The sequence below is a fragment of the Prunus mume genome, linkage group LG7 (assembly GCF_029339155.1).
Source record: "Prunus mume cultivar Tortuosa linkage group LG7, ASM2933915v1, whole genome shotgun sequence".
Taxonomy (NCBI): Eukaryota; Viridiplantae; Streptophyta; class Magnoliopsida; order Rosales; family Rosaceae; genus Prunus; species Prunus mume.
In genome coordinates, this window is record NC_142704.1 from 1,108,191 (window position 1) to 1,240,521 (window position 132,331).

General features: G+C 35.8%; 13 protein-coding genes and 2 pseudogenes across 25 annotated transcripts; 8 read left to right on the forward strand and 7 right to left on the reverse strand.

Moving 5' to 3' along the window:
• Positions 1-3,597: 3,597 nt before the first annotated feature.
• On the forward strand, positions 3,598-5,407 carry LOC103337403 (protein DETOXIFICATION 49-like). The gene is given in 2 exon segments (XM_008240558.3): positions 3,598-5,101; positions 5,104-5,407. Coding segments are annotated over 2 exon segments (1,512 nt in total). The 5' UTR covers positions 3,598-3,699; the 3' UTR covers positions 5,214-5,407.
• A 12,693-nt stretch (positions 5,408-18,100) lies between these two features.
• LOC103337402 (BAG family molecular chaperone regulator 1-like) lies at positions 18,101-20,423 on the reverse strand. Its single transcript, XM_089041571.1, has 4 exons — positions 19,500-20,423; positions 19,140-19,396; positions 18,885-19,031; positions 18,101-18,779 (listed from the first exon to the last, which is right to left on the reverse strand). The coding sequence occupies exons 1-4, from the start codon at positions 19,732-19,734 to the stop codon at positions 18,519-18,521; spliced, it is 900 nt and encodes a 299-aa protein (XP_088897697.1). The 5' UTR covers positions 19,735-20,423; the 3' UTR covers positions 18,101-18,518.
• A 1,300-nt stretch (positions 20,424-21,723) lies between these two features.
• LOC103337401 (lysophospholipid acyltransferase 1) lies at positions 21,724-26,256 on the reverse strand. The gene is made up of 8 exons (XM_008240556.2): positions 25,834-26,256; positions 25,065-25,120; positions 24,551-24,771; positions 24,048-24,456; positions 23,492-23,577; positions 22,392-22,455; positions 22,162-22,280; positions 21,724-22,037 (listed from the first exon to the last, which is right to left on the reverse strand). Exons 1-8 carry the CDS (start codon positions 26,133-26,135, stop codon positions 21,897-21,899), a joined length of 1,398 nt encoding a protein of 465 aa, XP_008238778.2. The 5' UTR covers positions 26,136-26,256; the 3' UTR covers positions 21,724-21,896.
• A 14,459-nt stretch (positions 26,257-40,715) lies between these two features.
• Positions 40,716-41,784, reverse strand: LOC103337420 (uncharacterized protein At2g29880 pseudogene; annotated as a pseudogene).
• A 2,230-nt stretch (positions 41,785-44,014) lies between these two features.
• LOC148915178 (uncharacterized) lies at positions 44,015-45,426 on the forward strand (annotated as a pseudogene).
• A 9,130-nt stretch (positions 45,427-54,556) lies between these two features.
• On the forward strand, positions 54,557-59,396 carry LOC103337400 (putative transcriptional regulator SLK2). 6 transcript variants are annotated; one of them, XM_089041497.1, is made up of 10 exons: positions 54,557-54,576; positions 55,480-56,020; positions 56,177-56,308; positions 56,516-56,564; positions 56,672-56,886; positions 57,009-57,077; positions 57,226-57,326; positions 57,562-57,655; positions 57,731-57,800; positions 58,314-59,396. In XM_089041497.1, the coding sequence occupies exons 2-10, from the start codon at positions 55,559-55,561 to the stop codon at positions 59,093-59,095; spliced, it is 1,974 nt and encodes a 657-aa protein (XP_088897623.1). In that variant the 5' UTR covers positions 54,557-54,576; positions 55,480-55,558; the 3' UTR covers positions 59,096-59,396. The 6 variants fall into 6 exon arrangements, with proteins under 6 accessions (XP_088897623.1, XP_008238777.2, XP_088897622.1 ...); XM_008240555.2 differs by having other exon boundaries at positions 54,562-54,699; XM_089041496.1 differs by lacking the exon at positions 54,557-54,576 and adding an exon at positions 54,585-54,717.
• Positions 59,397-59,666: 270 nt separating this feature from the next.
• LOC103337399 (F-box protein PP2-A12) lies at positions 59,667-62,532 on the reverse strand. Its single transcript, XM_008240553.3, has 3 exons — positions 61,887-62,532; positions 61,460-61,578; positions 59,667-60,365 (listed from the first exon to the last, which is right to left on the reverse strand). Exons 1-3 carry the CDS (start codon positions 62,205-62,207, stop codon positions 59,942-59,944), a joined length of 864 nt encoding a protein of 287 aa, XP_008238775.1. The 5' UTR covers positions 62,208-62,532; the 3' UTR covers positions 59,667-59,941.
• Positions 62,533-67,412: 4,880 nt separating this feature from the next.
• LOC103337398 (GRAS family transcription factor) lies at positions 67,413-70,888 on the reverse strand. Its single transcript, XM_008240552.2, has one exon. It carries the CDS (start codon positions 69,920-69,922, stop codon positions 67,829-67,831), a length of 2,094 nt encoding a protein of 697 aa, XP_008238774.1. The 5' UTR covers positions 69,923-70,888; the 3' UTR covers positions 67,413-67,828.
• Positions 70,889-72,568: 1,680 nt separating this feature from the next.
• On the reverse strand, positions 72,569-77,907 carry SAY1 (Ubiquitin-like superfamily protein). Of its 3 annotated transcripts, XR_016128510.1 has the most exons (12): positions 77,575-77,788; positions 76,296-76,366; positions 75,560-76,187; positions 75,384-75,467; positions 75,186-75,301; positions 74,904-75,114; positions 74,580-74,780; positions 74,368-74,499; positions 73,424-73,505; positions 73,207-73,350; positions 73,062-73,118; positions 72,569-72,846 (listed from the first exon to the last, which is right to left on the reverse strand). XR_016128510.1 is itself a non-coding variant. In XM_089055719.1 (11 exons), the coding sequence occupies exons 1-11, from the start codon at positions 77,656-77,658 to the stop codon at positions 72,739-72,741; spliced, it is 1,836 nt and encodes a 611-aa protein (XP_088911845.1). In that variant the 5' UTR covers positions 77,659-77,907; the 3' UTR covers positions 72,569-72,738. The 3 variants fall into 3 exon arrangements, 2 of the variants coding, with proteins under 2 accessions (XP_088911845.1, XP_088911846.1); XM_089055719.1 differs by lacking the exon at positions 73,424-73,505 and having other exon boundaries at positions 77,575-77,907; XM_089055720.1 differs by lacking the exon at positions 73,424-73,505 and having other exon boundaries at positions 75,384-75,464; positions 77,575-77,787.
• A 2,220-nt stretch (positions 77,908-80,127) lies between these two features.
• LOC103337438 (GPI transamidase subunit PIG-U) lies at positions 80,128-85,462 on the forward strand. Of its 2 annotated transcripts, none has more exons than XM_008240595.3 (14): positions 80,128-80,372; positions 80,499-80,546; positions 80,638-80,698; positions 81,010-81,042; positions 81,244-81,368; positions 81,760-81,894; positions 82,526-82,602; positions 82,794-83,056; positions 83,695-83,751; positions 83,855-84,023; positions 84,158-84,215; positions 84,300-84,385; positions 84,466-84,522; positions 84,808-85,462. In XM_008240595.3, the coding sequence occupies exons 2-14, from the start codon at positions 80,531-80,533 to the stop codon at positions 84,901-84,903; spliced, it is 1,233 nt and encodes a 410-aa protein (XP_008238817.2). In that variant the 5' UTR covers positions 80,128-80,372; positions 80,499-80,530; the 3' UTR covers positions 84,904-85,462. The 2 variants fall into 2 exon arrangements, with proteins under 2 accessions (XP_008238817.2, XP_088911847.1); XM_089055721.1 differs by having other exon boundaries at positions 80,204-80,372; positions 80,974-81,042.
• A 10,902-nt stretch (positions 85,463-96,364) lies between these two features.
• CYP87A2 (cytochrome P450, family 87, subfamily A, polypeptide 2) lies at positions 96,365-98,975 on the forward strand. The gene is made up of 9 exons (XM_008240593.2): positions 96,365-96,598; positions 96,712-97,033; positions 97,124-97,273; positions 97,399-97,650; positions 97,741-97,830; positions 97,971-98,049; positions 98,150-98,256; positions 98,409-98,536; positions 98,641-98,975. The coding sequence occupies exons 1-9, from the start codon at positions 96,405-96,407 to the stop codon at positions 98,768-98,770; spliced, it is 1,452 nt and encodes a 483-aa protein (XP_008238815.1). The 5' UTR covers positions 96,365-96,404; the 3' UTR covers positions 98,771-98,975.
• A 1,662-nt stretch (positions 98,976-100,637) lies between these two features.
• Positions 100,638-101,315, forward strand: LOC148915179 (B3 domain-containing protein At2g33720-like). The gene has a single exon (XM_089041230.1). The coding sequence runs from the start codon at positions 100,638-100,640 to the stop codon at positions 101,313-101,315; it is 678 nt and encodes a 225-aa protein (XP_088897356.1).
• Positions 101,316-109,374: 8,059 nt separating this feature from the next.
• On the forward strand, positions 109,375-112,026 carry LOC103337445 (cytochrome P450 87A3-like). The gene is made up of 5 exons (XM_089041231.1): positions 109,375-109,559; positions 109,660-109,981; positions 110,395-110,628; positions 110,723-110,812; positions 111,895-112,026. The coding sequence occupies exons 1-5, from the start codon at positions 109,375-109,377 to the stop codon at positions 112,024-112,026; spliced, it is 963 nt and encodes a 320-aa protein (XP_088897357.1).
• Positions 112,027-116,184: 4,158 nt separating this feature from the next.
• Positions 116,185-124,129, reverse strand: HAP2 (hapless 2). 2 transcript variants are annotated; one of them, XM_008240601.3, is made up of 18 exons: positions 123,528-124,129; positions 123,300-123,443; positions 123,120-123,208; positions 122,135-122,174; positions 121,646-121,703; positions 121,487-121,547; positions 120,880-120,958; positions 120,426-120,560; positions 119,829-120,023; positions 119,355-119,435; positions 119,173-119,273; positions 118,383-118,500; positions 118,028-118,060; positions 117,860-117,953; positions 117,689-117,777; positions 117,358-117,473; positions 116,932-117,032; positions 116,185-116,842 (listed from the first exon to the last, which is right to left on the reverse strand). In XM_008240601.3, exons 1-18 carry the CDS (start codon positions 123,723-123,725, stop codon positions 116,445-116,447), a joined length of 2,130 nt encoding a protein of 709 aa, XP_008238823.3. In that variant the 5' UTR covers positions 123,726-124,129; the 3' UTR covers positions 116,185-116,444. The 2 variants fall into 2 exon arrangements, with proteins under 2 accessions (XP_008238823.3, XP_088897587.1); XM_089041461.1 differs by lacking the exons at positions 123,120-123,208; positions 123,300-123,443; positions 123,528-124,129 and having other exon boundaries at positions 116,932-117,029; positions 122,135-123,059.
• Positions 124,130-124,334: 205 nt separating this feature from the next.
• On the forward strand, positions 124,335-129,281 carry LOC103337436 (PAS domain-containing protein tyrosine kinase family protein). 4 transcript variants are annotated; one of them, XM_016795661.2, is made up of 14 exons: positions 124,336-124,765; positions 125,421-125,814; positions 125,902-126,021; positions 126,122-126,608; positions 126,947-126,987; positions 127,083-127,151; positions 127,243-127,343; positions 127,596-127,674; positions 127,960-128,058; positions 128,136-128,204; positions 128,396-128,445; positions 128,598-128,679; positions 128,779-128,873; positions 128,957-129,281. In XM_016795661.2, exons 1-14 carry the CDS (start codon positions 124,473-124,475, stop codon positions 129,057-129,059), a joined length of 2,082 nt encoding a protein of 693 aa, XP_016651147.2. In that variant the 5' UTR covers positions 124,336-124,472; the 3' UTR covers positions 129,060-129,281. The 4 variants fall into 4 exon arrangements, 1 of the variants encoding a protein (XP_016651147.2); XR_016122012.1 differs by lacking the exons at positions 128,779-128,873; positions 128,957-129,281 and having other exon boundaries at positions 124,335-124,765; positions 128,116-128,204; XR_016122010.1 differs by lacking the exons at positions 128,779-128,873; positions 128,957-129,281 and having other exon boundaries at positions 124,335-124,765; positions 128,136-128,295.
• The last annotated feature ends 3,050 nt before the right edge of the window (positions 129,282-132,331 follow it).

Consider the following 132,331-nt stretch of genomic DNA (forward strand, 5'->3'; position numbering starts at 1 on the left):
CCGTAGTTAACTTAGTTATCCTTGTAAAAGCATAATAAGTTATTTACACCGCACCGGATTATGCGCTGAAAAATAATTGTAAGTCATGGTAACATCGCTAGCATACCATGTGAAGGCTGTTTTGAATTCGCTAATGTTCGATTTAAAATTTAAATTCAAGAGTATTGATCAAAGTGAAAAGAGTTGTAGAGTATTTTTTGGGAGAGAGATAATGAGTTTCTTCCCCTACAAACTCACACGTCAACAAATTCTTGACTTTGTCATTGCATGCATGCACCAATTATTCTGCTATATATATGTACATAAAATGCGTCGGCCAGTTTCTTTTACTATAAATGTGCCGACCATATACGTACGTTCCCTCCATTCCAATTCATGTCCCATCAAAGCCAAACAGTCGAAGAGTCGAAGAGTCGAAGACGATGCTTCCAACTCGAAATGGCATGCAAAATGGAATGCATGCATAATGCCTTGCTTTAACCTAAAGCAATTGCCACCGCCCAATTAGGCTTCACCATCTCCCACTGGCCTCTTATTTTTCAAGTTTAAACGCCGCACCCCCCCAAGCTATACCTAGCTAGCATTAGCATATGCACCAAGGACAACCTTCGCCTAGTACTTCCAATTGTAATGCATAATAATTATCTATGTTTGATATGTAACATCGTTGGGGATTTTTATTCTGGGTTTGGTTTCCAATTTGATTTTATATTGTGGCAGGTCGTTAATCAAGGAGAGTGCATGGATTAGGCTCTTAAACTAGGATTAGGAGGCAGATAATTAGGGGTGTTCTTTGTGTTGAAATCCTTAATTAATTCATCTTATTATCTAATGAACATGAGATTGTGAATTTTATAGTCCTGTCCTGTCTTATTTTTCGTTACAATCTTATCTAACTAACCTAACTGAAGTTGGATTGGTGTGTGCGTGTGTTTTTTATTTTATGGTTGGCCACTACTACTAGAACTTGGGGGGTTTCAATTAAGCTAAGCTCACCCAAGTTTTGCCTTAGCCTGAGATTCACTTTTGTTTTAAAAAAAAATTTAAAAGAGTTGGGTGCTCATTCATTTTCAGTTGGGACAACTACAATTTCGTCAATTGTCACTATATTCTTCACTAACAGTTCAATTAGATTTTTAAACCTATAAATCTTCTAAGACATACCGAGTCGTACTTAGACACATAAATAGGCCCATATATCCGAGTTCGAATCTCCCTTTCCGTAATTTAAATTAAATTAAAATAGAATGTTATTAAAAATCAAACCTCAAAAAGACAAAAAATTGTGCATGCCATAACAATTTGTCGACCTGCTGACACCTAATTTGACTGGCCGTCAGGGATTAAAGAAAAGAAAATGTGAGGCTCACACACATGATAATTTTTTCTGTGGAGAATGCTCACACGTTTGATCTAGGGGCCTATTATTTTATTGAAAAACGTTAAAAGAAAATTTTAGTATTTTGAAAAGTTGGTAGAGTTAAGAAAGTATAATTGGTTGAAGAAAAAGTTAATATAATTATGGAAGATGGGGAAAAAACCTACTTCTTTTTTTATACAACGGAAAAAACCAATACAATGTGTTTATCAAATTTTTTTCACTAAATAAGGTTGCAGTAATCGATTTTACTTATTTATTTTAAGTTTCACTTCACTCATAATCTCATAATTTTATAACATGTAAAATACAAACAAGCAGGGACGTATGTGCATATTGGGTTGTATAGCCCAGAATGAATTTTTATTTTATTTTTAAATATCATGTAGAGTTTCATCTATATATATAAAGCAAAAGGTAGAAAATGGTGAAACATTCAAAATACCAGAAAATGCTCTTGGTTGATGCAAACATTAAATGAGGATAATATGGTAAATTCACACTTTTTCATATTAAAAAAATTTAAAATTTAAAAGAAAAATCAGATAATGGATCCTATTTTTATGGAACATAATTACCCATTATCTTTTTTAATTCTAAAATAAATTTAAAATTTTCTAAACAAAAGCCTCTCACCGGCGCGAACGCGCGTGTGGAGAGGCTAGTAAATAGAACATTTTAACAATCTATGTTTGATGTAAATAGCCACAGCCCAACTCAAGTTAAAAATATGAAACCCTTATTATTTAACATAAATTGTTAACATGTTCTATTTACACTTTATAATGTCACCAGATCATTATCGAAATCCTAATAAGTAGATAAAGAATATTTTAGTGATGGATCAACACAAGATGTTACAAAATGTATTGCGACACATCATTTGGTGATTAAATTTTATAAATAAATTTACTTACTCTAAAATTATTCGAAGAAAGATAAATATTCGGCTCGTCTAGCCAAATGTTGCCATGGGGGAAGATCGGTGTACTTTCAGTAGCCTAGACTACTGGTAGTTGAACCCCAAACAGATTTACCTTATGTAGCCTAGCCATTGAACCCCAAACAAATAGATTTATTCTTATTACGCTTTCATAACATTCTTTTCTCTTCATTAACTAGTAACATCCACTTGATTAAAAATAAATAACCTAGTAACATCCCCTCTTTAAATTTATTTAATCAGACAAGTAACATCCTCTTTTAAGTTAGGGCGAGCACGCCACATCCCCTCCTTCTCCCCTCCCAAATTTTAAAATATATGAATTTTTACAAAGCATGTATCTTTGATTTGTTACATGCTTTGATATATTTTTAGAGATAATAATTTTGTTATTTATCCGGCCACATCATATATTCATAGTAGATATCATATTATAATCGATTCATCTTAGCTTATAGTGGTCACATATAATAATGACATTGTACCGTATTCTCCGATTATATCATTGATCACATCTCTAACAAACGATAAGACTTAAAACTTAAAAAGTGAATTATATGTGGATCTCACTTCTATAAGACAAAAAACATATGTAGTTTGCAATTACGGTGGAAAAAAAATACATTTTACCGGCCTTGAAAATAAAAACACCGAATGTTTACAACCCTTTGAACTGTTGTGAGTATACCCTACAACCAAATGAGATTTTAAACAATGTGGGTTTGTGTTATTTATGAATAGCTCCATCCATTGATGTTTATTTAAGTTTTAGAGCTAGTTTAGATGCTCTGCAAGTCAAGCCTGTCTCTTTAAAAATAGGCAGAAAACTGCCCGACCCTTCTCACTATTGTGTTGAGCAAAAAGGATCTTTAATAGGAAACGTTCTTCATGCCTCTTTAATACAGAACCATTTAATGAATCATAAAATAGAAATAAATAAATAAATAACTTATTAATATTAATTTTGACTGGTATTAATTAGGAAAAAGAAATTAGGCCTTTAATTGTGGCCATCGCATTCACTTCTTTTGGTCCATTTGGAATTTGCAAGTACTGTTGAGCCTGCAGACCCCAAACAGTGCCATGATTTTGGTCATAAAAAGACGCTTGAAACTGCCAAGAATTTCAGTTTGAAACTTTTGCTGTATAATAAGATCCAAGTCTTATCTCAAATTAGCCGTCCAAAAACAAAGTCTTCAATTTTTTTTTTCTACCAAATCCAATGATTCCAATAGACCCCTCAAAACCTTGCCTTTAAAATCCCGCACACTCTTCTACGCATACCCAATGGAACTAACAATCTCTTTCTCTCTCTCTCTCTGATCGCTCTCTCTCTCTCTCTCTCTCTCTCTCTCTCTCTCTCTCAGAATCTAGACCTATGGACCAGTTAGCTTCTTTTATCCCTGAAAACCCAAAACTTGAGCAAGAAAACCAGAAAACCCATCTGTCTCTGGCTCTCATAGAAGCCAAATGCATAGCCAACATAGCTTTTCCAATGGTTTTAACAGGCCTGTTGCTCTACTCACGCACAATGATCTCCATGCTCTTCCTTGGCCGCCTTGGAGAGCTTGCCTTGGCTGGTGGTTCGCTTGCTATTGGCTTTGCCAACATCACAGGGTACTCTGTTCTCTCTGGCCTTGCCATGGGCATGGAACCCATCTGCGGCCAAGCTTATGGAGCCAAAAGATTCAAACTTTTAGGCCTCACTCTGCAGAGAACTGTGATTTTGCTTCTCTTAACTTCAATACCCATTGCACTTTTGTGGTTCAACATGAAGAGAATTTTGTTTTCTTGTGGCCAGCAAGATGATATTGCTACTCAGGCCCAATCTTATATTTTTTATTCTCTTCCTGATCTCATTGCTCAAAGCCTTTTGCACCCTCTGCGGATTTATCTGCGAAGCCAATCCATAACTGTGCCTCTCACATTCTGTGCAACTCTGGCTATTCTTCTCCACATTCCCATCAATTACCTTCTTGTTTGTGTTCTCAATCTCGGAATCAAAGGCGTTGCGCTAAGCGGGGTTTGGACTAATGTCAATCTCGTAGGATCTTTGATTTTTTACATTGCAATCTCAGGTGTATACAAGAAAACTTGGGGTGGTTTCTCCAAAGAGTGCTTCGAAGGGTGGAAAAGTCTCATGAATTTGGCAATTCCAAGCTGCATTTCAGTTTGTTTAGAATGGTGGTGGTATGAGATCATGATTTTGCTATGTGGGTTGTTACTTAACCCTCAAGCAACAGTTGCTTCAATGGGAATCTTGATTCAAACCACAGGTTTGATATACATTTTCCCATCTTCTCTAAGCTTTGGTGTGTCAACAAGGGTGGGAAATGAACTTGGTGCAAACCGTCCCAAAAGAGCGAAACTTGCAACAATTGTGGGCCTATCTTATAGCTTTATTCTGGGATTTTCAGCATTGCTGTTTGCTGTGACTGTGAGGAACATTTGGGCAAGCATGTACACCCAAGACTCAGAAATTATTACATTGACATCAATGGTGTTGCCAATTATTGGCCTGTGTGAGCTTGGGAACTGTCCACAAACAACAGGTTGTGGTGTTCTGAGGGGAACTGCTAGGCCTAAGCTGGGTGCAAATATAAATTTGGGTTGCTTTTATCTTGTGGGAATGCCTGTTGCTGTGTGGTTGGGTTTTTTTGCAGGGTTTGATTTTAGAGGACTGTGGCTTGGTCTTTTGGCAGCTCAGGGCTCATGTGTTGTGACCATGTTGTTTGTTTTGGCTAGAACCAATTGGGAAATTCAAGCCCAGAGAGCCAAGGAGCTACAGGAACTTTCACTATTGATGATCAAGATGATCAAGACGCTGCTGATGAAGCTTATGAGTCTTTGAGTTCATTACAAAAGGCCAAATGTGACAATTCACTAGTATGATTCTGAACATTGACCTAGTTGGAGTAGGTTTTCTGATAAGAACTTAGTAATATCTGTTATGGGAATTTTATACAATTTTGTTTCTTTCTTCAAGAGAGATAGACCAATTCTGTTGTAAATGATATGTTGAGAAATTAGGGGGTTGTTGCTAGAAAAGTTATTTTAATTCAGTATGAAGGTATTATTATTTTATAGAGCCAGTGTTTATTTCTTTTGACAGACTCTTGTGGAAGTAACATGTGCCTTTTCATTTATAAATTATTTTAATTGATATGGTCAAATGGGAAACACATTGTTGTTGCTTTGTTGCCTTTAAACATTGTTTAGTGGAAGCAATTTGTTTTATGTTTTGTCTTCTTGATTGGATAGGGAACAAGATCAATGTTGTTTTTTAGTTCCTTATCTCAGACTTTTCTGGTGGCAGTTTATTTTTGTATTTTGGCTTAAATGCTTTGGGAATTATCTAATTTCATTTGCATCCATCCATGGGTTGTTTTAAGTTTTGGATTGTAAGTGGATGTGGGTCGGTTGCCCTTTTGACTGCCGACTACATAACCGATCCATCCTCTCATTCTGGTAACACGGCTTAACCCTCTTTAATGAAAACAAAAATACATTTCACTTGTTCTTCATAATCTTTGTTTAACGAGTTCATTGAACTGAACAATGAAAAATGTTAAAGATAATAAAAGGCTCAAAGGGCATGGACATTCGTGTTCAAAAACAAACTCGGAAAAAATCCAATTCATCAATAAAGGTTCAAATTCATGTGAAATATGATATGACTAAAGGCACTAGTTATTACTTTCTTGGATTAGTTATATTTCCCGACGCTTAACTTTGTTACTGACTTTAATGACCATTTATCGCATTGAAAAATAGATATGTGGACCAAGTCAAGCATTCAACATATAAGTCACTATTTGAGACTCACTTTAGATGATCTTTCCTTTTCATGGAAGAAAGATAATTCAAACTTAAATTTTCTTCTAAGAGTTGAAAGAGAAATATCAATAGACTAAAAATTAGATGGTACAAATATTGTGGCTTGAAAGGCTTTAGAGAAGAGAGGTGTGTGAAACCCTAGTCCCCTTTCTTCCCAAAAAACATCCATAGAGTCGTTTTCACTTTGAGGGGGAAGGAACCCATATTGTTCTTTCTCCCCCTTCTCCTCTTCTTTCCTCCCTTATCATATTCCCCTATTTTGTTATGATTTTCCTCCAAACATTATAGGTAGTCGCATCTTAGCGTGAATTTCCACATGCATTTCGGAGTCGGATCTCCACTACCATCCTTTTTGCAGTTTCCTTATGTTTGGAATAAGTTGCAGAAACTCTTTAGATTCTCTGTGTAGTTTTCACCTCTCGTTTTGTGAGAACTTTTCACCTCTCCTTTGTGAGAGTTTTTCACCTCTCCTTGATGAGAGTTTTATTTGTATTGTTATGACTTGGTTTTTTCAAGTTTCTTTTTTATTATTAAGAGTTTACAATCTTAGTTGAAATACTTATGTCAGAATTTCTTCGAGTGAAGGCGCACCTGATTGTAGGGGTGGGCATCTAAAGCCGAAATATCGAAACTGTACACTAATCATACTGATTTCATACCGTTTTATTTGAGATGAGGAGATATTCGGTATGGTACCGTATCATACTAATGAAGTATGGTGTGGTAGCGGTATCAGGTATTTAATATTGATCAATACCATCCAGTACCGAAAATTTAAGAATGAGCTTTACATGTTTCAACAGCTTGATATCCTTGTTTTGCTTTCAGTTTTACTCACTTGCTAATCAAAAGCTCAAGTTATCCTCCTTCTGAACGTTTGTACAACTGTTGTCTTTCTATAGCTATAATCATAATCATGACTGTGCTATAGACTTTTCACTTGATGACAAATATACAGGGCTCTTCATTTGTCATGGTGTGAGGAATCTATCTGTTAACTGCTTTATGGATCTATCAATTAATTATAAGATGGCTAGGTGTCCAACTTAGGTGTACCTGGTATTTGAAATTTTATACTTCTTATTACAAGAGGTTTTTCTTTAATGAACAGAATCACCTTTTTTGATATAATAAATATGGCTCCCTCCAGTTCCAAATATAAGTTCTCTGTCAAAATCATTGCACTGCTCAAGCGACATTGAATTTAAATTAGGAGTATTATGACAAAGTTTATAGATAAGAACAAGAATCTTTATGTAAAAATAAACCAAGCATGCAACGTTTGCTTTGTTACTATTTTCATAGTTTCCATTCTTATTGAATTCGTTTGCTTTGACAGATTTGGTTGATTTAGATATTGAATTTGTTGATGGATATTTATTTGGTTGATTATGATTTGGATATTGAATATGTTGAACCTTTGAATCTATAACTTAGGCATCACTTATTTTGGTAAATGAATATGTTGAATATTGAATTGGTTCATTTTTTAGTTTTGTCATTTTAGTACCGAATTGGTACTAATATCGTACCGATACAGATTTGGCACGGTATGGTACAGTATCAATTTTGACAAATGATAATTCTATACCGTATCATACCGGTTTTAATTTCCGGTATCGATAGCGGTACGAGCTCAATACCATACCGTACCGTACCGTGCCCACCCCTACTTGATTGTCTTAATTTTGATGTTAGATCGTTTCGTTATTGTAATAGCCCTTTGTGGCTAGTTTGTATTGGCCTTTTATGGCTAATGACTTTTTTAATTGAATTATAAATGCAATTCCAGAATTTCTAAAAATAAAAAATAAAAAAAGGCTTAAGAGAAAGGATTAATGTGTTTTTAATTGATTTCTCAATAGAAAAAGGCTTTAGATAAACCCCATCCCACCAATCTTCTCCTCCTGATTGGTGGCTGGTGGGGCAGCCCGGTGAACAGAATCATTGGCCATTTTAATTGGACCAGTATTCTAATTTATCTGTTTTTGGTCATTTTTGTGTGTAATGGGAACATTAGTGTGCATACGTGACATATATAGACTCACACATCGGAGTAATTAACGTCAAATTAATTAGGCAAAGAATGATCGAACTTACCAATTGCAAAACATATAAAAGGAAATGATGAGAGCCAAATTGCTTGTATTTGGGGGAAAAAGTCTACTTGGAATGCACAAGACAAGGCCCATTCCCATAAAGCATCCACAGTTTTTTGGGGTGGAAATTGGGGTGTAAAGCCACTTTTACATTACCTTTACACCTTTGGGAGGTGTAAATATGTTTTTTGCTCCAGTGGAAGAATGTAAATTCAAAGGGGTATAGCCGTGGGTCCCAACCTTTTATGTTGCTCATTTAAACATTTTACACATGCTTAACTAGGTCCTTTTTGCCAACTTTGATTTGATTTGATTGCCCTAGTATTCATTTATCCCCATGTTTTTTACAATTCCACTGCCACTTTACCACATTATGTCAATGGATATGCCAATTTATTTACTAGAGACTTCGACATACATCACATCATATATATAATATATTTCTTCTATTTTTTTTAATGTTGGCATCTTATATATTTCCTTGACACACTGGTTGGGCTTGTAATCTTCTGCCATGGAATAACATGGCTGACCTTAATTCTAGAATAAAGTACATTATAAGGTTGACCAACTCACTACTTTATCATTCTTGTTAATATGCTCATTAGGACAAAGAAAACGTTGAGAGAAGAAAAACTCAAAAAAAACATGTGTTGTATTGGGTGGGAGGAACCAAATGTTTATAACAAGATGAGAGGAACCTGATATTTATATCGAGGTGGGCAGAATTAGGTATTTATATTGAGGTGGGCTAATTTTTCTTTCCTTCTGACATAATAATAAAATTAGGTGTAAGAATAGGCTAAATTTTTACTTTGAGCAATATTAGACTTGTATTTTTTTTTTTTAAGAAAATTAATAACCCTAAACCCTAAACACGCTTGATGTTAATACCAGAAATTTTCTTTTCTCAAAAGATGGGGTGGGCTAGAGCCTATGGGAGCTTTATACTTGGCTCCGCCGGGTATGCCGCCGGAATTAGTTTGCACCTCATATAAAGTCTAATTAGTTGAACATAATCATTACAATACTTAGAATATATAATACACATTGCTATTTTTTTTTTTTTTTGGGTAAAGACATTTTATTAAAAAAGAAGCACCATAAGAGTACACAAAGGATGGGGTGAAACCATCCGAAACCCAACATGAGAAATTGCTAACTTGTTTTACTTCTTGTAATCAAGAGGAAATTCCATCGCTAGTAGTGCTACGGGCACTAACTTGTTTAGTGGAAGCAATTTGTTTTATGTTTTGTCTTCTTGATTGGATATGGAACAAGATCAATGTTGTTGTTTGTTCCTTATCTCAGACTTTTCTTGTGGCAGTTTGTTTTTGTATTTTGGCTTAAATGCTTTGGAATTATCTCATTTCAATTGCATCCATTCATGGGTTGTTTTAAGTTTTGGATTTTAAGTGGATGTGGGTTGGTTACCCTTAACCGACTCATCCTCTCATTCGGATAACACGGCTTGACCCCTCTTTAATGAAAACAAAAACACATTTCACTTTTTCTTGCTACACTTTGTTTCACGAGTTCATTAAACTGAACAATGAAAAATGTTAGAGATCATGTTTTTGCTCTTTGTTTCACGAGTTTAATGAATTCGACAACATTTTATATTAAATTGATAGAACATCAAAGATAACCAATTAATCAAAGCATGGACATTCGTGTTAAAAACAAACTAGGGAAAAATCCAATTCATCAATAAAGGTTCAAAATCATGTGAAATATGACATGGCCATTTATCGTATTGAAAAGTAGATATGTGGACCAAGCCAAGCATTCAACATATAAGTCACTATGTGAGACTCACTTTAGATGATACTTTCATTTTCATGGAAGAAAGATAATTCAAACTTAAATTTTCTTCTAATAGTTGAAAGAGAAATATCAATAGACTAAAAATTAGTTGGTACAAATACATTGTAGGTTGAAAGGCTTTAGATAAGAGGGGTGCGTGAAACCCTAGTCCTCTCTTTCTCAAAAACACTCCTAGAGTCGTTTTCACTTTGAGGGGGGAGGAATCCATTGTTCTTCCTCCCCTCTTTCCTCTTATTTCCTCTCTTATTCTTTTCTCTAATTTTATTATAATTTTCCTCCAATCATCACAGGCAGCCGCGTCTCAACGTTGGATCACCACATGCATTTTGGAGTCGGATCTCCACTACCATCCTTAGTTGAGATACCTATGTCATAATTCAATCCTGCGTGATCATTAATGAAAGCGCACCTGATTGTCTTAATTTTGATGTTAGATCGCTCCGTTATTATAATGACTCTTTATAGCTAGTTTGCATTAGCCCTTTATGACTAGTAACTTTTTGAACTGAATTATAAATACAATTCCAGAATTTCTAAAAAAACAAAATAAAATAAGGCTTCAGAGAAAGGATTAATGTGTTTTTAATTGATTTCTCAATAAAAAAAGGCTTTAGATAACCCCCATCCCACCAATCTTCTCCTCCTTATTCCATGCACATGCACCATCAACATTTACCTTGAGATAGGGGGCTGGTGGGGCAGCCTAGTGAATAGAATCATTGGCCCTTTTAATTGGACCAGTATTCTAATTTATCTGTTTAGGTCTTTTGTTTTTTTTTTGGTCTAATTGGAGCGTTAATGTGCACCCAGGTGACATACATAGACTCACACATCGGAGTAATTAACGTCAAATTAATTAGGCAAAGAATGATCGAGCTTATCAAATGCAAAAATATAAAAGGAAATGATGAGAGCCAAATTGCTTGTATTTGGGGGAAAAGTCTACTTGGAATGCACAAGGCCCATTCCCTAATTATGAGTTGATGGACTCAAGTCGACCAGAGTGTCCTGCCAGCCAGCACACTCTTACAACCGTTTAAACATTTTACACATGCTTAACTAAGTCCTTTTCGCCAAATTTGATTTGATTGCCCTAGTATTCATGTATCCCTATGTTGTTTACAATTCCACTGCCACTTCGCCAAATTCAGTCAACGGATATGCCAATTTAGTTACTATAGACTTCGACATATATCACATTATATATATATATATATATATATATTTCTTCTATTTGTTTAAATGTTGGCATCTTATATATTTCCTTGACACAACGGCTGGGCTTGTAATCTTCTGCCATGGAATAACATGGCTAACCTTAATTCTAGAATAAAGTACATTATAAGGTTGACCAACTCACTACTTTATCATTCTTGTTAATATGCTCATTAGAACAAAGCAAACGTTGGGAAATTAGCTGGCTTGAGAGAAGAAAAATCATAAAAACGTGTGTTGTATTGGGTGGGAGGGACCAAATATTTATAACCAGGTGGGCGGAACCTGATATTTATATCGGGGTGAGAGGAATCAGGTATTTATATCGAGGTGGGCTAAATTTTCTTTTTCTTGTGACATAATAGTAAAATTAGGTGTAGGGATTGGCTAAATTTTTACTTTGAGCAATATTAGACTTGTTCTATTTTTTTAAAGAAAATTAATATTACTAAAAAAGAATTAATAACATGCTTGATGTTTACAGAGAAATGAATGTTGTAGTTGATCGTATGGCTAACTGGAGCTTTAACTTAGATTTGAGGGTTAGCTATTTGGATGAGGCCCCTGTTTGGGTTAGCTCTTTTTTGGAGGATGATTTTTTAGGAGTTGTTAGGCCTCGCTTGATCTGTTCTAGTTAGTTGTTGTTTCTTTTTTGTGTTTGTCCCCTTATTTCATCAAAAAAAAAAAAATAACATGCTTGATGTTAACACCAAATTTTTTTTTTTTCTCAAAAGATGGGGTGGGCTAGAGCCTATGGGAGCTTTATACTCGGCTCCGCTGGGTATGCCGCCGGAATTAGTTTGCACCTCATATAAAGTCTAATTAGTTGAACATAATCATTACAATATTTAGAATATATAAGACACATTGCTAAATTATTATTTTTTGGGTAAAGATGTTTTATTAAAAAAGAAGTACCATAAGAGTACCCAAAGGATGGGGTGAAACCATCCGAAACCCAACATGAGACATTGCTAATTTGTTTTACTTCTTGTAATCAAGAGGAATTTCCATTGCCAATAGCGCTACGGGTCCTAACTTGTTTATCAACTTCACGATACCAACTTATGTGGCATAAAGCATGCCATCTGCTACATCATCTTTTCTTGATTACTCATGTTTTAACTTAATTATTTAACCTAAAAATAAAAATAAATAAAAAAACTCAAACCATTTAAAAACAAAAACAAATTAACCTTACCAATTCCTAGATCTGATGTGATCAATTCTTTCCCCAGATATGCCATTGCCATTGAGATGTAAACCCACCATATGAAGTACCAATTTTCCCCGATCATATATGTTGGGTCTTCGAATGCCATGGCTTTGGCTATATTATGTGATGGTTCTTTGATCTTTGGTTTCTTCTTTTTTACAGGTTGCGGCTGTGTAGTGATATTTTTAAGGGCGTTTTTTTTTTTTTTCAGTATAAGCGATAGTCTAAACTAAGGGGAGGGGATTTCTCACACACACACTACTATGATGCCATGGAAATTTGAACCAGTTTTATTTTCTTTAATCACCAACCCGTCGAATTTAGCAACATACTTTATTACATGCAATTATGCTAACCTTTTGAGATTTAAGCCATTTCAATTAAAATTCAAAGATACATACAAGTTCTTAATTATTTTTGGGGACTATAATGATCTCAACTTTTTGTTTACAACATATACAGAATCTGAAATAAATTATGTAGATGCAAACTCATAATACCATATATAGCCCCTTCAAATTAATATTTTCTTACCTACAACCCATCGTTTTTTTTTTTTTTCAAATTTGACTACTTTATCATTTAGTATTTTAATTTTCAAATTGATAGCTTATTTATTTCTTTTTATTTATACCAATTTCCAAATTTGATAATTGTTATGGTTTGAAATTAATTTGTTCAAAGGAAAATAACATGTTGCTCTCTATAGGTCTTGACCCCTTGTGTATTAGTTACATGAATTTACCTACATATTTTCTTAGCAACCTATGCCTCTAGGTAGGTAAATTAATATACAACAAACTAAGGTAAAGAAAATATAAAATTTGTCATGACTTAATACCTTAAAAAGACATTTTTAACAACTAAAATACATCATTAATTAGCATACAATGATAATCATAAATCAAAAGTCTGTACGATGGCACCACTTGCACACCCTCAGGGCGGCCTGCCGCATGCAATAAGAACACATTATATATTTAATTCTAAAACATGTGTGCGTGGGAAATGCGTGTAGGCATGCATTTATCAAAGGTGTGGTTTATGAAAGGCATGCATATGCTTTACATCATGTGCTAGGCGCCTTTAAAAATCACATTATAAATCATTGCTTGTCCTTAAAATTAATATTTTAATATCAACTTATCTTCCAAGGTGGTCAGACTATTTTTTTTTTTCCTTCTTCTTAATGGTCAAGGCGCATGGATGGATGGATGGAATGGGGCAAGTAAGCCAAAAACTTTCAACAAAATGAAGTCATTGCTTATGGTGATGATTCATGCATATTATATAATTGATATTTGGATCTGATTTAATTTAGAAACTCATGCATTTCATGCATGCATTTACTCGTTTGAGGTCAGAATCAAACACACGAGGATGAGGCATGCATTTCGGCGATTAACATTGCTATAAAAACCTCCAAAAGTCAGCCCCGCAGACTAATATTTTGGCAGCAAATTTGTAGCAGTCGGGGGTAGTTTACCATGCTAATTCCATGCCGCCGAAAAAAAAAACTATCATTCGATTAAGAAATACAATGTTGTTGGATAAAACTAATGCAACTGTGAAAAGGAAGGAAACAATATGGAAAACATCGAGCATCAAGTATTTGGGCTTATATCAGATAAAAAGAGATGAGTCGGGCTTATAAAATCATTGTAGGCCGAAGTGTAGGCCCATTATTTTGGGCTTCAAAGTTTGAAGCTAGTTTTCTCTTTGGGTCAAATTTTGAAGCTAGTTTTGTTGGCTTTAATTTGTGTGACATATGATGTTCTTTTCAAAAGAACCCAAAAAATAAAGAAGCCAAAACAAGATGATAAAATCTCACCTTGCCCTTGACTGGATAGTAAGATCGAGTATTCTTTTTTCTTAATCGGATTTTATTCTTTTCGGACTTTTATTGAGGAGTTGGTTTTAATTTTCTTAGTAATCAATAATAATCCATTTGCATGAAATGACCATGCTCCCTAGTGTTTCAGGTGAAACGATTAGAGCCAGAACTTGTAACACCGACAAACCCAACTCCTCATTAACATAAGGTTCTATCAGAAATAGATAACCCAGAAGGCCTTAGGTTTCTGACTTGTCTTACAGTAACAAGCCTTCCTTGAAACAAAATGACGTGTTAAGATGATTATGGAAGCTCTAAGGTGGCGTTTGGCAGTGCTTAATTTTTTTAAAAAGCAGCTTTAATAAAAATTTGGCAAGAGTTGGCTGTTTGGTAAACCCAAAAAAACACACTTATTTTAAAAACCCCCATCATAAAAAGCAAAAACTCAAAGTCAGGTATGTGGTGCTTTGAAAAGCTGCTTAAAAAAAGAGCCGGTTTTCTCATTAATGAAAGTTTCATTATCCCTATAATACCCCTAAGTATTTCACAAAATGACAACATTTGACCCACTAAAAAAATAGATCTCACGACTTCACACTCTCTGACCTTCACTTCTCACAAACTGCTCTTCTCACTGTTCATCTTCTTCCTCCCCCTGCATCTCAAAACTCCATCTCAATCAAGGACCTTAATTGCCGACAACAATCAGCTACTTATCAGTGAGTTCATCTCCCATTACATTTATGATTTTTAGGTTTATATATGTTATGAAATTAGGTTTTTTGTTTGGTTTCTATGAAATTGGGGGATTTGTGTTCTTGGGGCTTTGGGGGAAGACACAGGAGAGACAGAGTAGGCTTGCTAGTTCTATGAAAATCTATATTATATATATATATATATCATATATATGTATATATATGATTGCAACCCAAGTCCCCAAGTCAGGTCCGTGTTGATTTTTCCAATGTCCTCACCTTGTTGTCTTCAAGCTCAAATTTAGTTTTAGTTCTCTTTTAGTTAGAAGACAAATGGTTATACGTACAAGCCATCTATATATGTATACGTATAGTCTGGGTTATAACCCTAATTAGGATGAAGGAGAACCCTTCAACGTACCATCGGCCCTTTAATTTTCACGCAAGCCATCTGCTTATATTGTCAAACACACAATAGTTATTAGAATTATGGGGATGTTAGGTAAAAGAGTAGATTAAAGCTAGACAAAAGAAGAACATTTAAATGTCAAAGATAAGAACAAATATGTCCAAGTACAAAAGAACAAACTGAGACATGGATAAGTTTGATGAATCACCATGCTTGACATCCATTATTGAGGCAAGATTTCTATATTTCATATATCTATACCAGAGGAGCAAGCTGTCTGCACTGAGCTTTTCTAGAAATCTTATTTAGTAGATGCAGGGTACCCACAGATGAGAGGTTATTTGGGACCATATAAAGGCGAAAGGTATCATCTCCCGGATTTTCGTAGGGGAAGCCAACCAACGGGTTATAAAGAGGTATTCAATCATGTTCATTCTTCTCTTAGGAGCGTTATTGAAAGAACCTTTGGAGTATGGAAGAAAAGATGGAAAATTTTAAGAGATATGCCTAATTATCCATTCAACAAGCAAGTGAAGATAGTCATTGCTACAATGACACTTCATAATTATATAAGGAGGCATGCCCAACATGATAGACATTTTGATGCTTCAAATGATATCTTAAGTGAAGAGATAGATGAGGATGTTGATGTACAACAAGAACTTCATAGTCTTAATGACAATGGAACACAAGAGATGGAAGCATTGAGAAATAGCATCGCTACAAGTTTAATGAATGCATCTAATTAGCTTCTTTTATATTGTAGTGATCTATTTGGGAATGTCAAAATTGAACAATTTTTGTATATTTGTTATGCCTCCGAAGCCCTCAAAACACATTGTTATTATTAATATAACAATATTTAGAACTACTTTTGTTACAATATTAATTTATAATTTATGGTAATATATGTGTGCTAATTGTAGATTACAAATTTTGATAAATTAAAAAGTGCAAATTAGAAAAAGAAAACAAATTTATGTAGTGAAGTTTGTTTTCTTTTTTTAAAGTAGAAAAAGAATGAAGAAAAAAACAAACAGTTTCATCATCATGCCCTTTTCGGTAATTATACATACTAAAAGCACTTCTGAAAAAAATTTACCAAACACTTTGACTACTCACAGCAGTGTTTAAGTGATTATTTTTGAAGCAGTTTTTTAAAAGGAATGCCAAACTAGCCCTAAGTGGAACATCAGTACCCTTTAGCTGGTAGAGTGAAGAAAATTCCTTACGGAAAAGCTTATGGTTGATTGTAGCTCTCGGCAGACAACTTTTATTAACTGATTATAAATGGCAGTATTTTCTTTTGATTTTTCAGCGTTATTTTATTCTAAAAAAAGGATTTTGGAATTTTTATATTATGACGCTTTGGTCCTAGAATTCTGGATCAGCTACTACCCTCTAGTCGTATAATTCATAAAGTATTAAGGAAGCTAATACCTAATAAGTCTGTGGCATCATGCACAGGGCAAATGTCATACTACAAAATCAAATTGCATTAAGAGGAAGACAATGATATAGAAAAGGACTTAATGGTCCCATTTTTTGTTTCTTTGGTCCAAAGCTAATCTATAAAAGCTGCAACCGACATGCTAGAGCCCTTCAATTTCTTTCAGTTCCCTTACATGCTTTAAGTCATAGTATGGCGTGTGTACTTGTTGTCTAAAGGACTGACCAAACACATTTACCCAATTTTTCTTTTGGTCAGTCCTTCTTTCGAAAGACGGATTGTTCGATGTGATATAAATAAAGTGTTCGATATTATTATTGATAATATGTCAATAATAAAGTACGCCGACATATTAGGTTATATCTTATTGACAATATCAATACAAAATCAATTTGTATTTAAAAAGAAAGAAAGAAAGAAAGAACGGACATTGTGAACAAAAAATTTCTGCGCATTTACCTTATAGTAAGTTACATTAATCTTTTTGGATGCTTGATACTCTGTCCCTTTTTTTTCCTTCAAGATATGCCCAACTTTGACAAATCATAGGGTGACCACTTTTCTTTTTCTTTTTCTTCTTTTTGGCTTTCACTATCACTTCTCTGGTGCACTTATGATCATGGTTATTGCCATGTGCTCACTAGTTCTTCTGAGTTCTAATTATAAAGTCATGGGCCCTGACCGACAGGCCAAGTGTTTTCTTAGCTAAATTTTTCTATAAGTTTGTCTGGGTTTCTCCAAATTCCAAATCAAAGAGAAAACCTAAAATTTAATTAATACAAATGAAAAAGATAACTGCAATGAATTAAGTACTCTACATGTTGTTGAGACTTGGAAGTTGTTGCATGGTTTTACTGAATTTTATTAAGATTTTTGAATCTGCAGATAATCTTGTTTAAAGTTCTTTATCAAAACACGTTGGCATCAAACTTCCACTATCATCAAATTCATATCACACCCTCAGAAGTCAAACCTGCCTTTCTATTATTTTTCTGTAGGATTGATCAGAAGAGAAGGGTATCTTTAGTTTTCAAAACCTGCCTTATGATTTTCTGCAGCAGAAGTGCAGCCATACAGGAAACAAGGGATCTTCTTCATGTTCTGCATATTTTAATGTCAACAGGTCATAAATAAATGAAAAGATGACTAAATGGTCCCAATACAGAAAGATTCCATTAATCATATGTGGATATAAAATTGCTATGAACTGGAAGTTTTATTATTGGCATTGTGCTCCCAAATTCCAAATGCATACATTTTGATAGAAAAAGAAAACAATAAAGTTCTTCGAATGGAACCACATAACAACTTCCATTAACAGCTTCCATTTTCGTGCAGAGCACCATCTCTTCTTTTATCCCCATATACCTTTTACTTATCCACCACAAGTTATATACAGATTTGCATAGAGAGCCAACCCAAAAACTATATAGAAAGGAGATACACAGTAACATCATAGAAACCTCCTAAACCTTTTAGCAGGAATGAATGGAAAAACAGACCAGAACGACCAACAAGTATTTTTATATCTGTTTTAACAACGCTGTTGTCAAAGAAAAAAAATTGGAGGGTGGCTTTTACTTCTAAGTAGCCCTTTGATTACAAGCTTCATGCTTTAATCAAAAGTCTCCCATTTTGTTGTAACCACAACTGACTCAGAATGATTCTGTGGTTGCTGCTGTGCCGGAATTGTGCGAACAGATTTTTCTGGCTTCGATGGCGCTCGTTGTTTCTGAACTGGCTTTGAGTCCCTTGGCATGTGGCCAAATGGGTTTTCTTGTTGCTGCAATTGGATTTTAGCTCCATTGCTGCTAGATTTGGAACTTTGATACTTCAACATATCCAGAACTCCTATGTAATTCTGAACTCTTTTCACCTTCAAGTTTATCAATCAACAATCAGAAAGTTTCCTACATTTAGTATATAATATGATTAATGTGCAAGTAAAATAAATTTAAAAGAGACTATAATTCTACAATACCTGCAGTCTTCTCTGCAACTTTAAATCTCCCTCTGCAACAATACCATCCAGTTTAATTAACTTCATCATCAGAAGTTCAATCAAATTGTCCACATCAGTCTCTGCAACTTTCCCACCTGTAGAAGCTGTTGCTTCCAAAGCTGTGACCTATTAAAGTAACAAAGAAATTAATAAAAATCTGCAATTCAATTTCTCCAAGAGACAGCATACCATGCAGTTTGTCAAATTTTTATTTAAAAAATTCAATTCAATTACCTGGCCAGCAAGCTTGTCCACTTCCAAGTTGATCTCTGCTAAGGATTTGGAAGACTTCTCTGCATTTGCATTTCTGAGCAACTCCACGCACCTCCTTTCTCTACTCACAATGTCCTCCTCCAACACAATTTTTGATCCATCTTTAACTCTTGCCACATCAAGATATTCTTTGGAGTCTCTCTCTTTGTTTTTGAATATCAGCTTCTGATCCAGATGATGCAATTTAGTCGGTTCTGCCAACATTTTCTTCAACTCCCCTGCAATTCAAAAACCAACTTTCATTAAAATAGGAAAAATAAAAACTCAATTGTTTCTTTCCAATCAAACCAATACAAAAGTTTCAAGGATTGCAATTAGTACCAAAGCTTGCTTGAGGACTTATACGAATTTCGTGGTACGAAGAGCCATACTTCACTCTAACTTTGATTGGGGGGATTGAAACAGAACTGGGATTCATCTCTGCATTGCGCTTTTGCACCAACATTCCTCCTGGCCTGATTTCCAAGTCTTCAACATTGGGACCTCCCTTGCCATCCACAGAGAACTTAGTTGCTGAAGAAAACATTTTGTTCATCTTTGACTTAATTGGCTCCATCTACACCTCTTCTTGATCTTGTTCTGAGGCTAAGTCTAAGAAAAAGAAAAACAAGTTGAACAAGAAACTTCAAGAGAAGTTGAGAGTCCTCAATGTTCTTCCCTTGAATTAGAGGTAACCCAGTAGAAAAGAAAGCACCTTTGGCCCCTACAAAAGCTAGATGGTGGAATCAAAGAAAACCCAGTAAGGAAATAATTGGAAAGAGATGGTGCAACTTGGACCAAGTATTATATTGGTCCAAATTCAATGACAGAAACTATAATTTGAAAGCAAAGAGTTTCAAATAATACTAACAACAGCCATTCACAGAGAGAAGATGAACAGAAGCATGATCAAATCTTTGAAGAGAGAGAGAGAGAGAGAGAGAGAGAGAGAGAGAGAAATGAGATCTGTTCAAAGCAGTATAGAGTAAACCATGGAAACTAAAGAAAATGGAAAAGAAAAAGGAGAGAGAACTAATGGTCAGCAGAGAAAGAAAGTGAAGTGAGTGAAGAGAATAAATCTATGTGTACGAAGAAGGGAAGTAAAATAAAAGGAAAATCCAAATCAGATTACGTGAAGAGAAGGACAAAAGAAAAATCTCTGGCTCTTTGAGAATGTAGGGTAAAATTTTATTATGCTGAAAGTGGCAATGACAATAAGCATTTTACATGCACAAGTAAGTGGGATCCTTTTAACCCCTTTTTGATAATTATTTTTCTTCAAGAATTGCCGTTAAGCATGTTCATGTAAACTCGCAATCCAACATCAAACAAAAGGGTCCCGAGGAAATTAATGTGGAAAAGTTCATGCTGAAAGCAGTCTTTGTCACATTAATGGAAGGGCCAACATAGAATTGAAAAGCAGAACATGTCAAGTCCAACTCAGCAGAAGAAAATCCCAGCCAGTTGGCACTTGTTGTCTGGTCTGGTTGCCCAAGTGGTTGGTTCTTCTGAGGGATATTGCTGTCATTTTATTCAAGGAAATAATTGGTTTTTTTAACTTTTATGAGCAAATTTAATATTCTTCTTTTTGAATAGATTGTTATCTGTCATTCTGCACAGCATATCATATGCCGTCTTTGAAAGCTCATTGGTTAGAACATCATTTTTAGTTTATCAAATTTGTTATAGCCAATGCCAAGGTTTAAATATTCTAGGCATCATTCGGTCGTGAAAGCACAAGGTTTAAACGTTTGGGTCAAAAACAAGCAAATCAATGGTGTGTGGATATAGGCCAATGCCTTCCCAGCTTCCATTCTTTTCTTCTTTTTTTTATCTTCTTTTTTTTAATCAAAGCAGCTTCCATTCAAATCACCAATGTTTTGCACAAGTGTCTGTGAAGCAATTCGCTTATATTATATGCATAAAAAGTTCACACATGGTGATAAGCATTGAAAGTGACACCATTGGTTGTTAACTTTCTCAGCCAAATGCAATTGCAAATAACAATCCAAAAGTACCAACTTTATGTTTTTTTTAATCATCCAAAAACTTGGAAGGAGCTTAACTCAAGTAATCAAGAGCATTTATTTATGAACCTGAGATCTTAGGTTCGATTCCCCTCTCCCAATATCGCTGCTATAAAAAAATAAAAATATAATCCAAAAACTTATTTTCCCTAAACATATACCTGGCAGCCAGTGAAATACCATTTTGATTTTGCATGCTTATTTTCTGTTAAAATGTAAGGAAATTAAACCCTTGACCAAGTATAATCCTAGCCCATATTTTCCCATTCACAGTCGCAACTTGAGCTAACGTCAAAGTCTTCCATTGTGCATGCTAATGCTAAACTACTAGAATTGCCTTCGGTTTTTTCACTTGGTATTGCAACCCTTTCCTTTTTTTACCTGAAAGTCATTATCTGAACGTAGCAACCCTCTTTTGCTGCTTAATATTCAGCATCACCCCATATTCTTGTTGCTATGCCCTCCCTGTTTCTTCTTTGTAATTTTGTAATAATGCTTTTTCGCTTTCTGAGGTTGAACTTCAAAACAGATGAAATAGATGGTACTCGAATAACTCAATGCCATTGAAGTCAGATGTGAATCAGGCTCAATATTTTCACTAAAACAGATGTTACAATGGGAAACAAGGAGAAGTAAACTTGGAAAAGCAGTGCTCTTTTTATCTCATTCCAAGCACTCCAAAGCGTTAAAAATGCTGTTGCGGCTGACAACCTCACTCTTCCTTCCGAGCCTTTGATCTTGCAGGCCTTGGAGGTTTTATTACGTAACTCAGTAGTATCAATGCTATCGGAAGAATGGTTCCGATGAAATGCACGCTCCCATATGAGGCAAGTGTTTCACGAAGGCTTAATACCTGTACCGTTTAAGACAGATGCATGAGATACTTTAAAGCATCAGAGGATGGTATGTTTTTGAGTGCGTGTGTGCATGTGTGCATTTGCGAGAGAGAGAAACTGAGAAAGAGAGAGAGGACTAACAATGAAACCAACGCAGGAGTAGTTCAGAACCAAGAGAGTGTAAGCAAAGTTTATGAACACCAGTATGTTCTTAACAGCATCCATGTTTTGAGGTACAGCTTGTTGCCATCTGTAAATCACTGTTTGCAGAAGGAAGTTGAAAAGAATATAATTTAATTATCTTAACAAAATAATAATTCAACAATAAAGTCGTAAAAAAAAAGAGAGAATAAAAGCAGCAAAATCAATACCTCTTGAACCAGCAATCATCAATGCTGACTGAACAAAGAATATGATGTACCCAGGATAGAGTCCCTACATTGTTCAAAGAAGAATGAATGACACATAAATTTAAAATTAAAACAAGCAAAATTCAAACTAATGCCGTAGATAAAGATATGAAACAAAAAAAACTAATCTGACTAATTAATCTAAGGGAAACTTAATGGGTGATAAGCACTAAAGTTTGAAACTGGGCTTGATGACACTGGATGGTGAAGCAGAGATTATGTCACTGGATAGTTCATAAGCATAGGAAATCCCATTTGGCTAGGGATGGGATGGGGCCCCAAAATAATCAGCACCAAGTACATCCCTATTAGGGAACACTACGAAGTATCAGAACCCACACACTACTCATACAAGCAAAACTGAGAAATTATATGATTTTCTTTATGAGAACTGTCAACTGGTTAATTATCTAATTGGAGTTAATTGCTTTTCCTTTTGATCTTTTTTTAAAAATTTAGGGAGATTCACTATTATACCCAATGTAGGAGCCCAAATTATAAAATAAAAAAACCTATATGAAATGGACTTTAGAAACACAACCAAAGCCCATTTACAACATAACAAAAAGGCTTTTAACTTCTTTAAATTACAAAACTGCTATTGATTTCTTAAAACAAACCCAACTCAAAAACCTCATAAAAAATCCCAAATCACTCAATAGGGCATCAAAGTAATTTAATAATTAAAATTAAATTCAATAGGGCCAGCTGTCATTTTTTGGGTTTGTTTATGGAAATTAAATAGTGTAGGGTTTATTTATAGTTTTAGTGGTAAGAATGAGTATATGACTAAATATCTCTAAAATTTATAAGAGATAGACACCTATGTTCATTCGATAGAATGAGTGCCCAAAAACCATTTAAGAGAGGCAGAGAACCTATGTATGCATGTGCAGAAGAACTACTTGTCGAAGATTTTGCTTGAAAAAACATACTAAAAATTAATTTTCTTAATATCATACATGCGGCATAATCACCTAACAATGAAAATATAAATGGGGCACAAAATCAGCAAAAGATATACACACATTGAGGATGATTCTAAGACAATTCATACTCACATGCCAAACAGCACTGACGGTCTGTGTAGTCAGCAACTGGAAGAAACCAGCCTTCTTGCCAGGTTTAACAAGCCTTTCATAAACATCTACAGAACCACAATATATCAGATAAAGCATCTATTGTAAATAGTTATCTCTTGCTTCATGTGAATAAAATACTGATAATTTCTGATGATATAAGAAAACAAGTGACAGTCTTTAACAGACCTAAAAGTAGTCAACTTTCAGCCATAAATTTCAATAGATGCAAAACTCAAGAAACAGTGGCCAAATTGTCCAGTTTAATGATCACTCATTTTCTAACTGGAGGAAAGCTATGCGTAGTTCAAACTTTAAATATTTAATACCTGGACTAATTATTCATATAGTTCTTTTCTGAATCTTTTTTGTGGTGAAAAGTTCTTTTCTGAATTTGCATATAGGAAGTCAAAAGAAAAACCCAACTCAATACAAAATAGGTTTTATAGATTGGAGATTCAAAAGTAGTTTCGAGAATTATAAAAAATCTCTGTTACCGACAACAAAGCAAAACTTAGGAAGCATGAGAGATGCTCACAATGACGTAGCCAGGTGCTGACTTGTATGTTCCAAACAAGTGGTAACTGAACTGAACTCTTTGCAAACTCAACGCCAAGAATATCAACATTTTTCGCACGATCCCATCGCGGCTTTGGCGGTGAAGATTCTGTCCAGCCAGTGAAACCCAAACCAGAAAGAATGATAGAAGCCTCTGAAATTGACCAGATGAAATAATATTTCCACCTTGCTGTAAATCCTGACATATACTGATAGCCCAACCGTTTCCAGAATCCCCATTCCTGGTATATGGGATCAGTAAATCTTGACAGAGGAAATTGAGGTACCAGATACAAATACAATGCCATACAGAATGCAGCTTGGAGCAGAGCTCGAATAGTTGCTCCATATGGTGATGGAGACAGTCCTTCCTCTGAGTGGCTCCAAATCTGAAAACAATATTTAATAACAAGTGAGAAGTGTTAATCTCAGGAAAAACAAAACTAAGAGGAAAGTCACACATCTGGAACATCATAAGCATACCCCCTTTCCTTCAGTCCAGTCAAGATAATCCTTTATCTCATAAACTGGACCAGCAAAGTGGCTACCACAGCAGAGGCAGTAACCGACGTACTCGATCAATGAAGGTAACTTAATCAAACGGTTTTTCTTCTGAGACTCAAGCAGTCCTTCCTCTTTCAGTAACCCATCATTGTAATTTATTGCACATGAGATGACCTTCAGTGTTAACACCATTAAGGCTCCTAAATATGAGAGGGAAAATTCAAAATTAGCTGACTGGTATAAACAACAAGGGTTATAGCTTCTCCAATATGGCTACAAAAAAAAAAGGCCACTATATGCATTTTCAGTTTCAGTCATATTTACAATTCATTAGAAGCCCAATATTTTAGTAACAAAAGAAATGGATTTCATCATTTACGAAACATACAACTAATGGTTTTCTTATAAGAGAATGACACTCATCATAACCCAGTAAAGATAAAACATTAGGGAGGAAACATAAGCCGGCTAGAAAGGCTGATATTGTGCTTACCAGTGGCATCAATTCCTCCTTCCTTCCATGCATCCCCACTCATGTAAAATACATGGCTACACTTACAGACACATGTTTACGAATGATCAAGAATTCTGAAATAAGATTTTTCAATACATCTCTAGATACATAATTATAAAGACTATCACATTACAGATAATGTATGATCACTTGAAGACCATTAATCATTAAAAGAACAATGTTAGCATCAATGAAAGCAAAAAAATCTCTATGCCCTCCACATTTTGTTAATAGTGCAACTGTGCTCTCTCCCAGAGCATAAGGTGATTGAAATTAGAAAATGCAAAATGCTTCACAAAAAGAGTTCAGTGACATTAAAATGAGACAAATAAGCTCTGTAAAACTTAGTACGTTAAACCCTTTAATGACTGCTAAAAAATAATCTAAATTGTCAAGAAATTAAAAGAAAAAAACGATTTAATTCAAGTGCATGACAGTTACATGCATACAGTATCAAATTCAATCATCAATAAAAGAAATAAAAAATGACACTACACATCATGCCATAAAAATACCAATCAACCAACATGAACTGTTTTTTGTTGCATTCATAACCTCAAAAATAACGTTTTATACAATCACAAGCATTAAACTTAATAAAAAAAGAATATTTTAAGAAAACCAGCGTCACAAAATAACACTACCCACCAAATCTTCTCCTAAATTTCGATTACCCAACTCACAAACAAAGAACCCAGTTCCTCAAATTTAAACATCGAATCAAAGATTAGTTTTCTAAGAAACGTACCAGCCGATGAGGTATCCAAAGCCCAAGATGAAGGTAATTATACCACAATGGCTCCGAGCGAAGACCATGGAAGCATAGCCGAGTAACATTGGGACTAAGAAATGAAGGTTGGAGGAGAAACCGAACGAGAGATAGGAGAGGAGAGCGCCCGAAACGGCGGCGTAAAGGTGCTTGGCGGGTGGGCTCGGCACGAGTCGCCAGAGGAAGCTGACGGGGATGGTGGCGACGAAGCAGAGGAGGAAACGGAGCACCGCGACCGAGACACCGATCGCGGCGGCCATGGATTCCATCTCCAGGCCCATGGCGGGTTCTTGGCTGGTCTCGCCTTGTTTTTGGCTTCTCTGGTAAAATGAATCTGCGAAGAAGAAGAAGAGTTGAACAAGGAAATGAGATGCTCTACTGGTTTTATTTTTATTTTTCTTGAAAATAAAAGAGAAAGGAAATTGGAATTTGTGGACTTATTTTGATGAAATGACGTAAACACCCTTGGCGACATCGTTATTGCCGGTAGGATCCACTCAGTCTGGATTGGTGGGTGAGAGTTAGTTGGTTGGCTGTTGGAAGTGTAAATACAATAACACCCTTGGACTGTGTCCTTTTATATTCCGTAACTTCTCGAAGTCATCGAACGTTATTAACAGCCCCCTTGTTAGGTTTTTTTTTTTGTTTTTTTTCTTCGTTCTTTTGTTTGATCAGTAGCCCTTGCTTGTTTTTGTTTTTTGAACAAGGAAAACGAGTACACTACGACCCCAATACACATGCACAGTGGCGGAGCTACAGCCAGGCCTGCCACTTAATTATTAATCTCTTGTAATATATTATAAAATATATGATATAGTAATACAAAAACTGCAATTAGATTAGTGACAGATGAAGATTAAAAACCTAATAGAAGTGATTTTGAAACCCCAATACACATGCACTGCATGACGAAGAGCTAGAGCCTCAGCGTGTAAGACAGAACAGTAGCCCTTGTAAGGTTGAACAAAAAGGATAGGCTTAAGGGGATGGTGTCCTAACACATCATCTTACTCCATCTTCTTTAAATTCAATCAATGTCATTCACATCCTCTTATTTCATACATTAATGTCATCTTCGACATCAATTTCAGCATAAAAAATCGAAGGCAATATCGTCAAAATACACTCACTCACACATGAGTTGATGGAGTTGTTGAAGAGGTCACATAAGTGGCTAGGCATGTCAAGGTAGGGTTTCAGTAAGGACGAGGGCGGATTAGAGTTGGTGGGACGGGAAGGAAATGTGAGTGGTGGTTGGGGTGCGTTGAGATTTAAATTACGTTACTAAACTAGGTGCACAATAACTTCTTAGCAAAACAGTGATCACTAACCATATGAATCAAACAAATAGTGATAGCCAAAATGAATCAATGGAAAACTATATAATATGTAACAATATTGTGCATAATTTAAATCACTATTTAATATTTGTACATCTATTTATGTCTTTATATGTAAAGTAAAATATCTTAATGGTTAAATTTTCAAATAATCCAATTTTCTTCATTTAAGAAAAGAAATTTTGATTCACAAATTCTTCATTTTAAAATAATAAGAGTGCATTATAATATAAATAATTTAAAAGCAAAAAAGAATTAAAAATTTGATCTCCAATCTTTTGTTAAGATGAAAATGTCTATTAAGATGCGTGTGAGCACAATTCAAGAGACTAGTTTTAATAGCTACACCAAGTTTTTTTTTTATTTAAAGATATTTCTTATTGAAGGAAGTGATAATTTGTTAAATTCAAACACACTACACAAATGTTAGAACTCGAACCCCAAATCTTTACTGATGGAGCAATTTCTCCAAACAACTACACTAGTTTTAATAGCTATACCCAATTCACATATACAAAGTACAATGCTAAACAACTAACCATCATAATCTGAAGAAACGAATGCGATTCCCACGATAGCCAAAATGGTCAGATCCAAGAACCTGAAATGGTCAAATCCGACAATCGAACACCCAACCCAATAGGCCCATGCTGGCCCTTTCTTCTGCTTTGTTGATTATAAATTATTTTCATTTTCGAACCCAACAGTCCACACTACAAAACAGTGAAGAAACTTGACAGCGGCAATGCGCGCGAACGACCCGAAACTTCATCTTCTTCCCAAAACATAAGTAACCATAAGACCTGTGATTTGAGCCTATATTGGGTTGTTTTGATTGGTTTTGGTTGAGTTTCTTTTTGGACTATAATTTCTTTTGATGGGTTTTGGTAGTGTTGTCAATTGTGTGAAGACCAATGAAGGTTGGTTGCGTTGTGAGTTCCAAAAGGAGTGAGCTTTTTTTTTTGGTCAAGAAAAGGAGTGAACTTTTTTTCTTGGTCAAGAAAAGGAGTGAGTTTTGTTCTTGAATGAATGAAGTTTGTTATGCTTTGTGATTTGTATGTGCTCATTCAATTAGGAATTTAGGATTGAAACTTTTGTTTTTGGTGTTTTATACGGTTCTCAGAGATTTTGTGAGAAGATAGAAGTTGATGTGAATATTTTACCATGACCCTTACTTTACAATGACTTACCGCAACTGGTTTTGTTGTGTGAATCAAACCTGCATTGATATTAAGCATGATTTATGGAAGCAAGGCTATGAATGTTTTATGGGGCCTACTGTGTTTTCACTCTCCGATTTATTTAATTCTTCGGCACTATATGATGATAAAGCTAGCAGCATTAGAGCATATATTTGTCACACCTCGGACCCAGGGGTCGGTGGAAATCCTACCTCCGATGCATAAGAAAAAAAAATTATAAAAAGAAATCGAAACATGGATTTAAAATAAACTTCTCTTATAAAAATAGATCCAAAATCTTACAATTTTACAATAAATAAATAAAGCTCTATTACTCTCATCTAATTCAGCCTCAACCGATTTAGTCCTTCTCTTGCCCACTAATTCATCTAAAAAATTAAACAGGGTGATGGATGAGCAACCACCGCTCAGTGAGTAGATTATGTAATATGTCAGTCAAGCAATACCATTTTACACACTTTAGAAAATATCATGAAAAGATACACCAATCCAGATGATATCAAATCATTCATTCATATCTCGATTATCCTTCATAGCATGTAACCAACCACGTGACCCATATTGGCCTTACTGCCCTATGTCCTGGTGTGGTACATCTATCCCTTGTATACCCCAACATTGAAGTTCTCATGTTTCATGAATAATACATATTTCACAAATATTCCAATCAATATATATATAAATATATAGTGTGAAAGATTGCTCCAAATTAGACATGCTTGACTTGAAATAGAGAGATATTTGTAAATAGAACAAATTCATGATAATTCATGATTTTCATATTTTATCACAAAATAAGAACTTTTAGAACACATTACATAAACCACTCACTTTGATAATGAGAGCCTTTAAAATAAATTGGCAAGATAGCCCATCTATCTATCTTCATGTACTATCACCCAAACCAAGCTTCAAGAGTTTCATCACCACTTTCTCTCCTTCTTTCTCTCTTACTCTCTCTCATTTCTCATGCAAACTATGCATGCCTTTCTCTAGATGTAGTAAACCATTTGTAAACGTAGACTCCTATTTATAGTAGTAAAAGTAGGCAACAAGAAATTCCTCATTGGTTAATACTCTTGGCGGCAACAATATAGGATAACAACAACTTGAGGTTATCTTCAATTTTTGCATGTCCCACCACCTAGGAAGAATGGTGGCACCATCTCTAGCTACAATACTCTTGATCCAACACCTCATGCTAATACCAAATATATCTTTTAAGCCTTAACTCCTGAGTTTTTAATAAAATACAATATAATTTATGATAAGAAGGTTTGTCCAAATCTATCACTCAACTTAAATATCTATCAAAATATACTGAGGGCGGTGTATTCAATTGAGATTTTAAAAGACTATTTATGGATAAATAAGTCCAGTGGATTTTAAAAGACTATTTAAGAATGTAATGACTTATAAGATTTTTTAAAAAGATTTTTTATACTCAGGATTTTTTATGTTTGGATTTTAAAGATTTATATCATAAGAATTTATAAGATTCAAAAGGACTACATGGATTTTTTATTTGTAAGATGCTAACGAACCAACTTAGTTGGATGATGAGCAATGTCTAATTCAATGATGCACGAATTCTTCAGGAACAACCTTTACAACCAAAGCTTTCCAAATGATGGTGGAATTTATCCTTCCCAAAGGTTTTATGATAGGTATAAGGTTAGTAGGCTACGGACACTTGGTTCAAACAATGGAATGGAGCCATAAATAAAAAGCCAATGAAAGTCAATTGCTTAAAGTTGTGGGCACTTGCATCAGCAATAACGGGATCAAATGGAATGGAACAATAAATAAAAGCAAACATTCAAAGTTACAAGAGTCAATGAAAAAGATAACAAAGAAACACAATTTTAACAAAGAAAAGTAAAATTCAATAAAGTTTTCTCAATCTTTTAATAGCCAATTTGATGTAGCTTCATGTCCTCATAAGTAGCATTTCTCCACATATCTAAAGCTATGGTAGCTCTCCATGCATTAGCATTTTCTCGTTGCTGCTCTTGGGTTTAAACAATAGGTTCCAAATTATCTTCTTCATTAACTGGCAATACTGAAGATGAAGATTCGTCTACTGGTTCAATTGGAAATTCATCAGAACGACACTCTTTGCGAAGAAAGTTATGTAGTGCTACACATGCTAACACAAGCTCTGCTTGTGTCTTAAATGGAAATGGAGGCGCTAACTTAAAAATTGTGAACCGTGATTTAAAAATGTCAAATATCCTCTCGATCACATTCCTCAATGACGCATGGCAAATATTGAACAATTCATTTTCATTTTGAGGGTCATTGTCATGACCTGCAAAATCTTGGAGATGATATCGCACACCTCGAAATGGAGCTAAAAATTGACGCCAATTAGGAAATCCACAATCCACTAGGAAATATTTACCTAATTATATATACAAAATTAGTATGAAAAGTTAAAATATATATATTTATCATTTAAAATAAATACTTACCTTGGGGCACTTTGAGTCCATTCCTCCTTGATAAAGCATCATTTAGTATCTTTGAATCATGAGCTGAACCCTCCCACCCACTAAGAACGTACATGAATTCCAAATCAAAGTTACAAACAACTAATACATTTTGTGATATCTTGCCATGACGATTACGATAATTGCTTAAATCTCGTCCCCTCACCATTGCCGAAATATGTGTACCATCAATAGCTCCAATGCAATCCTAAAATTACTCATATACCACAATAACCATATTATGAAAAATACATATTATAATAACAATATTATTATAATTAGATAATTATCACATACCTTGATATAAGGGTAAAATCTTGTGCTTTCCCTTATTTTAGCTGGCACAGTCAGTACTGGCAGATGCTATTGAATTCAAGGCCTTCAAAATCTTGTGAAAATTTTCACTTGTAGTGACTTGTGATTGACCAAATGTATTACGAATGACACAATATCGAGTATTTTGGCTGACAATTTGTAGGAATGATGCAAGCATTTCTTCAACACAAATAAATCTTGTATCCTCCAAGAGTGTTTTTTCTCTAAGAATTGTGCATAACTTCCTGAATACATCTGGATACATTCTATATACTTGTCGAAAGATTATAGGATCATCGTTAAATGCTTGATGTATATAGTCATATCCAATGCTAGTAATTCGCCATCGGGTTAATGGACGTTCAACTTGTTCACCACGCATCATAATAAGAAACTGATTTAGCACATGCATTAATGCATGAATTGCCATCACAGATATGTACATGGCTTCATAAAATTCTTCATCTATTTCTTCATCATCCATATCTTCATCCATTTCTTCTTCACCTATTTCTTCGTCATCAATTTCTTCTTCCTTTATGTCATTACCTTTATACATGCCTAGTTGTGACATTATACGAGACTGCAAAACAATAAAAAGAAGAAAATAGTACCAATTTATGAGGCTACAAAACATTATAATACCTTCTATGATAATACTTAGAACACATAGCCAAGGTATACGAGAACACACTGTCACCCTAGTAATGTAAACTAGCACCTCAAAGCATGTACTTTTCAATCATTTGATAAGGAACAGTACTCAAAAAATGGCTATGCTTTGAATGAATAAATGGCAATGCTTTGAAAATAAATAAATGGCAATGCTTTGAATGAAATATGACATAAAAAAGTCAGCTAGTGGTTAAAAAGCTTGTCTCTGCACTTTCTCTTACTGCCTAAAAAACTAATATGTATGTGAAAAAACCAGAAGTTGTCCATCGTTCTTTGTTTTTTTTTCCTTTTGGTTTTTTTGCTAAAAGTTATAATAACAATTAAAAGCTGTCTTTCTGTTTGCTTTTTTTTGGTTTCTTTGAAAACAACTTGGGTCATGCATAAAACTCTGTAATAGATGAGTACATATATGACTGATTCAAACACTAATGAAATATATATATATATATATATATATACATATATATAAGACCATATGTGTCGAATGATAGCCATAAACAGATAATAAACGCAGACCATATATATATATATATATATATTTATTTATTTATTTATTTATATAAGACGAAGACCATAAATATCAATTGTTTGATTCTTCCATTTGTTATATATAATACATGATAGCAATATGGTTTATACGAATTTAATGATTTTGCTCAGTGCTCAACTAGTTGGGATATTCTAGTCTTTGCCTTGAGAGTACTATGTGGTTTAGATCCTTTTTGTTTTCCGTTTGTAATTTTTTTGCAAATGACACTAACAAGTTGAGTTTTCATCACCTAGGGTCCTGAATTCGCTACCATCATCACCTAGATACACATTACAATATAATAATTGTTAATGTATGGTTTTTATTATTTTCTTTTGGCTTCCCTTGACAACTTTGTAATAGGATGTGTTTTGTTATTTATCATGCTCAAGTTTAGATTAAGGAAAACCTTTCTTGGTGCTCTTCTCTAACTTCTGCTCTATGGAGGTTCAAGCAAGTTGACAAAGGTATTGTGCATTGCATATCATTTCATAAAACAGTCTTCATAAAAATGATGACTAGTCATCCGTTTCTCAGATGACTAGTCATCCTTGCTCTGTAGGATTTTCAGCTGGATAACAAACTGTTTTGTCCTATTCTTCTTTCTCTCTCTCTGCTGCCATGTGGGTTTCTAACCTAAGGAATTTTTTGGTCTGTAAAGTCTATGATTTTGGTCATTTGGCAGTCGTCTCTTTTGGGTGGAAGTTTTGGAAAGTTTGGCTTGCCATCTTTCGCTTCTTCTTCCTCGAGAGAACCATCTTATTTCATCTATGAGTTTTTCCAATTGATTTCTTTTTGAAAAACTGCTTTTGAAACCCGAATCTGCATCTAGCTATTTAAATCATCTCTCATTTATATCTAGGTCAGATTCAAGACTGATTTCTTCAAGAGTATGGTTTCTTGAAGAAATTGGTCATTCTCCTTTGAATCCAAATATTGGTTTCGATCTATGTTGGAGCTTGCAAGCTAGTGCCATGGGATGAACGAGCTGGAGAAGGAGCTGCCATTGCCATGAAGAACTGAGCTTCAAGTTTTGCTAAGTTGGAGAAGAAGATTGCACAAAGGAGGTCTTGCTCATATTCCTAAATAGACCTAGGTGCTTCTTGAGCTTGGTTATGTTTCCTTTGTAAGAATCTTTTTCTACTTAGTGCCTGGTCGGTTGATGACTCCCAGTTTTTCCCGAGTCTGTGCATATCTGTAATTTTTCTGGGTTTGTGTTCTTGGTGGTTGACTAGTCATATTTATTTGCTGTTTGATGTTTACATGATAATGATGATTTCACACACTTTCACCATAGTTGTTGCTTGCCTAGATTGACGGGTCCTTCTGAGTGCCTAGGTTGTCACTAGTAATCTTATAGGGTTGCAAGAACTTTGTGGCATGCTTTGTGTGTTCTCTTGATTGTGGTTGTTCATGACTAGCAGTTGACTAGTCATATGTGTATTTGGTCAAGGTTTAAAGTCTGTGAAGATTGATGTGTTGTTGTGTCTTGTTTGTGGTCACCTAAGTACCAATTTCAATTGATATCAGAACGTCAGCTCTTAACACAAATAGAGAGATCCTAGGAAGGTGTGCTCACTATGGAAAGGGATCGAGTTGCTGGATCTTGCAACTCCCCTCCCTATTTTGACGGCATACGATCGTAAGCTTTGTCTTGCACATATACAACACATCCCTAATGCTAAACAAGCTTGGGATAAACTGGTTCATGAAGGATGACCAAGTTAGAACCCTAAAACTAAAACGGATGGTGCTTGTGAAGAACTTAGGATGTCTGGAGTCTATTTCTGTTCTATGGGAGAGTTGAGATGATCACAAATGAAGCCATGAGTCTAGATCAACCTATTGAAGAGCTTCTTGTTGTTCAGAAAATTCTTTGTTCTACCATCTAGGTTTAGAGCAAAGAAAACCGCAATCATGGATGGAATTAAGCTTAGCTTGTAGGAAAATTGAAAACCTATGAGATGGAGTTGAATATGGAAGAAAATGACACTAAAAAATCAAAAAATGTTGCACTTAGTGCATGTTTTCTCTGAAGGTGGTGAAAAATCCTCGTTTTGAGGATGAGATGGCCTTGTTTGTCAAAAAATTTAGGAGAATTCTTAAGGATAAGGGAAAGTTTGCTAGAGAGGGCAGCTCTGGTAGTGAGAAACAGTTTAGACCATCAACTGATCAATCTAATGAGAGGAATAAGGATGTCAAACCTTTCACTAAAGATTTTAGAAAATCTGTCAAGTGCTTCACATGTGGAGGCATTGACACTATGTTGCCGACTGTGCAAACAATCAAAAAAAATATTCCAAAGGAAAGGACAAGGCCATGAAAGTGAGCTGAAGGGTCTCAACATGATGATGGATGTCATACCATTAGGAAGAAAATATGATTGTTTGTTTAAGGAGACTTTGTCCTTGAAAGAAGAGAGCCTCAAACTTGAGGCCAATAACCAAGATCTTCGACATGAAATTCTCATCTTAAAAGAAACCAAAAAGGAGTTGAGTGACAAATTTGAGTCTTTAGAAAAATAAATTGATGCTCTTGTGTCAATTAGGAGTAATCTTGAGAATCAAGTTAATGTGCTCAAGGAAAGTAACATTGGTCCAGAACTCAAACAAACAGCTCCTAGGTGAATTGAATGAACAAATAGGAAGATTATATCTATGACCATTGGTGCATGAAAACTTCATGGGGATAAAGGTGGTCTTGGATTAAATCACTTTGGTTCTAGTTCGTCTAGTTTTACCACTAAGTTTGTTCAGAAACTGGTACCTCTTGATGTTCAGAGTTATGAAACCTAAGTTTGTTCCAAGCAGGTGTGGGTTGACTGGTCTCGACCAGTCATATGTATAGCAAAGATAAGACCAGAAAATTGTCTTCAAAATCTAAAAGGAATCCCAGATCTTTGCAAGATCAAGTTGATCATTTGCTGAATAAAGTAACAAAGATTGCCAAACTTGTGTCCCTCAAAATGAGTTCTCCCATTGTGCCTAAGTCTACTTGGATTGCAAGAGGTCATACCAAATCTCTTGTTGTACTAAATGCTTTTGCTGCTTCAAACACCAACTCTTGGTATTTTGATAGTGGCTATTCCAAACATATCTCTGGGGATAAGAATGTTTTCTCATCTCTCAGCCTCTTTGATGGAGGCACTGTGACTTTTGGTGGAGGTCATAGGTCTCAAGTTGTTGGAAAAGGTACTGTTTGTATCCCTAGTTTACCCGAGCTTAAGAATGTTAGATTTGTTGAGGGTCTCACATCCAATCTCATTAATGTGAGTCAGCTGTGTGATGATGGAATAGTAGAAGTTAGATTCTCCAAGCATGGCTGCAAAATCATTGGAAAAGGTGGCAATGAGATTATGAGCGTTGCAAGGTCTAGGGACAATTGCTATTGCATTGATGGTGTCAATGATGCAAAAGAAGTAGTTTGCAACAAGGATGTAAATGAAACAAGTGTTTTGTGGCATCAATGGCTTCGACATGTGAATTTTAGAGATCTTGTGGAAGACAAAATTTTATCTTTGAAATTTGTTCCCTCTGAAAAACAGCTAGCAGATATACTCACCAAGGCCTTGGACTTTACAGAAACATGTTACACTTCGGCAGTCCATTGGCTTTTGCTCAATTGATTGATTAGCTGGTCTGTTCCTTGTCTTCAGCACATTCCAAAACAATTGACTAGTCATCTTGCTTGTAGTTGCCTAGTCAAGTCAAAAAAATTTTGTTATGTTTTGATGTTGAAATGTCACTGTTCATATCTCTCATTTCTGATGGTGTGAATGTTGAATGCTTTTGTGATTTGTCTGACTTGTGCATAATCCTTTTTCTTGTTTAAGATGCTATTAGATGAGACTTAAATCATGTTATCTTGTCCTCTTGGTGAGCCATGTTTCTCTGCTTCATTTTGGACTGTTCATGTTATTATCTCTTAGCTGGTCTCACTCTCTTAGCCAATCTATTTAAAATTTAAACAAAAAAAGGGGGAAGTGTGACCAATGTACTCACGGCTCTAGGAAGGTATAAGGTGGTTTGATTGAAGAATCTAGAGCAAAGAGCCGTAAAATTGGGCCATTCAAAGCACTTATGTTCGGGATGTGCAAGTAATACAAAATAAATCATCAAATATTTTGTCAATAGAGAGTGATGATATTTTGCTGTGAGCCCATACTATGATCATGTCTTAAGAATGCATTGTATACGTGTTTCTCCAAGAGAGATAAGATATCATCTCTTGTGTCCCTTGGCTCTAAACCTCCTTCTTTCCTAAATATGCCTTGTCTCTGAGCATGAATTACATCTCATTGTCTATCTCTCAGAGTTGATTGTCTATGTACACTACATATGGTTTTAATCTTTTCTTCCTTTTCATTCACTTTCTTTCATGTGTTGAAGACTTGGTCTAGGCTATTGTGCTAATGCAACTTTGATCACTTGATATATGTGCTAGTTCATGCTTGTGTTTTTAGAAACCAAAATCATGTCTTTCACAGGGTCAATATTATTTGGTGTTTGTCATAATGTTGTTTTAGTTGACTAGTCATCTATGCTTATGGTTGCCTAGTCATCTGGGTGTTTTGCATTTGATGCTCGTTCTGCTATTGCCTTAGTTGATTAGTCATCATATTTGTGGTTGACTAGTCATCCAGTTCTGCCTGTGCCAATTTTGCCTGAGTTGACTAGTCATCTTTCTTGTGGTTGACTAGTCATCCGCTTTGTCTCCTGACCAATGCGTCTTTTTCATTTTTTGTTTTGGTGGTTATTTTTTGTTTTTTTGTTTTTGTTTTGAACGGTACTTTTTTAGGTCGTCGTTTGCGTTTTCCTTTTTTAGGTTAGTTTCCCTCTCCTTCGTCAGTCTCGTTTGTCTCTTCCTCTCTCTGTTCTTGTCAGTCTCGAGTTCAGTCACAAATTCCTCCTTCTCTTCCATTCCGTTTGCTTCTTTCAGACTTTTCTCTCCCTCTCACTCTATTCTGGTCTCTTCACCCCTTCTTCCATTTGTTTTCTTTCCGCTGCTAGCCATGTCTTCCTCAAAGCCTCTCCTCACTTACCACCGTCGCTCCAAATCAAAATCCACTGACAGAGTGGATTTCATTCCATCAATTCCTATGGCTCCTAGAACCCGTCCCTCTTCCTCTGTTCCTGTTGGAGATTCCTCTTCATTTGTGTCTTCTGAGGCTGCCTACTTCTTTGATGAGGTTGTCTCAAAGAGGAAATTTGTTCCTGAGAGGTCTTACCAGTTTGATGCTGTTCATTTGGCGGCTCAGGAGTTTGCAAATCAAATATTGGAGCACTACCACCTTCATGCCCTAAACTCTCTCTCTGGTAAGTTTAATGCCTCTGTAATTCAAGAGTTTTACTCTAATTTTCCTGCTGACCCTAAGGAGTCAAAGTTTCAGATTATTGTTAGGTCAGTCCCCATTACTCTGAGACCATCTGTTATCAATCGGGTCTTAGGTTTTCGATCGTGCCCTGGTTTTGATTATGCAAAATTTGCTGTTGCTTCTACTGATTACTCTATTGATCTTTTTAAATCCATGGCCTACACTGATCAATCCATGCCTTTGACTTCTAAGGGTCTGCCTATCAAGTCTTACCTGTCACCTTTTTATAAATTTTTGTGGGATTTTATCCGTCATAATGTTCTCCCCACTGGGAACAATTCTAATCCCACTCTTGCTGCCTGTCAACTCATGATTTCCATGGTGAATCATGATAAAATTCCCCTTGGGGATATTCTTTATCATGTCATTCTTGGCAAAACCATAGGAAATGGTACTAAGCACAAGGGGACTCTTGTTTTCCCTTGTCTAATCCAGCGTCTCTGTGAGAGAAACAGGGTGGTATTTCATGAGTCCGATCAGTGGCATCCTCCTCATTGCTCCGTATAGCAAGGCCTCTGCTGCCCTTAGCCAGAAGGTTTCCAGAACCTTTCTCACCTTTGTGTCGTCTTCCTCTGAGAGTGCCTCTCTTAGATCTCAACTAGCTACCAAGGAGGAGTATATTCAGCATCTTTTGAGCCTCATTCCGTCCTCTTCGACTTTTGCCACAGCTGCTGCTGCTCTTTGATGTAGATCCTCCGACGTCTCTTGTAGCTGAGAACTCGGATGACTCTGTGGATTCTGGTGGTTCTTTGGTTTTTTTAGCTATGATGTTGTTCTTGGCTGTGTTCTAGATAGGAAGTGTAATTCTAGACAGGTTGTGCATTTTGATAGTGGGAGTTATTTTGTAATCACATTGTGGATAGTCTGTGCATTTCGTTAAGGGAGTTATTTTGTAATCACATTGTGGTTAGTCTGTGCATTTTGATAGGGGGAGTTGTTCTATCCTGTTTTGAACAACTGATATTTGACTAGTCATAAATCTATGTTCTGTACTGTTTTAAACAACTGTTATTTGACTAGTCATCAATCTAAGTTATGTGCTGTTAACCTTGTTCATATCTGCCTATCCTTTTGTGGTTAAACCCTTTTGTATGCTGTTTCTATCTCTCTGCCTTTTTGCACTTTCCTTATCAACAAGGGGGAGAACACTCTCAACCCCACATTACATATTGTTTTAAAATTTATGTGATAATATGCTTGTTTTTGTGCCTAGGAGATTAGTTGTTCTTGCAGGTACTTTCACTCCATTATCTCCTTAGTTTCGATTTTGGGTTGAGTGTTCTTAGAGAGTGTGCTATCAAGGAAAGCCAAAAAGGGGGAGATTGTTAATGTATGGTTTTTACTATTTTCTTTTGGCTTCCCTTGACAACTTTGTAATAGGATGTGTTTTGTTATTTATCATGCTCAAGTTTAGATTAAGGAAAACCTTTCTTGGTGCTCTTCTCTAACTTCTACTCTATGGAGGTTTAAGCAAGTTGACAAAGGTATTGTGCATTTCATATCATTTCATAAAACAGTCTTCATAAAAATGATGACTAGTCATCCTTGCTCTATAGGATTTTCAGCTGGATAGCAAACTGTTTTGTCCTATTCTTCTTTCTCTCTCTCTCTGCTACCATGTGGGTTTCTGACCTAAGAAATTTTTTGGTCTGTAAAGTCTATGATTTTGGTCATTTGGCAGTCGTCTCTTTTGGGTGGAAGTTTTGGAAAGTTTGGCTTGCCATCTTTCGCTTCTTCTTCCTCGAGAGAACCATCTTATTTCATCTATGAGTTTTTCCAATTGATTTCTTTTTGAAAAACTACTTTTGAAACCCGAATCTGCATCTAGCTATTTAAATCATCTCTCATTTATATCTAGGTCAGATTCAAGACTGATTTCTTCAAGAGTATGGCTTCTTGAAGAAATTGGTCATTCTCCTTTGAATTCAAGTATTGGTTTCGATCTGTGTTGCAGCTTGCAAGCTAGTGCCATGGGATGAACGAGCTGGAGAATGAGTTGTCATTGCCATGAAGAACTGAGCTTCAAGTTTTGCTAAGTTGGAGAAGAAGATTTCACAAAGGAGGTATTGCTAATATTCCTAAATAAACCTAGGTGCTTCTTGAGCTTGGTTGTGTTTCCTTTGTAAGAATCTTTTTCTACTTAGTAGAGTGCCTGGTCGGTTGATGACTCTCAGTTTTTCCCAATGGTGGGTTTCTGGGTGAACAAAATATGTTTTGCATATCTGTAATTTTTCTGGGTTTGTGTTCTTGGTGGTTGACTAGTCATCTTTATCTGCTGCTTGATGTTTACATGATAATGATGATTTCACACACTTTCACCACAGTTGTTGCTAGCACAGGGGATGCCTAGATTGACAGGTCCTTCTGAGTGCCTAGGTTGTCGCTAGTAATCTTCTAGGGTTGTAGGAACTTTGTGGCATGCTCTGTGTGTTCTCTTGATTGTGGTTGTTCATGACTAGCAGTTGACTAGTCATATGTGTATTTGGTTAAGGTTTAAAGTGTGTGAAGATTGCTGTGTTGTTGTGTCTTGTTTGTGTGATTAAATTTACCTCTCGTCACCTAAGTACCAATTTCAATAATTACATTAAAAAAAAAAGTAAAAGTTGTCAATGTTTACCAACAATATAAAAGCTGTCACAATAGTTCAACCAAATTATTGTGACAAACTATTGTGACAACTTTTACTTTTTTTTTTTTTTGTATGTGAAGCTACTGTTAAAATAGTTTAACCAAATAAAAAAAGTAAAAGCTGTCACAATAGTTCAACCAAATTATAACCCAAATAGTTCAATCAAAGTACCAAAATAGTTTAACCAAATTACAATAACAATAGTTCAACCAAATTATAACCCAAACAGTTCAACCAAAGTAGAAGCAAAATAGCACAAACAAAAATATAGTTCAACAAAACCCAAGATGATCAAAATACTAAAATCATCCTAACTTGAATTTTATCCAAGTTGAGCGCTCTTCCAATGACATCTTCAAGAACAATTCCTTCTTTGCTTTATTACTAAGCAATTCACCCGCCATGTAACGAGTATTGTCATCCAAATTTGGTATCTCTTTTATAGCATCCCAAATATCCCTCTCTCTGTCTCTTTCTCTCTCTTTTCTCCATTAGGTTACATATTTTTTTCAAAATTGGCAGAAATAGTCTCAATGCCAATAGAAAGATTTTCTAGAACTTTGGCTTGGTTGTTGGTCCCAACTAAGCTAGAACTCCCTTCATACTCGGATCTACTAAGCTTATTGTTGGCACCATCTCTATTTTCTTCCCCATAAGTTGTTGCATCGGTATCATCAGGCCCAATGCAATGGAGCCATTCCCAGTAGCAGTTCCACCCCCAACAATAATCTTCAAATCCTCATAATCAACAACACTCTTTTCTCAAAGTTTACTGTGACTTGGGTGAGACTAGCAAAGAACAAATTATTAATCGTTAATATATTGTATTAAACTAGTAAGCTATTAATATATTTAAAAGATTATGAACTAAGCTCACCCTCAAGTAATCTTTCCATACTTCATCACTAGCAGTGAACGTCTTTGTAATTGGGTCTCACCCAAAGCCAGAGTTGTTACGCATAAGCGTAGACATCTTGTTATATTGCTTCTTAAACCACTTCATTCGGCTCAAGTAATGATTATAAGTTTTTGGGAACCTAATTTTTGCATTAAGACGAGGAAGTATCACTATTTCTACATTTTGCTTGCTAAGTAACCCATTAGCATCACACAATCCACTATTGATAGCATCCACCAAGAGATGCAACAACTCATTGATATCGTCCATGGTCCAAGATTCATAGTTCTCTGTCTCTTTGCCATTTCCTTTGTTATTTCCTTATTGTGAATCGCCCATTAAATTACTACTACAACATATGTAAGGAATTTATTAGTTATTTCACAAGAATACATATCATACCAAACAAGAAAAGAAAAGAAAAGAATTTCACTCATGTTTCCTATTTTCTATTTCCTTTTTAACTTTGATAAATATTATTGGCAAATCTCAGGTCTTTGACAAGAATCCGTATCTTATCATGGGGGAGAGAGAGAGAGAGAGAGAGAGAGAGAGAGAGAGAGAGAGAGAGAGAGAGAATCAAGGCTTGAGTTCTTATAATAGGATGTGGTCAATAATAATTGTCCATGTGTGTGTGTGTTGGGTGTTATATTCCTAAACGAAAACAGTTGTTTTCAATTTTTTTTAACTAATTGCATAAATGGCCAAAAACTAACTGCAACAATAATTAAGAAAACAATTGCTTCCAGAAACTAACTACAACAATAATAAGCATATTGATTTCAACTAGCTGCTACAATTATTTTATTTCATTCTTGAGTGCTATTTTATTATTAGTCATTGAAGAAATACAAACTACTATATATATTAGTTGGATACCAAGAAAGAAAGGGAGTACTGGAAAGTGTATGTCCACGTGTATCAAACCTAGCAACCATCGCTGCGAGATGTCAGCATGGTTAATAGAAGTAGAAGTAAAACTCTATAAGACAATCTCTTGGTCCTCGATAAAGTTATAGAAAACGAATACAAAAATTTACCAGCGACTAAAGACAAAAATAATCGGAGCAGAAAGACGCCATATAAACAAAAGACTCCACATATAAACAATTGTTATGTTCTGTGCTGATATAAACAAAAAGACGTTAGTCTATGTAAGATAGCAGCAATTGTTAGAGACAATAAACGCAAGAAGACATAGCACAAACCATATACAAACATGGCATATATTTGATACAGAAAATAAATGCAAGAAGACATAGCACGAGAAGGAAGCAATACCTTGTTCACGAAGAGCTGTTTATCTTCACGAAGAACTGTTCATCTTCTCTCATAGACAAAAAAAAAAAATTCACGTGAAAAGTCTGATGGGTTATGGTGAGATTTGAGATTGAGTTTGGTATTTATACCTCCCACTAAAAAGTCATACAAATTCCATATTTTAAAAAAAAAAAATTCCTTCAAAATTAGAAAGTTTTTGAATACCAAAAGACTTTTTGTTACTTGTTTAAAGTCTTGATTGAATACCACTAGATTTGGACACCCTCTTAAAAAAATCATAATAGTCCTTATTGAATACCATAAGACTTGTTTAGATTATTTAAAAGTATTAATTGAATACCACAAGACTTATTTATTCAAAAATAGTCTTTTAGAATCCTAATTTAATACAGCCTCCTAAGATTGACCTAAACTTGCACACTGCCATGCAAATAATATGAGTTCTTATATATATATATATATATATATATATATATTGAATACCACAAGACTTATTTATTCAAAAATAGTCTTTTAGAATCCTAATTTAATATAGCCTCCTAAGATTGACCTAAACTTGCACACTGCCATGCAAATAATATGAGTTCTTATATATATATATATATATATATATATATATATATGTGAAAACTAATATTAAAAATTGCACATATATATATAATGAATATAACAATATATATTATTTATAAATTAAATGGAAAAATATTAAATCTTTAAATTATATAATTTTATAAATACGGGATTTCACAATATTTTAGTTAATTCTGTTTGTCTTCTCACTTTAATGTTAACAATGTTGTATTATGTTTTATGTTTTATATTTTCTGGCAGTGTGTAGCTTCCCAGCCATAAATAAGGGTATTCTTCCCCAATGGTAATTTGGTCTTTTATCTCTCTGTTAAACAGCTTGATGTTCTTCCCTAATGGTAATTTGCCCTTTTATATCTTCTAAATCCATTTTTATGACCATTTTTCTTTTTTATGACAGTTGAACCAAAAATATCCATTCTTTTTGGTTGTCGTTGAGGATCGTTTGCAATTTGGTTCAACTCTTTTTCATCTTGAGACAACATTACTTTCAATTGTAGAAAAATTACATTCTAGTTATGAGAAGAAAAAAACATGTAGTTGAGACTATTGTATATCAAACAATGTAATTATTTTGATGTAATGGAATGAAATTTGAGTTCAATTTACTTGTGAAACTTTCGGATCTTGAATGTATTGTTTTGTTATATTATACAAGAAAAGAATATAATGGGGAATGGTAGTAATCGAGTTGAATTTAATTGAACTGAATGCTGATCAGATTATATGTGAGACTTACACTCTCACAATTTTCATAAATATATGAGGAACAACTCTCCACAATTTTCATAAATATGTGAGGAACAACTCCCCACTAATGCCTGTGAAATGTGACCAATGCGGCTTGTCACCGATAGATACGCTAAGTGACGAAAGAGGCCTTGTGCAAAGATACTATATGTGACGAAACATTCGTCACATATAGAACCAGTATGTGACGAATCGTAAATTCGTCACGTCAAACAATTTGTGACAGGGTATAGGTGACGAACCTTGTGACGCCGAAAATGCGTCACATATTGTCAACTGTGACGGATTTACATGTTTAAGTGACGACTACTCGTCTTCACAAAAGGCATGTTTTCTTGTAGTGAGTCATTCCTAATTTTTCAAATTACATAATCATCTTTTTGGAGCCAAGCAGTTTTACATATATATATGTTATGTGTTTGTGGTTTTTGTCACATTTTTGTAGTCTTGTTACTGTTGTAGGATAAATTCTAACTCGACCACGAGAAAACGAGGAAGGGGTCTCAATAAACGATTTTAGACAACCAACGAGGATTCTAGATTAGTCAAATCATTGCAAGAATTATATCATGACACCAGGTAGCGAGATGATAATGGTTTCAAAAATGGTTACTTATGCCATATAGAGGCTATGCTGGAAGTTAAACTGCCAGGTTGTGGAATACATGTGTCTCCCTACATTGAATCACAAGTTAAGACGTTGAAGAAAAAGTATTCTGCCTTATGTGAGATGTTAGTTCAAAGTGGTTTTGGTGGGCATGATGAACAAATGATGTTGGTTTGTGATAGAAGAGTATATGATGAATGGGTGAAGGTAAATTTGCACATATCCTACTTGTTATTTTTTTTATTGTTCCCTGAATTATTAATTATGTGTTCTATGATATGTTTTTATTGTAGAAAATAAAGGAGGCAAGTGGATTGTATGGGAGATAATTTTCATTCTACTATATATTTGGTGAGATATATGGAAAGTGTCGTCACATTGGTGCAAATGTTGGCAATGCTGATGAAGAAGAAGAGGAAATTAGACGAGAGGATGCAAAGGTTGATCAAACTCTAGGTGGAGACAATGATTTTGATGAAAATGTGAATCTGAATGTTGATAAGAATATGGAATCAGAGTTTGATGTATCATTTAGTACCCAACAATGAAGACTTGCACAAAGTTCCCAAGTGTTTCAGGTCATGGACGCAGGGTGAAAGCAAAGGTAATGGAGGAGGTAAGGAAGGGTTTCGGGAGTATGGCGGCTTTCATAGAAGCAATGTCATATAATATTGATGTTCTGATTAAAATTCTTTCACCTGATAAGAAAGTGGGTGAATTGCAAGCAAAACTTGACAGTGAGTTGAGCAAAATTGAAGGCCTTACTAGGTTGCAAGTCTTCCGAGCCACAAATATTTTGGCCACCAATCATGACCTGTTGAGAATATTTTTCACCATGTCTAAGGAAAGGAAAAAGATATATGTTACAAATCTACTAAAGTATGGCTTATGATTGAAAATCATGTTCTTATTTTATTAAAAAATGATTCTAGCCAAATGTAAATAATTTTTTGCTATGAATTATATGATCATAACTTTACTATGGTTAATTATTAATGGAGATTATGATTCTTATTTTTGTCATAAATCATGCTTGTTAAGCATAGTTTATACTAAAACCTTGTTCAGTTTTGTTTTGATGCATGTATTTATGTCATCCAAAATTTGAAAATAAAAGTGCTTTTGAGTACAAGCGATAGTCTAAATTAGAGGGGAGAAGGATTTCTCTCTCACACACACAACTATGATGTCATGGAGGTTCAAACCTGAGACCTCTAATCTGCAAGTCAAGACTCTTTTCCACTGGGCTAGACCCCGTTGAGGAAAACAAAAGTGCTTAAATACCCAAGTACACCCAAAATGGCATAAATGCTCTACTTTCATGAAATTTGGAAAAGATTTGCAAACTAAACGGTTAAAGGCTTTTTACTTTTGGCATGTACCATTGGAGTTCTCTGCTTTTGTTATTTTCCGATAGTTGTATTTTCCATTTTGTGGAAAAGAAGGATAGCATTGTTATCTTTTGCTAAAAAATGAATAAACATTGACTAGATCCTCTTTTGGTAGAGTCGGTATCACAATGTCGGTGACTCGGTGCTCATTTTTATTTTTTTTGGGTCAAATTTGGTGCTCTTTCCCATTTATTTATTTATTTATTTTTGGCTTTTTTGGTTTTAATCTTAAATCCTATGTAGATGTTTTTTTGTTCTAAAGCTCTTGGTTCAAAGTATAATGGTAGCTCATGTATTTGATAATGGTTATTTAGTTTTGTCATTTGGTTGTACTTTAATTTAACAAATGCTTAGTACCTTCGTTTTCTTAACATGGTATGTGAGAACATCAATGCTAGGCACTAATCCTTTTGCAAATGTAGGTTAGTCGTGTGTCAATTGTCATCCAAGTTCGATTCTCTCATCGTAATTTAGAGTAGTTTAGAGTATCGCTTAGAAAAACAAAACGTCATATTTTTAAATAAAGATTCTTGTCACCGTCCAATCGTGACTTAAAAGATGACAAGAAAAAAGTTTATAAAGGGAATCCCTTAATGCTTAATATAATATGCAAAGTTCAGATGATTAGGTTAACATCATCATGGTTGATTACTTTTTTCTTTTTTCTTTTTTGTGACCAAAAATCACTTTTAGTCCCTATAGTTTGCCACTTTTACCACTTTGGTCCATGTCGTTTCAATTTTGTCAATTTTGTCATTGTAGTTTTAATTTCAAGCAATTCAAGGACAATTGTGATTTTCTGTCAAATTTTTTTAATGCCCGTCATGTTTTGGTCACGTGCCCCTCACTTGAAAGGGCAATTTCGTCAAATCGTGCCTACCAAAAAGCTACCCTCTCTCCTTTCATCTTCATATGCAACTTTGGGATTGTGGGTTAGGGTTCTTTGAAAATTTTAGTCTTGGGTTCTTCGAAAATGTCAAACTCTGCTACTAGCCAAGCTCCAAGATGCCCATTTTGCTATGGTGAAATAAGAATAACAACTTCAAAGACTAATAGGTGTCTTGGAAAACGATTCTGGAAGTGCAATACAACATATGTAATGTCAAAAGTTTTTTTTTTTTTGTGATTTTTGTGTAGATATAAATGGGGAATATGTGTTTCTGTGTGTTGTTTTTGCATGTTTAATAGGGAACACTTTACTATGCTGGATTTCTATGGGAGGATGAGATCAACAATCGGCATTTTATGAAAGAGAATGAACCAATTAGAGGAGCTGAAAAATGAAGTGAAAAAGCCCAAAAGATTGCAAGGGCTAATGTCAATTTCGAAAATGGTATTAGGGAACTATTACTAGTCATTTGTGAATTTTCACTTCTAATTTATGTTATGTTGATTAAGAATGTAGTAATGAATTTGATTTAAAACTGAACTGCATGTTGTACTGAATATGGAATTTTGGTCAGTTTCAGTTTTAGGCATTGCTTGTTGAAATTATGTATTTCAATTTGGTTTTGGAAAGTGCAATGGATGTGTAAGATTGAAGGATTTTGTGCAATGACATGAGATTGGTTGTGTGCATTGATAGATGTATATAATAGACAACTTCATGACCAAATTGTGATTCAAATTAAATCATCACTATGTGAGTAAAATCTGACTTGATAACATATCCAATTTGATTCCAAGCAATATTCAAAAGTTGTTAGGGTAAATTACTCAAATGGTCCTCAAATTTATACTCATTTTACATTTTGGTCCCTCAATTAAATTTTTCGTTCAAATGATCCATCAACTCTATATAGTATTCGCTCCATTGATCACACCGTCTAATTTTATGTTATATTTAACAAAATTTTAGGGTAAATATGACTTTTCATAATTAACAAATAAAAATGGAAGAAGAAGAAGAAGAAGAAACCCAAAAGAAGAATGTAAATTTCATTTGCTTTTGCAGGCGTTTCAAGCGGAAGTATGGAGTCTATGGTCAATTTGGCTATGTGGGTTGGCATTATTTTGTCTCTCCATGTATGCTACTCAATACTTTCTTCCTTCCTTCAAGGATCAGATCATGAGGCCTAAGCTTAGTCAATGAGGTGTCGGCGTTTCGGAAGCTCCTAGAATTATCATATTCTTTGCTCCTAGGCCGTTCACTAGTTCTATTGGGGCTAGGCAGAGTTTAATTGTTCGCTCCTGGCTTGCTTTGTCCCCACAGATTGCAGTTATACTGTTCAGCAAAGACCTTTCTGTTGTCTCTTTCTTTGGAGCATTTGATTCGCGAGTTTTGGTCGAACCCAACATTGATTTCACGTAAGCCAATAACTTTGTCATTCATTTCTTGCCCATTATTACTTTGTTTGAATGCAGTGCATTTTAGTTGATAGCATAGTTGTTGACTTAGCTATATGCTAAAATGTAATTTTTTCTGCAAGTTGTGTCACAGTTCTTAAAGGCCTTTTGCAGAAAAGCTTCTTTTTTTTTAATATTTTCTACTGTGTTTTCTTTGTTTTGGTTGTATGTTAATAGAAAATTTGTGGTGATTGGTTGAATTGAGGAAGAAAAAAAAAAGGTTTTCAAAATGAATCTAGAATGTGACTTTTATAAATTAGAAGAGTCTAGATGTGGAGTACAAAGTATGTTGCTTTATTTCCAGATATGGTTTTTGATGATTAGTTCGGGCTTAAGGAAATCCTCAAGGAGTAATGAAGTGGAGCTAGAACTATCGTATATTAAGAAGAAGAAGAGAGTTGATGGATGAAATGACCAATTTACCCTTATATTTAGTGGAAATATTGACAGAATGTAACGGTAGGACCAATGAAGTGAATAATATAGAGTTGATGGACCATTTGAACGAATAATTTAATTAAGGAACCAAAATGTAAATCGGGTATAAGTTTGAGGACCAGTTGAGTAATTTACCCAAAGTTGTTACATTCACAAATTGAAAACAATATATTCAAAACCAACTTCAGTCTCTTAATTCAAAACTTCAAACAAAATATTCATCTCCAACTTACAAAATATTCATCTCCAAATTCATATTGTCTTCAATCACAGTTTCTACACAAAATATTCATCTCCAAAGTAACAAAATATTCATTATGTTTTGAATGCAAACATAGTTTCTAAACAAAATATTCATTTCCAAATTCATATTGTCTTCATTCACAACTTCATAACAAAATATTCACCTCCAAATTCATACTATCTTCAGTCACAGTTTCTACACAAAATTTTCATCTCTAAATTCATATTGTCTTCATTCACAACTTCATTCCAAGCCAACTTCAATGTTTGCATTCATAACAAAATAGAGTATGTATCAACCATTCACTTTTTGGAGTAGCTTGTCCTTAGTGGATTCAATGAGTTTGGTGGATTCACATTTGAACTTTTCTTTATCTGCATGGGAATAAACTTGTGGAATCACCAATTACTAACAACTTCATTATTGAAGGAATAAACTTGTAAAATTAATTATGAAAAAAAAGGGTTAATGACCTAAATGGTCCCCCAACTATCGCGAAATTATAATTTTGGTCCACCAACTAAAATTTTCAATTCAAACGTCCTTAAACTTTTTATAATGTACCAAAATCGTCCTTCCGTCAAAGTCTGTGTATTATTTTGTTAAATATACTCACCTAAAAATACGGTTTTGTCCCTCGATTTAACAGAATAATACACAGACTTTGACGGAAGGACGATTTTGGTACATTATAAAAAGTTTAAGGACGTTTGAATTGAAAATTTTAGTTGGTAGACCAAAATGATAATCGCGCGATAGTTAAGGGACCATTTAGGTCATTAACCCAAGAAAAAACTTACAAGGAGCTTTCTTCTTTGTGCATTAGTAGGTGCAACCACTTGCCTTGATTGCACGTTAATAACTACATTGATTGCAGAAGATGCCATAACAGTTGAACCAACTTGTACATTAACAACTACATTTATTGGAAAAACAAATTGCACATTTGTAGAAGTATTAGATTTATTTTTCTTTAAAGAGGCGGGAAGACCTCATATTTTATCAATGTAAGGACCAGGTGGAAGGTCTTGTGGCTGATTGGAGCAATTCTTCTTATTGTGACCTTTTTTCCAACACTTGGTGCAAGTCACAGTCCCAAACCTCTTGAGCTTGGTACCATTTGTATCAACTCCCTTCTCCATTTCAAGATTTTTTTTTTCTCCTCTTTGGTCTCTCTGGTTGTTTTCTAACAATTTGAGTAATAGTGGTATTTGAGTTGACTTAGGCCACATGTTAAAGCTTTTCGCATGATGGATGATGGGCTCATAAGTTTTTAAGTAAGTGTCCTTATGATAACATTCAGCCACATAATCTTCAAGTTTAGCCCTATAGAGATATATGACAGCAACAACGTGGATACAAGGGATGCCATTAAGATCCCATCTCTTACAACTACATGTCCTGGAAGCTATATTTATCAAAAGTTGATCACGTAAATACTCCCTCACTTGAAATTCATAGGGTCCAGCTTGAATTGGAATACAATTCCTAGATTAATGTATCTTGATCTGTTCCAACTTCTTTTGAATTTTAAGGCAAATGACCTCATCATGTTTTGACATGGCCTCCTTATTTATTTGCCATCTTTTCATAAGATTACACCTTATCATTCCAAGCATAGTTAGTCTTTAATATCGATATTATCGGCTATATATCGCGATATGAAACTGAAAAATAAATGAAAATTGTTGAGAAATGGCGGTTTTGCGCACAAGGGGACTCGAACCCGTCTCTCTCTAATCCTCCTAGAGCGCCTTATCCAACATGCTGCGGACGAGTTTGTTAATAAAGCTATGACTTGTAATATTTATATGGTCTTTAAAATTTCTGCAAGCTAATATTATCTAGGATAAATTTTCATTAAAAAAAAATCCTAATGATAAATTTAGGCATATGTTTAATGTTATTTATTATTTTATTATGGAGTTGTATTTTTTTGTTTTTTGTTATATATTATGGAGTTGTATTATTATTCACTATTGAGTTTTAATATTGTTCATTACATGTGATACTAAGTTTTAACGAATTCTTTTTATGTGGTACTAAGTTACTTATATATATATATATATATATATATTTCCAAGCTCATATATCTTATCATATGTAATTTATTGTAATAAATTATTATAACTAAAAAATTATGGTGTGTTTAATTTTCTTTCATTAATTACTACATATTTTCTAAAGACACAGTGTTTGTCAGGTCGCTACATAATCAACTTAAATCACTCAAACCCACAATGCCATGCATTTTATTCTAATTTTTTGTGATAAAATAATAGACAATTGACTAAATAAACATTCTCTAAAGTTACAATAAAAATTTCCAAGTTTTTCTCACAATTTCCGTAATTTTTATTCAATTTTTATCGATATCGATATTTCCATCGATATATCCGTGTTTTTGGACCATCGATATTTCCGAAACTCTTGATATTTTAGACCTTGCCATCAACCATTCTTAAGCTCCTGAATTCAAATATTTCAATTTATTGAATCTCAACCTCAAACTCATACCTATTAGAAGCCCTAACTGCACTCCATAATAGATCCTTGAACACTTTGCACTTGAACTTTTCCTTAAAGTTCTCATGCATGTGCCTAATACACCACCTATGTTAAGCTTCAGGAACTACAATGTCAAATGCTTTGTCAAGTCCCTATAAAACAACAATTAGATAGCAATTAAAAGGTGCAAAAAATTAATCAAACATCAATCAAATAATAATTATCCCTATGTTGAAACCATACATTTTGTTGATTAGATACGAATATCCATCCATGGTCACTTACAGGACCCAGATTACCAATCAACAACTCCAAAAATCAGCTCCATGTCTTTTTACTTTCCAACTCAACAGTAGCATATCAATGGGGTAGATGTTATCATTAGCATCAACCCCCACTGCAGCGAACAATTGCCCTAAGAAATGGCCATTTAAGTGGCATCCATAAACTCTTATGATGGGTCTACAACCAGCCAAAAATCCCTTCTTACATGCATCAAGGCATACATAAAGCCTATAAAAATGTGGAGGATGCTCTACCCTTATCTTCATTGGGCTTCAAACATTAGTTGCTTTCACCTCATCACAATACTCCCACAACCTTGCGTATTGCTCCTTGTAAGTCTCTTATATTATCTCCATGACTTTCTTATTTGCTCTGGAACACTGACTATGTAATACATTATACCCTAAATTCCTCTTCACTACCTTCCTTAAATTCTTTAACTTTATCTTGAGCTCATCCATGATACGATCTAAATATTTTTTAGCAATATACACACAGTTGACATGTGGGTTAGTAGGGGTATAAGCAAGTATGTTTATCATTAAAGCTCTTAATCTGCAGAGTTTGCTCTAGTTGCATAAATGAAGCATGCAACATCCAAGTGTAGTTTCTACACTTTGCAGTGAACCTCCTCTTATCATTTTTCACAAATTTAATTGCATAGTTGCTCATCACTGAATAATTCTTTAAAGCTATTTTCAAGTCTTCCTTGCTTCCAAATAACATTCCCTTTTCAGACTTAGGGTTATTCAAGTCAGACTTGCAAAACTCTAAATATTTCCTTCTCCTTTTACTTTCCTTACCTGAAGAATTGTTAGGATAGTCAAATCTTTTCTCTGAGTTGTTACCATCATTGTCTTCTTCATCCTCAAAAGCCACAAAATCCTTAGACAGATAAGTATTTCCTACTCTTCCAAAGTTGGACTGTATATTTGCATCAAACAAGTTATTGTTATCTAGGGCAATGTCATTTTTAGTTTCATAGATTTCATTATCTGACTCATCGCCATTGTCCTCTATTCTTCTCTTCCTACCCTCAATATAAGTGTCTTCTTCACTATCCTCTTCTTCATTACTCTCTTCTTCACTACTCTCCTCTTCATGAACAACATTCTCAGCAATTTGAGAATACATAGGGACCTCTACAGTTCCTACATTTCCATTCCCCACTTGTACATTGACTTGAGTAATCTACGATTTTTGACTAAAAAGCTCATAAAAAAAAAAAAATCATATGGGACCTCATCAAATGCTCCACTATAAGGAAATTGGGGTGGCCCAATATTTGAAAAAATTTGACAGAAACAACTTTTATATAATTAAAATGCATGTATCTCATATACTTTATGCAAATAGGAGGAACTTTATGCAAATAAGGGGGGACTAGGACAAATAGAGATACCATATTTATTTATTTACTTCCTAAAGTCTTTAACTTTTTCGAACAACCATTCCACTAAAAGACAAATCTTAACCCAATACACTACACCTTTTAAAACTAGAATCTAACAAAGCAGAAAATCAGAATCTGACAAACCCACGACAACTCTAGCACTAAGAGCATCTCCAACAGACTCCTTATCCTCTCATTCCTAGCTACTTTGGCTAAAACGAAGGAAAATCCTCCTTCCAGCAAACTCCGACTTGGCTTTCTATTTTGGAGAACCAGCTTTTGGCTCTCTGCATCTAGTAAGGAGGAGAGAGAAATGGAGGCCCGCCAAATTAAGAGAAATAGAAAGAGAGAAAAAAGGGGAGAGAGATAGAGACATTTGGGAGGTTGGTGGGGTTGAGTTTCTACTTTTCTTTTTAATATATTTGATTTGCAAGAGAAAAAGAAAATAATAATAAAATATTTCAGATTAGCCAAAATAGAGAACATTGCTAGAGGAAATACATTTTAAGTGGTTTGCTATAATAGCTTTCTAGCTATTTTAGCTAGAATTTAGCTAAAATTTGGAGACTCTCTTGGAGATGCTCTCCAAAACAATTGAATAAAGAATGCATTGAAAGCCCAAACAATTGAATAAAGATCCCAAACCAACTTGAACCTAATTTAAAAATCGAGCTCTCACCTTGTTTATTCCTGCATCCACTTCCTTCACCTCTCTTCGTCATTGTTGATGTTGTGAATGTCTGAATCCAGCATAAGAGATTGTTTCGAAATTGACCAAATTGTATTCAAACCTTAACCGTAGTTTGCCCAAAGTCGGGACTCACATATAATGGAGAAAGGCAAAACTCTTTTTTTTTTTTTTTTTGGGTTTTGAAGAGAGAGGGCAGCTTTTAGGTGGGCACGATTTGACTAAATTGCCCCTCCATGTGAGGGGCACGTGACCAAAACATAACGGGCGTTAAAAAAATTTGACAACAAATCACGATTGTCTTTGGATTGCTCAAAATTGAAAGTACATGGATAAAATTGACCAAATTGAAATGATAGAGACCAAAGTGGTAAAAGTCGCAAATTATCGAGACCAAAAGTGACTTTTTGCCTTTTTTTTGTTTTTTTGTTTTTGTGGGGGTATACTTTGTATTGCTACTTCATTAACAAAAAAATTTTAAAACAAACAAAATGAATTAAAGGATAGGACAGCACACTAATTCGGCAAGGGCAATTTCGGAATAACAAGAAAATCCTAGGACCAAGGGTTGAATGAGGACGAAGGAGACAAGAAGGTTCATATGCCCTAATGCAAAATCTCCTCGAAGCTGTACGTGGCTTGTCCTAGGCTGACGCGTGCCCAAAGTCTTACCGGGACGTCCGGTTAAACCAAGTCCAGTAACCGGCACAGCCGGTCTCCACTCGCAGGCATCCACTCTCTTAACAAAGGTGCCACTTCCCGCTCACCATAGCATACATACCAACCTTTACTGCTACCTCACGGCCATGGCGGTTCTTCCAAACAAGTTCCACGCCACCTCTTCACTTTCTCAAAGCCTCAATCGATTCTGAGTTGAGCCAATATCATGAGCTAAGCTCTTTTAATATTTGGCAACAAAATCTTAGCTTTTTTCAACTTTTGCTTCAAAGTTCATGCTGCTTTGTGGGTGAGAAAATAGACCCAGCATTTTGTTTTATTTACTTTGCATTACTTTGTTTTGGCTTTGATTCTTTTACCAAGAAAGTAGATCCGTTTGGTTTCCGAGAAAATGTTGGAAAAGAACGTAAAAGAGAGCTTTGATTTTTGTGCCTTGTTGGGGCTGAAGATTGGACATTACCTTATCTACAGGCTCCATTTGTGATGAGACTGTTGTTTTCCTGACTATTTACTGGGAAAGGTTAAGGCTTTACTTAGTTTCTCAAAAGAAATGACGGGAAGGAAGAATTTTGGACATGGGTTTTGCTTCTTAAGCAACTTCTGTGCTTGCCCTCTTTATTTCCATGGAGAGTTTTCTTTGGGGATGGGTTTAATTGTTGTTCCTTGCCCCTTTTCCCGGAAACCAACCAGTCTTATTTGTTGGTTTAATGCTAAGTTTGGTTCTTTGCTATTGTTTATGTATGTGTATGAAAGCTTGAAAAGTTCTATGTTTTTGTTTCATAGTAAATGTGTAACTCAGCTCTTGGTTATATTATTGGTAGCTATCCATGTGGAAAAATATGTTATTCGGTACCCGAAAGCCATGTACTTGTCTACTAGATACTATAAAATTTTCAACCACGAGGGGAAAGGGTGTTTAAGATCTTTTTTTCCTTTTGAACCGCCTGTGACTTTCTCTCGTTGCATAAATTCAGGTACCTTCAAACTCTTAAGTTATACTTGGTTCCTCCAAATTGCAGCAGACATCGCATTTAAAAACATAAATGCACCCAGATGCCGCCTAAAAGGAAGCAATATCAATGGCATTTCGGGGCTGCACCTCAGCCAGCATTGAAGAACCACCATCCACTTCTTAATGGTGGAGAACAGGAACCTCTTACCTCAAGTCAGAGGCATAAGAAACCTAGAATAGACGTCAAGAAAGAGGCTAGTCTTAACAAGCATGCTATTCAGCAGCTACTGCAGAGTCAGGACTCTGAGGAATTGCAAAGAAATAAATTGCAAATACAGGAATTGTTTCATTATAATATGTCACAGAATCAAGAACAGCCAAAGATTTTACATCCTTCTCTGCAGTTGAAGGGTGTTGACAAAGAAAAGCAGCAGCAACCGATGAGGCATGTAGTAACACAACAGGAGGTGGTGCATCAAGCATCTGTTATGCAGCACCCTGATGAAGGTGTTTGTTCACGCCGGCTAATGCAGTACATATATCATCTCCGAAACCGGCCAGCTGTTAGTAGTTAGCTTAATTAATAATATACCGTTGATATTTATTCATGAATTATAACCATTTTGCAGTTCCTTTCATGTTTGTCATGACTGCTTCATCTTTGTTTTTCAACTTATATAACTTGAACATAATCTTACTCTCTTTTACCCCTCTTTTAGGACAATAACTTGTCCTATTGGAGGAAATTTGTGGCAGAGTATTATGCCCCAAGTGCTAAGAAAAGGTGGTGTCTGTCCTTGTATGATGAAGTTGGGCGCGATGCCCTTGGTATTTTGCCCCATCTAACGATGGTCGGTTTTCATTCTGTGGCTCCATTTGTTGATTTTGTAACATCTACTAGATGCACAAATGTAGTTCCCCACTTGTAATATCTCTTAGCATGCATGTCTTGATGAATGCGCCTGATTCTTCTTCTTCTTCTTCTTCTTCTTCTTCTTCTTCTTCTTATCTTTTCTACGAACTGAAAATTGGTAGTTTTGCTGCTGTTGTCTTGTCAGGTACCATGGCAGTGTAACATATGTGGTTGTAAATCAAGAAGGGGATTTGGTAAAAAAAAGTTTGCACTTTACTGAATCTATTTTCTCTGAATATCTGGCTTTATTATTATTTTTTTTATATCCCTCAACTTCTGTTGGTCCTTTACCACTTGATAGAGGCATATTTTGAAGTGCTTCCAAGGCTAAATGAAATCACATTTGGGAGTGGTGTGATCGATGAACTCTTGTTCCTCGATTTGCCTCATGAGATTAGATTTCCTTCTGGAGTAATGATGTTGGAATATGGAAGAGCAGTTCAAGAGAGTGTCTACCAGCAACTTCACGTTGTTCATGAAGGTCAACTTCGTATAGTATTCTCTCATGATTTGAAGGTGAGTGCACTTTGTATAAGTTGGTGGGTTAATTGCATACTGTTTCTAACTCTTTATTTGTCTTGTTTACTAACTCCTCTTCATATTACTTTTCCTTATTTTTATCCCCAATGATTTTTCAGATATTGTCCTGGGAATTTTGTGTATGCTCTCATGAAGTTTTCTTCCGTCGAACTGCAGTTGCACCGCAGGTATGAATCTTTCTTGTTTTGTGTATTTTTGTAAGCTTGTAAAAGAGTCCAATTTGGTCATTGCTCAAAGTAGGGTTCAGTCATCTTATGATTCCTTCCAGGATCTACTTTCTTGTAACTTTTGTTCTTCAATTATGTCGTATTCTAGGTTGTTCAGCTGGTTCATGCCGTACAGGATTACAAGTGCTCTATTGATGACAGAGGATCTGATGGGGTTTTGTTCCAAGATGTGCAAGCAAATTGCAATACGTAAGAATGGATGGTTCTCCTTTTCTAGTTATATTGAAGACCAGTTACCTATTATTGTATAAATTGGCGTAGTGATGAAAAGTACTTGAGATAATAATTTTGCTTCTCATGTTATTCTAGAAACCTCATCTTTTAGGGTAGTGTGTAACTATTTTTGGGCCTTTTTTTCTTCCAGCTAGAATGCTGTCATGATAGGTAATGATAATGTAGTTCTTTATCATTTAAATTACTGTAGTATCCTAGCAGCCGGAGGACAACTTGCAAAGACTGTGGATCAACAGCTGGTTGATGATTTGGGATTTTCCAAGAGATACACTCGGTGCTTGCAGGTATTGAACATTCATTTTGCTTTAGTTTGAAACTAATGTCCAATTTTTTAACAGTTTCTTTTGCATTCTTAACAGATAGCTGAGATTGTCTACACTATGAAAGATTTAATGATTTTATGCCAGGATAATGTTACTGGCCCAATTGGTAAGTAGCAAGTCATGTGTTTCTGTTAATGGCTTCCACCGTGTATTTAGTTTTCAGTTTAGCAATTCAATGGTTTTCCACCTCCATGGTGGTTATGCAGCTCTGAGGAACGATGGAACAACTGCTTTTTTTTTTTTTGGGCTTCAATAATTTATATTCTTTTACATATGTTGTTGAGTAGCCCCTAAGATGCCTCTTTGCACCTCCTTATGCATGATCACCGTGCTTGTTTGTCAAGCACACAACTCTCTGAGTAAAGGGTTGATTGTTTTTCAGTTTTTTGGAGATAAATTTTTTCAGATGGTGCTGTGATGCTTGACTTTGTTTTTCATAATGGCAAGGAAGATTTTCTTTTTGTTGGTAGGAAGGAGAGAAACTCATGTTCCTTATTTCCCCTCAGATGGAAGTTAAAATAGTTTTTTTTCTATAAAAAAGTTTAAACTGTTGCTTGAGTTCCTATTATCATCGTATTTCATCCCTAGTTGAGGTAATTGCTTACAAGTTTACTTGTAGAGAGCCTGGAAAGTTATTGCAGAGGAGCTGCCACGACCAAGCTCCAGAAACAGGAAATAAAAGGAAAGGAGCAGCTAGAGAGTGCACGAGATCCTCCAAAAGACAACAATAAGTTGATGGCTGCCTCTTGTGGTTTTAGAAGTAATACAAATGAAAGCTCACCTATGAATCACAAAGGACTTTCAACTAGCGCAGAACGGGCAGCATCATTGCTGCGTGGTTCTCACCACAAATTGATGGGACAAAGCAACTTGACCTCCATTGTGAGCGGAGCTAGCCAGGAGCCGCACATCCAGGACACCTCTTCTGAACCATTTCAGGGTCCTAGAACCTCAAATTCAGGACTGATTAAAAGCTCAGTGGAAAATGGCTTGTCAAGTTTAGATTTGTCTATGAAGCAGTACGCCATTCAAAAACTAGTACAGGAAATGATCAACAACAATAGCCGATCAGCAAATAAGCATGATAGGGAAGAACCCATCTGGGGGAGTGGTAAAGGTTCAGTTATAGAGTTGCCTTCAGGAGTTTGGGGCTGCCCAACAGCCGCAGCTACCCGAGGAAATGTGTTCGATAGCATTGCAGGAAGGACCAGCAGCTCGAAGGCAGCCTTCAATGGGAACTCGTCCGAAGTCCATTCCAATAATTGCTTCATCAATGGAGAACCAAATTTGTCAGGAAAGCTTTATTTACCGGAATCAATACTTAATATTTCTCACGGCTATCATGATCATAATACAATTTATGGCAATGGCAATGACGTGGGTTATGGTTGGAAGGTCTGAATAGTTCTTCTTGGGTTGGTTTTATTGTGAGATTCTGAGGTATGATGGTTAAGTGCCTAATGCAGAGTTTGTACAAGACTACAGGTCTCCAGATGCAGATTTTATCTTTTCGCTAATATTATCAGATATGGATACTGGCACACTTCTAATGTCATTTTGAGTATTAGTTTATGATCAGTTTCAAACATATGTAAGGGCTCTTTCACAACCCAAGCTCTTGTAATATGTATCAAGCTACATGCTGTGATCTTTATAGTATTGGTATTTACAGCCTGAGCTGGTTCAGATGTTGCAATCAAAACCCTTTTTTAGTTCATATTTCGTTTTCGCAAAGCAAGAATGGACTGGAATGGGGAATGAGTTGCAACAACTGTTCTGAGAAAGTAAAATATGATAAAACACTAGTTGATAATTCTGCAGTAGTTTAAGCCAAACAATGGTTTTCCCCTTGACTGTAAATATATGTGGTTGTGATCATTTCTCAAAATCAAATTCTATTCTAGACATAAGACCTTGGCAATGGAAACAGATACAAAATCTCAATACTATCACTAATTAAACGACAGAGCAATAAGAAAGTTCAACTGTAAATATTTCCATCATTAATTTCTCAAAATCCCATACAATGCAGAAGCCCCTTTGACTATGGAGACAGACAGACATACAAAATCTTAATCCACTGTCACTAATTAAACGAATCAAACAAAGAGAGAATGAATTTACACATTTCTTTGCTTACACACATATGACCCCATGGAGACATTCACTATCTCTAAATTGGCTTTCTGCTGAAGATGGCCTAACTCTATAATACAGAACTACCTAACTGAAAAGGTAAAGCGCAAATTAAAAATGCTTTAGCCTTTCTCGAAATTCACTAGGGTATACAAGTACAGAGTCTAAACAGAGACCACCTTTGGTGTGGGTGCAATCAATCTGGGTCATAGAGAGTTTAATCTTTGTTGATGCATTGGGGTTCTCCACAACAAAATCCCCAACATGGTAGTAGTTCCATTTTCCAGGTTCAGTTAAAAAGCATTGGGACGAGGCATAGTGACCTTCTGAAGTCCATAGCTGAAACCTCACTGGTTTTACGTCCCAACCATGGACATGCTCGGTATTGCAAATTCGGCGACCAAACCTCTTCTGCGAAGACCGTCCCAGCTGCAGCCTAAAGAATAGGCTGTATGTCCCTGCTGGAAACGGGAACTCAACCTCCCCATCGACTTCTAACCACCATATTTGCTGAAGATATGCAACGCTGCAAAATCTGTGTTCAAGAAAAGAAAACTCCAACTTAGTTCCCCGAATACTTTTAGTGCAAAGGTAAATGGGTAAAGCATCTTATTCCAGTGAGGCAACCTCAATCAGAAAATCAGAACCAGGAGGGTATGCAATTCCAAAAACCCAAGAACCAGGGGGCTTGGGACATCATAGCCACAACAGAAGTAAGCAATCCACAACCTTTCGGTTTATTTCACATGATCACATTAAGATGCATTGTATTAGTCATGAGGCCCAAATGAGCACCAGAATAAAATTAAAACAAAAATACACATCAATCTTGAATTGTATATCCTTTGGGATTCATTCTGTAAATGCTTTTAGACAAACTATGTAGGATGAAGTCAACTTGAAGAGAAAGCCAACCAGCAATGCCACAGTACAAACAGATTCATAAAAAGGTCTGTTAGCATTCAAAATAAGCTCAAAACAGGTTGAATAAATCTAGATTTTTCCTAATATGAGAAGCTTTTAATTTTGAAAAGTTTACTGGCAATTTAAATTAGCTGAAACTGAACCTTTTCTTAATATCAGATGCATTCTCATGTCCTGTTAATGATAAGAATTAAGAATCATATTATCTATATGTTAGGTTGCTCTAAAGATTTGTTATAACCCATTTTCATTAGTTTCGGTGGACAAAACGAACATATATGTTAATAAACTCCTTCCTCCTCCCTCCTCCCTCCTCCCCTTCCAAGAACAGAAAGCAAGTACCCGAACATGCAGATATTATGTTGATCCAAACCCTTACCACCAATCATTCGATTGATCAAAAAAGGGTGGTTACCCCCAAAATACGAAGTTGCCTAAGGTTATAAAAATTTGGCACGCTTGACCACAAAAATTTAAAAGTCATTAACATACCACAAACGATCACAACCACAAACTTCCATAGCTCAGCATCATGCATTAAAATCGAAATATCATTAAAACTTCACAAAAGGGATAACCTAAATAAATTCCAGCAAGGAAACTCGATGTAATACTTGGACGTTCATCAGCAATCTATAACATACAAAATTTCCCATTTCACTGGAATTTCAATGAGAAAGGAAAAAGAAGATCAGTAATTCTCACCTAGATTCTTGAGTTTGAATATGATTCCAATATCTTCGATCATCAATGCCAGTGATTGCTAATCCCTTTGAAGAAATCGACAAGCAAACAGATCCTGTACTTTTATCCAGCCAAACTGTCTGCACCAACACAAAAAATTTATAACACCGCACACCAAATCCAAAGCAAGGAAATAATACATAGAAACAATAAGATAAAGATAGTAAAGCTTACAAAGTCAAATAATAGTCCCGAAACATGAAAATATCTAAACTTTCATTATAAAGTTTTCTTCTTTCAATAAGATTTCAATACGATTTCCTCGCTGAGACAATTCAAGTTAAAGCCTCCAATTTCTATCATTTTCCCACGCTTTCTCGATACCCAAACAGGAAAAAAAAAAAAAAACAAAACAAAAAGGAAAAAAGAAAATCGAAAGATAACCCACCTTGGTACCATCATCGAAAGAATTAGGCTGACAAAGCCTCGTATAAACATCTCTCTTACCCAAATTTTCCAAACCATCACCGAACACTTTTCTAACGATAGTTTGATAATTGGAAGGCAATTTCGATTCCCAAATGAAGTCAGCCCAAGAAGCTCCACGAAAAGCCCGATTGAGCTTCGCCAATTTGCAAATCTCCGGTGGGTCCAAATAACCCAGAATCAGCGCCGCGCAGCTCTCCGGCAAATCGCCAAGACTGGGTTTCGATTGCAAAGGCAAAGCCCCAACTGGGTCTGACTTGCAAGCAGAGAAGCTAGCACCCATATCCAAACAGAGCAATCAGAGAGGCAGAGACAGAAAGAGACGCTCAGAAGGTTGTGAAGAATTAAGCTTTGTGAAGAAATAGAGAGATGGGTTTGGTAGGAGATGACGTGAAATCTCGAACTCGATGTATGCACTAAAGTATTGAACTTTCGTAGAAGGACGCGTAGAGCCCAACCCGCGAGAGATTGTTTTGGTTGTTTGTTTCCCGAGAAAAGGAGGGGACGACAGCGCTATCTTATGTGGAGGAAATATAGAGCATGAAGAGAGACTATTTTATTGTCGCCATTTTGATTTTTTAATTAGAAACAGCGGATAGCTGTGGACGGCTGGTTCACACAGTAAACCGTTTCTGGTATTAAAACATTTTGGATTGGTTTCTCACTCTTCTTTTTCTTTTTAAAAGGTTTCTGATAGATTGGACGATAAGATTGTTGGTTAAAAAGTAAATCGTATCTGATTATAAGGTAAAACAAGATTAGACGAATTTTTTTCTATTGGTGACATCGGTTAAATAACTATTAGATTATTATCCCGATCAATTCGGTTTATCTGTTTTTATTTTATTTTATGCCAACTGTTTATCTGTTTGATTACTATTAAATTGTTAAATTTTGGTAAGAAAAATTCGAATCATTGATGAGCGGCTCATATCGGTGCGAATGAATGTACTTGATGATTTTAAGTTCACAATGGTTCCATCTTTTTTCTTAAAAGAAATGAATTAATAGTTATCGATGTTAAGAAAATGGAACGAACATAAAAAGTTAAAAAGTAAAATAGATAGTTTGACATCGTCGTTTGGAAAAGATTAACGAGCGCAAAACAAAACTCGAACATTTTATTTTTATAAAATTCTTGTGTAATAAAGAATGGAAATTCTCGACACTCATTCATGTACACGTTATGATTATCAACGGTCAATGACGGGGAGCTCCGGATAGAACTATCCACCTCAACAATCGCATCACAATTTTCCTAGGAAAGACCTATAATATTGTAAATTAGCGAATCAACTCTATCTCCAAACCCTCGTGAGATTGTTTAACTATACATTTTCTAAATGCTTTTCTCCTTCAAACACAAAAGCTCTTGAATATTTTTCGACAAAAACAATAATACAAGGGTAGCCATTAATTTTTATATTGGAAATTCAATAATACCAAATTGGGAGCACTAGAATCCCATTATCCATAATCACAAATATTTAACAAGGGAAAAAAGAAGTCCTCGTCCCTTATATTAATCGCCATTCAAATTAAATGAGTGGTTGAGGTCAAATACGTGGACAATTGATCCAAAACGATAAAGTAAAGAAGGAAATATATGTGGACCAATGGAGATACCTACAATTAGCAACACATTGACCCTCAACGTGGTTCTGAGTCAGCTTTGAGGAGGTGGCATGCTAATATTTACCCGTTTTGCAATGTGTCCCATTGTTTTCATGGTTAGGGTTTCTCTCAAGAATGGATAAGGGATCAGAAGGCCAGCCTCGGCCATGGTGGAGGAGAGTAGGCCAATTCTCTTTACATATTATATGATAAGACTCATATTGTACAATTAGTTTGGTATCTTTGGCACCGTTGTCAGTTGGTATCTTGGCATAGTTGGCATTGCAATAGCAAGCTTTGTTTAATCATAAACGTTGACAAATGTTTGGATCAAAGCACATAAATCCTCTCGATTATCTTTTTATTTGGTTGAAAGAAATCATCTCAGTTATCTTTTGCCAATAATCAAAACATAACATATCGCTTTGGTGTAAATTTAATTTGTAAGATAATCTGGAATAACATGTTGTCGTTAATAATTTTGAATTTTTTAAATAAGCAATATTTGAAAAGAGTAAATCGAACATAGAATCTCCAGTATAAGATTGTCTGTAAAACTAATTATAGATTAGCATATATTTGAGTATCTTGTAGGATTCACAGAGCAGTAAAATAGCATATCAAATATTTGACAACAACATTAAAAAATTGGTAAAGGATCTCTCAATGGCTTGTGAGTTGAAATGAGCATATTCAAGTTTGCAATCATATGCCTGGGAGATAGCTCCCACTTGGGTTTAATATCTAGACTTGGACCCAGTGGTCTCTCCCACTTGGGTAGGAACTAGTCAGCTAAGCATAAGAGAGAGCTATTTAAATTCGAGACCAAAGAAGAATTGTTTGAATGCACAAGGGGAAGACCGCAACAGGCCACCTACCAGAACTTAGCTACTTCTAGTGGTTTTCAATGGGGAAACTGTCTGCCAATACCATGACATATGCAGTACAGAAATATTAGGTTAGCTAGCACGAAACCCTAATTCTTAATTTGTATCAATAACGCGAATTGAATTAATCATGGTTGGTTAGGAAATGCTATTGCAAGAATTGGCATGGAGTATACGAAAAGTATTGTGTGAACCAGAAGAAATTAAATCCTGAAAAGGAAAAGGATTTGGTCAGTCCAAGTAGACGGGGCAAATAAATGGTTTGATGTTAACATGCATATAGTTTTAATAGCTGCAAATGCTAATTAATCACATGGTTAGATTAATTAATTTGTTATCAATGGTAAATATCCAGTCAGTCTTCATCGGTTTGGTTTCATGTGTTTTTAATGAAGGTCGCATCGTCATATTCATCATTTGGTCAATGCATGGCTCACGACCCTATCAAGCACACCGGAAAGACATGATATAAATAAATAGTATGATCTTTCTGGTAGTTTATTAGATTTTTATGTTTGGGCACCAAGTTACAGGGATTTCTTCTCAAATCCATGGTTATGCCGAATACATATTCAAAGGGTTAAAGTGAAAGGATATTGAGTAGAGGTCAAGGCCGCTCAATGATTGTGAGTAGTTCCGCCCCTACATATGCGTGAACAATTGGCTTTGTAACTAATCTTATCTAAGAAGTTGTTTTGAGGCTTTATGTAAGCGTTTCTCCTTGTAAGTGATTTTATACAAGTACTTTTATTAAATCGAAACGTGTTAAGTGCTACATATTCCTAACACGTAAGATTTTTATAACCAAATTTTTCTGCCCAACGTTAGAAGAGCATCTCCAACCGATGTGTCGGATGTGCCACATAGACATTTAACATTAGAAATGACATCTCACATCACTTCAGCCGATATGTCAAAGTGATGTGAAATGAAGGCTGGAGGTTGAGATGTTATTTTTGACATCCCAAATGCAAGATGTCAAATGAATATTTTATTATTATTTTCTTTTATTTTTATTTTTAATTAAAAATAAATCAACACTAAAATGTAATAAAATAATAATTTAATTTGACATATCAGATGGAGTATAAAACTGTGTAAGATGTCAAATTGCTACATCAACCATCAAAATTAAATTTGATATTTGATATTTGACATCTCCCTTGAAGATACTCTGAGAGCCAAACTACACGTTCCTTAAATCTTTTATTGTCGTCTTCGAAAAAATATCACAAAGTTCAGTATTTCCCATCTAAATATGTGGTCGGAGTGTGAAGAAAGAAAGTGCAAAATTAATAAATCATGTCTTTGTCATGTATGGTGATGATGTTAAATATGAAAGTCATCTTGATTTATTTATGGCCCTTGATTTAAAAAAGATTTGCTGTTAAGAATCACATGGAGCAGGTAAAACATATACAGAATCTCTTACTTCCTTCTATCTTCTTGACTTCTTCCAAGTATATATAAAACTTAATGAAAGAACCGTAATGGAGAACAAAGAAACCTGACTGCCAAATTGAGTGGTACAATTGATGTAGATATACTGTGTAAGATCTGTTCTGATGTTAGCAAGCAGGCAACAACTACCATTCCATAGACTGATATACGACTTTGCTGAAGAAGAAGAAGAAGACAAGAACATGAGCAAATGGAAAACAACTCGAACAAATTGACACCCATAAAAAGAGGTCCTGATATCGACATTAGCGGCAAATCTGAGGAGAATGGGGGGCCATTGACAGCTAATTGTTCATTTAACTTCGTACATAATGATATTATAACCCTGGCCAGTGCCATACAACAATGTCATGTAGATCAATTTGAGAACCTTTGTGGCTCAAATTGAAGGTTTTTTTCTACTTTCCGGACATGTCAAATGTCAAAACACATTTTCGTTTTCAACAAACGATAAGATATTTGTGAAGGAATACCATTTACAACTAGATACTCACACGGCCACAATAATGAAGTCAGTCACAAATAGAGAAACTAAACTCAGGCTAATAAGTATTCAACTCACATCCATGCGTGAATGTGAGTTGAACTCAATACCTTCTCCAACCAAGCGGAAATAACTTAACTACACCTAGAACAAACATCAAAATTTTACTTGAGTGAGTTTTTTCCTTACCATCGGAAAATAGGGTGTAAAGAAACAAATTTAAATTGCCCTAGCACACTATTTATGTTTACTTTTAGCTTGTAAATCAACTCTGCCAAGCTGTCGTCTTTGCTCCACCAGAAGCAGGTGTGCTAATGAGACAAATTTTGAGCTCATCCTAGTAGCCTCCAAGTTGGCTTTAGCCTTTTGGTTTATGTCAATTTCGCATGGCCCACCACAAACAATGAAATTAAAGGAACATTAATTATAAGATCAAAATAAAATAACATTAATGATAGATAAACTTTTTAACTCTGCACTGTCGAGAATATACCTATCAGCACGTAGCACCGTCGGATATGCTGACTTTGTGATGAAGACAATATGTTGACCTCAAAGAATAAAGCTTAAGGTGATTAACTATAATAATATGAGATTAGATATAAAATACAATTAGATAAGAGAGTGTGACATCATGATATCGTATAAAGTGATCAACCAAGTTGTGTGTTGATGCCTTTAAATTTGCAAACCCAAACAAAACTCTGCCTTAAAAATAATATAATGAGATGCTGACAGGTAACATTCTGATATGATCAAAGTTTTTTTTTTTTTTTTTTCGTTTTGTTTTGGGTCGGAGATATGATATGATCAAAGTTTAAACCTTAGCATTTCATGGAGCTAATTTGGCAGCCCCATGCCCAAGCAAGAAAAGCCCAATCTAAGGCTAAAATTGGCTCACAAAGCTCATCATGCTTCACGCTTTGAAAAGCCCACATAGATTGGGCCACTACTATTTTATATGTGAGAGAGCCCAGATGGATTGGGCAAGAATCTGTGTGTATGAGAGAGAGAGAGAGAGAGAGAGAGAGAGAGAGAGAGGTGAGAACACAACCATATTATATGACAATGGAATTTTCAGCTACATGGTCCATTATTACCAGTACAACAAAAGATTAAATAGATAACATGACTTGACTGAATTACAAAGAATTTCAACTTACATATAAAAGAATCAAAGTATAAACACAAGTTGACTCAGAATGCCTTAATTCTAAAGAACACTGCCTGCAAAGAATTGAAATCAAAATATCAACCTAGTCACATTTTTTTTTCTTCTTACAAAATAAATGGTTCTGACTCTACCGGACTGACAATCTTATATCTGCAAGGAAAGAATGAAAGAATAATACTAATGACAGATTTCCCCTACCTACAAAGAATTCTGTATCCCTTTTCTTTTCTGTATGCAACAATGGAATGAAATTTTTGTATGAAGAAACTAAAATCCGCGGCTATTTAACTTGGTTGCGAAAATGACGATGAGCTGCCTGCAACATCAACTGGTGTCCATGCTGAAACTGTGTATAGAGGCTGATCCAACCAACCTAGAGTAAGTGCTGCTGCTCCATCTTGTCCTTGCTTCTTCACATTGTAATTCTCATCAGCATACATCTTCAACAGAAACTGGCTCTGAAGCATTTCCCTCTCCGTTATCCCCATGCATCGAAACCCTCCTTGCTCCATCAGCTTCCTCCACTTCTCAAAGCTCTCGTGCCTCTCCAACCTATCGCTTCCTTCGCAAGCAATGACGTTCCTGATTTCGCGTGCAAACATCTCCTCTACTTTGATCCTGGCCTGGCTCTCCAAAGGAAGGCTAGAACTAATCAAGTCAAATATGGCAGAGTAGTGCTTCAATGAGTTGGAGACTCTTGTCTCCAGCCTAGGCTCATTGTGCTCAGCCTCTTGCTCTGCCATGAGGACTATTGTCGGGTTTGTGCTTCGGATGAGTCCCAAAAAATCTCTCAGAGCTCCTCCAGTCCCGTCATAAAGAGTCTTGTGCAGTTGGAAAACACAATTCACTGCCACACTTTCTTGCTCCTTCACATGAAGCATCCAAAGCCTCACATCTTCCAACCTGTCCACAACTGGGTGGAACTCGAAGGGCAGGTTCAATGCCCCAGCAAATCCAGCAAGCCTATCTCCTGTCTCGTTGAGCTCTTGCTTCGACTCCCCTATGCCGGTGATCCTAATGTGGCTTGGTGGATTGGCCCTAGAAGCTAAACTCTGGAACAAACTAGGCCACTGAAGCCCTTGCTTGATGTCGAAATCTATGATGTGAACCCTGTCCTTCCCTTCAAAAGCTCTCAGCAGTATCTCATTTGAGGTAAAATGAAGAAACTTTGGAATTGGGCTAACCTGGTTTAGAAGCCTCAGTGCAATGCCTGAGTCATCATCTCCTCTATCAAACTCTCTAGGAGGAGTGATCTGAAATACATGTGGCCAAAGCCTAGTGACTCTCAGAGCTAAAGCTTCAGTGTAATAGGCCATAAGCCGGCTTATGGTGGTTCCTCTTGGAGAAGCAAGTTCCCCCAACTTAGCTATGAAATGGTTAATTGCTGCAATGTTCTTCAACCCAATTGCCTCCACACAAGCCGTAAGCAAGCTAACAAGCTCAAAACCCTGGTGCTCTCCTTCACTCTCATCATCATCATCATCCTCTGCCTCAACCCCTGCACCTCCATGTGGGATATAAGGATCTCTAGACCCATTACCAGCTTCATGTTCAGAGGCACTCTCATTTAGCCTCAAACCCAAGCTTTGGCTATCTGACGAAGCGCTCGATGCTGCTGCTGATGCTTCCCTTCCCAGTCCACGCCTAGTTTCGGAGTCCTTCTCGCCAAGGTCAGTGATCTCAGTCACAATTGAATCCAACCAAGGATTGTTTGACAATGGCAAAGGCTGTGAAATGGCTTCAGCTGGAACATAACAAACCCTCTCTTCATCTCCTGAGCATGTCAAAGAGAATGGAAGTTCAGGAGGAGGATCAAGGCCTGTGGTGATTGACTGAACTGACCTAGGCACATGGAAATCAGGCTGAAACCAAAAATTCCCAGCACCCAATTGGCCTAAACTCAAACCATCACCACCTTCATCCCCTTTGCCATTATCAAAGCAACCCTTTTTTCTCTTTGCTCTGTTTATGCAAGACTCATCATCATCCACTGAGCCCTGCTCTGCAAACCTCTTCAAGCTCTTACCTCTCTTCTTCTCCCAAAACTGATCATTAACCTCCTTTCTCGCCTCCACAAACGCCGCCGTCTGAGATGCACTTGTCACAGGACCGCTGGTAGCCAGAGGAGGCAGCCTGATGCTCTGCTTCAGAGAACAACTGCTGGTCTTCGAATCGATCGATTTCTCCACCGAAAGCCCCACAGGCCTAATGGGTTGTGACCTGGAGGTGTCTTTCCGAGGAAAGCTGCATGGTAAGTCCAATCTCTGTGTGCTCATTGCTGGTAACTGGAAATGGCAAGCTTGTAACTGTGCTGCTGCTTCACTCCTCAATCTATGCCTTGGTGACAACAATGTGGAACTAGAGCACCCAGCCAACATCCTCTATGATGTTCCAATTTTGGTTTTTATCTTGGTTAATGTTTGTGCAACTAAGATTCACCCACCCAATGTTTTTTCTTTCTTTCTTCTTTAACTCCCTAGCTATCTCTTCTTTTGGGTTTCTACAGCTTAAAAATGTGAAAGAATGGTGTTTTGTGCAGAGAATTTCTATGATCTTTTGAATGAATATGTGATTGAAAGAGAAATCCAGAGAGATAGGCTATGTGAAACTATATGTGAGTGTGTGAAAGAATATTTCTACAGAAAAATCTGAATAAAAACAATAGGAATCCGATGAGTGAATAAATCAATCAAAAGGTGTGTATAAGTTTGAGTGTTCCTATATGTGTGTTTTTATGCAAGAAAGAATCAAAGAAACAATCAGAGTATATGCTAAGAACCCAACCCCAGAAAAGAATGAAAGAATTTGAGACTAATCAAAGAATAAATTCCTACAAGAACAAGATCATCGGATTCCAAAACGTTCAAAGAAAGCTCATTGGGAAAAGCAGTGATTTTGTTTCACCATGGAGCTAAAAACAGAGTGATAGGGAAGAATGCAGATACATACAAGCTCAAACTGGTGGATCAAACTCTGAGAAATTTTCAGGCCCAGATCAGCATTTGGAGCCTCCATGAAGATCACCACCATGGCTGAAGCAGAACCAGAAGCAAAACCCAGAAGCCCTTTAAATGTGCATGCATGAAAAAGCTGATGATCAAACAACAACAAGAAGCAGACAACTCTCTCCTTAGCTAAGCACTCTCACTCTCTCTCTCTCTCTCTCTCTCTCTCTCTCACAACCCAAAGAAACCAAAAACCATAGAACCCTTCTGTTTTTATATACTATAAGCCTTTTAATTCTTGCCCCCCCTCTCTCTCTCTCTCTCTCTCTCTCTAGACCACATGGGTTTTTTTCTTCTTAATTTAATTTAATTTATTTAACTTGAGTGACTGATTTGATTCACCAGCATTGAAAAATTGAGGGGTGAAAAGGGTGTTGGAAAAGACTTCAGGAGGGGAGTTGGGTTTGTGGGCCGTGGGATTTTGATCAGAGGGTGGAGAGTGGTGGGCTATATGACCGTTGGGGGCTTGTCGGTGAAATATGACCGTTGGGAGGGCGTAGGGGGGTCGGTCGTGTACGGAAGGGGGGTTTTTTTCTTTCTTTTTGGGTAGTCTGCTGATATACACGTAGGCCGCACGTGCCTGTCTGCTGCCTTTCCTGCCTTCGGTTCTCTCGACCGTTCGGTTGCTTCATCATTGGGCCTTTTGGCTTTGTTTAATTTTCCCCTTAATTAAGTATGCTTAACTTCCTTAACTTCTTTCATGGGCCCTCTGGCCACACAGATTTATGCCACGTGGTGCCAAAACCACTCATACCTTATTTTCTTCGTTTTTCCTTTTTTCTCTCTAAATAAGCACTATACTAAGCTGTCTGTTTCACGTGCCAACCCTCACACTTACCAACACAATATTGGACTTGTTCAAGGATGAAGAAAACTTTGCGAAAATAGCTTAAGTGACCAATAACAGTTACTCATGATTTAGGTCATAGGCTCGAAGTTCCCACCTCAATATTATTTGTATATAAAATAAAAAAATTAGCCTAATCCATGTAAGTTTGCACGCGGTGTATACGAAAGCTAGTAAGACTCATGATATGGTGGGATGAGAGAGAGTTGGGAAAAAGAACAAAGACATCAAGTACATGGACGTATGGAGAGCAAGGCAAATAAATGTTACTAGAATCTCCACTTGCATAGAAATGGTACAAGCGTAGGAGTAGTTGGTTTGGCTTTTACCAAGCCATATCATTGATCTAGTTGAAAGAAAATCATTCCCAAATATGCCTTGAACAAAATTGGATCCGTATAGGCTATGATTCTGCTAACTCCCAAGAACTCTTTTGATTTGAAATGAAAAAAGTAAAAGTGTAAAAAAAAGACTGTTAAAGTGTTGTTGCTAAAACCAAAAACACATCAGCAAAACGAACTTGCTGCGAAGGCGAGGCTGGGAACCTGGAAACAACGATCATATTCTCCCACACCGAAAGTATAATGTCTTATGGCCCTTTCGTTTTACCCTTTACCCTTTACTTTCTACCTATTCTACTTTCTACTTTCTAGAAGATTTTGGATGCAGATTTTAAAATTTTGTTTTTTCAATTGGAAAAATAAGATAAATCAGTCTTGGGAACAGATTTCCATTTTCGGGTAAATAACAATTCACAGTATGAACAACATAACAAGTCATATAGTGTGAAATAAAATGTGATGGAATTTTATTTCATTTTAGCAGATACTTTTATTTATTAATTTTATAGGAAAGATTCAACTACTGGAATTGGAAATTTCAGCCCTACCCTCAATCCTGGTTTGTAATTCCCAATCCTCTTATTCGTCATCGGGTAAGCTCGAATTGGCTCGAGCTTCTTAGCTGCATCTGAACTGGCTCGAGCTTCTTAGCTGCATCCGAACGTTAATGCAGTTGTAGCCGTTAGATCAATGACTCTACCAAGCTACTGGGATGTGCTCGCATTCAGTGCAAATTCATTCGGTAGAAGAACCCCTAATGTAGTACCACGGTCACAATATATATCATTCCCCAAAACTCATGAACAACACACCACTGATGGAAACATACAATGACCATAATTATTCTCCCTTTTAAATTTGATTCTGCCCATGTCCTCAAATCCATGTATGAAGTATTTCATCCAAACACCCCCAAAGCAAAAACAAAAACCAGGATTTCATTCACAATATATGTAGATAAATTAAAAATGTTCTATGGTTCTACATTTTGGAGTCAGCTACTATATCAACTCCAAAAACAAAGCTTCTTGTTTGCTGGTAAGGCCAACTTCATTCAATGTCAAAGCACTCTCTCCATCGCTGAAAGCACGCCTAGGGAACGGCCTCACCTATTGCAGCAACATAAATAAAACCAAGCAGAATAAGACATAAGGTGCAAACACAAATATCATCTCAAAGTTTGTTTAGGATTTCTAGCATTCATATGCAGTTGTGCTCTTTTTTCTCCATGAACAGAGTTTAATTGATATAACAATTTGCAAAGATTGAAGATACGGGCTTTACTGACACTTCGGGTATTGAATAAAATGCAAACTTTACTCACCACTCTGTAAGAGCCGGGTTTGACTCTCCTGCCAATATCAATGAAGTTGAAAAGAGACTGCAATGCAAATTACAATCCGGTTTAGCAAAGAGAGTGTGCAAAGAGATAATGCAGCTAAAAACAATAACCTTCACAACAATTTTACCTGCAGCTTGTCTGTCTTAAGAAATCGGCGGCCATGGCGGCTGCCATCTGGCATTCGCACCATAAGGTTTACAGCATTCTCATCATTTGATGCTGGTTCTTGAGGGAGAGTAGCTTCTTTTGCTGCTAATTGCCTCTCCAGTTCCTGCAAGGAAGAATCATACAGAATGAAGATGCAAGTAACTTCGAAACATAAATCCACCAAGACAAGGAGTCACCATTTCCTGCCCACTGAGAATGAGCAACTAGTGTCCCCAAAAAAAATTGAGAGTAGGGCCCAAGTATGTGTCTCAGTACAAACTACAAAAGTCAGTGAATGCATAACTGTCAAATAAGGGTAATACTCGCCAACCATAATTAGGATTTATCAGACCATCTGAGCAGAAAAGTGTCAATGATCATCCCAAATAACCTATATCCAGCATACTATCCTGAAAATAAAATACTAGAGCCAAAGATGAAGACAAAAATTTCCAAAATATGTGTAGTCTTCTTTTATTCACACTCCATAATAAACTTAGTTATCAAAGTAATTTTCCATCTGAAATAATGTTAAAGTCTGTATTTTTATTGCAAAACGACACCTACAAAAATTTATAAAAGAGTGGCTCCATTTCCATACTCATTGCTCAACACACCCCTAAATTTCTAACCACTCCTTGTAACATTCTTCACTTTTTATTTTATTTATCAATTTCAAACAATGAAAAAATTAAAACAATAAAAGATAAAAAGTAAGAACCACTGGCAGACCATCCCCTGTTGCCAGGCCGGCCACCAGCATGATGCTGGCTGGTGGGTTTTTCAAATTTTGAGGATATTAATAAGAGAAGAAAATAAAATATTCAAGTGACGGGGTGGGATGAGCATACAGAGGGTGGGAATAGGGCCAATTTTTATAAAATTCACAAAATTAAAAAAATATATATATGAACTGAGAAAAATGACCATGTTTGGAGCTAAGTTAATTAATCATACAAAATACTACTAATGTAGAATAATTTAACAGGAAAGAAAAACTGATGAATGCAAGAGTTAAATGTATACATACGCATATATATATATATATATAGAGAGAGAGAGAGAGAGAGAGAGAGAGTCACCTAACCAACATTAAATATTCTAAAACTAAGACGATGCAAATATATAAAATATACAGTACCTGCTCCTCCTCAAATTTCCTCTGAGATTCTTCCTCTTTTAGTCTGTCTTCTTGACGACGAGCTTCAGCTTCCTCAATAGCCTTCAGTTCCTTTTCTCTATCAGCTTGAAGTGATGCAAGATATTCATCATCCTGCATGTATCAAGTTAGTAAAACCATTAACACAACTTTTGGCGCACAACTTTTAGAAATTTCATCCAGTATTTAAAAACCTGTTGTTCCCGTATCAACCGCTGCGCTGTCAGAGAGGGTGAAGGAGGACGAGGTGCTGGCCGGGGATACGAACTCTCAGTTCGCATAAACTGATGAGGTGCATAGGGAAGGCGATATCCAGAACCTTCAGGAATTCCACCAAACATTGCAGCCTCAAGCATCACTGCTTCATCATGCTCCTCTGAAGAAATGCCTCCCCACTTCAATTATAAAGAATAATTGAAGGTCAACATTTAGTTGGTGTAAACATTTACTAACATGATCGATTAAAAATAATTTCGAATACTTATTCATAAATTATAATAACTTAAAAAGAAAGATACCTCATCAGTAGGGAAGACACTTCCACTGTGCCTAGGATGATTACCCATATCCTGCTCTCCAGGACTTGAAGGTGCGCTATCCTCAGTAGCTCCAAGGTCTTTGGCAGACTCCACAGAGCCAGAGGACATTCGCCTGGACCTATGTCTGACAAGAGGCTGCTCCTCCACGTCTTCAGTTTCATCTTGGATGGATGAGCTTCCTCCTTCCAACCTGGATTCACTCAAAGCACCCTCATCAGAAATGATGTGTTTAACACTTAAATAGCAACACAAGATATATACCTTCCGTTTGGTGCCGTTAATTTTCCCAGCTCCACCTCAGCTGCCTTAGAAGCCCCCATCTCTGATGGGCCAACATTTTCCCCCTGACCACGCAATGCTTTCTCTTGCTCTGCTGTCTGGACTCAGTTCATGTCAAACGACACACTATGGATACCAATAATAATAATAATAATAATAATAAAACAAACAAAAAAAAACCTTCAATGACAATGAAACCGCATGTGCAAGTTCAGGATCCTCTAGGTGAGGCCGCCTTTGCTGAGGCTCGTTATCATCAAACTGCTGCATCAAGATGAAATTAATCCAAAGACAATCTCAGTACTAGAAAACAACAAACACGAGGTCCAACCCAATAGTGTAGGCTTGTCACATACAGTTGGTGCAGCAAATAGTTGATTTTGTTGGCTTTCTTCAACTTCACGTTTTGAAGCCTCGATGGCAGCTCGAATCATTTCTTCTTCGATATCATTGCTATAATCCTGTGGATCATCAAATCGAGGAGCACTAGGTCCAAAATTTCGGTGATGAGATCCATCACCTGAAGAAATATCTTGTGGCCCACTGCCTTGTCCAGCCTGAACAGTTGGGGCAGCTGGAACATCATCATCTTCATCATCAATTATAACAGTCCCAGGGATACCATCATCATCTTCATCATCAATTATAACAGTCCCAGGGATACCTGGGCCATATGCATGCGCTGTTCCAGTGACATCGTCAATAGTAGGAGCATGGCCAGAATGGCTGGAGGGATTGCCATCATCCTTGACTTCTATGGGGATCTCCCTGACCTCTCTTGGATGAGTAACAAATGGTGCACGTTCTCTAAAATCTGACCCACTTTCAAATATGCTGCTACCAAAGCTTGGATTAAGAAGAGAAAATGGATTTATATCACGGGTTGCAGATAGAAGTGATAGAGGATCTCTCCGAGGTCCAACTGGAACTGGATCATCAATATCCATCAAATCATCTTGAGCTGCAACAGGTGTTTCATGCACACTGGACATGAAATGATATCAATGTTAAAGCCGGAGATAAGTTCCAAATAGTTGATGATGTATCATACTAAATATGTTAAGAATGAGTAGCAGCAGATGAAAAGCATACTTCACTGATGTGTTTCTATCTCCTTCAGTAAAATGTGCATTCACAGCTTCATTGAGATCGCCACCATGCTCCTAATTGCAAGCAAACACAATGGAAGAAGATCTATAAGAAGCAATAAATTGGCCAACATGCTAAAGCTTTTTTCTTTTATTTATCTATTTGTTTTTTAGACTTAACCCTCTAATAGTCAAACAAGAAAGAGCATCCTCAAAAATCCAAGAGACTAAAACACAAAACTACTCTAATAAGGATCTAAATAGTTCACTTGTAAAAGTAGTTAGGTATGCATCAATCATAATCTATATGAAGGCTGTAGCCTGTATCAGATGGAGCTGAAGTGAGTTTTCTTGCTCACCCCAAAGCATTCAGGTTTATCCAGCCACAACTCCAGAAAAATTAGTTGCACTTTAGATACAATTAGATATATTAATAGGGAAAATTATATTCCAAAGGTTTCAGAAAGGTTAGACTCAATCAAGTACAAAAGAAGCTAACCCTGCTGTAATTTCTACTCCAACTAGTTGCAGAGATATCCACAAGGCCAACTGAAGTGCACACCTTGTTCATTGCTTACCATTCAATAGTTACCACTCTATTCACTAGTGGGTCTAACCAAATACACTTGACCAAACTTTCAACACCCAAAAATTCTGCAGGTACCAGTACATTCACAACCCTTCTATTTTGTTTGGTCAAACAATCAATTGTACAAGCCAACCCTTCTCCAAACTCTATATAACAACCTCGACTGTTGAACCGTTCAAAGAGAATACTAAAAGCATAAGTCTTTAACTGTATAACAGTAATCTCATTGTCCTAAAAAAAACCATCTATTCCTCTATCCAATCACAACGCTTGTAAAATTCTTCAATTTTTTTTTATTACGCTTGAGTAGTGCAAGTAACACCCTTTCAACTTTAAATTTCCAAAATTATAGCCCACCATTTAACTGTAGTTTACATAAACTACAGCATAGAGCAGTTGACGACTAATACCATCAAATAGCAACCGAAGCAAATTCTCCCTTCATCTAAATATACCAATACACTGAAGCAAACAATACCATCCTAACAAACTAAATCCCATATTTAAATTTCAAAATTCTCAATAAAATCAATCCAAATACTCTTCAACTAAAATTCCCAATTAAAACCCATTACCCCAAATGCAATAAAAAAACCTAACAGCAACATTACGCTATTTAACACCTTAAAACGGAGAATTGAATCGGCGATTCTGATTACAACCTCATAATTGAATTCAGGACATTAAGAGTTACCTCAAGCTTTTGCACGGCGACGGCTTCGGAAGCGCCGGTGATGCTGATAAAGGTGTCGATTGCTTCCTGATTTGGCCTCGCCATGGAAATTGCTACAGAACTTCAACAATTCTTGAGCTCCGATTTTCAGTGTTTGTGTTGGGTTTTATGAATTTAATTTTTGTTCAGAGAGATGGAAGTAAATTAGTAATAGATATTTATGTGTGGAAAATATTGGCTGAATGTTATGCGCTCATATATATAGTGGGGAAGTAAGGGCGTGTTTGGAAGTCGGTTTTTTGGAATTAAAAAGAATTTAAAATGGTGAAATTGCTTTTGGGTATTTTCTTTTCCATTCTTCCACGTCTCTCCTGTATGGAGGGTAAAGCATCAAAGACACATCACACAAGCACAAATGGATGACTTGCTGTCTAAGCAGCTCTAAAGGAAGAACGTCATTAACATCAACTGCGGTTTAGTAGAGAGATTTACATACAAACCATGAGTTTTCTTTTTTCTTTTCTTGGTTCAATGGCATGTGGAGTTTTGAAAGAGAACAAAAATTTATTTTGATGAGGGTTAGGGCCTTATAAACATTTTTATTACAAGCGTGTCGAATTTTTCACTAAAAACTTAATAAGTTGTGGCCAATAGGGTCTATCTCATTGGAAAACGACCTTAATTTACAGACTAAAGGCCTCATGTTCGAACCTCATGGTATCTTGGTTGTGTGTGTGTGTGAAAAACACTCATCTCCTGTAATTTAAACTATCACTTGTACTAAAAAAAAACTTAATAAATTGTGAAACAAAGGAAGTTATTTGGAAAACCATGCTTTCTATAGAACACTAAAAAGTACTTTTATAACTCATAATAAACACATTTTCGTTTGGAATAACACAAAAGGCTATTATGGTTAAATTTTCAAATAATTCAAAATTGTCCTCATTTAATAATATAAAAAAATTGAAAACACAACTATTTCATTTTAAGGGCACAAATACGTAAAATAATAGTATATAAAAATACAAATTACTAAAAAGCAAAAAGGAAATAAGAGTTCATGTCCACTAACAATTCTCTATAAATAAGTATACACAACAAAAGAAAATATATTGACACGAGGATAAATTATTCATAAACACTAACCAACCACATCATTAATAATAATAAAATTGCATAAAAGTTTGATTAGTTATCATCACCAACCCTAAGCATTTTATCATTAGAGTTATAATCCTTTGTGCATTTTATCCTTTCAAGTTTATTTTTTATTTTTTATTTTTATGCATAGTGAAATATTAAGGGTTTAATACGAAAGGAATTGTATTAAAATAAGTCAGCACTTTGATGTTTGATCCCTTTCCAATGTAACAAAAAGAAAGTATTATTCTTGGCTTTTTTCCCCTTTATGTTTCTTTAGAAATATTCAATTAATTTGACTTCCTTTTTGTGGAAACTTAGTTATGAATAAATATTCGGTATATTGCGGAATTTTTATGTTCAAATGATTGGGATTCCATTCCAACCTTTTTTTATATTTTGTTATTTCTCACCAAGAAGAAAACAAAACAAAAGAGATGGTATTAAAAGTGGACACACAAATGATAACGATGGTCACATGTCTAACAACCCCAAACACTGCGGCGACTTCAGCTTTTCAAACTCACTGCTACATTTGTCCCGTTTCTGCCTTCTTCATGTTTCTTGGTACAACACTAAACAACACTAGGTCGGTCTATAAATTTTGAGAGTTTTATACGAAACTTAAATTGAGACTCTTATACTGACATGAAAGCACTATATAAAAATAAATATGGGACTTGGAATCCACATGTCCAATGAAATTAGAAGGGCCGCAAACCAATTCCACTAGTTAAATGTGTAAATATGTTGCGCATTCACATATATTGTATATATACACAAAAAGTAAATAAATGAATTTGGGATTTGATAGAGTTATTCATATTTCAGCAAAATAAAGAAAAAAAAAACTTGTTTAACAAAATCTTCAAGGGTAAATTGCATTTCATGCTAAAATGGATTTTCTACTTTACAAATGGCGGAAACCTCATATGCCAAACCACAGCAAATAGACCCCATGGCCATCCTATCAAACGACACTCGGTGAGGCATGCGGAGCCCCTCACCTCCTGTCCCCAACCCAAAGACATTCATGCCGATTGCCCGTGAGGCCCCTTTTCGTTCAAGCAAATAATTCAACTATTTACAGACATGTGTCGCCACCTCGTGCCGTGTTTTGAAGTCCCACACCAAAATATTATGAAGAGTCTAATTACATCTCATCCCATACTGAACATTTTTTATCGGGTTGGGCTGAAGCCTGTACGACATATTTTGCTAGATTTTGTTTGATTACTTTAAAAAAAGGTATATGAGTTCGGATTCGGGTTAATTCTGGCGGGCAAGACCTCAACTCAATCCTAATTCAAAAGTGATCCAACCGGCCCATTCGGGTTAACACCACAACGGGTTGGGTTGGGTTCGGGCATACCAAGTTGACCCGACCACACTTGCACCCCTCCAATACACACAACAGAAACGAAGCCGTTTTAGGCCTTACAAACTCGTCTCCCTCTCTCCCAGTGATCACGCTCCTAAAAACACAGAGCAAGGCTGTAAGAAAAATGGAGGTGAAGGAGGGCAGAGCACGAAGAGGAACAAGCAGAAGCAGGGAAGGTTCTGGACATGGGTTGCAGCATCAGTGTTGTTCAGGCTCATTCTCATCTACTTCCCCAAAAATCTCAACCTCTCTTCTCGCCCCGAAGTCTCCACCCCTCTCACCAGCCTCCGTCGCCGTAATTTCTCTCTCTATCTCTATCTCTCTCTCTCTCTCTCTCTCTCTCAAGCTTGCTCAGAACCATACCTTCTCAACTTTCGGCTTCTATCTCTTTCAATTCAATTGTTGTTTCTTTTTTTTTCAGTGGCTGAGGGTTACTGGTTGAAGCAGTCGTCAATGTCTCCCTATGCAGGTTTCTCATTGCTGGTTGTCTATCTTCTTATATAATTCATGTTTAATTTTTCAAAGATTGTAATTTTTTTTGTTCTTTACTGCTTTTGCAGGATCTATGTACCACGGATCTCCTTTGTTACTCTCACTTCTTGGGCCACTCACAGTCAAAAGGTACCGCTTCAGCTTAAGCTTTTTCCTTTTTCAGTTTTGTTCCCATTAGCATCATTCTATGTGATTTATTTTGAACCATGTTTGGTTTCGTTAGTTGTTCTAAGACTCTAAGTTTTGGAATTGGAGGCCCAACTGCAAGTTCCAGTTTAAATTCTCTTCCATTTTCATTGTTTGATAAATCATTTTTTTTAGTTCAAGAAAAACATTGGTTCAATGAATGCCCCAATTAAGGAAATGTTAAAATCTGGTGCTGGATTTTGTTTTTCCTTTTTCAGTTGGTAATTTGCTGAACATTTTAATTGGTGCTGCAGAATTGAAGGGCAACCCAGTCATCTTCTATGCAGGTAAGAATTGTCTTTTACCATTTTCTTAGTTCTCTCTCTGTAGCTCAGTACTGCCTTTCAATAAGTTCATATTTATTTTGTATAAGTTTGTCATATTTCATGTTCCAATAATTTAGAATTCCCTTAATTTTCTTCTTTCATTGGTTGACTTATTCCGAATATGTAGTCAGGCAGTTGATATCGACACATTCTTGGGTACAGTTTGGTTTTTGTGGTTGCAGATATATTGAATGCAATGCTTATTCGTGCTACTGGTCAGACTCTTCAGGTTGCATATAGGCAGAGTTTGAAATCACTAGATCTTGATACGATATCGGAAAGCATGGGTAATTCTAACATTTAAAGATCAATATACTTCTCTTTAGTCCTGTTTATGGATAGTCATATTTGATTGTATGAATTCCCCTAATGAAGTCTAAATTGTTATGCAACAAAGCAACTAGGTATCGATAGATGCAGCTAGTATATCTGGTTGTCTTGTTGAGACACAATTTTTATAGATCTAAAATTTGGAATCTTAACAGACTGGCTTTGCCTGAATGGCTATATGAAATCATTATAATTGACTTATAGTTATGGGCATATGCCACTTTGTTGAAAAGCTTAACTTTTGATCTCATTTATGTGCATCATTTGTGCAATTACATTAAAATGCAAAGCTTTGCCTTCCGCATGCCATTCACAGGCTGATGCATGGCTTATATTTGTTGTTTTCAGAGGTCCTCTCTTCAGGAGATATTGCTGCTCTTGTGTACCTGTGGAATCCTTTTACAATAGTTGCATGTGTGGGTTTGTCAACATCTCCAATTGAAAATCTAGCCATCATATTGGCCCTCTATGGAGCATGTAAACGTAAGTTAACTACAGTCCTTGTGATTTGGCAATTTAATGTTTCTTTTAGGTTTTTTAAGACTCTTTTAAGTATTCTTCTTTCGAAACTTGTTTTTGTCATTTTGTTCATGAGAATGTTTACTTCCTTAAAAGGATCATATAATACACTCCACTTGGGTTACAAGATTCCTGGTTTCTGGTTTAGATTGTATAGGCACTCATGTGATAGACATTCTCCATATAAGTCCTTGCCTGTATATTGTTGTGAGTTGTGACAGATTATAATCTATTACAGAAACTAACAAGTTTTGGATGTTTAAATTTTCATTTTAATTCTAGTTTTAGCAGTATCACTGGACGTCCCTACTTAAGTGGTAATAATACCATGCAAGTTCAGTCACATGACATCAGCACTCCATTTCATGGTAGAATAATATTCTGATTCTGTGTGCATGCTGACACTTTCTCAAGGAAGACATTCTTTCTAATTCCGTTTGATGATATTTGTTTGTCCATAATCAGTATGTTTTGAAGTGAGATATTAGCATTTGATTTAGGGATGGTTGAAGGCACATGGGGAACTTTTTTTGGCTTATGCTCTTCTTTTTAACTTTAACTTCCTTTCTGATATTGTTCTTCTGATGAACTGTAGGAATGGTTCCCTTGGGTGCTTTTGGATGGGTCATGGCAACACATCTGTCTCTTTATCCTATGATTCTCATAATTCCAGTATGCCCCTATTTTCATTGACTTATCATGTTTGATGTAATTATAAAAAAAATTGTGCAATTCTTCAATGAAATTATGTTTCTTATCAAAAAATAAAAAAATAAAAAGAATTTTCGTGCAACATTTGAAATCTATTTTGTGTGTTTTCTTTCTCACTCATGCATATTGACAAATATTTAATCTTGTTCCAGATAATTCTTTTATTAGGATATGGTCCAGATACTCCTAGGAAATTGTTGCTGATGAGGAGATATGGTAAAGTTGAAGATAACTCGTCAAGTGATAGTTGTCAACAACAGGAGAAAGTTATTAATCAATCAGACCTACCCAAAGTTTTCGCTTGGAGACCTGCCATGCTTTTCTTGTTGTGGGCTATTATGTGGTCAGTCTATGTGTTACTCCTTTGTGGCATATCTGTTAAACAGTATGGTGGTCTCTGGGAGATGTTTGAAAGGTATCAACAGCTCATTGTACATGTATGCATTTCCTTATGCTCAAATATTCTAGATGTTTGTGCAAAATAAGATATATATAAAAAAATATGTTGAAAAGGAGAGTTCTCATTTCTTAGGCCTAGTAACAGAGTGGACTGATCAACCATTACGACTTATCAAAGTTCCTATGTGGTTTATTAAAATATCACTAAAAATTTCAGTTCTATCTAAGAAGTTGTTGTACAGCTCTTAAAGGTCATCCAGTCCACATGTGAAAGTTGGAATAAGTAAACACTAAGTCAATAGAATTCCATATGAAAATAAACTGAGAATAAAACAAACTAAAGATAGCACAGTTTTCAAAGCTAATCCAATTTTCCTGAAAAGTTTGGTCAAATTAGTATGCGGTCAAGATCAGCTGCATATAGACTAGAGCTCTGCGCAGGATGTCCTGGTGTTCGCTATGGTCAGTGCTAGTATAATCGATTCAGAGCACTTGTAGCCTATAATTAGGTGAATGGCTCACAGAGTAACCAAATGGGTATTAGCATTAATTGTTGTACTTCCTCTAGTGCGAAGGGTTGCTCCTAGTAATTGTTATCTTATTGTTAAATCAGTAGTCTAAATTGTTGCTAAACATTGTGGCTGGTTTTTGCAGAATGTATGGTTTCATTCTTACCGTGCAAGATTTGTCTCCGAATATAGGTGTCTTATGGTGAGACCCAAATTACCTGTACTGAAAGTGGATTGTGGTGTAGTTAAATTTTACTTTTGAGGCGTGGCATGAATTTGATCACTCATTTAATATTTTGATGCAGGTATTTCTTTGCAGAGGTCTTCGATTTTTTCAGAAATTTCTTCCTGATTGTTTTCCATATGAATATTCTCTTTATGATATTTCCATTGGCCATACGGCTGAAGCACCGTCCCTGCTTTCTTGCTTTTGTCTACATCACCATCTCATCAATGCTTAAGTCTTATCCTTCTGTAAGTTCTCGTTTTTCTTCAGAAGTTTTCTATATTTTCTGGTGCTGCAGCTAAAGTCTTCGATGCATGTTTCTGAAGTTTTCAATAGGCAGCCTGATTTTTTTGTTCTTCCATTGTATTACAATTTTGTTTAGGTTGGGGATTCAGCTCTGTACTTTGGTTTGTTGGGCTGGTTTGTTAATGAACTATCAGGCAAGTCAGTTGGTTCTCTTTCTGTTCCCTTTATGCATTTGACATGGTTTGGCATCTTAAACATTAAATTTTTATGATATGCAGAAATGCAATTCTCGTTCTGCCTCTTCAGTGTTTATGTTGGGGTTTCCCTCCTTAGCCCTGTGATGCACAACCTATGGATATGGAGGGTATGGCTCTCTCTCCAGTTGTTCTGAACTTTAAAATGGTTATAAGTGTTTCTTATAATTAAGGACTTTCAAACTTGCAGGGCACTGGCAATGCAAATTTCTACTTCGCTACTGCAATTACTTATGCTTGTTTGCAGGTTTGTGAACTCTCATCAGTTATTTCTTTGCATCAAATGATTCATATAAGAGTTTCAAAGGGAGAAAAAATGTAGCTTCCTTATTATATAGTTGATTCACGGGATGATTTCTGTGAAATAAAACCATGACAGAAAGTCATCACCCCGCTATATCCACTTTGACCCTTATGTGACTTAGTCTTGTTAGCCTGATCAACCAATGGCTGATTCGCAACTCAATGAATCTGTTAATTTATGGTATTTGAGCGTATCTCTCTCCACTAATGTGTGCTCTGGACCATGCAGATGGTTCTGGTAGTTGAAAGTGTAAGTGCAATGCTCAATCATGACCGGAAGCTAAAAAAGTTAACCAATGCAAAGCTTCAAAATGGAAAATCGTAATCAGTTTTTAGAAATGAAGTTTGTCTCTGATCATTCAGCTTCTCAGTATACCCTTGCATCACCAAGAATAGCATCAGCGCTCAGCAGCGATTCTTCTTTAAACTGCTTGCACGCAAGAGTTCGAGGCTGTGTTATCAGGGATTAGAAGATCATCACTTCTTTTGGAACACATGTTTTCATCAGCATATCCATACGGGGTCTTTATATCTTCTTTTCCATTTTAGTTTAAGGTGGGGTTTTTCGTTAACGGGATGGATTTGTACAATCGGATACAATATTCACACATTTTTTTACATTACTCCTGACGCATACACAGAGAGATTATTGTCTTCTTTATCTTGTACTTAGATTTCAAGTTGTGAAAAAATGATTAAGGGTAGTAATTGAGTCATCGTGTTGTGTTCAACACATCCAGATTCTGAACATGGTTGAGTTTGCAGTCGCGGTTCTTCAACAGATTGTTACGGCCAGGACCAAACTGACTTAAAAGGACAGCAGTTTCCACTAACATGTTTATGCCACTTGAATTTCATTGTAAAAACATACTAATGTTGCTGTTTTATTAGGGTAACAGCATGCGGCTTACTTCACTCTGTTCATTTTCAGTCTTTTAGTTGGTTTATTCTTTTGTTCAGCCGTGGTGTTACGGTCACACTCAAAATTTATCTTCTCTGGTATTAAATGACAATTTTGGAAGAAAGAATCCTAGCTGAAAGAGACTGAGATTGCCTTTGTGTCTTTGCCTAATAGTCTGTTCTTTATTTCTTTCTCCATGATACTTTGTTGGCGGGCTGTGAAGAACAAAATCTCAATAAAATGAAGCAGGAGATTTTCCCAAGCCCAGGCCATCATAAACCCTAGGTTTTCTTTCTTTCTATTGAAGATGGGTCGTCAAGTGCATGGCATAAATGGCCACATGGGTGCCAGTCATTATCAATTATATCATCCATGGGAGAATGGAAGAAACAAATCAAATTATATGCATATGTTGGATTGTTGGCTGACAAATTTCCAAAATTTAGCCGCCAAAAGAGGAGGGCTCTAATTCATCACTGCTGACACCATGAATTCTATTCTTACCATATTTGTATACCAAAATTTATATACTATATGATATGGCAGCTGATATGTACACACCACATCAGCTAATTAATACTTTTTATTTATTTATTAAAATATACTTTATTAATTTAATTGATGTTACATATGATATAAACATATCACATCATATGATATAGAAATGAGGAATAAAAATGTGGAAAGTGTTGTATTTGAGATAGTAAACTTTTCCATAATTAGTTAGTCTTAATCCTCAAAAAAGGTCAACTCTTTGACATGGTTAGTGGGCCATCACATTTGAAAAAGATGGGTCCAAGCCCATTTTAGTTTTTTTAGTATAAGCGATTGGGGAATGGGGTTTATATAAATATTCGTCAGGTGCCTAAGAGTTTCGAATCTCTGCCTACAAGAGTGAAAGTAAAAGAGCTCAACTAACTGAACTATACCCCACTGATAGCTCATTTCATTTTCTAGAAATACACTTTTTGTATAAAGTATTGAGATACACTCCAAGTTCCGACCAAAACAAATAATATTAAGATGGCACCAAAAAATAAAGAGATGCCAATAATTCAAGTGTTATGAATGGGGAAGATAATAAAAAGGAAAATAACTATTTTTTCCATCCTATTCTCAATAATAAATGGGCATTCATGGTGTGACAATCTTAGCTCAACGTGCAAAATAGCATGTGCTTATATGATTTTGGGGGCCCATTTGTTTTTCTAAAGGAATTTCTGAAGTCTTTCATATATGAATAATGATATTGTTCAATCATGGGTTTTGGTCCATGTTGTAGAACACACAAATTGTCTGCTTTGACAACTTGGAAATGGGACCATAGTGAAAGAGCAGAGTATGCGTGAGGGTCACGGAACAAGTATAGTTAAAAATTAACATGTTTTCAAAAATTAAAAACTTATTATCAAATTTAAACACATGCTATTTGTTAATTACACTGTTCTGCCACCCTGAATTGCAAAGCATGAATAACCCCACAAAAGTTTTTCACTCTATTGGATGTTTCACATTTAATCATTTCGAATTATATATCCGAACATATTCTCTTGTAAGATTAATTAACAACTCAATAACTGACTGTGAATTTAGACTATCGATCGAGTTAAATATATGATTCAAAATACCATGAGCTTACTATGTGGGTTGAATTTGGTCCACATAGTCCCTTAATATGCAAATATATATAATATGCTAAAAGGTCAGGGTTAAGCAAAAGCTAACTCTATCTGATCATATATCCCGTCTCAAGGAACATGTGCCCTTCATTGTAGCTGAATCAAGAAACCGTTGAATACATGAACTTGAACCACTAAAAGCCAATAGCGACCAACGAATGGAAATTGGATTGTTTCACAAGGCAAAAGCTTGTATATTTTCAAACCCTACGAGCTGGTCATGTTTCTTAGGCCCTTGAATTTTGATAGATCAAATCATAAATGATGATTATTTATATTCAGCTTGCTTAGCTCATCACCTTCATTAAATTTTAAATTAACTAAGACCAGTAGAGTGAAATGAAGGTTATTTGAGGCGATGTTTGCTTTCACTAGTAAAAAAAGTGGCAACAGTCACCATTATTTGGTGACATTTGTGGTTGTAACAACAGACATTAGTCACCTTTTTTGACTTTTTTGGTGACTAAAAAGACTTTTAGTCACCTTTTTTTGCTCTTTTTAGTGACTAAAGCCTTTAGTAACCCTACAACAGCAACCAAATGTCACTAAATAATGGTAACTGTTGCCACTTTTTTTATTTTTTTATTTATATTTTATTTTATATATTGTGTTTGTGACCTTTTGATGCAAGAAATATAATAAGTGGAAGAAATTAAGAAATGACAGTCAAATATTATGTTTTGTGTATGCATGTGAGGATGAAACGTAGGAATATTTGAGTCAAGAGATTGTGCTTGGTATATATAAGAAATGAGGCATTCCTACTTCCTGCAAATTATAGTTTGATACATATGCAAAAATAATTCATTAAAAACATCAAAAGAAAAATCTATACACATATGTCAACTTGTGATTAGTAAGAAAGTATGAACTCCTACTTCGAGAAGAAGGAAGCAAGTATTTTCCATTGAGAAAATTGAAACTATACATCCTCGAGTGGAAAATTGGACAAATTACGGGGACTACAATGTAATGAGGCGTTATACATGTTTGTGTGTGCGTGTGAGAAAAGAGACTTACACTTTAAGCTATGCTGAGCTTCTGAGACTGAGAATACTGTAGAACATCACAATTATCGAGTGATATTGTATGGTCAAGGTGGGGTTCTTATTGATTAAATCTCTAAACACATGGATTAGATTAATTGTCTGATTACCCCACTCCCGTTATATGGGAGTAGTAGACCCATAGAGCACTTGGTGTTTTATAATCTCCTGATTATTGGTTGATATGCAAAAATTAATGGAAAGCTGTCATCGATTAACGCCAGATTATTTATTAATACATGATTTAGGAATTTTCACGTAGTTTATAATAATTAATGTACACACGCATGTACGCGATACGATCATTCACTAGCCATGTGTATACACGTGCATGCATATATGCATTAATCCTCACTTACCAAACAAAGAAGCTATCATCAGATCCCTTCAATCTCATTTTATTCTTAGTTAATTAGCTCTTCTGACAATTAATTGAATTGTAATCCAACTGGGTTTCTTGCTTAATTACATGTCATCAAATCATAATTAACACATGATACGTGCTGGTGTACGGGGCAACTTGAGAGCACAAGTCGGTGTGAATCATAGAGGCACAAAATCTAACTGGTTTTATGGCTTAATCACATGTCATCGAATCATAGTTAACATACATATGTATCAGTCTTGTTTGGGACTGCTTCCAGATGGATTAAAAGCGATTTCTAACAAAGTTGGGTAAAAAGAAACTTTAAAATGCTTCTAAGTCATAAAAGTGCTTTTTGGAGAAGCACCTAATATGTGCTTTTTCAAGATCAAGAATCACTTCCAAGTTGTTTTTAAGAAGCATTTGAATATTTAATAAATATCTGAACAAACTTCAACTAAAAGCGCTCCTTGCAAAAGCACTAATGGGAAGAAGTGCTCCTTACAGAAGTATTTCCAAACGAGCTCCAAATTTATTGCTTAATAATATCATTTTGGGTTATTTGTAGCAATGATCCCTCAATTATACTCGAAGTTACATTTTGGTCACTTAACTGAAATATTAGTTGCAGAGGTCACTCAATTGGGTGTTATGTTGCACCATTAGTCCCTACCGTCAAGTCTATGACTTTTTCTGTTTAAAATGATGACGTGACAAGCATCTTTTATATTATTGATGGACAAATGTGACTTTTCAATTAGGATTCTTTGTAGAAATGATCCCTCAACTATACTCGAAGTTACATTTTGGTCACTCAACCCCAAAAAATAGTTATAGAGGTCACTCAATTAGGTGTTGTGTTGCACCATTAGTCTCTACAGTTAGAGAGACTTGATGGTATGGACTAATGGTGCAACACAACACCCAATTGAGTGACATCTGCAACTAATATTTGAGTTGAGTGACCAAAATGTAACTCCGAGTATAGTTGAGGGACCATTGCTACAAATAACCCTACCATTTTTTAAGACGTACAAATATATACCACTTTATTGTTAATCAGATATAGTTGACAACAAGATAGGATTTTATGCTTGTAGCATGTTAATATAAGCTAGAATTAAAAATAGAGACTTGCAATACTTGGTGATGTTTGGCTCGTTTGGTTGAATATATATACTTTCTGGTTGAAGAATTGTGAAACCCCATATTTTTAAATATGTATATTAATATTTCATAAAATTAATTATTTATAATTATTAGTTTTCAAAACTATATATATTAGTTAGTTGTATTGTAAGCTATGTGAATCTAGCTATAGCCTATCAAACCTCATTGTATGACTTTAACTATAGCAATTCATTTAATATTTATTCTATACACACAAAAGCTTTTAGAAAGGTATTGGTGCTCACTAAGCTTTCTCTTAAGTGACGTGTTGCATTAGGGAGTCTTCAAAAACCAATTGAAGCATGAGGTGTAAGAACAATAGATATTCTTATATGTATAAACTTAATTGGCAAGTGCTCACTAAGCACTCTCCATAGCCAGCACCTAAGGATTAATTAGGGTGGTAGTTTACTTTCAAGCCACCCATGTAGTACTCTATAACTCCCTAGGATGTAGTCTAGAAATCCCTAGGCTAGTTTTGTGGCACAATGTTAAGCTTCATCTATATATTTTTTTGCCGACTGTAGCTTACTATAAATAGCCTTACCTATAGTATGGTCTATATTATCATCCTGGAAAGGCTAAAATAGTAGCTGATGCTCTAAGTAGGAGTACACGTGGATTTGTAGTAGGACTACAAATTCATAAATGGAAGATGATGAATTGTATTCAAGATTATGATTTACATGTGAACGTACATGAGCATGGTGCTTATCTTTATAACTTGGTAACAAGACCAGCTTTGTTAGAAAAATTTGTTGAAAAACAACAAGAGGATAACACCTGTAAATCAATTCAAGAACATATTTTGAATGGAGATAAAATAGAAGAGTGGACCTTTCATGAAGAAGATGGTTTAAGGTATTTAGGTAAACTATATGTACCTGAAATTCCAGAATTAAGGAATGAAAATTCTTCATAAAGCTCATTACTCGTCCTACACTATTCATCCATGAAGTACAAAAATGTATCAGGATTTACGTCGTCAATTTTGGTGGAATGGTATGAAGAGAGATGTAGCCATTTTTGTATCAAAATGTTTGACCTGTCAACAAGTGAAAGCTGTACATCAGAAACCTGCTGGCCCTCTTCAGCCTTTACCTGTTGCACAATGGAAATGGGATCATATCACAATGGATTTTGTCACAGGTTTACCACGATCACCAAGAGGTAAAGATGCAATATGGGTTGTTGTAGATCGTTTAACCAAGTCTGCACATTTCATATCAGTTAAAACGACAGATTCCACAAAGACTCTTGGGAAATTATATATTCGAGAGATAGTGAGATTACATGGAATTCCTATTTCAATTGTTTCTGATAGAGATTCAAAGTTTACTTCTCAGTTTTGGGGTACTTTGCAAAAAGCATTAGGATGTCAATTGAATTTTAGTTGTGCATTTCATCCCCAAATTGATGGACAATCAGAAAAGACTATTCAGATTTTAGAAGATATGCTAAGAGCTTGTGTTTTGGATTTTCATGGAACTTGGGAAGATCATCTTGCTTTGGCAGAATTTGCTTATAACAACAGTTTTCAATCCAACATCGGAATGGCACCATATGAAGCAGTCTGTGGTAGACCATGTAGATCACCTTTATGTTGGGCGGAAGCAAGTGAAACTGTGTTATTAGGACCTGATCTGGTACAAGAAACAACAGAGAAGATCAAAACTATCAAACAACACTTGCTTACAGCTCAGTGCCGACAAAAGAATTATGCTAATAGAAGAACAAGGCCATTGAAGTTTAATATTGGGGATCATGTATTCCTTAAAGTTTCACCTCGAAATTGAGTTAAAAGATTTGGAAAGACTGGAAAATTAGCCCCATGATTTATTGGACCTTTTGAAGCACTACAACGGATTGGGGAAGTAGCTTACAAGTTAGCACTACCACCTCAATTTTCGAATGTTCATAATGTGTCTCATGTCTCTATGCTTCGAAAATATGAACCAGATCCAGCACATGTTTTAGATTGGGGAGAACTAAACATAGATGAGCAATGATCTTTTGAGGAAAGACCAATATGGATATTTGATCATAAAGAACAAGTGTTGCAAACGAAGACTATTCCACTAGTCAAAATTCTTTGGTTACATGAAAATATAGAAGAGGCTACATGGGAATTAGAAGCTAAGATGAAAGAAAAATATCCAGAACTTTTTCTTGAATCGAGTAAGTTTCAAAATTTCGAGGACAAAATTTCTTTTAAGGAGGATAGATTGTGAAACCCCATATTTTTAAATATATATATTAATATTTCATAAAATTAATTATTTATAATTATTAGTTTTCAAAACTATATATATATTAGTTAGTTGTATGGTGAGCTATGTGAATCTAGCTATAGCCTATCAAACCTCATTGTATGACTTTAACTATAGCAATTCATTTAATATTTATTCAATACACACAAAAGCTTTTAGAAAGGTATTGGTGCTTACTAAGCTTTCTCTTAAGTGACATGTTGCATTAGGAAGTCTTCAAAAACCAATTGAAGCATGAGGTGGTATGTTTTGGTATGAGGTGTAAGAACAATAGATATTATTATATATATATATATAAACGTAATTGGCAAGTGCTCTCCAGAGCCAACACCTAAGGATTAATTAGGGTGGCAGTTTACTTTCAAGCCACCCATGTAGTCTATAACTCCCTAGGATGTAGTCTAGAAATCCCTAGGCTGATTTTGTGGCACAATGTTAAGCTTCATCTATATATTTTTTTGCCAACTCTAGCTTACTATAAATAGCCTTACCTAATAGTTCTTGAATCATAGGTTCTTCAAAGTTGTGTTAGTTTCTTAAAAATTCGAGAGTGAAAACTAAGTGTGATAAGATTTTGGAAAAACTCAACTAGGAGTTGTACAATAGCTTTGAATTTGAGGTAGGGGTTTTTCTTGGGGAGATTTCGCATACATTGATTTAATTAAATATTGTAAATACTATATTATGCTTGGTAATATTATTTGATTATTATTGTAAATCCTATATTATGCTTGGTTATATTGTTTGATTGTTATCCTTGATATTGGATGTATACGTGTTGTCAATTATCATTATAATTTGATTAATTTTGACATATATATAAACGTGTTGTCAGTGGTGGTTGGAATTTTTGGGTTGATAAAAAAAATTATGGAAAAGAGGATAATGGGAAGAATCTTTTGTGTAATTGAGTCTAACCATTGTAAGGACCAAGTTTAGGCGAGCCCGTGCACAGTAGATTAGGAAATCGGCGGTATAATTGTGATTGAGTGATTTGGGCTTGGAGATCAATGGTGTAGACAAGATGACTAGCAAAAGGGGAATTATGGGATGATTGAAATGAGTATTAGTTTATATAATGGGGCATTCAGAATCACAGTGGTAAAACGCATGGTATGGGACATGCTGATTTGCTTGCCCTATTATATAGATTAACGGGTTAGGTAGAATTGAAGTTCATTCATGCATTGCATAAATTGTACATTATAAATCTCACTAATCACATAAGACATAGGACCCCTACTGAGCATGTGATGCTCACCCCTTATTGAATCTATTGCAGGTTTTGAATCTGAAGTTTAGTTTTTGCTGAACAAACAAGAAGAACGGGTTATGGATAGTTTTGAGTGTTTTGTTGAAAGTTTGTTACTTTCTTGTTATTTTGCTTGTAATAGTACAATGTAAATTACTTTGTCTTAAATGGAAGTTTATGTTCAATCTTCATGTTTCTTGATATTTAAATTTTTAGTTTTAGTTTTTCTTTTACCTCACATTCCCAAATAGAAAACTTAATTTATGGAAGAATATGATAGCTAGGCTTGGCTTTTAATCCATCATTTTATTTTCTCATACAATTTGGGGTAAAAAGGCAGTTTCATAATTTTGACTCCTATTCTTTGCTGTTGCTTCATAATGCATTCCCAATGCGCACGGTAGAGACAAAACAACATCTTTCTCCTCAATCTCTCCTTCTCGAGTAACTCAAAACCCAAACATCAAGTAACAAATAATTTTGCTCTTTAAACTCTTTTTGTGTTAGACTCTTAATATTAAAATTATACACTAAAATAAGAATTCACTTGATTAACAATTCAGATTAATAATTTAATAGTGAAAGATATCATACTACGTGGAATTGGCAATTCTCGATCTTTGAAGAGATATTTAAATTTAGAATAATATCGAAATTGTCTGAATTTGTTATGTTGTCACAACATCGATCCAAATAAAGACATTCAGATATAATTCTATATATTGAGTAATTTTAGTTACATGTCTACCAATAGCATAAGAGAACATTAATACTTAAATTTGGCGAATCAGATTTAAGTTGATGAATATATTGTGACGTTTTCTAGAGTTTAAGCTAGAGATGCTTGTACTATTTGTTTGACCATTCTTGATTGTTTCTTCCAATTAACCCCAAAGAAGACCAAAAGAAAAAACTTGATGTCCAATCACACCACACAGACCTACAGGTTTAGTGCCAGTGTGCCACCCTGTAATTATAAACAAACCATATGGATCATCTTACACCGTTCAATTGGTAGACAAAATGAGGGCGGGCGGTGAGGTTAATAAAGATAATTGAAACTAAACATAAGAGATCTCTGGATGTGGACGCTTTGGATTGGGTTCCCACCAGCACATCCTTGCCGTTGTAGAATCAAGACGGGTAGGACCCCCAAAACACCCAAGTCCTCCCACCAAACATGAGATCATTTTCCATGTTAAACAAAACAACAAATTGAAAACCCTTTAGTTTTTTAAGAGAAGTGATATTGCGATGAAGGATAATATTCGTAATTTTCTAAAGTTTTTAAGTTGAAATTTTTTAACTTAAAAATCTAAGATAATATGCCAACGAGATCTAATCTAGTGGAAAAAATCATTGACTTACATATCAGCGATCTCAGGTTCGAAATCTCATGACAACTTGAAAGTGTATTTGTGAGAAACCTCACTCACGCTTATAGTTTAGACTATCGCTTGTATTATAAAATAATATATAAAAAAATCTAAGATAACATAAATCTTGAACTCATAGCTAGCAAGCCCTTTCATACAAGCCCGTGCTAAGTAGTTGAGTAATCTGTGTCATGCTATCTTGTATGGTCTGCAAATCTGAAATGTTGTCAGCAGATGGGTTGAGAGATGGTTGATTAATGTGTTTACCGAGTCAAAAGAAAAACAAGAAAACCTGGAGACAAGGTTGGAGGATCTCCATACTTATGTTTTCAAGCCCTAAGCATAGCCTAATAAGCTCCATTAATTGATGTACTTACATGTGAAATTTCCCTCCTATACTATGGTGACATATTGGACTAACATATATTTTATAATGTAATTTGCATATAATTGTGATCATGATCCACAGTGACCTACACCTGCATTTGTGGTTGTAGTTGTTGCATCCCATTTAGTCCGTGGCTCAATGGGGCGGTGCTCTATGTGTCCAAATGGGTCAATCTCATCAGCTAGCTTAGCACACCTACTCTTAAAAATTCTCATTATGAATTCATGGTTGTTTACCATTGATTGGATGTGAGTCGAACCTAAGACCTACTGAACGTAGCACAATATTAGTCAAACCCAAAATCTGCTGAACTTTTAACACAGACTTAGTCAAACCCAAGATCTGCTGCACTTTGAATATAACACAAAGTCATCAAGTTAGAAAAGGATTATGATACGAATTTCATACAAAAGAATAATCGAAAGCATAAATGGTAGTTGCATTAACATATAGGACACTCTATTTGAGATCAGAATTGATGTAGGCATTAAGATTCAGTCCATTTGAGATCACTATTGATGTAGGCATTAAGATTGAGAGTTTGACATTTATAGTATTAGACTAAGGCAAATATCTAGGAAAAGATCTTATTCTAACAAACAAAGAAACAAAGAAAATGAAACTGAAACTGCAACATCATACATAGATACTCTGGTATTTAGCCTAGATATTGATAAGATTTCAGATGTTGGTAAAACCCAATAAGGTTTTGACATTTCCAACATGAAGTTGGTTTCAGATGCTTAAGCTTATAATTAGGCATATACTGTGAACCTCTATCTACTCAAAAATCTAGGGAAGTGTCCTGTTCCTGCAAAATCTCCTTAAAAAAGGCCAGAATTCTGCCCTATCAAAAACCACAACTCATTCAGCAAGAGAGAGAGAGAGAGAGAGAGAGAGAGAGAGAGAGAGAGAGAGAGAGGAAGCATCCTGTGAGGTTCATAGTCATGCAAGGCTCTTTCTTCAATCCAATTTTATAGAGGGCGTTGACAAAGGGTAATAAGTGTCCCTCTAGACAGAATTAATCTAAAATAATTTATTCTATCTCCAACTAATATATCATTTTGCAGCAACCAACTTCACAAAACAAAGAGAATAGCTGAAATTTATTATTATTATTCTGACAAGTTGTAAGTTTTGGCCAGTCTATTTAAGAAGATCTCCTAATGGATGCTCAGATACATGCCAGCACTTCCTTCTCCTCTCTGTCCATTCTCTCCACTCAACATCTTCTCATTTCAAGTAATCTCATTTCTTTTTCTGTCAAAAAACTAAGTGCAGCATATAAATATATATATATATATATATATATATATCTGTTGTGATCTTCAGTTCAGCTAATCTCCTCTTGGAAGTTGAAGTGCTGATAGTTTGGCAAATATGTGGGCTTTGTGCCTTGCAGCATTGCTTATTATAAGCATTACGCATTGGGTTTATAGGTGGAGAAATCCTAGGTGCCATGGAAAACTTCCACCAGGTTCAATGGGATTGCCACTACTTGGAGAGACCTTACAGTTCTTCACTCCCAACACCTCTTCTGATATTCCTCCCTTCATCAAGAAAAGAATGAAAAGGTGATATTTCTGATAATTAAACAGCTGCTTCTTCCTTGCCATCTTCTAATTCTTCTTCTTGGTTCTTGTTTTCTCATCTTCTTTACATGTGTTCTGCATTTTGGACTTTGCAGATATGGACCAATTTTCAGGACTAATTTGGTGGGAAGACCAGTTATAATATCGACAGACCCGGATCTGAATTACTTTGTGTTCCAACAAGAGGGAAAATTGTTTCAAAGTTGGTACCCAGATACCTTCACAGAGATTTTTGGCAAGCAAAATGTTGGTTCCTTGCATGGGATTATGTACAAATATCTCAAGAACATGGTGCTGCATCTCTTTGGACCCGAAAACCTTAAAAAGATGATCCCTGAAGTTGAACAAGCAGCTCTCAGCAGATTACAACAATGGTCATGTCAGGACATTACAGAACTAAAAGATGCAACTGCAAGTGTAATTTTCAGCCTAACCTTTCTTATATTTGATAAAATTTCACTAGAAGTTAATATCTTGTTTGAAGTCTGATTAATTTGGTCTTTGCAGATGATATTTGATCTCACTGCCAAAAAACTTATCAGTTATGATTCAAATAAGTCCTCGGAGAATTTAAGGGAAAACTTTGTTGCATTCATACAAGGATTGATCTCCTTTCCTTTGGACATCCCTGGAACAGCTTATCACAAATGTTTACAGGTAATTGCATAAGTATCATTCACAACACTTGTTTCTTGCTTTCACAAGGCCAATCAAAGCCAAAAGTTCCATTTTGAAAACAATCAAGTATGTTCTCTTGTTCTTGACCTTCAACAATTTCTCAGGGTAGGAAAAACGCAATGAGAATGCTGAAGAACATGCTGCAGGAAAGACGAGCAGAGTCCCGGAAGCAACCGGTTGATTTTTTTGATTATGTTCTTGAAGAACTTAAGAAAGAGGGAACAATCCTGACAGAGGGAATTGCTTTGGACTTAATGTTTGTGCTGCTTTTTGCAAGCTTCGAAACAACTTCCCTAGCTATAACATTAGCCATGAAGTTTCTTTCAGACCATCCTCTTGTGCTAAAGCAATTAACGGTACGAAAACATTTCTAACCATGCTATAGATTTCAACATCCTCATTGTCACCCCTCCTAACAAGTTCTTAACATTTACATCTTATGTCAGAAAGAGCACGAGATGATTATAAAGCAAAGGGAAATTGCTGATTCTGGACTTACATGGAAAGAATACAAGTCAATGACATTCACATTTCAGGTGAGTCTCACTCTTTACACTTTCAATGCTTAAAAGCAAAATGTTGACCCAAAAAAAAAAAAAAAAGAGATGCAAAATATACAAAATATGTTCATACCTCTGTTGAACAAAGTAAAAAATTGATAAATTTTGACTTGCAGTTCATCAACGAAACGGTTAGGCTGGCAAATATAGTTCCCGGTATCTTTCGCAAAGCAGTGAGAGAAATAAACTTTAAGGGTAAGTAGAAATGACACATAGTATTGTTTTCAACTATAAAATAAGTTTCAACTATGAACATCATCCTAATTGGACTTGTCATGCCAATTTTGTTGTGCAGGATATACCATTCCAGCAGGCTGGGCAGTAATGGTTTGTCCCCCAGCAGTACATTTAAACCCAGGAAAATATGAAGACCCTGTGGCCTTCAATCCATGGAGATGGGAGGTGAGTTTCAATATTATATCAGACAATGCATTTTTCTAGCTTACCTGCAAGCTGCTAAGTTCCATAAAACTAATTGATCTTGGCTTGAAAATCTCCTAACCCTTTGTCCTTACACCTCAGTTGTTTGTACTAAAAAGTAACTTCCAATGCAGGGAGTAGAAGTAAGTAGTGCATCAAAACATTTCATGGCTTTTGGTGGTGGCATGAGATTCTGTGTTGGGACAGATTTTACTAAGGTGCAGATGGCTGTGTTTCTTCATTGCTTAGTTACAAAGTACAGGTAAGAAAGCCCAGAAATCAAAGAGAGAGAATAGGAAAGAGAGAGGCAAGGAGACAGAAAGAGAGAGAGACTAATAACATTTTTTTGCATCCAAAATTTTTCAGGTGGGAAGCAATCAAAGGAGGAGATATAGTTCGAACTCCGGGTTTACAATTTCCAAATGGTTTTCATGTTAAGATCATGGAGAAGGATACAAGGAACAGAAAACAGCATTATATAGCTGCAGATGCTTAAACCAGAAATGTTAGTAGGCAAGTCATTTGTATGGCTAGAGAGAGAGAGAGAGGCACAGGAGATTTTTTTCCAGCTTTACATATTTTGCACCAGGATTTTTATTTCTCTCAAGCTGCAAAGAGAAGAAAAGCAATTATGTACAGAGAACATCACATTTGGAATATGTACAGAGAAGAAAAGCAATTATATCATGTTCTCTCCACAAACAAAGACCAACCCATATTTTTGTTTGGGATCACATACGAAGTTTTATGCTTCTACACCAATTTTCTTCCTCCATTTTTTTTTTTTCTGAACAATGTTTAGTTGTGTAAGGGTGGAAGCAGAAAAGAGAAAAAAGAACCGTTTAAAGACAAATGTAGAATCCAACATATAATACATCTTATCAAAATGAGGATACACTAGTAACATTCTGTGTGAAAATGCATCTTCATCATCATCATCACCTTTTTCTTCTTCTTTATTTTTATTTTATAATTTAAATAAAAACTAGACCCAAGCATACCAAAAGAGAATAGTTCTACCATTTATAATTATAATTCTTACCAACTTCTTACTTAGCCCATGCTTGTGCCTGGCTTAATGGGACATTATGAAGATAATAATAAAATATTATTATTTATACGCCTAAGTTGTTTGGGCCGCTCAACCCAAATTTGTACAATTTGGGCTATTTTTTCTTGTTGTGGGCTATGGGCTTCTCAGCCTAAATATGTGATTTTTTATGATCGTTTAGGATGTAGTCCCTCTTTTAGAATTTTATAGTGAGGGTTTTGTCTAAGATCTTTAGGTGATCTTATTTCTTAACTGTTGGATCAAATTAGATAGTCATTAGATCAAATTGATTAATTTGATTCAATTGTTAAGAGATAAGACCTCATCTAAGGGCCTAAAATGACTCCCCCTCGCAAGACCAATATTTAGACGAAAACTTCATATGGTTTTGTCACAACCACTTAACATTGGTGCATCAACTATGAAATATCGCCTTGTCAAAGAAAAGGAAAAATGTAAATATTCTAAATATTTTAACATTTCAGCCACTCTAGCTATAATGCATAATATATATATATACTAGTTTCTCGATCCGCACTCATGGGAATATCATGTCTTTTATTTATTTATTATTTATTCTTATATATATAAATTTTTGTTGAAGATAAAAATAGTTCTTAATGATGACAATTTTGAGTAACTTGAAAATTTAACCATAAGTCTAGAAGATAAAACTTATGATCCCATTTTGATAATACTTTTTTTGTTTTTTGTTTTTTTTGGTATTTTCATCAATACTTCATGTATTTTAGAAAACTTGTAACAAACCAAAGCTTTCAAACTATTACTTGAGCATTTCTTGGTCCTTTCTATAAATTTGAAATTCCAAAAAAAAAAAAAATTGTGAAAAATATGATGATCTTGTGGCCCTCAATCCATGGAGATGGGATTTTGTTGTAGCTAATATTGGCAAGCAAAGCCTCTTTACCATTTTATTATGAATCCTAAGCTGCACTGAAGGTTAAACCAAACCCAACAAGGAAACGAAACGAAACGAAACGTTTCCTGATTAAAAAGGGTAGCAATGTATCCTTTTTCCTAACCCCAAACGGATATAATAAAAAGCCTTAACATCTAAACCAAACCCAACAAGGAAAAGCAAGTTCCCTAATTGAAAAAGGATGTTTCCAAATCCCAAACTGATATGCTACAAAAACCTTATAAATACCCACAAATTCTTGCACTTCTTGGCAATTTCATTCCAAGCAGCATCAAGCACAAAAACCCATCTCTCCGTTTCTCCCCAACAACTAGAAATCATCATTTGATTGCTCTGTAGTTTGGTTTTCTTCTATTAATTTCAGCATTAACAATGGAGGAAGAAAATGAGCTCTCAGCACTCCTAGCCCTAAACCCTGGTCGTGCTAGTAGCAGTGCAAATCCTTGTCCACTACCAGTTCAAGTTTCCACTGCCCTCACTTTGTGTGATCCAACTTGGAATTACAACACAAACCAGAGAAAAGCAGAGGAATTCCACCCTGCTCCTCTCAGATTTTCCGCATTCCCTCCTAATCCGAAACACAAGAAAATAACGAATAATATGAACAAGGAATTAAAGAAGAAGAAAAGAAACCAAGTAGTGCCGGAAACTACGCTGAGTCCACAGCCTCAGGATCACGGGCCTTGGAAAATCAGGAAGAAGCTGACAGCAAGCGACCTTGGAAGCTGCTCAAGGCTACTAATGCCCAAAAAACGGGTCATCGACCATGTTTTGCATTACTTGGATGACACGTTTGCCGAAAGGGTTAAGAGTGGAGAGGGCATAGAAGTTATAGTGGAAGACTGCGATACAAACACCAGGCATCACATGACTTTCAAGCTTTTGGGGTCGGCCGAGAGTTACGTTCTCAATGGAGATTGGAGACTAGAGTTTGTGCGTAGGAGAGGCTTGGAGGAGAAGGATAAAATTGGGCTTTGTTGGGATACCTCCAAATCCATGTTCATGTTTTCTGTTCTTGAAAGGGCAAGGCAATCCCAGTTACCTGCTTGATCAATTTAGTGGGTCTAGATTGTTGAATTTGATTGAGATTTCATGATTAATTTCCTGAATTTGCAATTGTGATCAGAATTGTAACTAGCTAGATAGTTTAGTTACCTTATTAATTCCTCAGTTTGACACATTAGTTGTAACAGACTTTTTTAAGTACAAGCGATTGTCTAAGCTACTGTATAAGGACGCAAGCACACTACCCCGTGCAACTTGTTTAAACCAAATATGCCTATTGTAATAGATTTGGTTTCACAAAGTTTAAGTTGTTTTATTTTGTTTAAACCAAGTATGCTTATTGTAATAGATTGGAAACTAAGTATGTTACCCTTTAGGCTCTGGCGGATCTAGTAAGGTGCAAGGAGGTGCAGCTGCACCTCCTCGCCGGAAAAATCATTGTAGGTGCTTCAAATTGCCCCTTTGCTCAAGTGGTGTATAGATTACCTTATTTCCATTTTCAACATTTAAGTAAATGTCTTTGTCCTTTACTTTTATTTATTTTTATATTACTCCATTTACTTAAGTTTACAATGTAAATAAGGAAGTACCCCCCATTTGGATTCAAATAAAAATACTAGAAAATCAAATTTCCACCAAATCAAAATATGAAAATTCGGTTTTAGTGCAAAATACGATTTAGGCTAAAATGATGGCTCATTAAGTCAATATATACTTCATACTAAAATCCCATAAAATCAAGTTTTCTTATTTGATGTGTAAGGAATAAAAGCCGCCAAAAATTATCTTGAGAAAATGATTATTCCGAAAAACCATTTTTCATACTTAGTCAATATTGCACCTCCGCTAAAAAATTTCTAGGTCCGCCAGTGCCTTTAGGGTACCCTACAATTTTTTTTCCAATGATCCAAACCATCTATTTTTTAGGTCTTCATTCATAGACCATCCTTACAAAAAATTAGACAAATCAGAAACCATTTCGACATCCAATTGTGTCCTACAAAATCAATGAACACGGTGCTTCAAGAAAATACTAAAATTTCAATAAATCAATTGAATCGTCAAATGATATCGGATTCAAGTGATTTTTTGTAGAAATGATCTTTGAATGTGTATCTACAAAATAGACGGTTTGGATTAGTGAAATACAATCCGGAGTGGGCCCTACAAGGTGTCCTTCAGATAAGCTTATTTGAGGATCCTCAATGTAAGCTCTCTGTGTATATATATATATATATATATATATTATATATCCAAATGTTCATCATGATCATCTTACAAATTTTGGAATCTCACAAAAATAAATAAGTCTAAAATTTAATAAAAAGTAAGCACAAATATTATAATTACTAGCCCCTTCGCATGTGCCAATTAGTTTTCTTTTTTCTTTTTCATTTTATTTTTAGAATTAAAAAAAGATAACATGGGTAGTTAAAGCATCCACAGTAAGGGGTGTATAATGGGGTGTATATTAAATATATACCCTTTGTGATCGGAATCACCTATAATGGGGAGGTGTAAACAAGTGTAAATTTGCATCATTACCATGATATGCAAATTTAGATGTACATGTACATCTTTTTTTACATCTCTTGGGATCCAGCTGAAAAAAGGTGAGCTAAGGTGGAGACAAGTTAGCAAAAAAGTTGCTGGACCAAAATTCATATGTGGGCCCATTATTTAGTTGTCATTCCCCAAAAAAGACTACATTGCTGGACCAACAGCTTTAATTTGTTTCGGATGAAATCATATCTTCTCCGAATTTAAATATATATTTTTACGTCTATTTGTTTAAAAAAATAAAATTAGCCTAATACACAAAAAATTAATTTTATAAAGTTAACACAAAATAAAAATTTAACACAAAAACGAATTAAGACCAAAAAAAAAAAAAAAAAAAAGGTCTTTAGATTTATATCTTTCCTATTGGAGCAAAAACTACATTTACAACTCCCGGAGGTGTAAAAGTGGCTTTACACTAGAGCTGGCAAACATGTCATTTTTGCGGGTTACGGGTCGTGTTCGTGTCAACACGACCGTTAAGTTAATGGGTTAGAAATACCAGATCCAAACACGACCCGCACAAATTCGCGAATAACACGACACGACCTGTTATGGCTAATGGGTAGTTTTTCACCCGCTTAACCCGTTTCACCCATTTAAAAAATAAACAATATTTTTTAACAAAATTATTAAATGAATACACCTTAAATTAGAGATATAATAAAAATAAAGCTGAAATCCTTAAATAAGTCTTACACATTATACATTGGCAAACAAAAAAACTCTTAAACAACCCATTATACAACAAATAGATAATTCACTTTCTGCAAGGTAGAGTGTAAATTTTAAATACTATCTTGCCAAAATAGGAACAGCACCAAGTCCACGAAAAATAAACTTTTTAACCATAGCATTTAGCATAACCATATAAATTAGTTCAATTTGAAAAACTCATGTTTTTAGTTGATGTAGATAAAGGCAGACCTTTCCCTCCAGAACCTCCAGCAAGAAAAAGACATGAGATATTGACTATTCATAAGAGTCGACAGATGAGATTCAGAGACAGAAACCCATGATAGAAATTATCAAACAGAATTAATTTCTGGTAAAACATCATAACAGAACCATCTTATGAAATTGCAGATTCTTGACAACTTCAACAAAGAAATGGCAGTCTAGACACGGCAATCTCACTTTGGTACTGATATAATGCATAAATTAAAATTAGAACTCTCAAATGACTTGAGATTTTCATACCTTTTTGTTGGAGAAGAGGAAAGGTAGTTGATGGTTTGGTTTGGATCTACAGACAGAGAGAGCTTTTGTTTCTCTTGAGAGAAAGACAGAGCAGTGGTGGCGTGAGGACATTGAGGAGGGAATAACAGAAGCTTCAATTCAAGCTAGGTTATTTTAGAATAAAAATTACAAAAATGCCCTTTGCTCTTAATGGGTTAACGGGTGACTCGCGAATGATAATCTGACACGACCCGTTAGCTTAACGGGTGACTAACGGTCCACCATTTTCAACCCGACCCATTAAGCTCAACCCAAATCTGTTATTTTCATGCGAATTAGTGTCGTGTTAATGTGTCGTGTCCAATATTGGGTCTATTTTACACACCGAAAATAACCCCCACCCAAAAAAAAATTGTGGATGCTCTTATGTTCCATAAAAGTAGGACTTATTATTTGATTTTATTTTAATTTGTCATTTTTAATATGAAAAATGTGAATTTACCATATTATTCTCATTTAATTAATCATTTTAATTCTTAATATTTGAATTAACCAAGGGCATTTCTGATATTTTGAATGTTTTACCATTCTCTGCATTTTGCTTTATATATATAGATAAACATATATTAGGAAGAATTAGGAGAGGGAGGTTAACTTAGGGTTAAACATAAATATTATAATTATATATTTATTTATAAACATTTATATTTTTGGGTCGGGTTCGAGGACGGGGATGCCAATACCATCCCCACCCCATACCCATAGGGATTTTTCAAGTTCGGGGATCCGTGCATCTGATCTGTTTTGCCCGAAATCCCTTAGGATAGGGGACCCGACGGTAATCGCCTAAACAGGATTTGTGTCATCCCTCCTCCTTACTTGGGTAAAAAGTGAACTATACTAATTACAATTAACAAACAGCTAATTAAGGAATTAGCCTATTCTAGTTTTCACACCAACATAGGTAAATAGGATCTAGATCAAAAGAAGTTTCACAAAAGAAGTTCAATTATCCCTCAAACTGGTTAAAGCATTCGAAGTTCCCCTTTCCTTTTTTGCCAACAGTGTGAAGTTTCTTTGGATACACGTAAAAGAATATTAGAATATATGCTTAATTGCTTGTGAAAGAAAATGTCTGAATCAAACCGGTCACAAAGTGGGTTGGTTTGGCTCGCCTATGCACTAGTTTGAGGCATAAACCAAACTAATTTGAGCCATGATGTGACATTAGTTTGGTCTGGCCTGTCTATTTAACCTCTTCTCATCTTGTAAGAGCAACTCCACCCATTTGCCCTTAGCCATGGCAAGGGGGGGAGCTAGGGCAGCTACTATTCATGTGAATAGTGGTTGCCCTTGCAAAATCCAATTTTGTGTTTCACTCGTTGCCCTTGCTAAGGCATTACTATTCATTTTTTGTTTTATTCACAATTTTTTACCTCAATAATTAATTTGGATAATATTTTCGGATAAGATTTACGGGTTCTTACGAGTCAAGACTATTCATAATCGGATAAAATTTCGGGATAAGATTTTTTGGTTCAAATTTCGGATGAATTTCAAAATTCAAATTTCAGATAAATTTTTTGTTCAAATTTCGAATGAATTTCAAAATTCAAATTTCGGATGAATTTCAAAAATCAAATTTCAGATAAATTTGGGTTCAAATTTCGGATGAATTTCAAAATTCAAAATTCAAATAAATTTGGGTTCAAATTTTCAGATAAGATTTTCATCCAATCAAATCAAGCACATGGCATCTCTATCTTGCCAAATTTTTCTATAAAACCAGAGGCTCACTCATACCTCTCACACCACATCTTTCAATATTTTCATTTCTTAGAGTTTAGAATTCATACTCTATTCATTCTCAATGGAAGAATATAGGAGATGCTTGGAGAGGCAAGAGAGAGAAAGAAAGGAGAGAAACCGTAGAGCCGATGAAATCAATGAGTTGCAGAGGCAAGTTGATGAACAAGTTCTCATAGCAGTGGCAATGGAAGAGGAAGAGAACCAAGGTCGCCGTCGTGGTTCACAAGTCGGCCGTCGGAATGTGATGACATAGGCATTCTCGGGGTAAGAATCTTTTGGAAGATTATTTTATCCCAACTGCTTTGTACTCTGATGTTGATTTTCGAAGGTGATTTAGAATGCAACCCCATTTGTTCAATAAAGTCATGCATGATATTTGCAATTATGATGCATACTTTGTTCAAAAGTATGATGCAACTAGGATTTTGGGCCTTCTTCCGAGCAAAGCTACACCGTTATATGCATGTTGGCGTATGGAGCATCTGCGATCAGTGGATGAGGTTGCCCGAATGGGGAAGTCCACTACGTTGGAGGCTTTGGTAAGATTTTGTGATGCAGTTGAAAATCAGACACCCGGACTACTGCGTAGACCTACTCCTGTGGACTCCAACGGCTTCTACAAAAGCCGAAGCTCGAGGATTTCCAGGAATGATTGGTAGCATCGACTGCATGCATTGGCAATGGAAGAATTGCCCAACTGCCTGGCAAGGTGATTACGGAAATAGAAAAGGCACAAAAAGTATCATCTTGGAAGCCGTTGCTGGCTTCGACACATGGGTTTGGCATGCATTCTTCGGAGTTGCCGGAACCCAAAATGACCTCAATGTCCTGGGTCAATCTCTGGTCTTCAACGATGTTTTGAGCGGCCAAGGCCCCAATATTACCTATCAAGTCAACAATACAGTCTACCAAACGGGGTATTATCTAGCTGACGATATCTACCCAAGGTGGACCATATTTGTCAAATCCATTCCGAATCCCCGATCCCATAAGCAAAAATTATTTGCTACTTATCAAGAAGGATACAGGAAAGATGTCGAAAGGTGTTTTGGCATCCTTCAAGCTCGATGGTTGATTGTTCGAGGTGCGGCCCGTATGTTTGATGAGGAGATCCTCCAAGCATTATGATGACTTGCATCATCCTCCATAATATGATTGTGGAGGATGAGTACGATTATGATGCTGGAGAGGTCTATGAACCGGATCCAATAAACACGGCCTTGACCCGGATTTATGAAAGGCCCATGGGGCCAAATGGAGAACCGTTTGAGCCGGAACCGTTGGTGAGGGACGATCGTATGATGACCCGGATGATAGATCGATATACAGAGATGCAATCTTCGTATATTCATGAAAGCCGTCAACTTAACTTGATAGAGCATATATGGACGGTGAAAGGGAATGAAGATGAATGATGGAGCATAGATGCTTTGGTTATGTTTTAGGCCTTATGTTTTGGTTGTGTTGTTTAGTATTGCTTATGGTTTGGTTGTGTTGTTTTTTTATTTATTATTGTGCCTTGTTTGTAGTTTTTGTTTTAATTTTAATTATGTTTTGTTTGATGTATGGAATATGTTGAATAAAATTGTCTTTTATTGAAGGCTTTGTTTATTAAATAAAGAAATCCAATACAAGTCATTAAGAATTACTACTACTAAAATAAAAAACATGAAGTACACCAACTTTAATAGAAAACAAGAAAAATAAAAATACATAAAAGGTATGCCAACTAATTTAATGGTTTTGATCATTTAACCAATCCGTGTTGCTAGGCCCATCATCCTGGAAAAGTCTTCTTCTCATAACATCCCTTCGTTCTAGCTTCCAATATTGTTTTGTATCAGGGGACATATGGCTTGTATCCATCGCCATAGTTTCCCGATCCCTTTCTCCATATCTTTTTTGCAAATACTCCTTTTCTCGTGCACACTCGGCTTGAATTGCCACCTCCATATCTTGGCGTTTTTGCTCCATTTCAATTCTTATGCCGTTTTGCCTTGCAATTTCCTCCAAAAACTTTGAATTATGATTGCTTGAATTACCCGCTTTCTTTGCCTTCGCAGCCTTTCGCCAATGGGCCTCGATTCCTTTGGATGGGTGAGTCTTCACTCATAGGGGAATCGAGAGGTGAATCGATGTCGCTGCATCACGGAGAGGCGCCTCGCTTAACACAACGTCGGGACCCGTGGGAATAATATTGAAGCGTTTACAATATTTCACCACCTCCCAACATTCATGATGGGTGAATTTTCTTTGCCACCCCCTGCACCAACTACATCTGCTTGAATGAGCTATTTAACAAAAAATGGAAATTGAATAACTATTTAAAATATATTGATATGCAAGTAACAAAATAAAAATAATGGAAATGCAATTAACCTTACAAATAAATTGGAAGTGCAAGAAATATGAAGAAACAATTGGAAATGCAATAAATATTAACAACATATTGAAAATGCAAGAAATATGAAGAAACAATTGGAAATGCAAGAAATATTAACAACATATTGAAAATGCAAGAAATATTAACAAAATATTTGAAATGCAAGAAATATTAACAAAATATTTGAAATGCAAGAAATATTAACAAAATATTGAAAATGCAATAAATATTAACAACATATATATATTAGGACATTAAACTTAATATAACGAAAATTACAAAATACTTACCTCGTTAGTACGATTTTCCCCACTTCTATACAAGTTCATCGCTTTTGCCAAGGCATCTCTCCATTTTGCCATCTCTTTGTTGAGAAGTTTCCACCTACTCGACAATGCCATTTCGATGAGGCGTAGTCCGAATTTTTCAAAATTCGGCATGAATTTTTTCCACATATGGAAAAATTTCATCTCATTGTCTGTCAAGGGACAATGACAAACTCAGAGCCAAGCCTCACACAAAGAAACATCTTCCATGGTGCTCCACGCCTCCGTTTCAATAGAAGAAGCCATAAAAATAAGAAATAAAATTACAAGGTGAAAGAGATGAAAATGTTGAGTGAAGAGTGAAGAGTGAAAAAAATGTTGAGTAATTGTAGAAGTAGAATAAAATGTATGAGAATTGGTGTTGAAAGTGAAGGGTATTTATAGGTATTTATAGGAAAAAAAATCAGAATTTTTAAGTATTTTTTAGTATTTTTTAAAAAAATTTCGATTTTTTTTCATAATTTTATTGCTGAAAATCGCCACCGTTGGATGAAGCTTTGGAATCAAATCGAGCTGGGGCGTACACGTGTCTTCCATTGGGCTAGCGCCGCTGACGCAAGATGCTGTTCAAATTTTTGGCACGCGCATTGCACGCACTAACGGTAAAAAATTTGAATACGATAACGACGCCAGCCGACGCCACCCCGCGTTTTGGACTCGGGCGAACTTGCCTTGGCCAGCCCGGGTTGGTAGGTCCCACCTTCGGCCTGGGCTGCTCGCTGGAACAAAAAATTTTACCCCTCGGCTGGGCTGCACCGTGGACTTGCTCTAAGTGTAACATAATCTTCAGCAAAAGATCACCTCTAGAACTTGGACTGATACTTTGGCGAAAATGTGGGCTCTGTGCATGGCAGCATTAGCTATTATAAGCATCACACGTTGGGTTTACAGGTGGAGAAATCCCAAATGCCATGGCAAGCTTCCACCGGGATCAATGGGATTGCCACTCCTAGGCGAGACCTTACAGTTCTTCACTGCCAACACCTCTTCTGATATTCCTCCTTTCATAAAAAAAAAGGATGGAAAAGTGAAGTTTCTGATACCATATATAACAACTACTTCTTTGTCAATTTTTCAAGCATACTTGTTTTTAATATTCCTTACTAGTATCCTGCATTTTTGGACTTTGCAGATATGGACCAATATTCAGGACTAATTTGGTGGGAAGACCGATTATTATTTCGACAGACCCGGATCTGAATTACTTTGTGTTCCAACAAGAGGGAAATTTGTTTCAAAGTTGGTACCCAGATACCTTCACAGAGATTTTTGGCAAGCAAAATGTTGGTTCCTTGCATGGGGTTATGTACAAATATCTCAAGAACATGATGCTGCATCTCTTCGGACCCGAAAGCCTTAGAGAGATGATCCCTGAAGTTGAACAAGCAGCTCTCAGCAGATTACAACAATGGTCATGTCAGGACATTACAGAACTAAAAGATGCAACTGCAAGTGTAATTTTCAGCCTAACCTTTCTTCTCTTTGATAAAATTTCACTAAAAGTTAATATCTTGTTTGAAGTCAGATTAATTTGGTATTTGCAGATGATATTTGATCTCACTGCAAAGAAACTTCATCAGCTATGATTCAAGTAAGTCCTCGGAGAATTTAAGGGACAACTTTGTTGCATTCATACAAGGATTGATCTCCTTTCCTTTGGACATCCCTGGAACAGCTTATCACAAATGTTTGCAGGTAAACGTAAATCAACACTTGTCTCTTTCTTTCACAAGGTCATATTTCTCCATGGATAGGCAGAAGCTCAACGAGGCATTGAATTAGATCCTCAAAGCTGACTTTAAAACTAAAAAGTTCTGAGAATGTAGTCTCTCCTCTTGGTCTCAATCACTTTCAAATTTTTATGCAGGGAAGGAAAAGGGCTATAGGAATGCTGAAAGACATGCTACGGGAAAGACGAGGAAAGTCCCGAGATCAGCCAAATGACTTTTTCGATTACATGATTGAAGAACTTGAGAAAGAGGGAACAATCTTGACAGAGGATATTTCTCTGGACTTAATGTTTGTGCTGCTTTTTGCAAGCTTTGAAACAACTTCAATTGCTATGACTTTAGCCATCAAGTTTCTATCAGACCATCCTCTGGTGCTAAAGCAATTAACGGTCTGAACTCTCAAAGTGTTACCAAACAGTTTATAATATATATGTAACCTTATAAACATTTTCTATCTTATGCCAGGAAGAGCACGAAATGATTCTAAAACAAAGGAAAAATGCTGATTCAGGATTCACATGGAAAGAATATAAATCAATGACATTCACATTTCAGGTGAATCTTGACATTTTCACTTTCAGTTCTTGAAAGGAAATCCACTCTACCTCTGTTTTACAAACTGAAATTTTCAACTTGCAGTTCATCAACGAAACGGTTAGACTGGGAAACATAGCTCCATGCATCTTTAGCGCAAATCAAAAATGTTTGACAACTATGAAATCATCAGTTCATTTGGTGTGGGTGTAGGATATACCAAGCGTAACACAACGGGTATGACGAGATCCTGTATTGTTCTAGCTAATCTACATAGCTCCATGCATCTTTCGAAAAGCGCTAAAGGAAATCAATTTCAAGGGTATGTAGGAATGACATAGAGTATTGTTTTCCTGTTATAGGAAATCATTCTAATTTGACACGGTCTTATGCCCTCAACCGTATGAGTCACCGACATGTATATGAATGCAATATTGAAGAAATGATTTGATAAATCACCAAGTAAACAAGGAGCACTTGGACTTATCTCCAAAAATATGTAGAAAATTCAATCTATGCAAAACCCCATATCTCAAAACCATGAAAATAAAGACACCCAATTTATTCAAAGCAGTTCTCTCTAGTAAGAGAGAAACCCAATGTCCAACAATTCTATTCAAATGGATTGTCAAGTCCAATATGACTCAAGTCAATAGTCAAAACCAAGAACACAACAATTAAGAATGATAACTTTGATTCAATATACACTAAGGACGCCAAACATAAACAAATAGTATCAATCAGAAATATATGACTAAATGATAATGCCAAACAACCAATCTGTGGCCTTCAATCAAGTCATGGAAAAGATAAAACTTAAATCAAAATGGTCCAAAGAAAGTAATCTCAAGAGATAAAATCTAATCATATTAAAAATAAGTTAAGATAAAAAACTTTGAGAAAATAACTCCAATGAAATCTTATAATATGCATGATTATTCATGATTTACCTGAAATCAGTTTTTAATCAAGTATGCCAGAAATGGGATTATGTGTTGCGCCAAAACTCTAGTAAACGATATTCACACACTAACTCCCAACCTATGCTAAGTCTAGGAAATGACAATAAATTTTGTACTAAAGTTGGTTTGATTAATTTAAAGGGAACGGAAACAAATAGCGCATCCAAAGATTTCATGGCTTTTGGCGGCGGACAGAGACTCTGCGTAGGAGCGGACTTTGCTAAAGTGGAGATGGCTGTGTTTCTCCATTGCTTAGTCACAAAGTACAGGTAAGAAAGAACTAATGTCCTGTAATCAGAGAGAGAGAGAGAGAGAGAGTAACATGTTCACATCCAAAATTTTCAGGTGGGAAGCAATCAGAGGAGGAAATATAGTCCGAACTCCTGGGCTACAATTTCCAGAAGGTTTCCACATTCGTATCCTGGAGAAAGATAACAAGAAACAGCCTATAATTCCTGATACTTGAACCAGAAATGTCTGAGAGGGTAGAGCCACCATATGTGCTTTTAGATAGTGAAGCATGGACCATTGAGCTTGCCCTTCCCTCAGTTTAAATATTTTCTAAAATAAGATTGGTTAGGATTCGGAATTTCTCTGAATGTCCCGGGTTCAGAGCACTATTATGAAATGTACCATGTAATACAATAAACCCAAAGAAAAAAGAATTGAGCATGCATCTACCTAGATCTTTCTCAATGTTTAATGATCTCCATGTAACAGCCATTCACTGAAGTTGTAGACAAAAATACTTCATGTGCAATCATCACAATCAAATTTAAGCATTAACCCTGTCTCTAAGTTCATTTGCAGCTTCAATAACAATCCAAACTGTCACAACATCTATAGTGAATGGACCAACAGTTTTCCATTTTATAAAGGCTTTTTATCACAAATGGTCCTTCACATTTATGAAATTATCACGAATAGTCCTAAAGGTTTTTTGGTGACACTAATAGTCATTAATGTTTGGGCTTTTTATCACAAATGGTCCATGCCGTTATAAATTCTGTTAAGTGTGACGTGGAAGATAAGTAGAGCCCACCTGTCCAATTATATTGTGACATGTGGATAAAAAATAATTAAATAATTTTTTAATGAAAATTCCATTTTCTATTTTCAGCAACTTTTCATCCCCCTTCCTATTTCGTCTCTCTCCCCCTTTGCCCTCGCTCTCACCCTTTGCTCTCCATCTCTTCTCCCTGTCAACTCCAGTCGCCTAAACTTCTACTAAGCTAATCATTTGAAAAAACACCAAATATTGTGATAGGCATACAAGTAGTTGAATTTCTAGAAGTGCGTATCTTCTACCTCAAAAAAAATATCCTAGTCCTCCATGGAATCAGCTGTCCACCCAATGATGAACCAAAAAACTAGTATATTAAGAACTTAAGCCGATCTGCTTGACTTGGAGGAACAGACCCAAATCAAATCACTATGGAAACCGTGGAGTACATAGAGTACTTGAATTTTAAACCTAGATCAGATACAAGGCACAAGGTCAAATGGGGAGGCTATAAAAAGAATTGCAGTGAAGAGATTGCGAGGCAGTTTACAGTTGGTTTGTTCTTACATGGAGCAGGTCATTGGCTAAAGACAACAGGCATTCCACTTTCTTATGGTTCATAAGGAGAAGGAGACAGGGAGATGGAGAGCAAAGGGTGGAGAGCGAGAGAGACGGAGTAAGGAGGGGGATGAAAGGTTGCAGAAAAAAAAATAAAAATGGAATTTTCATTAAAAATTTATTTAATTATTTTTATCCACGTGTCACAATGTAATTGGGCAGGTGGGCTCCACTTAGTCATACTTATCAGAATTTATAACATCAGGGACCATTTGTGATAAAAAGCCTAAATGTTAAGGTCTATTAGTGTCACAAAAAAACCTCAAAGACAATTCGTGATAATTTCGTAAACGTGAAGGATCATTTGTTATAAAAAGCCTTTTATAAAAAGAGCCATGTTAACTTCTAGCATCTTAAGTTGGACCAAATCGACTGCTCTGCCCTTTCTCCAAACCTGTGCATAAAGACACCCAGCTTAGTTGACATGCACCTTAACAAGAACCATCAAAGAACTAGTACCTATCAAGATGGCAAAGTGATTGATAGCCCCCTTTGCCAAAGATCTGATAACAAGCATACATAGCCAACACTATGTAACTTACTTAATTCCGCAATTCATATCCCAAAAACCACCCCAAAAAAAAAATCATTTATCAAGAACTACAACTAGACTTAATGCCTGTTGGCGAGTATCCAACTCAATTGCCTTATCAAATTCTGCTACACACCCTGAAACATCACCCTTAAAAAATAACCAAGTTGTAAACTTTTAATGCCAAACTATAAGAACATGTCAAATGTGCAGAGAAATTTATAAAACAGCATTGAATGAACAAGGAGCATATTTTACCTGCCCAAAGAGTACCATTCCACGTCGAATTGCGGCAATGGCTTAGTGGGCATTGTTACCACTAGTTAAGGCATCCCAGATGCTAGAAACTGAAGGGAGCGGTGGTTAGGTTCTGTGGGTTTTAAAATAAAACTGAAGGGGAGGTCATGAATGGTGTCGTATAAGGTTTTTCTATTTAATTTTTTTCAATGAATAGTACCGCCGTCCGGCTATACTATTTTAAATATTTAAAAATAAAAAATAAAAGGGTATAGCCGCACGGCTCTACTATTTATCGCAAAAAAAGGGAACACGCCTAGTGCCTAGCGCCTAGCGCCCACGTGTCAAAATAGGTACAGCCCAGCTATACTATTTTTTTGAAAAATAAATTGCCAAAGTCAAGCCGCCCGGCTATACTATTTTAAATAAAAAATTAAAAACCCCAGTATAGCCTTGCGGCCATATTATTTGTAGGATAAAAAATTCAGAATAGGTATAGCCGCGCGGCTATACAATTTTTAAAAAATAAATTACCGTAGTAAAGCCGGGCGGCTATACGATTTTTTTAATTTATAAATTTGTCCTTGTATAGCTGGGCAGCGATACTATTTTTAATAATAAAAATATATCCGTGTATAGCCAGTCGGCTATACTATTTATAGAAAAAAAAGGTACCTGCCTAGTGCCTATACGTGTCAAAATCTGTATAGCCGCTCTGCTATACAATTTTTTTAAAATGAAAACATGAGTATCACAGCTATACTATTTTAAATTAAAAATAGAAACCGTGTGGTCTTTTTTCTTTTCTTTTTTAAATAATTTTTTTCTCCCTTATTTTCTTTTATCATAAGAGTACTTTAGAGCATTATCCAATACTACAAGGCCATTACTCAAATATCTATTGTCCCTTTTTGATTTTTTTACTTTCCTAGAATTATTACCCGTATAAAAAATTTAGCATTTTCTAATTTAATATTCCTATTATATACATGCGTATATATTTTTCAATAATACTTTCTATTTCCTTACACGTCTTAAAGGCCGAGTAAAATACAAGTTTTTAAAAAAAAGTAAAGATTACGGTGGATAAATCCCATTCAAGTTGGTGGTTCCCCAAGGATGACACATTGGGTTTACAGGTGGATAATTCCCAAATGCCATGGCAGACCTTACAGTTCAATGGGATTGCCACTGCTAGGGGAGACCTTACAGTTCTTCACTCCCAACACCTCTTCTGATATTCCTCCTTTCATAAAATTTATAATAAAAAAAGGATGGAAAAGTGAAGTTTCTGATCTTGTGGTCTTCAATCTGTGGAGATGGGAGGTAGGATGAATATGTGGGTATGTATTGTTCTAGCTAATCTACCATTTATTCTCAGTCCTAAGCTGCACTGAGAGATGGTTGATTAATTTACTGGAAACGAAAACAAATAGTGCATCCAAAGATTTCATGGCTTTTGGCGGCGGATAGAGACTCCGTGTAAAGTGGAGATGTTTGTGTTTCTTCATTGCTTAGTCACAAAGTACAGGTAAGAACTAATGTCCTGTAATCAGAGAGAGAGAGAGAGAGTAACATGTTCACATCCAAAATTTTCAGGTGGGAAGCAATCAGAGGAGGAAATATAGTCCTAACTCCTGGGCTACAATTTCCGGATGGTTACCACATTCGTATCCTGGAGAAAGATACAGGAAACAGGAAACAGCCTATAACTCTGATACTTGAACCAGAAATGTCTGCACAGAAGGTAGAGCCACCATGTGCTTTTATGTTGTGAAACAAGAAGCATTGAGCTTGACATTTCCTCAGTTTGAATATTTTCTAAAATAAGAAGCAATTTTCATATGGTTAGATTGGTCAGGATTCGGAATTCCTCTGAATGTCCCACGTTCGAACCACTGTTATGAAATGAATTATGTAATACAATAAAGCAAAAGAAAAATGATTGGCATGCTTCTACCTAGATCCTTCTCAATGTTTAATTATCTCCATGTAAAGGTGGAAGCAGAGAAAAGAACCGGTTAAAGGAATGCCAAAGATATCCAACATTTAAAAAAAATTATCTAACAAAGGCATTAGTAACATTCTGTGTGAAAAAAGATCTTTACATTTACATTCCCCCACGATCCAAATAAAATAGATATAAACAGGAAAATAAATTCACTGAAAGAGTATAAAACTGTAAGTGCCACTACTCTCTCTGTTTAGCATGCAGATTAAACTGATTGTTATCCAAAAGCCTTTTGTACATACCAAATTCACTCTTGCGTTCACTTGATTGCGTCTGGTCTTGTCTGGTCACTATGAATAATCTTTTGTTAGTCTCCTTTCTTTTTTATGGCCGTGGTATCCGGTATTTTCATCAACTTTCTGCATAATACTTGAATGCTTTCTTCTCCCATGCTTGGGCTTGTCTTTGTGGACGTGGTGGAGATGGTAGTAGTAATCGCTGCCTCTTTCGAACTGGTTATGCCTGTGATCATTGTGAATGTTTCTTCGCTTATGATGAGAACCATGCTTGTGGTTCCTTGCTTCATGCCCATGATGTTTATGAACATGAGTGTGCGAGTGTTCTCCGTCACTTCTGCGCTTCCGAATATCCTTGGTGTGCTGATTATTATCCCAAAAATGATCTTCCCACCAATCATATAAAGGATCAAAATGTCCCTTTTGATGTAGAAGCCACAGTAGCACAACCACTGCACATCCATGCATAATATTTTATGTATTCGTTGCATCTCTGAAATCATCTGCTTAAATGTAAATTTTCAGGAAAAAGTAGGTTTACCTGTTGGAAAAATTGCCAAAAGTAGACCAAACATGACAATCCAACTCATACATATATACTGTATGTGGCACCGGAAGTCAAAGAACCTGGGGCATTTCCTTCTGTCCACAAAAAGATAAAAAGAGAAATTGACCAGATTTCATACAAATCAAAAGAGATTTAAAATGTGCAAATTCAACTACAATCCAACGGATGCATACACAAGAAGAAAAGGAATATATATGATAGCTGAGCATAATATCTGATCGTGTGTGCAAGGCGTGGCTTGATTAAGAATCGTTAGAATGCAACCAGCATTTTGAACAGACAAGTCCACGTTAGAAAGGTTACCAAAGGACCTTTTCACTGCCATCCAAACCAACTCTAAAAATGAAAATTTAGAGCATAAAAATGTTTAAAGAACAAAAAACTGAACCAGGCAAGAACCTGCAAGTTTTTCCAGTGACGAAATCTACCAAAATATTCCACAGATTGTTCCAAATGCTTTCAACAGAGTCAAAGAAACCGGTTGTGCCTGTCTTTGGTGGATTAAAAGGATTACCCTGCAGCAATTAATGACTTCAGTGGTTCATTCATCACATAAATCAATTTCCAGAAGGTTAATTTCATTTCAAAGTATCATTTCTCTTGTCTTTAAAACGGACTTAAAGAAATCATGCTGATCTAAAGTGCCTCATACATTGGACTTCAGAGAACTTCTTAACTTTCTTCTGAAAGGAATGAAGATTTACAGGGTAAAACATCGTTATGACTAAACCTGTGATCCATTATCAAGAACAGTAGATGTTGTAGAAAATTGGCACTCGGCTCTATCTACTTCTTTATAATCAGAGTCCTTTAGTATAGCTGCATTCAAACTAAAAAAGTTAGTCCTACCAAAAATACTTTGGGCTACTTTATCATCTGTCTGAACTATGTCTCATCTTACCTGCACAAACATATTTTGCAGCTTGATCAGTTGCTGGGTAAAGTTTGAAGGCTCGCGTTGTTGTTTCTTTTGGCTTCATAATAAGGAATTGTTCCTGAAAAACAGTATCATTTGTGTGAATATAATCATCATGTTCAAAACTGAATACATGGGCAGTAGGGAAAGTACCTCCATGAGGGTGACATCACTAGAGCAATCAAACTGCAAGACGGGAAAATTCATCACATCTGAAACTACATATTGCAACAGCCATTCACTGAAGTTGTAGACAAAAATGCTTCATGTGCAATAATCACAATCAAATTTAAGCATTAACCCTGTCTCTAAGTTCATTTGCAGCTTCACTAACAATCCCAACTGTCACAACATCTATAGTGAATAGACCAACAGTTTTCCATTTTATAAAAAGAGCATGTTAACTCTAGCATCTTAAGTTGGATAAATCCTAAAAACAAAGGGAAAAAGAAAAGAGAATAATCCATTTAAGTCTATATTAAAAATTTAAGAATAGTCAATAAGGTACCGTTAAGCTATATGATGCTTCCACTTCACCAGTATTCGTTGTTGTGATTGTCGCAGTTCCAAATTGAGTAAGGGCCTCAAACGTTGGGACATTGATACTTACGATTTTCCCAGGACTCCTACAAATGCATAGAAAAAACCTTCGGCAATAAGTGAAACTTAATGAGGATCAAAAAGTTATATGAAGCTTAAAAATCTTGGTTATTTGGATTCTAGATGTCCCAAGTGAAGACACATTTTAATTATTAGAAATCTACTAAATTCAAAAAGTTTAAGTTGTTAGAGAATGGACTGACAATACATATCAAGTGAATACCCTCCCTCACATCCAGCCCCATCATGTACATGTAGAGGCAAAGAGATGGGGATAATAGAGACACATAAAGGTGCCTCCCTCAGAACCTCTGGCAAACAGAGATAAGATACAATGTTTAAAACTACTTATTTCCATCAATTACATGAGTGACTTGGCTTAACCAAAAAGAAAAGAACCTATACAGCTTTCAGCATATCAGTCAGAAACTTTAGCTAATAAAAGTAAAAAAAGGAGCCATGGCATCTTTGTTTTCCAAGTTCATCTCAACTTAACAAATAAATTCTTGAAAATAAAATCAGTAAGAGTGCTTAAGGAAATACTAAAAACCTCGAAAATGAATGGCCCATACATGACACAATTATTCCAAATACAAGCCAATCAAGCATACTCATTATAGGGAGTTGATGTTCATGCCTTTTGATAAATACAAAAACCTTCTAAAATAAGTCAAATACAGTAGCCAGAAAATACTAACCTTTGGTAGACATATTCTACGTCATCAGCACTTAGTTCTATCAAGAGATTAGTATTAATAACTTCAGTGACTCCTATGGAAAACGAATGAGTTCCTGCATTCTGCATCCAATCAGAAATGATTAATAAATAACGATGATTGAAATTGTTGGGAATGTACTTCTAAAATTTCTGAGACATAACTGGATGCTGGTTTATCCTTTCAAACCTTCCTTCCACACCATAAAGTGGCAACTGATTCCTTTCAATTCGGTTCTGGTCAGCCTGTCAGAAAGAAAAAACTTTTTCCTCAGTTTCCACATCAGCTATAAAATAACCATGCACCAAATAGAAAACAGCCACAATCCTCTGAAATATCTCATTGTACAAAAGGAGAAAGAGACCTGCCTTTCTGCCAACGATATATGATAGAACATGAGATTTCAATATAGTTTATGTAAAGAACTTGAAGACTTATGGAACTTTCAGTACCAATGTCAGCAATGTGAAACTATAGCAATACCAATATGTAACTATAGCAATACATTCAACAAAAATAAGACTGAAATGAGAAGCATACACTAGAGAAGATACAACTTTCAGGCTGGATAGACAAACCTAACCAAAAAGAGAAGCATGCACTAGATAAGATACAACTTTTAGGCTGGATATACAAACCTCCCAGAAATTCCATAATTGATTATGCAAGCAACTCCAGAATGGTGAAGAGCAAAAGTTTGGCTGCCCATTGAAAGCCTCATAACTGACACCAATTTTATTACATTCAACACCATCTAAAGAAAACCTTACTCTCTCTAGCAGCATCCACATAGAAAGGTTCCTCCCCAAGTTCTGGGGTTGACCAGGACCGCCCTTCCACAAAAGGAAAACGAAACTCTCAGCACTAGAAGAAAATAACAAATACTGCATGGCTGTTTATATAGAAAAATTAATCGATTAGCTTGATCTTTTATAGTAACTCTAATATTATCATAGTCTCATAGCAGATGCTTTCAACAATCACACTTATTTAAAATGCGAATGCAAACCAATGAGTGATATTGGAACCACAGACCAACACTACCCTCAAATCACACTACCATCCAAACATAGTGCAAATAGTGTAGTGAACTTTTGACCTATTACATTCGCTTTTACAAAACCATTAACATAAAGAATAGCTGTACCTAATTACTCCCATAAGAAATGCATACTTCAAATAAAGCATATATGCCAATGGTACTAACGGAAATTACATTGGTGGAGCATGCATACCTGCCTTGGAATTACAAGGTAGAAATCCTCGAATGATGGTATATTTGTGTATCCAACAAAATCTCCAATAAGATTAACTCGTAAAAAATTATCATTGGATATCACTGTTCTATTCTCAGGACCAACAAGCACTTCCTGGTGGCAAATAAAGTATCCATAAATCTTTGTTATGAAATGAAATTTAACATCACTAAGAGCAAGATAAGAGGATGAAGTGCGGTAAAGTAAAAGGGAAAAGGGAACTTCATTACACGGGGAAAGGAAAATTGTATATAGTTAGTTCAACATGAAATGAGCTCTAATTTTTCACCATGGGAAAAAGACAAAAGATTTCAAACACATGTTACAAGACTGAATTAGATTGTAATGAGTAATTGTCTAAAGCAGAAACAAGCACGTTACATTACAAGCAATGAATATAGAAATGGTACACATATGTGGAGAAGCAACATACCGAAACTTTAGATCCTGTCTTCACCTGAATTAGAACACTGAATCCCACTGACCGCTGTCCAATACCGAAAACATGAAACCTAAGTGGATTTTAAAATAAACAAATAAAAATTCACTTCTCGGATAATGGCCAAAGGGTATGAATAAACAAGAACATCAAAAAGGAAATATATTGGCCATGTAGAATTGTTTATAGTTGTAGCCTCCATCACTTATATTGTCAAACATAAACAATTATTTCAAGCAAAACAATATCTTAGTAATCTTAGTTCAACCTTCGTAACTCCCCAGAAGAAAAGGAAAAACAAGCTTCTTCACATAATTTTAAATTTGATAAGATTATTTGACAGTAGAAATGTATCATATTTCACAAATTCATGAAAATTTATGAATATGATCTCTATATGAAATCTTAAAATATTGAAAGTAAAACAAAAAGAATATGAGAAAAAGACAACTACTACCACGGAAAATGACATAGCCTCATAAATTTCTATAAACCAGAGAGCTATGGCATGTCGGCTGGAACTTATCAAAAATCAATTATGAACCTTTCAAGAAAAACATAAGCACAATGAAGAACTTAGAACTTAAAGCAAGGACCTTACCAATCACCCGGAAAACGGACACAATGGGCAGTATTCGCTTTTCCCTTCATCAACTTATCAACTAACAAAAGAAAAGTCTCAAATTCAATACTCCAAGATGGCAAGAGGCATTGTGCAAGTAAAATTTAAGAAAATGTAAACAAGCTAAAATGCACTTACACACATTTCCACATGATGAAGGTACCCGCCGCTGAGGCCCACAAGGACAGCAGATTGGCTATGCAGAACATAACAGACAGAATGGAAGAAAAGAATACATCACAAACTGATTACAAAAATCTACAATAAATAATAACTGTTAAGCATCAATAGACTACTGAACATATAACTTTGGACATTTTCAACATCAATTCAACAAGAGCGATCTGCTAATAAATTGCGAGTGACCTTAGAAAGTAAGCTAAATAGCAATACAAGCATAAATAATCAGAGAAAATAACCATATGCAACCAATATTATTATGGGATGTACTTAAATAGTGTGAGAACGTGGAGAAACACTTATTGTGGGATGTCACAAGGCCTAATATGTATACATATAATGCTATAGAACCCCTGATCTATAAGAAAGAATAAAAATAAATAAAAATAAAGGAAAATAAAATGATAACTTTGAAAGTACATATACTAAAGATTGTAGAAATGGCACCTCAGTGTGCTCAATAATGTGATCGTTTTCATCCCATAACCTACAGAACATGCAACAGAAGTCCACTGGTCATATATATAAACATGGTAAAGAATATGATGTTTGTCTATGAAGGCAAGATACACCACTCCCCACCCTTCCTCCTTCTAAATGAATTTTTTTTTTCCTCAGCATGTTAGTTAACGAAACCAAATTTAAATAGATAAATAAATTAAGGCTCTACTGTAGCTGCTTCCAGAAACACCACTATCACTCACCACAATAAGATTAGGGTTAAATTTAAATGCCATGAGGTTTTTTCTTGCGTATATTGAACATCACGAATCTACCAAATATGATGAAGGTCTTGAACCTTCCTTCACACTGAGTCCTCATGTACTAAGTGTCCAACTAAGCATTCAAAACTCTTAAGTGACCAAACAGATGTTTTTTTAATAGGTCTCTTTCTATACAGAGTAAGTACATTTCTAGTGATCTTTTTGACATCTAAGCCCCGTAAAACATATATAATGTCCTTTACTTGGTAACATAAACATAAGAATCTACCTCAGAATGATAATTTCTAAAACAACACTTTAATGTAAATCGGCTTCAATAATGACTAGGACTAGCAAGAAGGTGTATAAGCAAACTCAGACTTTTGAGGAGTAAAAGAAGTAAAGCAAACTCATTTCACATGGCAATCAAAGTAAACGTGGTTAAGCAGTCATCGCCTTTATATTCTGTCTTCTTTTGCACCCAAGTTTTTGGTCCAATATTTTCACCCGACAAATGTGCACAATCTATGATCCTAACAGTAGCTTCCAAGTAACTATTAAAATGTATAATCCCAAAGGTAAAATCCCTATATTGGCATGAGACAACAAACTATAAGAACACCCTTTAACTTGTACCAATCAAAAGCTCAACACAATAAAAATTAAAATTAAAAACCAGTGAAGTAAGAAAGTGAAGGAAACAAACAAAAGGCTAAAAGATTGTTTGCCTCTCACATATCTTCACAACTTTTGCATCTGCATCTCGCTCACATTTGCGGGTCTTAACATAGTACTCTTCCGGTTTAAAGGCAACATCCTATACAAATGTTACAAGTACCAATTAAAACATATATGGAAATCGAAAAGTACCAAGTAAGAAGTTAACAAGAAAGTTTCAGTTACCCTACTCGTATGTACGTAAGCTCATACAATGCATAAGCCGTGGACTTGTTGACGGTCAGAACAGGGGGAATTCGAAAATTTTGCATCTTTTGGCTTGAATTCTCTTCCACCTCTACGATTTCGGCGACAATCGATGCCTCTCCGCCGCTCTGTAATTTCATCAAACATCTCACAATCATTACCTGCATTTAATTTCAAGCAGTTAAATTAGGGATGGTGAGTTTGTCGTTTACCGCGCTGCTAGGAACGGCCATGTTGAGGACGATCTTCTTGGTGCAATTCAAGTTTCCAGAATCGGAAGTCTTCTCGCACTTCTCGAGCTTCGATTTGGAAAGAATCTGAACTGCGACGTCGCGTGGAGTGAGAAACCCGATGAAGCACAGAAGGAAGAGGAGGGTCTTGTGCCCTAATTTTGGCGTTTGGATTCTCATTTTCTTTTGCGATTTCTGTGACTGAAAGTTGGCTTTGGAAAGTGAGTGAGTGGGAACAAGAGCGATGGCGAAGAAGAGCAGTTGTTGGAGGCGCGGGGTAGACGTTTCGTTTTGAAAAACTGCCGCCAACGGTTTCCTTATTCAAATGACGGTTGGATATTCCAACGACGTCGTTTCTGTTGATGAAGCCACGTGTGTGTGCAATGCCCCTCCACATGGGGTAGGGACACATGGGAAAACCTGATGAGAAATTGAGTGTTGACTTTGAAATGTATGCTAAAATCGAATGAACTCACTCTCTCAAGGCTTAAATCGAGCCATGAAACCATTCGTTTGCTAGTGATGGTGATGGTGATGGTGAGGATAGAGATGGAGTTGGGCTGCGTTGCAAAAACAATTAAATAAAGTCGTGAATTAAGCAGCCAACCGCTTCCCGCTTCCCAATTTGCTTTAAAGTTAAACTAGTGGCCGCAAAGCAATACACATCTCCGCACCTGATAGCTCCCTCCGTTCGGTGGTGACACGTGGCGGGTTCCTGCTTCGTCCAGCGATTCGTACACACAGAGAATTAAAATAATAAAATAAAATAAAATATAAAATATTACAACACACATAAAGAGAGAGGGAACCATTTCGAGAGCAGCTCTTCGTAAAGAAGACGGCCAAAAGCTATATAGCAGCTACAGCTATGCGCATTGCGCACAGCCCTTTCTTCTCCACTGCCGTGAGACCTCGGAGACTACGGCCATGGCGGCCCACGACTCACCGGAGAGTCTGTACCGACTTCTCTTCGATCGGTGCCAGAGTCTGGAGGCGAGCCACGCCAGGCTCAGAGCAGAGCTTCATGAGCTTCGGCACCACGGGAGAAAGAACAAGGAGAAGCGAGAAGAAGATGATGCGGTGCTGACGTCAGACTATTCTGGTTCGAGCTTCCATCCGCCCGGGTTCTTCCTCTCTGGCAGTCCGTACAAGGGCGTATTGGACTCCATGGGCCACGCCGTTCATGTGTGCACAGCTTCCTCTGGAGAGATCAATTACTGGTACGTAATTGTAAAACTGCGTCGTTTGATTCGTTTTGTTGGTTTCTGAAGTTGTATGTATTTTGAATGTGTCACTGTGATAGGGTGGTGGTACTGTATATATGATATTGATGAAACAGTTGATTAATTTATGAACTTCAGCATTGCGCGAATGTGTTTTGTTGACTCTTAAAAAATTTCGAGGATTTTTGGTAAAGAATAGCTAGATTCCTCCAAAATTTGTGCGTGTTTAGCGTTTACCTCAACAAATGTTGACATGCTTTCAACATTACATCACATATGATCCGTTTGAGCTCAAGAATTTGAGTTCATGACATATGAATGTAGGAAAAACTGTTTTATATTGATAGTTCTGTAAATTTTTGTTGTCATACTGGTTATGCATTATTTATATCAATGAACATATATATTCACTGAATTGTGGTTATGTTTTGTATCCTAGAATTTAATTTGTCATGACTCATGCATGTTGGATTGACCTCTGAAATCCTACTAAAGACGCCGTCGTTGATAGCTTGCATGTGTTAGCTCATGTGAAGTTAAATTGCTTCAAAAAATTGTTCCTTGTTTAGTGTTTATCCCAGAAAAGATTGACATGTTTCGGCACTATATCATATATTATCAGTTTGAGCTCAAGAATTTGAGTTTAATACAGGAATCGTTCTGCTGAGAATCTCTATGGATGGAAGGACTATGAAGCCCTTGGGCAAAGGGTTGCTGAGCTCCTCATTGCTGAAGATTACCATGCACTTCTAAAGAGAATCATGGAAAGGTTGAGACTTGGGCTATCATGGTCAGGTCAGTTCCCTTTTAAGAAGAGGTCTGGAGAAATATTTATGGCGATGGTGACCAAAAGCCCTTTATATGAAGATGGTGAGCTTGTCGGTATTATCACAGTTTCAACTGATGCGGCATTTTGTAATAGAATAGAATCAGATCTGAGAGCATTCAAGGATCGTGCCAATGCCCAACATAGAGGATGGCAGTTAAAGTACCCGCGACCACCTGTTGTACCAGTGCCACAGATTGCATCATCAGTTTCTAATCTGGTGCTTATGCTACACAACCACAATTCTTGTGATTTCATTCAGATAGCTGAAATTGTGTTTTACTCATTATACTGGTGAACCAATCAGGCCTCAAAACTTCTATCAAGAAATGGAGATGATGTGTGCAATTCAAGTGTGATGGACAAGGTCAGGGAGGACTCTACAACAGACACTGAAGATGCTAACTTAGAGAAGCCTGGTACGCTGGTGAGTCTCCGTCATATTAAATCATGATGTCTATGTTCTTTTTCTTCCTCTTCATTACCCTCTAGAGTGTGTCTAAATTATTTGGTTGAGATGGGTGCAGGCAGTAAAGTTCTTGGCAAAGCTGCAAATTATAGGAACCAACAAAGGTGGGAAACAAGAGGATCCTAATTCCCCAAGAAAGTCAAAAGGATCAAGTTCATGCCACTGCTTTGTTGATACAGACAGTAAGGAAGAAAGATCCAACAAAATAAATTCTTCTCTCGAAGATAAGAGAACTCATTCAAATGTATTTTGGCAAAAAAGTCCAATTCCTTCAAGCGAGAATTCTGTTTTAGCCTCTTCAAGGGAGTGCAACGAATGTTTTAGGTTATCCAGACCAGGTTATCCGAAACCTGAAGAACACAACTTGAATGCTTTAGAGATACAAGATGCAGTGCATGAACAAAATGGTAAACAATTACCAGGTTCTGTGGAGAGCATTGGCAACCATGGTAGTTGTTCAAGCAAAGGGGTTAATGACTCTAATCCCAGGGAGGATTGTGAGATTCGCTGGGATGACTTGCATTTGGGAGAGGCAATTGGACACGGTAAACGGGGCTATTTGTGCTTTAAATCTAGTACCTATTCAAAATTTAAAAAGCCTGAATGCTTTGGGGTTTGGTAGAACCCACTATCACTCTTGCAGCTTTGTTAGGACATTCAATATATAACTCTGACAGGAGATTTGTTAGTTATTCCATGTTTGACAGTCTGTTAATATAAATGAAATTAGGTGATGTTACCAAAGCTATTTTTAGGAACTTTTTCTTTTCGGCCCTAGTAGCTATCCTTACTTTATGTGGTGGAATTTCTTAAAATGTGAAATGAGTTTGGTGGTCTTTGGTTTCTAAACTTACATGTTTGTTTGTTTGTTCTTGCCTCCCAGGTTCATGTGCCATTGTTTATCGTGGAATCTGGAATGGATCGGTACATGTCTAAATTTAAAGAGTTCCTAAAACCAAAGTTATATCGATAATTTGAAATTTTGACCCAATATTTTCTTTTCTTTTTTGTGTTTTTAGGTTGTCGCCATTAAGGTGTACTTCAAAAATGAATATAGTGAGGGGATTTTACATGACTACAAAAAGGAGGTGATATAAATTCTCAATTGACTTTTATTGTTTGTAATTGTTGTTTGAGAAAGAAAGCAGCTGATCCCAAGATCTCTTTTGAATTCTTTAGATTGATATAATGAAAAGATTGCGGCATCCTAATGTTTTGTTGTTTATGGGAGCAATATGTTCACAAGAACGGCTTGCCATTGTCACAGAGTACTTACCTAGGTAATTGGAAGTATACTACTTTTCAATGATTAGTCAACGAATCATATTAAGAATTGACGCATTAGGTTACTATTTCATGTTATGTTCATTTTGAACTATACCATGTTTATGTCAGTTCGTATTATGCCCTTTTTTTGGGTCTGTTGGTACCGATCTTGTGAAGGCTTAATATATGCAAACCATTTAATACCGTTCTCCTCATGATATGGCAGCTATAGGCTAATATTACATTGATTCTGTTTGTGTGGTTAGGGGAAGTCTCTTTAAACAACTTCACAAGAACAATCAGACATTAGACATCAGACGACGGCTAATGATGGCCCTTGATGTTGTACGTCCCTCTCCTTCTCTTTCTGTGTATTTGTGTCTGTGCACGGTTGCATGTGTTCATGTCTTCGTCACAACAAAAATTATGCTGTCACAGCATTTAGATGCACAAAATGTGCGCAAATCCAACTTTGGCTATTGACAGCAGGGTGTGACACTATGCAATTTGTGTATGAGTTTTGCATACAAAGTCATGCGAGGATCAGTTCTTTTATTTTTAATTTTACATAAGAGTGTTTTTAAGCCTTTCAGCTGTCAATAAAGTAACACATCTACTCTTATAATGCAGGCTAGAGGCATGAATTACTTGCATCATAGGAATCCACCTATAGTTCACAGAGACTTAAAATCGTCTAACCTGCTGGTTGATAAGAATTGGACTGTGAAGGTAATGTGAACTGGCCACTAGTTACTCAAGCAGAATAAGTATATACCCGTCACTCAGACAAGCGCTTTTTCTGTCAGGTTGGTGACTTTGGCTTGTCTAAATTGAAGAATGCAACCTTCTTGACAGCAAAATCTGGAAGAGGAACAGTAAGGATCTCTTTCTGAGATCTTTTAGTTACAAACTGTGCTCACAGATAGGCTATACCCTACAGAAATTTGAAAAAGAAGATATTGAAAAGTGATTTAAGTGATAAGCTTCACTTTTGTAATTTTTCTGATTCATGTGACTTCCTTTATTAAATAATCTTACTTCGACGTCTTTATTTTTCTAAATGCAGCCTCAGTGGATGGCCCCTGAAGTCCTTCGAAATGAACCTTCAAATGAGAAGTAATTTCTGAAAACTGACCTTTAAAAGTCAATTAAATAAACAGTTGCTAAACTTTCTGGGAAACTATGTGTCTGCTGTATACGTGTCGTTGCTCCCATTTTTGTGCAAATGTATTTTTGCCAATGCATTGAGCTGCCTTCTCTTTAAACAGGTCTGATGTGTTTAGCTTTGGTGTCATCCTGTGGGAACTAATGACCGAATCGATTCCATGGAATAACCTCAATTCTTTACAGGTTCTCTCTCTTTTTCTGAGTGAGCGCACATGTGCACATATAACCTTGATGCTCTGTGGTTCTTAAATCTCATTGAAAATTGTTTATTTCTTTTGGAAGGTTGTTGGAATTGTAGGGTTTATGGATAGAAGATTAGACATACCAGAAGGCCTCGACCCCCAAGTCGTGTTGGTCATCGAAGACTGTTGGCGAAGGTACACTCAGCTAGCTCGTTTTTCTTTACTAAAACTTGGAACTTGCAAATTGAACTAAAATCATTCTTGTCAATAACAAGCAGTGACCCAGAACAGCGGCCATCATTTGAAGACATAATTCAGAGAATGAAGGGTCTGGTCCACAAAGTTGCAGCACCATCTGTAAGAAGGAGCTCAGAAGCTTAGCTATTTAATATGGTTTAGGTTAGACATGCACCTTTTTGCCAATCGTTAATAAACAGTTCAGAAAGTGCTAATTTAGATTAACTGCGTGAGATATATATATATATATATATATATATATAATGATTTTTTCTTTTTCTTTTCTACTATTGTATTTATTTGTTTTACAAGTGGAACCTGAGGGAAATAAAAAGGTCACAACCCCATATGTTGGGTAGTGTTGAATTTTACAATCTTTCTTTAGAAGAGGGAACTAATGTATTTTGGCAAGCCAAGTGTATGGAAGCTGAGTTTGGTACCAGCTATCTACCTTCATTCAGCGCGCCACACATGTAATACCACCAAAATCTAGGCACTTATGTGGTAGTAGAATACTGTCATGTCATGTTATTAATTGTAGTATTTCAACATTCCTTGCAATGGTGTATGGATTGGATTGTATCACTTGTGGCCTCCTTCCGGGCAAATACACTAGTGGGGAATACGCTAGTGATCTTTCTGTTATGAGCTCCAAGTTTTGATCCATTTTTATATTAAGTCAACAACAATAGAGAAGTTGTTTATACAAGATAATGTAAGCATTGTATATTATTGCATGATTCGCATCTTGATTGGGATATTTCGTTTCGTAATTTATACAAGAGACGTAATGGTTTGTCTTGACCCTACCCTATCTTCTGATCCTGATGAGAATTTCATAATTGGCATGTTTCATGCACGAAACATTTATTTTCGTTCTCTGCCAAAAATCATTTTTCATCTGAAAGACATTGCATATCATGAAAATTATTTAATAAACAAGTCGTGCGTGCCAGAACTTCTATTTATGAAAATCATCAATTCTAACTTGAGTTCATGGCTCGAGTCCATATGGGCTCGGGCCACACTCGTGCTAGGTCATTAAACGGGTTGGGCTCGGGCCACATTCGTGCTAGGTCATTAAACGGGTAGATATGAGCTCACACTAAATTTGACTTATGTATTGCATTTTTTTTTTTGTAATTTTTGTTTACAACTTCATTTAAATATTTTTTATAATTATATATATACTAATAATATTTATTATTTACAAAAGGATCAATAACTTTATTTAAAGTACATTTAAATAGAAAATAACTAAATTATTGTTTGGGTTTTAAAAATTGAAATTTGAAAAACAAAATCATTATTTTATATATAAATAAAACATTAAATTTTACTATATATATATGTATATTTTAGGACATTTCCTATTGAGAGGGCGATAGCATACTAAACTCACACACACTACACGGATGCTAGGACTCGAACTCAGAATCTTGCCTGAGAGAGTAAATACTTCAAACCACTACACTAGGATATAAAAGAAATAGACTTGAATTTAAGATATAAATGTTATTATTATGAATTTTTTTCTTTAAAACAAAGTATAACTGAATAAATGGACTTTAAATGAGCCGGTCTATTGGATTTCAAGCTGACATGGCTGTTTGTGCAAATAATCTCACGGGAGAATATTCGCTTCTAGATCCTTCAACCTTCGATCTTCCTTCTCTCTCTTCCTCGATTCCTGTAAAACAGATTGGAGTAAATAGACCACAGGGTGTTGGCCAAAGGCCCTCGATGCCTAAGTTAGTTCGAGTGTTTGTAGAAAAACAATAGCTAAGCAAAGGGTATAGAGTAGTGTTTATGTAGGGTGTGAAAGCCGTGTGTGGTGGCGAGCCGTGTGGAGAAAATATGGAGAGTGGAGAGGGAGAAAGAGCTTGTATTTTTCTGTATAAGGAGTAGGTTTAGATGTACCTTGAATGATGAATGAAGTCATCTATTTATAGGAGCCTCGGGGCTAGGATTTCGTAGAGAATATGCTGAGTTTATTCTTTACCCAAATTCGTAGGGATCAGTCTGAGATAATATCTGATTTAATGATATGATCTCTTTTATGGAGATAATATCTTAATTAAATGATATTATCTCTTTTATGGAGATAATATCGAGATAATGACATTATCTTCTCTTTATTAGGATAATATCTTAATTATGATATTATCTTATTAAATAAAGATAATATCATGTTAATTAAGATATTTATCCCAATTAATTGATAAACAATTAATTAATTAAAAGAGATAATCTTCGCCGAAAATATCTGCTCCCACAATGGCCTTCGACGAGTCACGTGTCAACCCGATCCATTGAACCTAATTAGCTCATCTTAACACGGTCTAAAAATACGAACCGCACCATACCAAGTCTTATTTAAACGGGCCGTATTCATGCCAGCCCAATCTATTTGACACCTCACCCAATCCAACTGCTCGATATAAAACTTAGAGCAGAATTCTCAACCGTACGAACCAACTGCTCCATAAGATCAAAAAAACATTGACCCAGTAGCGAAATTTGAATTTGACCCATCGTCAAACTTCGCACACCAATCTACAGTGAAATCCAATCCACATTAGGGTACCAAACCATGGTTTTCGTGACACTTGGTGCACGTGGACATAGTTGACCAAGTTTCAGGTTTGATCCGGGTGCCTGTCGGCAGGCAGCTGGGTGTGAATGGTAGAAAACTCGGTGATTTGAGCATTTTGTTGTTTCTCCACCGTCCATCCAAACCACCCACTCTTTTTTTTATTTTCTTTTTCTCCATATTTAATCATTGCCTTAGGGTTTAGGGTAAGCTAGACCTAGTTTGCTAGTGAATTTGTGAAATGACAATGCATTAGGGATATGATTGGACGTCATATAATTCTAGGGTGCCTTACAAATCTAGGGTACATACAACGTACATACATGTGATCCTCCCCCCCTTTCTTCATCATTTTCCTTTGCCTCTATAATCTATTTCTGTCTCTTTTCTGTCTCTCTGTGCTCATAGAAGATCTCTGATTTCTGATTTTTCTGGTTCATAGATATGATCTGATCATGCAGTCATTTTTCCACAACTTTTCCAGTGATGCCCATGCCCATCTGATTAAAATTCACTGGGTCCCCAGGTAAAGCCATTGGTCCAATGGGGAGGTATCATTATCACCAAGATTTTGCCCTCCCTCTGATCTGATCAATCAATGTGGTGGCCCACATGTTATTGTCTCATAAAAGGTAGGTCCAATGGCATCTAAGCCATTGGAAAGTCCATTTTTGCTTTTAAAATTTTTCTCTCTCCTTTTGCTTTTTCCATGTCCCTAAGATTATTTACCTAAGTTGGTGGTGGGTTAATGGAGCAGTGTGTTATAGTTGTAGGGCAATCTGTGTGTATATTGCAGTACATGTTTTGATCCACTGGTTTCTCT

Excerpts from the sequence above, each read along its gene's own strand:
- LOC103337445 (XM_089041231.1), top strand. The coding sequence starts at position 109,375 with ATGGCAGCATTAGCTATTATAAGCATCACACGTTGGGTTTACAGGTGG. Across the intron at positions 109,982-110,394 it reads TAAAAGATGCAACTGCAAGT|GGAAGGAAAAGGGCTATAGG; the intron begins GTAATTTTCAGC and ends ATTTTTATGCAG. Across the intron at positions 110,629-110,722 it reads TTCTATCAGACCATCCTCTG|GAAGAGCACGAAATGATTCT; the intron begins GTGCTAAAGCAA and ends ATCTTATGCCAG.
- LOC103337436 (XM_016795661.2), top strand. The coding sequence starts at position 124,473 with ATGGCGGCCCACGACTCACCGGAGAGTCTGTACCGACTTCTCTTCGAT. Across the intron at positions 124,766-125,420 it reads TCTGGAGAGATCAATTACTG|GAATCGTTCTGCTGAGAATC; the intron begins GTACGTAATTGT and ends AGTTTAATACAG. Across the intron at positions 126,988-127,082 it reads GTGGAATCTGGAATGGATCG|GTTGTCGCCATTAAGGTGTA; the intron begins GTACATGTCTAA and ends TTGTGTTTTTAG.
- LOC103337402 (XM_089041571.1), bottom strand. The coding sequence starts at position 19,734 with ATGGAGCCAATTAAGTCAAAGATGAACAAAATGTTTTCTTCAGCAACT. Across the intron at positions 19,397-19,499 it reads AAGTCCTCAAGCAAGCTTTG|GGGAGTTGAAGAAAATGTTG; the intron begins GTACTAATTGCA and ends TTTGAATTGCAG. Across the intron at positions 19,032-19,139 it reads TGGACAAGCTTGCTGGCCAG|GTCACAGCTTTGGAAGCAAC; the intron begins GTAATTGAATTG and ends TTACTTTAATAG.
- HAP2 (XM_008240601.3), bottom strand. The coding sequence starts at position 123,725 with ATGAGAATCCAAACGCCAAAATTAGGGCACAAGACCCTCCTCTTCCTT. Across the intron at positions 118,501-119,172 it reads GTAGAATATGTCTACCAAAG|GAGTCCTGGGAAAATCGTAA; the intron begins GTTAGTATTTTC and ends ATGCATTTGTAG. Across the intron at positions 118,061-118,382 it reads AAGCATCATATAGCTTAACG|TTTGATTGCTCTAGTGATGT; the intron begins GTACCTTATTGA and ends CCCGTCTTGCAG.
- LOC148915179 (XM_089041230.1), top strand. The coding sequence starts at position 100,638 with ATGGAGGAAGAAAATGAGCTCTCAGCACTCCTAGCCCTAAACCCTGGT.
- LOC103337400 (XM_089041497.1), top strand. The coding sequence starts at position 55,559 with ATGCCGCCTAAAAGGAAGCAATATCAATGGCATTTCGGGGCTGCACCT. Across the intron at positions 56,309-56,515 it reads TTTTGCCCCATCTAACGATG|GTACCATGGCAGTGTAACAT; the intron begins GTCGGTTTTCAT and ends TTGTCTTGTCAG. Across the intron at positions 57,327-57,561 it reads GTGCAAGCAAATTGCAATAC|TATCCTAGCAGCCGGAGGAC; the intron begins GTAAGAATGGAT and ends AAATTACTGTAG.
- SAY1 (XM_089055719.1), bottom strand. The coding sequence starts at position 77,658 with ATGGCGAGGCCAAATCAGGAAGCAATCGACACCTTTATCAGCATCACC. Across the intron at positions 75,302-75,383 it reads CGGTTTCATTGTCATTGAAG|ACAGCAGAGCAAGAGAAAGC; the intron begins GTTTTTTTTTGT and ends AACTGAGTCCAG. Across the intron at positions 73,119-73,206 it reads TTAAGACAGACAAGCTGCAG|TCTCTTTTCAACTTCATTGA; the intron begins GTAAAATTGTTG and ends TTTGCATTGCAG.
- LOC103337399 (XM_008240553.3), bottom strand. The coding sequence starts at position 62,207 with ATGGGTGCTAGCTTCTCTGCTTGCAAGTCAGACCCAGTTGGGGCTTTG. Across the intron at positions 61,579-61,886 it reads CTTTCGATGATGGTACCAAG|ACAGTTTGGCTGGATAAAAG; the intron begins GTGGGTTATCTT and ends GTGTTGGTGCAG. Across the intron at positions 60,366-61,459 it reads ATTCAAACTCAAGAATCTAG|ATTTTGCAGCGTTGCATATC; the intron begins GTGAGAATTACT and ends TCTTGAACACAG.
- LOC103337398 (XM_008240552.2), bottom strand. The coding sequence starts at position 69,922 with ATGTTGGCTGGGTGCTCTAGTTCCACATTGTTGTCACCAAGGCATAGA.
- LOC103337401 (XM_008240556.2), bottom strand. The coding sequence starts at position 26,135 with ATGGGCCTGGAGATGGAATCCATGGCCGCCGCGATCGGTGTCTCGGTC. Across the intron at positions 25,121-25,833 it reads TTTGGATACCTCATCGGCTG|CCATGTATTTTACATGAGTG; the intron begins GTACGTTTCTTA and ends CTGTAAGTGTAG. Across the intron at positions 24,457-24,550 it reads ACTGGACTGAAGGAAAGGGG|ATTTGGAGCCACTCAGAGGA; the intron begins GTATGCTTATGA and ends TATTGTTTTCAG.
- CYP87A2 (XM_008240593.2), top strand. The coding sequence starts at position 96,405 with ATGTGGGCTTTGTGCCTTGCAGCATTGCTTATTATAAGCATTACGCAT. Across the intron at positions 97,651-97,740 it reads TTGTGCTAAAGCAATTAACG|AAAGAGCACGAGATGATTAT; the intron begins GTACGAAAACAT and ends ATCTTATGTCAG. Across the intron at positions 98,257-98,408 it reads TCAATCCATGGAGATGGGAG|GGAGTAGAAGTAAGTAGTGC; the intron begins GTGAGTTTCAAT and ends CTTCCAATGCAG.
- LOC103337438 (XM_008240595.3), top strand. Across the intron at positions 83,057-83,694 it reads CTCTGGGAGATGTTTGAAAG|AATGTATGGTTTCATTCTTA; the intron begins GTATCAACAGCT and ends TGGTTTTTGCAG. Across the intron at positions 84,024-84,157 it reads TGCTTAAGTCTTATCCTTCT|GTTGGGGATTCAGCTCTGTA; the intron begins GTAAGTTCTCGT and ends AATTTTGTTTAG.